Source organism: Heterodontus francisci, chromosome 4 (genome assembly GCF_036365525.1).
Source record: "Heterodontus francisci isolate sHetFra1 chromosome 4, sHetFra1.hap1, whole genome shotgun sequence".
In the NCBI taxonomy this organism is placed as follows: Eukaryota; Metazoa; Chordata; class Chondrichthyes; order Heterodontiformes; family Heterodontidae; genus Heterodontus; species Heterodontus francisci.
Genome location: NC_090374.1, coordinates 70087743 through 70231921, shown reverse-complemented (window position 1 = coordinate 70231921; position 144179 = coordinate 70087743). Strand labels below are relative to the sequence as shown.

Here is a 144179-nt window from a genome sequence, read left to right as displayed (position 1 = left end):
GAGTAGCTAAAGTGAGCGTGGGACCCTTGGAGGATGCGACTGGAGAATTGATAACAGGGAACAGGGAAATGGCAGATAATTTAAACCAATATTTTGCATCAGTCTTCATGGTGGACGACACTATAAACATCCCACAGACATCAGATAAGCAAGGAGCTAATGGGAGAAAAGATCTTGTAACAGTCTCTATCATGAGGGGCAAAGTATTTGACAAACGAATGGGACTAAAGGCAGACAAGTTGCCAGGACCTGATGGCCTGCATCCAAGGGTTTTAAAGGAAGTAGTTGCAGAGAGAGTGGAGGCATTGGTTGAAATATTCCAGAACTCACTAGATTCCGGGAAGATCCCAGCGGATTGGAAAACCATTAATGTGACACCCCTGTTCAAGAAGGGAGGGAGACAAAAAGCAGGAAACTATAGGCCAGTCAGCCTAACATTGGTCATTGGGAAAATGCTGGAGTCCATTATTAAGGAAGAAATAGCAGGACATTTAGAAAAGCTTAGCACAACCAAACAGAGTCAACATGGTTTTGTGAAAGGATAATCATGTTTGAGAAATTTGCTACAGTTCTTTGAGGATATAACAAGCAGTGTTGATAAAGGGGAACTGATAGATGTAGTGTATTTGGATTTCCAGAAGGCATTTGATAAGGTGCCACATAAAAGATTATTGCACAAGGTAGGAGCTCACGGTATTAGGGGTAATGTATTTGCATGGATTGAGGATTGTCTAACTCACAGAAGACAGAGAGTCAGGATAAATAGGTCTTTTTCAGGTTGGAAAGACGTAACTAGTGGAGTACCACAAGGATCAGTCCTAGGGCCTGGATTATTTACTATCTATATTAATGAGTTGGAGGAGGGGGCAGAGTGTAATATATCCAAATCTGCTGACGATACAAAAATAGGTGGGAGGGCATGTTGTGATGAGGACATAAGGAATCTGAAAGGGGATATAGATAGGTTAAGTGAGTGGGCAAAAACTTGGCAGAAGGAGTTTAATGTAGGAAAGTGTGAGGTCATTGGTAGGAAGAATCAAAAGGCAGACTATTATTTAAATGGAGAGAAACTCCAAAAAAGTGCAGCACAGAGGGATCTGGGTGTTCTTGTGCATGAAACATAAAAAGTTAGCATGCAGGTGCAGCAAGTAATTAAGAAGGCAAGTGGAATTTTGGCCTTTATTGCTAGAGGGTTGGAGTTTAAAAATCGGGAAGTCTTGTACAGGATGTTGGTGAGGCCGCACCTGGAGTACTATGTACAGTTTTGGTCCCCATATTTAAGAAAAGACATATTGACATTGGAGGGAGTTCAAGAGATTCGCTAGGCTGATCTGAAGAAGGGTCACTGACTCGAAACGTTACTTCTGCTTCTCTTTCCACAGATGCTGCCAGACCTTGCTGAGTGGTTCCAGCATTTCTTGTTTTTATTTCAGATTTCCAGCATCCGCAGTATTTTACTTTTATATTCGCTCGGCTGAATCTTGGGATGAAGGGGTTGACTTATTAAGAACGGTTGAACAGGTTAAGCCTTTATTCATTAGAATTTAGAAGAATGAGGGGTGATCTAAACATACAAGATTCTGAGGGGGCTTGACAGGGTAGATGTTGAGAAGATGTTTCCACTCTTGGGGCAATCTCGAACTAGGGGACATAGTTTCAGAATAAGGGGACACACATTTAAAACTGAGATACAAAGGAATTTCTTCTCTCAGAGGGTAGTGGATGTCTGGAATTCTCTACCCCAGATCACTGAAAGTAAAGAGGAGGTAGACAGACTTTTGAAATATAGGGGAGTTGAGGGCCATGAGGAGCTGACACGAAAGAGGAGTTGAGGTCTGAGGCAGATCAACCATGATCTTATTGAATGGTGGGGCAGGCTTGAGGGGCTGAATAGCCTACTCCTGCTCCTATTTCTTATGTTCATATATTCTTATGTTAATGCATTTCAGGGAAAGTTACATAAGTACATGAGCGAGAAAGAAATAGAAGTTTGTGCAGATATGGTCAGATGAAGTAGAGTGGAATGAGGCTTAATTGGAGCATAAACCAGTTGAGTCAATTGGCCTGTTTCTGTGCTGTAAATTCTTTGCAATTCTATGTTACATCATCAATCTCCTCCCTTTCCTCAGGTAATGGTCTTCCTCCACTTATACAGCAAGGATTTTTTTTTATTCTTTCATGGGATGTGAGCATTGTTGGCAAGGCCAGGATTTGTTGCCCATCCCTAATTGCCCTTGAGAGAGTTGCAATGAGCTGCAGATTCTGCAGAGAGATCATTTTTTGAGAAAAATTCCAAACATAATGATGATAATATAATGACAATTCATAGCTTTAGGATAATTCATTTCCACACAAACCAATTGTCAAGCTTTATTACACAGCCATAATGGCTCAGATTTTGTCGTCAGTGGCAAAGTGACAGTGTTTGCCACTGGCCTTGAAGAAATCTGCCTATAAAGATGTAGTCACCTCTATGTTGTGGATTTCATCTTTCTAGACATTAATTTCATTCTGGCACCAGAAACAGGGGAACTCTGGTGTGCAGTAACTGTCATGTTATCAATCAGGATAAGCAGCCAATCCCATTGAAGAATTCTCACAGACAGCAAACCAAGAAATGACAAACATAGCCCTTTAAACTTTTTGCTATAATTTTACAGAAATTGATTGGGACATAAACATGGGATTAATGTAGAAGTTGAAATATCATAAACAAACTTTAAAAATATAATTTAAATCATTTTAAATATATATGTAATTTTTTCATGGAATGGAAAAATTTGACATTCCAAGACTATAAAATTAGTTTTTTTGGGCCAGAGAGGTTCTTCAGCAGTAATTATGACTTAGGCTGCTTTTAAAAACCCAGCTCATTTAACAAAGCTTAATGTGTTTTTACAGTGAGAATAGAATGTAAAAAGTGGAAATTCATGTCAGTTCCATGATTTCCATGTGCATGTACTTCAACAGTACACTCTGTGGAGGAGCAGGGAGTCACTGACAGCAAATTTTGGATTTTCATATTTAACCACTCATGTGCGGACGCCAGAAGTTACTGTCAGTTTTACAGGGGAAAGGTCCCACACAAGAGGTTAGTAAACAAAATGAGAGCACATGGAATTGGGGGGAATATACTGGCATGGATTGAGAACTGATTAATGGACAGAAAACAGAGAGTAGGAATAAATGGGTCATTTTTGAATTGGCAGGCTATGACTAGTGGGGTACCAAAAGGATCAATGCTTGGGCCCCGGCTATTCATAATCTATATCAATGATTTGGATGTGGGGATCAAATGTAATATTTCCAAGTTTGCAGATGACAAAAAACTAGGTGGAGGTGTGAGTTGTGAGGAGGATGCAAAGAAACTTCAAGTGGATTTGGAGAGGCTAATTCAGTGACCAAAAGTTTGGCAGATGGAATCCAATGTGGAGAAATGTGAGATTATCCATCTTGGTGGGAAAAATAGAAATACAGAAATTTACGAAACCCCAATGAGTGGGCTGGTGGCGGGGGTGGGGGGGGGGGTTGGGGTTGTGGTGCCTTCCTGACCCCACTGCAATTTTACGCAGGACTGTAGCAGCAAGAAACAGTCCACCCACCCCAGACCAATCAAGGCCCTTATGTTGATCAACTATTTGCCACTTAAGGGCTTCCTTCCACCGCCGCAGATATTTTACCCACGGCGGCCGGGCGGCAAAGGCCCCAAGAACATTCCTAGGTTAGCACCGCAGCCTCACAGCTCCAGCGACCCTGGTTCAGTTCTGGGTATTGCCTCTGCGGAGTTTGCTAGTTCTCCCTGTGACCGCGTGGGTTTCCGTCGGGTGTTCTGGTTTCCTCCCACAGCCAAAGACTTGCAGGTTGTTAGGTAAATTGGCTATTGTAAATTGCCCCTAGTGTAGGTCGGTGGTAGGAGAATGGTAGGATGTGGTAGGGAATATGGGATTAATGTAGGATTAGTATAAGTGGGTGGTTGTTGGTTGGCACAGACTCAGTGGGGCCAAGGGCCTGTTTCAGTGCTGTATCCCTCTCTATGACTCTATAAAACCTAGTGGCCTTTTTGCAGGCTGGTGGGGGGAGCGCTCATGATCGGGCACCCTGTGTCCCACAGAGGGCCCGCCCCTCAGTCCTACCGCCCCCACTGGACAACACTCCCCCCACCCCCAAGCGACACCCCTTTGCCTCACCAGGGCCCAGCCAATTGTCTCTGCGTGGACCCAAAAACTTACTTTAGTTCTGGGGCCATCCTTCCTCTTGCTTCCAATGGCTGGGTGTACCCTGAGAACTGGCCACCTCTCCCGATGGTGCTGCTGGGAGTAAGAGCGGCCAGCCCACTGATTGGTCAGCAGCTCCATTAGGTGGGACTTCCTGCCTCAAGGAGGCTTGTAAATATTTTCTGCACTTTCTCCAGTACTTTAATATTCTTTTGCTGTTTGGAGACCAGAACTGCACTTAATACTCCAAGTGTGGTAAAGCAAGGTTATATGTTAATTAAATGTTAACTGCCTGTGTTTGTATTCTGTTCCTGGAGAACACCAAAACTTCATTTGCACACTTTATGGCCTTCTGAATTTGTTAATGCTCCTGATTTATATACCTGTATTCCCAAGTCCATTTGCTTCTCTACCCCATTTAGTTTCTTACCTATCAAGGAAAAAGTGTCCTCCTTATTTCTCCCACAAATTGAACCACCTCACAGTTCACTACATTGAATTTCAATTGCCATTTATCTGCCCAATCTAAAAGCCTGTTTACATCTTCTTGTATTTTGGTGCAGTTCTCCACAGCAGTAGCTATACCCCCAGCTACAAATTTCAACACCATACCTCCAATTTCTGAGTCCAAAGCATTTATGTATATGGTAATCAATAGTGGTTTCAGCAGACATACCTGCAGGACTCCAATTCCCATGTTATGCCAGCCCAAGAAACTTCCATGAACTTGTACCTTATTTTCTGTTTTGTAGTCATCTTTCAATTCATTCTCTTCTTTGGCCTCCTTATCTCGAGAGACAATGGGTAAGCGCCTGGAGGTGGTCAGTGGTGTGTGGAGCAGCACCTCGAGTGGCTATAAAGGCCAATTCTAGAGTGACAGGCTCTTCTACAGTTGCTGCAGAAAAATTTGTTTGTCGGGGCTGTTACACAGTTGGCTCTCCCCTTGCGCTTTTGTCTTTTTTCCTGCCAACTGCTAAGTCTCTTCGACTCGCCACACTTTAGCCCCGCCTTTATGGCTGCCCACCAGCTCTGGCGAACGCTGGCAACTGACTCCCACGACTTGTGATCAATGTCACAGGACCTCATGTCGCGTTTGCAGACATCTTTAAAGCGGAGACATGGTCGGCCGGTGGGTCTGATACCAGTGGCGAGCTCACTGTACAATGTGTCTTTGGGGATCCTGCCATCTTCCATGCGGCTCACATGGCCAAGCCATCTCAAGCGCCGCTGACTCAGTAGTGTGTATAAGCTGGGGGTGTTGGCCGCCTCGAGGACTTCTGTGTTGGAGATACGGTCCTGCCACCTGATGCCAAGTATTCTCCGGAGGCAGCGAAGATGGAATGAATTGAGACGTCGCTTTTGGCTGACATATGTTGTCCAGGCCTCACTGCCATAGAGCAAGGTACTGAGGACACAGGCTTGATACGCTCGGACTTTTGTGTTCCGTGTCAGTGTGCCATTTTCCCACACTCTCTTGGCCAGTCTGGACATAGCAGTGGAAGCCTTTCCCATGCGCTTGTTGATTTCTGCATCTAGAGACAGGTTACTGGTGATAGTTGAGCCGAGGTAGGTGAACTCTTGAAACACTTCCAGAGCGTGGTCGCCAATATTGATGGATGGAACATTTCTGACGTCCTGTCCCATGATGTTCGTTTTCTTGAGTCTGATGGTTAGGCCAAATTCGTTGCAGGCAGCCGCAAACCTGTCGATGAGACTCTGCAGACACTCTTCAGTGTGATTCATTCTCGGAACATAGGAAGATAGGAACAGGAGTAGGCCATTCAGCCCGTTGAGCCTGTCCTGCCATTCAATGAGATCATGGCTGATCCGCGGCCTAACTCCTTATACCTGCCTTTGGCCCATATCCCTTAATATCTTTGCTTAACAAAAATCTATCTCAGATTTAAAATTAACAACTGTTCTATCTTCAACTGCTGTTTGTGGGAGAGAGTTCCAAACCTCTACCACCCTTTGCATGAAGAAGTGCTTCCTAACATCTCTCCTGAATGGTCTGGTCCTAATTTTTAGACTATGCACCCTAGTTTTAGAATCTCCAACCAGTGAAAATAGTTTATCTTTATCTAGCCTGTCTTTTCCTGTTAATATCTTGAAGACTTCAATCAGATCACCCCTTAACCTTCTAAATTCTAGCGGAAACAGGCCTAATTTGTGTAATCTCTCCTCGTAACTTAACCCCTGTAGTCCAGGTATCATTCTTGTAAACCTATGTTGCACTCCCTCCAAGACCAATATATCCTTCCTAAGATGTGATGCCCAGAACCGCTCACTATACTCCAAGTGGGATCTAACCAGGGTTTTGTACAGCTGCAGCATAACCTCTGTGTCTTTATACTCCAATCCTCTAGATATAAAGGCTGGCATTCCATTAGCCTTCTTGATTATTTTCTGCACGTGCTCGGGGCATTTTAAAGATCTTTGCACCTGAACCCCCAAGTCTCTTTGGACATCCACTGTACTTAACCTCTTCCCATTTAGAATGTACCCTGCTCTATCCTTTTTTGGTCCAAAATGGATAACCTCACACTTGCCCGCATTGAAATCCATCTGCCACAGTTTTGCCCACTCACCTAGTCTGTCAATATCTCTTTGCAATTTTATGCTATCATCTGGACTGTCTACAATGCCGCCTAACTTTGTATCATCAGCAAATTTGGATATATGACTTACTATGCCATCATCCAAGTCATTAATGAATAATGTGAATAATTGAGGCCCCAATGCAGATCCCTGTGGGACACCACTAGTTACATCCTGCCAATCGGAGTACTTACCCATTAGCGCCACTCCCTGTCGCCTACCACTCAACCAACTTTCTAACCATGTCAATAATTTGCCCTCAACTCCATGGGCTTCTACCTTAGTTAACAGTCTCTTATGTGGGACTTTATCAAATGCCTTCTGGAAGTCCATATAAATAACATCCATAGACACTCCTCTGTCCACTACCTTAGCCACCTCTTCAAAAAATTCAATGCGATTTGTCAGGCATGACCTTCCCATCATGAATCCATGCTGGCTGTCCCTGATTAACTGAAATTTTTCTAGGTGTTCAGTCACCCTATCCTTGATTATAGACTCCAGCAACTTGCCCACCACAGATGTCAGGCTAACTGGTCTGTAATTTCCTTGGTTCCCCCTTTCGCCCTTCTTAAAAAGTGGAGTGACATGTGCAACTTTCCAATCCAGAGGGACCACTCCTGAATCTAGAGAACTCTGAAAGACTATAGTTAGGGCATCTACAATGTGCTCCCCTATTTCCTTTAATACCCTCGGATGGAAACCGTCAGGTCCTGGGGATTTCTCACTCTTTAGTTCCATTAATTTCCTTGTTACTGATGATTTACTTATGTTAATTGTATTAAGTCCCTGTCCCCTATTGGCTATTAATTTTTTCGGGACTTCCGGCAAGTTATCGTCCTTTTCAACTGTAAATACTGAGGCAAAGTAATTGTTCAACATGTCTGCCATTTCCCCATTATCAATGACAATATCTCCAGTTTCAGCTTTTAGTGGGCCTACATTGCTCTTGACCACCCGTTTTCCCTTTATGTAACTATAACATTTCTTATTGATTTTGATGTCCCTTGCAAGTTTCCTTTCATAATCTCTTTTAGTAGCTCATACAAGCTGCTTTGTGACCCTTTGCTGGTCTTTGTATCGATCCCATTCGGCCGGATCTGTGCTGCGTTTTGCATTTTTGAAAGCCATTTCTTTTTGTTTTATGCTATCCCTAATCTCTTTTGTTGTCCATGGCTGTTTTTTCTGTAAAGCGGAGCTTTTTCCTCTCAGGGGTATATACTCGCTCTGTATTTTGTTAAATGTTTCTTTAAATATTCTCCACTGTTCTTCAGTCGTTTGACCCATTAACAGATCTACCCAGTTTACTGTGGACAGTCTCTGTCTCATCCCATTAAAGTCAGCCTTACCTAAGTCTAAAATTCTAGTAGCTGATTCGTGATTTTAACTTTCAAACGCTACCTTCAATTCAATCATGTTGTGATCACTATTTGATAAATGTTCATGCATAGTTAGGCTACTAATTAAATTTGGCTCATTACTCATAACTAAATCTAATATTGCCTGTCCCCTTGTTACATGTAGGACATATTGCTGTAGGAAACTATCCCGGACACATTCCAGAAATTCACTACCTTTCTGACAGGTGCTAGTCTGCCTCTCCCAATCTATGTGTAATTTAAAATCCCCCATTAATACTACTCTGCCTTTGTTACACACTTGCCTAATTTGTGCATTTATACAATCCAACACCTCAGAACTGTTACCAGGGAGTCTATACACAACACCTATTACAGTTTTAGATCCTTTTCTGTTCCTCAATTCCACCCATAAGGTGGAATGCTTTCCCCTCATTATATCCTCCCTCACCAATGAGGTGATATTATTTCTAATCAGTAAGGCTACTCCACCCCCTCTGCCATTTTCCCTGTCCCTCCTGTAAACTTTATAACCAGGTATATTTAGTTCCCAGTCCCGACCATCCTGTAGCCACGTCTCCGCAATGGCCACCACATCATAATCTTCCATTTGAATTTGCACCTGCAGTTCATCTAGTTTATTTCTTACACTCCGTGCATTTGTATATAGAACTCTTATTTGGGCTATACCCCCTAACCTGTCCCTCATCACTGATGCTTTATTCGTCTGTTTATTATTTCTCTCTTCTGGTTTAACCAGTCTACTTCTTGCAGTTTGGTAACAATCAGCCTCACCACTAACCTGCACTCCTACCTTCTCCTTTAACTTCCTGTTTTTCGATGCAACTGAACCCTCCCCCCCACTATTTAGTTTAAAGCCCTATCTACAGCCCTAGTTATACGATTTGCCAGGACTCTGGTCCCAGCATGATTCAGGTGGAGCCCACCCCATCGGAACGGCTCCCTTCTTCCCCAGTACTGGTGCCAATGTCCCACGAATTCGAACCCATTTCTCCCACATCAATCTTTGAGCCACGCATTTACCTCTTTAATCTTATTGACCCTTTGCCAATTTGCTCGTGGCTCAGGTAGTAATCCGGAGATTATTACCTTTTTGGTTCTGCTTTTTAATTTAGCCCCGAGCTGCTCATATTCCCTCAGCAGAACCTCTATCCTCGTTCTACCTATATCGTTGGTACCTACGTGGATCACGACAACTGGATCTTTCCCCTCCCACTCCAAGTTCCTCTGCAGCCCAGATGAGATATCCCGAACCCTGGCACCAGGTAGGCAACAGAGCCTTAGGGACTCTCGATCCTGGCCACAGAGAACAGTGTCTATGCCCCTAACTATACTATCCCCGATTATGACTGCATTTCTCTTTCCTCCCCCCACTTGAATGGCTTCCTGTACCACGGTGCTGTGGTCAATTTGCTCATCCTCCCTACAGTCTCTGCTCTCGTCCACACAGGGAGAAAAAATCGCGAACGTGTTGGACAAGGACAATGGCTGAGGCTCCTGCAGCACTACCTCCTGGATCCCTCTACTTGCCTCATTCATAGTCACACCGTCCTGTCCCTGACCACTGGCTGAATTCACAGTAGTTAATCTAAGGGGTGTGACTGCCTCCTGAAACACAGCGTCCAGGTAACTCTCCCCTTCCCTGATGTATCGCAGTGTCCGAAGCTCAGACTCCAGCTCATCAACTCTGAGCCAGAGTTCCTCAAGCAGCCAACACTTGCTACAGGATGTGGTCACTAGGAACCACAATGGGGTTCATCAGTTCCCACATCATGCAGGTACAACACATCACCTGGCCCTGCATCTCTATTTTATTTAATTAGATTTTAATTTGTTTTTTAAATTTCCGACTGGTCTTTAGTTTTTAATCTGTAAAATATTTCTCCTATTCACCTTTAATCTGAAATCAACTTAGAATAGGTAATTCAAATTTGCAGTTATTTACCAACCAATGAACTTTACGGTTTTCCTGTGATGTTACTCTTTGTTTTTTTTCACTCTGTTTTTACTCCCTTAAATTACCCAAAAATTAGATTTACACTAGGTACCTTGATACTCGCCCCCCAAAAAACACTACCTCCTATATTAAAAAGAACTGTAGACCTTTCTCTTTACTTTAGTTACGAACCCAGCTATTTAGTTATTCCCTAACAGCAGTTATTCACCAACCAATCACTTTGCAGCTTTCCTGTGATGTCACTGTTGACTATTTTTCAAACCTCTGGCGCTGTCTGAGTGAACTTCTCTCGCTCTCTCCCAGTCTGTCCGTGCTCGGCTCCGCTCTCGCTGTGTCCCGCTGTCTCAGTGAACTCTCACTCTTTCTCTCTCCCGGTCTCTTTATGCTCCGGCTCTGCTCTACTACCTGGTTCCTATTCCATGTGTCATGAATCTATTATACGACACTTTATCAAGGGCCTTCTGCAAGTGCATGTATACCACGCTTGAGAAGGTGTTTGTTGGCTGCCTTCTTGCACTACAGTCTGTGTGAAGGTGCTCCCACCATGCTGTTAGGAATTCCTTGTTGCAGTTTCATAGCACTAAGTATCTTGCTGGGCTACTACACTTATCTGGATGGGTGCAGCTCCAACAACACTCAAGAAGCTTGACACCATCCAGGACAAAGCAGCCCGCTTGATCGGAATCCCGTCCACCACCTTCAACATTCACTCCCTTCACCACCGGAGCACAGTAGCAGCAGTGTGTACCTTAATCAAGATGCGCTGCAGCAACTTGCCAAGCCTCCTTCGGCAGCATCTTCCAAGCCCTCGACCTCTACCACCTAGAAGGACAAAGGCAGCAAATGCATGGCAGCACCACTATCTGCAAGTTGCCCTCCATAGTTCCCTATATTGCTATTCGTTCACAGTCACTGAGTCAAAATCTTAGAACTACCTTCCCAATGGCACTGTGGGTGTACCTACATCAGCGGACTGCAGTGGTTCAAGAGGTGACTCACCACCACCTTCTCAAGGGCAATTAGGGGTGGGCGAAAAATGCTAGCCTTGCCAATTTTACTCACATCCAATGAAATAATTAAAAAAGAAAGTATTTAATCAACAACAAAAGCAAAGATTCTAGTAGTTTCTTTCTTACTACTGACATTAAGCTAAGTAGACGAGAACCACATTTCTGTGGTTCTGGAGTCACATGTATGCCTGACCGGGTAAGGACGGTAGATTTCCTTCGCTAAAGGGCATTAGTGAACCAGATCAGTTTTTACAACAGTCCTGTAGCTTCATAACCATTATTAGTGAGACTAGCTTTTTTTCCCAGATCCATTTAATTAAATGAATTTAAATTCCCCCAGCTGCCGTGGAGGGATTTGAACTTATGTCATTAGCCAAGGCCTCTGGATTAATTCTATCCTGCTTTTTGATGACATAAATTACATTTGCTGTTTGCTAGTTCTCTGGCAGTATTTCTTTTGCTATTTGATTTTTATATATTGATACTAGTGCCTCTGCCATGTCCTCCTTAGTTGCTTTGAATATAGATGGTTCTTGTTCTGAACTGAATGGCTGAGGTCAATTTGCATTCCACATCATGTGAACACAGAACACAGCAATAACCAGTTCATCAGGTTTCACAATATCGATTGCCAACAATAATCTTTGTAGGACAGCAAACAGTATGCCCTGCTTTTAACATTTGCTTGAAAGAACACTATGAATATACACGCATATGAAAAGATCCCTATTAAAGAATTATGGCCCGTAATATTTCCTCACACCACCTCATGGGATCGACAAAAAAATTAAACAAACCCTAGGCCAATTTACAGGAAGAAAATCTGGGAAAAGAAGTTCAGGAAATCACAAGACCATGAAGGACCGTGCATCAAGGAGCTCTAGCAAAACTGGAGTCAATGGGAATCAGGGAGAAAACTCTCCACTGGTTGAAGTCATACCTAGCACAAAGGAAGGTGTTTGTGGTTGTTGGAGGTCAATCATCTCAGTCCCAGGACATTACTGCAGGAGTGCATAATTGGTAGTGTCCTAGGTCCAACATCTTCAGCTGCTTCACCATTGACTTTCCCTCCATCATAAGGTCAGAAGTGGGGATGTTCACTGATGATTACACAATGTAATTTGCGACTCCTCAGATACTGAGGCAGCCCGTGTCTAGATGCAGCAAGACCTGGATAACATCCAGGCTTGAGTTGATAAGTGGCAAGTAACACTCGTGCCACACGTGCCAGGCAATGACCATCTCAACAGGAGAGAATCTAACTATCTCCCCTTCATGTTCAATGGCATTACTATCACTGAATCCCCCACTATCAACATCCTGGGGGTTACCATTGACCAGAAACTGAACTACACCAGCCACATAAATGCTGTGGCTACAAGAGCAGGTCAGAGGCTGGGAATTCTGTGGCAAGTAACTTAACCTCCTGACTCCCCAGTGCTTGTCCATTATCTGCAAGGTACAAGTCAGGAGTATGATGGAATTCTCTACACTTACCTGGATGGGTGCAGCTCCATCAACACTCAAGAAGCTCGACACCATCCAGGACAAAGCAGCGCGCTTGATTGGCACCCCCATCCACCACCTTCAACATTCAGTCCCTGCACCACCAACGCACAGTGTGTACCATCTACAGGATGTACTGCAATAACTCACCAAGGCTAATTCGATAGCATCTTCCAAACCCACGAGCTCTACCATCTAGAAGGACAAGGGTAGCAGATGCATCGGAACACCATCACCTGCAAGTTCCCCTCCAAGCCACACATCATCCTGACTTTGAACTGTATCTCCTTTCCTTCACTGTCACTAGGTCAAGATCCTGGAACTCCCTTCCTAACAGTACTGTGGGTGCACCAACATCCCAAGGACAGCTGTGGTTCAAGAAGGCAGCTCACCTCCACCTCTTCAAGGGCAATTAGAGATTGGCAATAAATTTTTTTAAAACATTTTTAAAAATTACAAATTTTTTTTAAATTCCTCTCTGTCCACGGGGGAGGTGCCAGAGGACTGGAGAACAGCTAATGTGGTCCCATTATTTAAGAAGGGTTGTAGAGATAAGCCAGGGAACTACAGACCAGTGAGTCTCACGTCAGTGGTAGGGAAACTATTGGAGAAAATTCTGAAGGAGAGAATCTATCTCCACTTGGAGAGGCAAAATTTGATTAGGAATAGTCAGCATGGCTTTGTCAGAGGGAAAGGCATGCCTAACAAATTTGATTGAAATTTTTGAGCATGTGACCAGATGTGTAGATGAGGGTAGTGCAGTTGATGTAGTTTACATGGATTTCAGCAAAGCGTTTGACAAGGTCCCACATGGGAGACTTATCAAGAAAGCAAATGCACATGGGATACAGGGTAACTTGATAAGGTGGATTCAAAATTGGCTTAGCTGTAGGAGACAGAGAGTGATGACAGATGGCTGTTTTAGTGACTGGAAGCCAGTGTCCAGTGGCATACCACAGGGATCTGTGCTGGGTCCCCTATTGTTTGTCATTTATATAAATGACATCGATGACTATGTGGGGCGGTAGGATCAGTAAGTTCGCAGATGACACAAAGATTGGCCGAGTGGTTAACAGTGAGGTGGAGTGTCTTAGGTTACAGGAAGATATAGATGGGATGGTCAAATTGGCAGGAAAGTGGCAGATGGAATTTAACGCTGAAAAGTGTAAGATGATACACTTTGGAAGGAGTAAATGTGACATGGAAGTATTCAATGAATGGCCTGACACTGGGAAGTTCCGAGGAACAAAGGGACCTTGGCGTGTTTGTCCATAGATCTCTGAAGGCAGAAGGGCAGGTTAATAGGGTGGTGAAAAAGGCATATGGGACACTTGCCTTTATCAATCGAGGCATAGATTACAAAAGCAGGGAGGTCATGTTGGAGTTGTATCGAACTTTGGTAAGGCCACAGCTGGAGTACTGTGTGCAATTCTGGTCGCCACATTATAGGAAGGATGTGATTGCACTGGAGGGGGTGCAGAGGCGATTCACCAGGATGTTGCCTGGGCTGGAACATTTAAGCTATGAAGAGAGGTTGGATAGGCTTGGGTTGTTTTCGCTGGAGCAGAGAAGACTGAGGGGTGACCTGGTCGAGGTGTACAAGATTATGAGGGACATGGACAGGGTGGATAGGGAGCAGCTGTTCCCCTTAGTTGAAGGGTCAGTTACGAGGGGTCACAATTTTAAGGTGAGAGGTGGGAGGTTTAAGGGGGATTTGAGGAAGAACCTTTTTACCCAGAGGATGGTGACGGTCTGGAATGCCCTGCCTGGGAGGGTGGTAGAGGCAGGTTGCCTCACATCTTTTAAAAAGTACCTGGATGAGCACTTGGCATGCCATAACATTCAAGGCTATGGGCCAAGTGCTGGCAAATGGGATTAGGTAGACAGGTCAGGTGTTTTTAATGCATCGGTGCAGACTCGATGGGCTGAAGGGCCTCTTCTGCACTGTATTATTCTGTGATTCTGTGAATAAATGCTGGCATAGCCAGCGACACCCACATCCCCCGTGCGAATAAAAAGATTCAGAACAGATTGACCTGCTCAAAACTGGGCATCGATGAGGCGCTGTGGGCCATCAGCAGCAGCAGAATTGTACTCAACCACAATCTGTAACCTCATGGTCTGGCATATCCTCCAGTCTACTATTACCATCAGGCCAGTGGACCAACATTGTTTCAATGAGGAGTGTCGGACAGCATACCAGGAGCAGCACCAGGCATTTCTAAAAATGAAGTGCCAACCTGGTAAAGCTACAACATAGGACTACATGCATGCTAAACAGTGAAAGCAGCATGCTATAGACTGAGTTAAGTGATCCCACAACCAATGTACCAGATCAAAACTCTGCAGTCCCGTCACATCGAGTCGTGAATGGTGGTGGACAATTAAACAACTGATAAGAGGAGGAGACGCCACAAATATCCCATTCTTAATGATGGTGGAGCCAGCATATCAGTTCAAAGACAAGGTTGAAGAATTTCAACCATCTGCAGTCAGAAGTTCCAAGAAAATGATCCATCTTGGCCTCGTCCTGAGGTCCCCATCATCACAAATGGCAGTCTTCAGCCAACTCGATTCACTCCACGTGATATCAAGAAATGGCTGAGCATACTGGATACAGCAAAGCCTATGGGCCCAGAACAACATCCCAACTGTAGTGCTGAAGACCTGTGCTCCAGATCTACCCACACCCCCAGCCGAGTTGTTCCAGTACAGCTACAATACTGGCACCTAACCGACAATGTGGAAAATTGCCCAGTTATGTCCTTTCCACAAAAAGCGGGCAACATTCAGGCTTGGGCTTTTTTATTCATTCATGGGGTGTGGGCGTCACTGGCCAGGCCAGCATTTAGTGACGATCCCTAATTGCCCTTGAGAAGGTGGTGGTGAGCTGCCTTCTTGAACCGCTGCAGTCCATTTGGGGTAGGTATACCCACAGTGCTGTTAGGAAGGGAGATCCAGGATTTTGATGCAGCGACAGTGAAGGAACGGCGATATAGTTCCAAGTCAGGATGGTGTGTGACTTGGAGGGGAACTTGCAGGTGGTGGTGTTCCCATATATTTGCTGCCCTTGTCCTTCTAGTTGGTAGAGGTCGCGGGTTTGGAAGGTGCTGTCTAAGGAGCCTTGGTGTGTTGCTGCAGTGTATCTTGAAGATGGTACACACTGCTGCTACTGTGCGTCGGTGGTGGAGAGAGTGAATGTTTGTTGATGGGGTGCCAATCAAGCGGGCTGCTTTGTTCTGGATGGTGTCGAGCTTCTTGAGTGTTGTTGGAGCTGCACCCATCCAGGCAAGTGGAGAGTATTAGAATTAGAACATTACAGCGCAGTACAGGCCCTTCGGCCCTCGATGTTGCGCCGACCTGTGAAACCATCTGACCTACACTATTCCATTTTCATCCATATGTCTATCCAATGACCACTTAAATGCCCTTAAAGTTGGCGAGTCTACTACTGTTGCAGGCAGGGCGTTCCACGCCCCTACTACTCTCTGAGTAAAGAAACTACCTCTGACATCTGTCCTATATCTATCACCCCTCAACTTAAAGCTATGTCCCCTCGTGTTTGCCATCACCATCCGAGGAAAAAGACTCTCACTATCCACCCTATCTAACCCTCTGATTATCTTATATGTCTCTATTAAGTCACCTCTCCTCCTCCTTTTCTCTAACGAAAACAACCTCAAGTCCCTCAGCCTTTCCTCGTAAGACCTTCCCTCCATACCAGACAACATCCTAGTAAATCTCCTCTGCACCCTTTCCAAAACTTCCACATCCTTCCTATAATGCGGTGACCAGAACTGCACGCAATACTCCAGGTGCGGCCTCACCAGAGTTTTGTACAGCTGCAACATGACCTCGTGGCTCCGAAACTCGATCCCCCTACTAATAAAAGCTAACACACCATATGCCTTCTTAACAGCCCTATTACCTTCAACCCCATACTTCCGTATTTTCTGCAATAGCCTACCGTGGGGAACCTTATCAAACGCCTTACTGAAATCCATAGACACCACATCCACTGCTTTACCCTCATCCACCTGTTTGGTCACCTTCTCGAAAAACTCAATAAGGTTTGTGAGGCATGACCTACCTTTCACAAAACCGTGCTGACTATCGCTAATAAACTTATTCTTTTCAAGATGATTATAAATCCTATCTCTTATAACCTTTTCCAACATTTTACCCACAACCGAAGTAAGGCTCACAGGTCTATAATTACCAGGGCTGTCTCTACTCCCTTTCTTGAACAAGGGGACAACATTTGCTATCCTCCAGTCTTCCGGCACTATTCCTGTCGACAATGACGACATCAAGATCAAGGACAAAGGCTCTGCAATCTCCTCCCTGGCTTCCCAGAGAATCCTAGGATAAATATCTGGCCCAGGGGACTTATCTATTTTCACACTTTCCAAAATTGCTAACACCTCCTCCTTGTGAACCTCAATCCCATCTAGCCGAGTAGTCTGAATCTCAGTATTTTCCTCAACAACATTTTCTTTCTCTACTGTAAATACTGACGAAAAATATTCATTTAACGCTTCCCCTATCTCCTCTGATTCCACACACAACTTCCCACTACTATCCTTGATTGGCCCTAATCTAACTCTAGTCATTCTTTTATTCCTGATATACCTATAGAAAGCCTTAGGGTTTTCCTTGATCCTATCCGCCAATGACTTCTCGTGTCCTCTCCTCGCTCTTCTTAGCTCTCCCTTTAGATCCTTCCTGGCTAGCTTGTAACTCTCAAGCGCCCTAACTGAGCCTTCACATCTCATCCGAACATAAGCCTTCTTCTTCCTCTTGACAAGCGCTTCAACTTCTTTAGTAAACCACGGCTCCCTCGCTCAACAACTTCCTCCCTGCCTGACAGGTACATACTTATCAAGGACACGCAGTAGCTGCTCCTTGAATAAGCTCCACATTTCGATTGTGCCCATCCCCTGTAGTTTCCTTCCCCATCCTACGCATCCTAAATCTTGCCTAATTGCATCATAATTTCCTTTCCCCCAGCTATAATTCTTGCCCTGCGGTATATACCTGTCCCTGCCCATCGCTAAGGTAAACCAACCACCCATTTATACTAACCCTATACTAATTCCATATACCACATTCCCACCTGTCCCTTTATTTCCCTACCACCTACCTATTCCATCACACTCCTGATTTGTGCCTTGTAGATGGTGGACAGGCTTTGGGGAGTCAGGAGGTGAGTTACTCACCTCAGGATTCCTAGCCTCTGACCTGCTCTTGTAGCCACGGTATTTATATGACTACTCCAGTTCAGTTTCTGGCCCAAGCACTGATCATTGCGGTACCCCAACTAGTTACAGCCTGCCAAAGGAAAATGTCTTGTTTATCCCTACTCCTTGTTTTCTGTTTATTAACCAATCCTCAATCCATGCTAATATATTACTCCGATCCCACGAGCCCTAATTTGGTGTAATAATCTCCTGTGTGAAACATAGAAAATAGGAGCGGGAGTGGGCCATTCGGCCCTTCGAGCCTGCACTGTCATTCAATACGATCATGGCTGATCGTCCAATCTCTGTACCCTGTTCCCACTTTCTCCCCATATCCCTTGATTCCTTTAGGCCTAAGAACTATATCTAACTTTTTCTTGAATATATTTCATGATTTGGCCTCAACTGCTTTCTGTGGTAGAGAATTCCACAGGTTCATTGCTCTCTGGGTGAAGAAATCCCTTCTCATCTCAGTCCTAAATGGCTTACCCCTTATCCTTAGATTTTGACCCCTCGTCCTGGACTCCCCCACCCCACCCCACCCCCATTGGGAATATCCTTCCTGCATCTATTCTGTCCAGTCCTGTTAGAATTTTGTAGGTTTCTATGAAATCCCCTCTCATTCTTCTAACCCCTCGTGAATACAAGCCTAATCGACCCAATCTCTCTTCATATGTCAGTCCTGCCATCCCAGGAATCAGTGTGGTGCTTTATCAAATGCTCTCTAAAAATCTATGATAGCCACTGGTTTCCCTTATCTACTCTGCTAGTTACAACCTCAGACTCTTAACAGATTTGTCAAATATAATTTCCCTTTCATAAATCCATGTTGGATCTGCCCAATCATCTGATGATTTTCTAAGTGCCCTGTTACCACATCCCTAATAACAGATTCTAGCATTTTTCCTACTACTGACTTCAGGCTAGCTGGTTCCCAGTTTACTCTCTTCCCCCTTTTTTGAATAGCAGGGTTGCATTTGCTACCTTCCAAGTCACTGGAACTTATTCTAGAATCTAGGAAATTCTGGAAGATCAAAAGCCGTGCAACCACTATCCCTGTTGCTACCATTTTTAAACCCCAGGATCCAGGCTATCAAATCTAGGGGATTTGTCGACTTTAAGCCCCATTAATTTCTTCAGTATTATTTCTTTACTGATACTAATTTCTTTAAGTTTCTTATTCTCGCCGGACCCTTGGTTCCCCACTATGACGGGATTTTTTTTTTGTGTCGTCTATTGTGGAGACAGACATAAAGTATTCATTTAATGTCTCTGCCATTTCCTTATTCTGCAATATAATTTCTCCCACTAACCTCTAACGGATCTACATTTACTGCCAGAATGATCAGCTTATATGTTTTTGGTAATTTTGGTCGAGGAGGAATATTGGTCAGGACATCAGAAGAACGACCTGTTCTCAGAAACATAGAAACACAGAAGGAGGCCATCTGGCCCATCTTGTCCATGCCAGATTTGAGTAGTGTTATGGGATTCATAGAACAGAAGGACAGAAGCTCATTTTAACATTTCACTCAAAGAATGGCAAAAATGTCATAGTTTACCTGCATTCAAAATAATATTGCTTGATGCTAGCACTGCTTTAAGGCTGCAGTTATACCACATTATGGTATGAAACAGTCGCATAGTCATCAGGATAGCGATTATTCTATGGACTGGTGCACTTTACAACAGGGCAGATCTCTTGGGTGAGCATAGTATCGGGTGCAAGGGTCAAGTGGGCTATATCACAGGTACAAGGGTAAACTGGGTTATATCTCGGGTGCAAGTGTCAGGTGGACATAGTATCAGGTGCAAAGGTTGGGTGGGTTACATCTTGGGTGCAATGATCCTGTGGCCTATATATCGGGTGCTGGGCTCTCTGCAAGGTTAGGCACTGAGGGGCATTAGCGCATATTCCAAGGGTATTAGCAAAGGGAAAGGTGCCAAGGCATGTTCGTCTCTGCAAGGAGAGTGCAATGGAGGCTACTGATCAGCTGGCATGGGTCTCATAAACCCCGTCTTTGTTGACCCCCGCATCATGCAGGAGCAGCTCAACGGGAAGGAGAGCCAGGATGTAGCTGTGCCCACCCGTGAAGATCCAATAGGGAAGCGGCAGCAGCCACCCTCGCCAAGAAGGGCCTACCCACGCCAGAGAGTATACCGGGCTTGACTCAGTTACCTCCAAATGCCTGAGCAGCAGTGTCAGTGAAGTCTGCGGCTTTCCAGGGATGCCGTCACCAATTTATGCGCCATGATGTAGTCCGAGCTGAGATCCATGGGCTTCAGTAGACACCCAATGCCCTTGGTCCTGAAGAACAATGTGGCACACAATTTGTACATCTCTGGTTCTTTCCAGGAATCTACCAGGGACATGTGTGGGGGTCTCCCATGCAGCAGCCCACTTCTGCGTCAAGGAAGTGACCATTTCCCTGTTCAAGAGGACCGGTGACTATGTTGAAACTCTATATACTAAATGGGAAATATTAATTTCATCAGTTGGGAACCTGTCTTAGACTCTTACTGGAAATTCTTACAAATAACCTTTTATAAAACGTAAACTGACAGCCTAAATGGCCATTGTAATTTACATCTGAAACACCAAAAGACCAGACCGGAGACAACCTGTCTGACGCAACCTAGCCAGGTCAATGGGATGCTCTTGGTGATTAAATTAGCTGAAATGGCCTTATCAGCACAGTCGTCAGGGGCTATATACACCCATTGACTTCAAAAGAGCCAACCCCTTCCAAGTGTGACTGGACAGCTTGAGATGCAGCACCTTGAATCTCAGCGAAGATTCCAGAAAAACCTCATTACACAACAAAGGGGCTTGATGGTGTCATGTGACTGCCTGCACAGTTCTGGAGAGACTGTAAGCTTTGTCACAGAAAAAGCAGATAGGAGTAACTGAAAAGCCATCAACAAAGCAGGTCTCTCTCTCTCTCTCTCTCTCTCCCAGTAAAGATCAAGAGAGGACCCAGCTGCAACTGGTCGGTAAAGTCCCTCAAGCCTGCAAACTGCCACAGCCAGCAACTAGGGGACAACAATTGAACCCCTCTTCTGCCTTCAGGAGACCTCAGAAAAGCAAGCCCACCACTGTGCACGTGGTCCAGTGGGGATTTCAGGAATACAATTTCAACTGAGGACTTGAGATTTAAAACTGTATTCAATTCCATTTATTCTGGACTCTATTCCAACCACCAAAGCTGTTTTCCCTCTGTAATCTATTTCTGTGTGTGTGACTCTCGTGTGATTGTGTGCGTGAATGCATGCGTGAATGCATAGCGTATTTTTAGTAATTTTAACCAGTTTAGAATGTCAGAGTAATAAACTTACATCTTTCCTGTTTAAACTCAAGAAAACCTGTCTGATTGTTTCTTTTGCAATTACATTAGAGGAACAGGAGCAAGCGCTCAATGAGATGGTAAGTTCAATCACTGTGTTAAAACAAGGATAAACCCTGTTGCGGTCAATGAGGGAGTATGAGATTTTGCATGAATTGCGGGCTTCCCCATGGTGCAAGGTGCCATTGACTGCACACACATTACCTTGCACATGCTTCGTGTGAACTTCATCATTTATATGAACCCAAAAGGATTCCACTCACTCAATGTGCAGCTGGTGTGGGCTCACAGAAAGCTTCAATGTTAAGTTCATAAAGTTCCCAGAACTCCAGAGCACTTCTTAACCTGGTTTCATGAGCATGGCTGCCCTCTTAGGCAAGGAATTACTGCACTTACACTCAGGATTCATGATTGAAAATGTAACTCCCTCTAACTGCTATCAAACAAAAGAAATTTGAATGAAATGGTCCTGCGGAGGGCCCCATGAATACAATGTGTTGCTTTTCAGCAGAGGTAGCAATAGACAGCAACATGAAAAAGACATTCACAGACACTCACATTGAATAAGCTGATGAGGGTTACTCGTATTGCAGCTAACTGTGGATAAGTATTCAACTTACTAACTTTGGCAAAGAGCAGAAGATGTTCACACAGACACCTCAGAGGCACAACTGACTGGTACCATTTTAAGTTCCAATTCGCGCTTTGAAAAATCAAGACTGAAAATATCAGTTTTGATTACAATACCTCTTGGAAATTGTCCTTTTATTTTGGTACACTTGGGAGTCAGACCACAACCTGATCAAACTATGTTGTACTGTCATTTTTATTACTTGAAATGCTTAGCTTAAATGCAGAAATGGCAATGTGACAGCATTCCAGTAGTTCACAGAGTAGTGTAAATACAGTACTGGGAATATAAAAAACTTCTGTTATGCAAAGAATTAAAAAAAAATACATGCTAATAAGAACAATGCAAAATCTTGGGGCCAAAATGGGCTGTGTAGTGCCCATTTTTTAGGTGTTAAGTGGCGACATAAGGATCAAAAATGAAGTCTGAGATGCATGTGCACACTTTCAATGAGAAGTGCGTAAGACACCATCTCGCTAAAGGGGTTTTGCATGCACACAATGACAGTCAGCATATGTAGAGCAGTGAGGTGATGATTCAAAATAGTTTGTAATGTTGATTTGGCAGCAGCAATGCCATTTTCTAACTCCATGCTCCAGCCTATGCCCTATATTAACTTCACACAGTTGAACACAACAGTGCTATTTAAAGGGATCATGAGCTACTTACAGGTTAGTTGCTGGATAATTTCTTCTTCGTTTTGGACCTTTCCTACTCTAGTTTCCGAATGATCACTGACGGAATCTGGATTTCCAATCTGGGGAGACCTAGACATCCATTTCTGTTGCTGGCGTATATTAACCCATCAGTAGTATAAATAGAAACGTGCAAAATCTCTTTTGCGAGTTTTCAGGATCTTGATTCTCTGTGATGGTCTTGAGTTCCTCCGTTCTCAGACTCAGACTTGGTTAAAGTTTGAATACTCTACAGGAAGTGGTCTGACTAATGTTGAAGTACTTTTTTGTTCATTTAAAAGCTTGTGCTGAAACAAAATGCTTCCAGACTCAGGGAGACACGTAGACCTTTTTCGGGGAGAATGAAGAAAGCCACATAGAAGAGGGAGGAGCAGGGGGAGAAGGGTACTCAGCAGGAGGCAATATCCTCCCAAGGTTTTCAGGGAGCTGTTCTCTTACATGAACTTCAGTGAGGACCAATGCATGTGATGCCTTCACTTCACAAAAGAGATTGTGACTAAAATCTGTCAACTACTCCAGCCTCAAAGCAGGGCAAGAACTGCATTGCCTGTGGCAGTCAAGGTAACCATGGTTCTTATCTTTTATGCGTCTGGCTCCTTCCAGACTGCTGGTGGAGATAGAAGTAACATATCACAGTTCACAGTGCACTGCTGCATAAAAAAGGTCACTGAAGTTCTATACAGAGAAACGCTCTCATCTCATTTCTTTTTGCCAGAGGCAAGAAGGTGAAGGGAGCATGAGGTTTTGCATGAATTGCAGGTGTCCCCATGGTGCAAGGTGCCATTGACTGCACACACATTGCCTTGCACATGCTTCACGTGAACTTGGTCATTTACATGCAGCTAAAAGGATTCCATTCCTTCAATGTCATAGAGTCATAGAGTAATACAGCAGAGAAACAGGCCCTTCGGCCCATTGTGTCTGTATCGGCCATCAAGCGCCGATCTAATCTAATCCCATTTTCCAGCACTTGGCCCGTAGCCTTGTATGCTAAGGCATTTCAAGTGCTCATTTAAATACTTCTTAAATGATGTGACAGTTCCTGCTTCCACCACCTCTTCAGGCAATGTGTTCCAGATTCCAACCACCCTCTGAGTGAAAACATTTTTCCTCAAATCCCCTCTAAACCTCCTGCCCCTTACCTTATATCTATGCCTCCCTGTCTACTGACACCTCCGCTAAGGGAAAAAGTTTCTTTCTATCTACCCTACCTATGCCCTTCATAATTTTGTGTACCTCAATCAGGTCCCCCTTCAGTCTTCTCTGCTCTAAGGAAAACAACCCTAGCCTATCCAGTCTCTCTTCATAGCTGAAATGCTCCAGCCCAGGCCACATCCTGGTGAATCCCCTCTGCACCCTCTTCAGTGCAATCACATCCTTCCTATAGCGTGGTGACCAGAACTGTACACAATACTCCAGCTGTGGCCTAACTAGCATTTTATACAGCTCCATCATAACCTCCCTGCTCTTATATTCTATGCCTCGGCTAATAAAGGCAAGTATCCCATATGCCTTCCTAACCACCTTATCTACCTGTGCTGCTGCCTTCAGTGATCTATGGACAAGTACACCAAGGTCCCTCTGATCCTCTGTATATCCTATCATCTATTGTATATTCCCTTGTCTTGTTAGTCCTCCCAAAATGCATCACCTCATACTTCTCAGGATTAAATTCCATTTGCCACTGCTCCTCCCATCCTACCAGCCGAATCTATATCATCCTGTCATCTAACGCTTTCCTCCTCGCTATTTACAACACCACCAATTTTCGTGTCATCTGCAAACTTACTCATCATACCTCCTATATTCATGACTAAATCATTAATGTACACTACAAAGAGCAAGGGTCCCAGCCAATCCCTGTGGTACACCACTGGTCACAGGCCTCCAATTGCAAAAACAACCCTCGACCATCACCCTCTGCCTGCTGCCACTAAGCCAGTTTTGGATCCAATTTGCCAAATTTCCCTGGATCCCATGGGCTCTTACCTTCTTGACTGATCTCCCATGTGGGACCTTATCAAAAGCCTTACTGAAGTCCATGTAGACTACATCAACTGCTTTACCCTCATCTATACATCTAGTCACCTCCTCGAAAAATTCAATCACATATGTTAGACATGATCTCCCCCCTGACAAAGTCATGCTGACTATCCTTGATTAATCCCTGCCTCTCCAAGTGGAGATTTATCTTGTCCCTCAGAATTTTTTCCAATAGCTTCCCTACCTTTTCATTGCTGCAGCTTATTCGGGAGCAGAGAGTGCGAGCGAGTGATCAGCTGGGAAGGTCAGTTTCAAAGTAAACTTAATTTCCTTTTGTTTTCAGTGGAGACCAGGGGGCTGCTGGGTAAGTAAAACCCTATATATTTGGGCCGTTTCTGAACCCGAGACACTACACGGGTAGTGTCTCCCACCCGCCCTCCTCCTCTAACCAAAAAAAAAGGACTCGGTGGTGTGTAGATAAGGTAAGGCTTTTTCTATTTCTCTTTTTTTTTATCGTGTGATTGGTAAAAACTGATCTCAGATCCGTGTCATGCTCCTCTTGCTCAATGTGGGAGCTCAGGGACATGGCTGATGTCCCTGACTCCTTCACGTGCAGGAAGTGTGTCCAGCTGCAGCTCTTGTTAGACCGCATGACGGCTCTGGAGCTGCGGATGGACTCACTTTGGAGCATGCGCGATGCTGAGGAGGTCGTGGATAGCACGTTTAGCGAATTGGTCACACCGCAGATTAGGATTGCTGAGGGAGAAAGGGAATGGGTGACCAAAAGGCAGAGAAAGAGCAGGAAGGCAGCGCAGGAGACCCCTGAGGTCATCCCCCTCCAAAACAAGTATACCATTTTGGATACTGTTGAGGGAGATGGCTCACCAGGAGAAGGCAGTAGTAGCCAGGTTCATGGCACCGTGGCTGGCTCTACTGTTCGGAAGGGCGGGAAAAAGAGTGGAAGGGCTATAGTCATCGGGGATTCAATTGTAAGGGGAGTAGATAGGCGGTTCTGTGGTCGAAAACGAGACTCCCGAATGGTATGTTGCCTCCCAGGTGCACGGGTCAGGGATGTCTCAGATCGGCTGCAGAACATTCTGAAGGGGGAGGGTGAAAAGCCAGTTGTCATTGTGCACATAGGCACCAATGGTATAGGTAAAAAACGGGATGAGGTCCTACAAGCAGAATTTAGGGAGTTAGGAGCCAAGTTAAAAAGTAGGACCTCAGAGGTAGTAATCTCAGGATTGCTACCAGTGCCACGTGATAGTCAGAGTAGAAATGAAAGAATAGTCAGGATGAATGCGTGGCTTGAGAGATTGTGCAGGAAGGAGGGGTTCAGATTTTTGGGACATTGGAACCGGTTCTGGGGGAGGTGGGACTATTACAAATTGGACGGTCTACACCTGGGCCGGACTGGAACCAATGTCCTTGGGAGTGCTTTTGCTAACGCTGTTGGGGAGGGTTTAAACTAATGTGGCAGGGGGATGGGAACCAAATGAGGAGGTCAGTGGACAGTAAGGAGATAGTAACGAAAGCCTGTAAGGAACTAGATAATGAAGTCAACGTGACGAAGGGGAATAGTAGGCAGGGAGCATATGATGAACGCAAAGGGAGTGGTGGTCTGAGGTGCATTTGTTTTAATGCAAGAAGTGTAGTAGGTAAGGCAGATGAACTTAGGACTTGGATTAGTACCTGGGAGGATGATGTTATTGCTATTACTGAGACTTGGTTGAGGGAAGGGCATGATTGGCAACTAAATATCCCAGGATATCGATGCTTCAGGCGGGATAGAGAGGGAGGTAAAAGGGGTGGAGGAGTTGCATTACTGGTCAAAGAGGATATCACAGCTGTGCTGAAGGAGGGCACTATGGAGGACTCGAGCAGTGAGGCAATATGGGCAGAACTCAGAAATAGGAAGGGTGCGGTAACAATGTTGGGGCTGTACTACAGGCCTCCCAACAGCAAGCGTGAGGTAGAGGTACAAATATGTAAACAGATTATGGAAAGATGTAGGAGCAACAGGGTGGTGGTGATAGGAGATTTTAATTTTCCCAACATTGCCTGGGATTCACTTAGTGTTAGAGGTCTAGATGGAGCAGAATTTGTCAGGAGCATCCAGGAAGGTTTTCTAGAGCAGTATGTAAATAGTCCAACTCGGGAAGGGGCCATACTGGACCTGGTGTTGGGGAATGAGCCCGGCCAGGTGGTTGAAGTTTCAGTAGGGGACTACTTTGGGAATAGTGATCACAATTCCGTAAGCTTTAAAATACTCATGGACAAAGACGAGAGTGGTCCTAAAGGAAGAGTGCTAAATTGGGGGAAGGCCAACTATACCAAAATTCGGCAGGAGCTGGGGAATGTAGATTGGGAGCAGCTGTTTGAAGGTAAATCCACATGTGATATGTGGGAGGCTTTTAAAGAGAGGTTGATTAGCGTGTAGGAGAGGCATGTTCCTGTGAAAATGAGGGATAGAAATGGCAAGATTAGGGAACCATGGATGACAGGTGAAATTGTGAGACTAGCTAAGAGGAAAAAGGAAGCACACATAAGGTCTAGGAGGCTGAAGAAAGACGAAGCTTTGAAAGAATATCGGGAATGTAGGACCAATCTGAAACGAGGAATTAAGAGGGCTAAAAGGGGTCATGAAATATCTTTAGCAAACAGGGTTAAGGAAAATCCCAAAGCCTTTTATTCATATATAAGGAGCAAGAGGGTAACTAGAGAAAGGATTGGCCCACTCAAGGACAAAGGAGGAAAGTTATGTGTGGAGTCAGAGAAAATGGGTGAGATTCTAAACGAGTACTTTGCATCGGTATTCACCGAGGAGAGGGACATGAAGGATGTTGAGGTTAGGAACAGATGTTTGATTACTCTAGGTCAAGTTGGCATAAAGAGGGAGGAAGTGTTGGGTATTCTAAAAGGCATTAAGGTGGACAAGTCCCCAGGTCCGGATGGGATCTATCCCAGGTTACTGTGGGAAGCGAGAGAGGAAATAGCTGGGGCCTTAACAGATATCTTTGCAGCATCCTTAAACACGGGTGAGGTCCCGGAGGACTGGAGAATTGCTAATGTTGTCCCCTTGTTTAAGAAGGGTAGCAGGGATAATCCAGGTAATTATAGACCGGTGAGCCTGACGTCAGTGGTAGGGAAGCTGCTGGAGAAGTTACTGAGGGATAGGATCTATTCCCATTTGGAAGAAAATGGGCTTATCAGTGATAGGCAACATGGTTTTGTGCAGGGAAGGTCATGTCTTACCAACTTAATAGAATTCTTTGAGGAAGTGACAAAGTTGATTGATGAGGGAAGGGCTGTAGATGTCGTATACATGGACTTCAGTAAGGCGTTTGATAAGGTTCCCCATGGTAGGCTGATGGAGAAAGTGAAGGCGCATGGGGTCCAAGGTGTACTAGCTAGATGGATAAAGAACTGGCTGGGCAACAGGAGACAGAGAGTAGCAGTGGAAGGGAGTTTCTCAAAATGGAAACGTGTGACCAGTGGTGTTCCACAGGGATCCGTGCTGGGACCACTGTTGTTTGTGATATACATAAATGATTTGGAGGAAAGTATAGGTGGTCTGATTAGCAAGTTTGCAGACGACACTAAGATTGGTGGAGTAGCAGATAGTGAAGGGGACTGTCAGAGAATACAGCAGAATATAGATAGACTGGAGAGTTGGGCAGAGAAATGGCAGATGGAGTTCAATCAGGGCAAATGCGAGGTGATGCATTTTGGAAGATCCAATTCAAGAGTGAACTATACAGTAAATGGAAAAGTCCTGGGGAAAATTGATGTACAGAGAGATTTGGGTGTTCAGGTCCATTGTTCCCTGAAGGTGGCAACGCAGGTCAATAGAGTGGTCAAGAAGGCATACGGCATGCTTTCCTTCATCGGACGGGGTATTGAGTACAAGAGTTGGCAGGTCATGTTACAGTTGTATAGGACTTTGGTTCGGCCACATTTGGAATACTGCGTGCAGTTCTGGTCGCCACATTACCAAAAGGATGTGGATGCTTTGGAGAAGGTGCAGAGGAGGTTCACCAGGATGTTGCCTGGTATGGAGGGCACTAGGTATGAAGAGAGGTTGAGTAGATTAGGATTATTTTCATTAGAAAGACGGAGGTTGAGGGGGGACCTGATTGAGGTGTACAAAATCATGAGAGGTATAGACAGGTTGGATAGCAAGAAGCTTTTTCCCAGAGTGGGGGATTCAATTACTAGGGATCACGAGTTCAAAGTGAAAGGGGAAAAGTTTAGGGGGGATATGCGTGGAAAGTTCTTTACGCAGAGGGTGGTGGGTGCCTGGAATGGGCAGGAAGTAAAGAGATACAGACCCTTAGAAAATGGGCGTCATGTTTAGATAAAGGATCTGGATCGGCGCAGGCTTGGAGGGCCGAAGGGCCTGTTCCTGTGCTGTAATTTTCTTTGTTCTTTGTTCTTTACCTCTGATGTTAGACTCACTGGCCTGTAATTACCTGGTTTATTCCTTCTACCCTTCTTGAATAATGGTATCACATTCGCTGTCCTCCAGTCCTCTGGCACCTCTCCTGTGGCCAGAAAGGATTTGAAAATTTGTGTCAGAGCCCCTGCTATCTCCTCCCTTGCCTCATATAACAGCCTGGGATACATCTCATCTGGGCCTGGGGATTTATCCACTTTTAAGGTCGCTAAAACTGCTAGTACCTCCTCCCTTTCAATGCAAATTTGTTCAAGTATATCACATTCCCCCTCCCTGATCTGTACACCTACATTGTCCTTCTCCATAGTGAACACAGATGAAAAGTAATCATTTTCAACCTCATCGACGTCCTCCGACTCCGCACACAGATTGCCACTTTGTTCCCTACTGGGTCCTACTCTTTCCCTGGTTATCCTTTTGCCCTTAATATACTTATAAAACGCCTTGGGATTTTCCTTTATCTTGCCCGCTAGTGTTTTTCATGCCCCCTCTTTGCTCTCCTAATTACTTTTTTAAGTACCCCCCCCTACACTTCTATACTCCTCTAGGGTCTCCATCATTTTCAGCACTCTGTATCTGCCATAAGCCTCCTTTTGTTTCCTAATCCAATCCTCTATATCCCTTGACATCCAGGGTTCCCTGGACTTGTTGGTCCTACCCTTCACCTTTACGTGAACATGTTGGCTCTGAACTCTCACTATTTCCTTTTTGAATGACTCCCACTGGTCTGATGTAGATTTTCCTACCAGTAGCTGCTCCCAGTCCACTTTGGCCAGATCCTGTTTTATCATATTGAAATCGGCCTTCCCCCAATTCAGTACTTTTTTTTTCCAGACCATCTTTGTCCTTTTCCATAACTACCTTAAATATTACAGAGTTATGGTCACTATCCCCACTGACACCTCTACCACTTGTCCGGCTTCATTACTTAGGATTAGGTCCAATACCCCCCCTTCTCTTGCAGGACTTTCTATGTGTTGGCTCAAAAAGCTCTCCTGGATGCACTTTAAGAATTCTGCCCCCTTTAAGCCTTTTGCACTAAGACTATCCCAGTTAATATTGGGGAAGTCAAAATCCCTTACTATTATTACCCTATTATTTTTACACCTCTCTGAGATTTGCCTACATATCTGCTCCATTATTTCTCCCTGACTGTTTGGAGGACTGTAGTACACTCCCAGAAAAGTGATTGCCTCCTTTTTGTTTTTAAGTTCTACCCAAATGGCCTCATTTGAGGAACCTTCTCAGTTATCATCCCTCCTTACTGCAGTAATTGACTCCTTGATCAATAGTGCAATGCCACCTCCTCTTTTACACCTCCGCCCCCCCCCCCCCCCCACCCCGCACCCCCACCCCCCAGTCATGCCTGAAGATTCTATACCCTGGAATATTGAGCTGCCAGTCCTGCCCTTCCCTCAACCATGTCTCTGTGATAGCAATAATATCATATTCCTATGTGTTAATCAACACCCTCAATTTATCTGTTTTACTTGTAAGACTCCTTGCGTTAAAATAGATGCAATCCAGCCTTGCATTATTCGCTTGTGCCTTAACAGGTCTATAGTTGCTCTGCCTTCCATACTGACTCTGTTTCTCTTCTATATTTGGCTGTGCATCACCCCCTACTGTAATTCCACTCTGTATCCCACCCCCCTGCTAAATTCGTTCAAACACTCCCCAAAAGCACTAGCAAACCTCTCAGCATGGATGTTGGTCCTGAGCAAGGATGAGTAATGTGCATCTGGTGTGTGCCCACAGAAAGCTCATCAAACAGGTGAATGCTTGTTATCTTGGCAGCAGTCACAATGCTTTCATTCTGTGGCAGTCCACTGTTCCACCTGTATTTGACCTAGCATGGCAAGTCAAAGAATGGCTACTGGGTGATGAGGGTTATCCATTAATAACATGGCTCATGACACCAATTAGGAATCCAGGGACAGGTGCACTGCAGGCCTAAAATGAGACCCATGCTGCCACAAGGGACAGTATAGAACACACCATTGGCCTCTTCAAGCAATGTTTCTGTTGCCTAACCTGCTGTGGAGTCCTGCAGTACTAAAATGAGACAGTATCAAGATTTCTGGTAGTATGTTGCATTCAGCACAACCAGGGCCATGAGGCAACAACCCTTGCCAATACCTATCAGCAGAAAGACGAGAAGCAGGAGAATGAAGAAGAGGAGGAGGAAGAAGTGCAACTTGTAAGGTAGTGCAGTGGTGACTTCACCTTTAAGAAACCGTACCTTTAAAGAGATCAGGCCCCTGATGCAACTGATGACATCATCAGGCATATATAAGGAGACACCATTTTGAGAATCACTCAGCACATGGCTTTACAGAGGCAGACACACACCAGCAAGGAAAAGAGCTGTACCTGAAATCATGTAGTGTAAATAAGTAAGACAATAAATAATGTTTGTGTTGAATTCAAATGTAAGACTGCAATTATCATTTAAAATCTTAAGAACAGAGCGCAACACTACAATTTCTGGCGACGAGGAGGAAAAAAAGGAAAGAAAGCTCAGAAAGTTCCAAGGTTAAGGAACACAAGGACAAAAAAAAATCGAGGGAAAATCAGGACTGGATCAGAGAAAACATGGACTGGAACAAAGAAACAAATTTAGCAGGTTCAGAACTAAGGAAACTAAATGTGATGCAGCCATAAATTATTAAAAGGGATGCAAAGCTGAACGTACTAGCCATTTATTAAAAATGCATTTATGAGAAGAGAAACCACATAGACAACCCAGGGATGTACAGAAGACTTGCATTGACGATTCTAGATTTAAGCAAAACAAAAAGTAGTAATCACGACGTGTGTGCAGGAACTGCCATTCTTTCCAACTTTTATAGAGACAGACAGGAAGCCAGGGTCACAGTGGAGCAAATGACGAGCAAGATTTGAATGCCTAATGGTGGCACTCGATATGAATACACCCTGAAGAAAGGAAGCATTACTCCTACACTATACTCAACCAAAAGTTGACGATATCTCCAATGCACTCAAACACCAGAACAGATGATGATTATGATGCAGCGAAGAATGCTTTAACAAGATATTTACAATAGAGAGCAAATCTTCACTGCAAAATTTCTATCTTCAGGCAAGCAAAACAAGTGTGAGATCCTTGACCACTATGTGATGAGACTTAGAAGTCTGAGCCAGAATTGCAACTTCACAGACATGGACAAAGAAATCATCTCCCAAATCATTATGACATACCTATCACCAAGACTAAGAAGGCAAGCTCTTCAAGAGTTCAAATTGTTAAACTTGCAAAGGCTACGTGATTTTGGCAAAATGCTAGAAGCCAGTGAAAGACAAGCTGAAGTCCTCGAAGGAATAGAGGCAAATAACATAAGACAAAAAAAAAAGCTGAGGGAAAATCAGGACTAGATCAAAGAGAAAACAAATTTTGCAGGTTCAGAACTAAGGAAAATAAATGTGATGCAGCCATAAATTATTAAAAGGGATGCAAAGCTGAACACACTAGCCATTTATTAAAAATGTGTTTATGAGAAGGGAAACCACATAGACAACCCAGGGGCATACAGAAGACTTGCATTGTGAGGCCAGGTCAGGATCATCGACAGAATCTGTAAACGCCACAAGAGGAAGGTTTCACCAGAGAAACAGACCAAACACAAGGGCACAGAGGAAACCCAGAGAAAGGTCCGAGGCACATCAAGGAAGACCAAGACAGAGATTAAAATCATCTCATGGTTAAACATACACTCATGGTGGTGGTGCATATCCTCACTACAAAACTTGTCCTATGAAAGAAAAGAATTGTAAAGCCTGCAGAAAAATTGGACATTTCGCAACAGTATGCTGATCAAAGCTTGCAAAAGGCATTAATAGAGTTGAATGCCAGAGGAAGGTTACATATTCACAGCACTAGAGAAGATTTTTGTTGCTCACATCACAAGTACTGATGCCTGCCCATGTGTGATGTGCTCAATCTTCTCCTACTGATCAGATAGCCCTCTACCAGTCCTCGGGAATGATCCAAGTTACTCTCAAATCCTCCCATGGTCCATGTTGTCAACTCAAGCAAGGGAAATCTGCTAAGTTTTGAAAGTGCCAGTACATTGAAGCTGATCACGATCAACAACGTCAGAGGAAAGAACTCCCTGATGAAAGAAAACATGCTGAAGAAATATCCACAATTATTCAAAGGCATCGGCAAAGTGAAAAACAAGAAAATAAAGTTCCATGTAGATCAGTCAGTGCAACCCAAACATCAGAAACAAATGGATTCCATTCCATACCAGAAAAGGCAGAAAGAAAGAATTGGACAGACTGGAGAAGTTGACATCATTGAAAAGACAGAAGAGCCAACACCATGGATCAGCCCAGCTGTTGTAGCCCACAAACCCACAGGACAAGCACAAATTTGCGTGGACATGAGAAAGGCCAACAAAGCAATAAAAACGATAAAGGTACCCAATGCCAATGCTAGATGAGATAATTGAAGACATGAATGAGTCAACAATCTTCAGTACCCTAGACTTGACCGCTGGATATCACCAATTTGACTTAAATGAATCCAGTCGATACATAACTACCTTCAGTACCCACATTAGATTAAGAAGGTACAAGTATTTAATGTTCGGGGTAAATGCAGCCTCCAAATTTTTCAATCCACAGTAGCAGAACTATTTACAGGCATGAATGGAGTCAAGAATGTCTCAGACAACATTATTGTATATGGAAGAACACAAGCAGAACATGACAAGCTCTTACAAGCAGACTTGGATTGACTCCAAGTGCATAGCTTGCGATTCAATAAAGATAAGTGCATTTTTTTCAGCTACAGAAGTGAAGTTCTATGGGCACATATTTAACAAAAAAGGTCTATCTCCAGATTTCAAGAAGGTGAAGGCAATCTTGAACGCAGTTCTTCCCACAAATCAAGTCTAATCTCTCCTCGGATTAGGATTGTGCATCTCGAGATTATTCCAGAGTATGTCTCCATCACAGTCCCACTTCGAAAACTCACTCGACAAGTTGTCAATTAGAAATGGGATGAGGCAGGAGCCCAGGCATTTCATAACTTACAGAAAGCTCTGACAAACACATAAACAATGCCTTATTTCTATCCTAGAAGACACACTGGGCTGAAATTTATACTCCAGCCGCCGAAATCGGCAGTGGGCAAAAACAATGGCGGCATGCCTGCGCTGGCCGCCTCGGAGCTGCTGCAATATTAAGCGCAGCGGCTCATTTAAATAGCCCCCACCCCCTCCCCGCCGATGACGTGAAGGGGGCGGGCTGTCTATCCCCAGCAAGGGCATTGAGTCCTGCCATTCAATTTAAATATTTAAAGAAAGACTGAATAAAAAAAATTAAATACATTTATTTTCCCCCTCTCCCAAACCCCAATAACAATTAAGTAATTACTTGCTCTCTCCTCCCAAAACACTTACCTTGTCCACCTGACCTTCCCCCCCCCTCCCCAAAGAACTAAAACTTTACATTATAACCCTTCCCACCATCCCATACACCGATGATATTACTTTGACCCTGCTCCACCCCCTCCCGCACTGAGAAACTTACCTCATCCCCACTCCCCACCAGTGTTGCACCTCGGTTCCCTGGAGGGGGATCCGAAGGCACGGGAGTGCTGGCCACCAGCAATTGGATCGCACCAGGGCAGACGTTGGGAGTGTAAAAGTATTTAATTCATGGTTTTAAATTTATTTAAACATTTAAATGGGGCTCCCGTTGTCGAGCGGCATGAGGCCTCACCGATGCCCGCAAATATTGGGTCGAGCCTTCCCAGCATCGAGGCCTGTGGCGGGCCACATCCGGAGAAATCTTCATGCCCCCCCCACCCGACCATGGATCCCGACGTCAAGGGCTCTAAAAAATTCAGCCCACTGAGTTGATAGTTGATGCGAGTCCAGTTAGTCTTGGAGCCAAGCTCTGCCAAGACAACAAACCAATATTGTTTGCAAAGCATATCACTGACGGACACAGAAACTTTACATTTAAAAGAATGGGGTAATGTAATGTAGTGCAGTGGTGACTTCACCTTTAGGTGATCAGCCACTGATGCAACAGTTGACATCACCATACATATATAAGGAGACACCATTTTGAGACACGCTTAGCACATGGCTTTACCGGGGGCAGACACAAACCAGCAAGGAAAAGGCCTGTACCTGAAATCATGCAGCATAAATAAGTAAGACAATAAATAGTGTTAGTGTAGAATCTGAATATAAAGCCTGTACTTATCATTTGAAGAATTAAGAACACAGCACAACACTATACAACAGTAAGTGCAGGCTCTACATGATCAGATTATCCATTAGCGAGATTAGGAGCTTCAACCACACCTCCCTTTCAACAACAGTCCCGGAGGTGTCCTGGTGGAGGTGACCACCCATTCAATGTTGGAAAGGATGGGCTCCAAGCACTAAATAAAGTTGGTGATGGACTCCTCCATGCTTCTTGACATTGTGTGCAGGCTTTCTGGCAGGTATCCAGTGCATCAAGCATTTGGTTGTGTACTTCAATCAGCATTCTTCTATACGAGAAGAAAATACTGCAAATGCTGGAAACCTGAAATAAAAACAGAAAATGCTGGAAATACTCAGCAGGTCTAGCAGCATCTGTGGAGAGAGAGAAACAGAGTTAATGGGCAGAATTTAACACCCCCTCCCCCACCCCCCAGGATTGGCTAGGAGGTGGGGGGGACATATTTTCATGTGGAATGTGGGGGGGGGGGCGGTGTCATGGAGGGAAGTTGCCATGCCCATTGCTTACCCATCCCTGCTGCTATTTTACCAGCGGCAGGGGAGGTGGCAAACACCCACCCATCCCAGGCCAATTGAGGCCTTTAAGTGACCAATTAGGGTATTTGACTAGCAGCAGACGGGCACTTCAGCACCTGAGGCCACCCAGTAATACCTAGCAGCCTCCTTCCGGGCTGCCGGGAGGTGTGTCCTGATCAGACACACACTGCCTCAAGGAGGGCCCCCCCCAGCAGCACAGGCCACCTCTGCTAAAACTACCCCACTGCCCTGCTCTCCGACCCACCTCCCCCTCATTAGGGCCCAGCCAATTGTCCCTGGCAGAGGCCCAACCCCCACTTACTTCTTTGAAGGGCAACATCCAACATTTCTCTTCTTGCTGGGTGCAGTCGCAGCAGCGGCTACCACTCCCGGTGACACTGCTGGGACTGAAGAGCTGCTGGCTCTCTGATTGGCTGGCAGCTCTTGGAGGTGGGACTTCCAGCCTCAGAGGAAAGGATGTCCCGACCTAGGCCAATTAAGGGCCTGGGCTACGCAAAATAGCAGCATGGCTTCCAAGCCCAGCAAAGGCGGGCTTGCCCCAGACTTTTCAACCAGTGGGTGGGGCCACTGCCTCAATGTTAAATTTCGGCCAACATTTCAGGCCAATGATCTTTCTTCTACAACCTGACCCAATGAAGTCATCATCTGACTCTGCAGCAGAATTAGTGTACAATCTCGCCCTCCACTGAGCTGGTACATACATTATCCTTGCCACCACCACCCCCGCCCCCGCCCCCACCTTCTCCTGCAAGAGAGAGGGCAAGTGCCAGTGAATGTCCTGCAATTTGTTTGGGTGATGTGACTTTCATAGGTGAATAGTACGTTCAGCTATTCCTCAAAGTATCACAGTACAGATTCACTTTACAAAGGACTCCCACCACTTCCTGTAGACACAGTGCACCTCCCGTTAAGAGGCGCAGACTCCCTTTAAGTAGCACCAGCCACTCACAATATTGGACCCTGCTGATGAGCACAGCCAATGAATAGCGTTGGCAGCTGCATTGACTGCACACAGCAATTATTTAAAACAGCAGCCGGTACCAATTTAACTTGCTGATTGCAACGCAGTCAATGGGTGCAGGTTAATCATGTTTAGGGCCTCCTTCTTGAATGCGCCTTTGCAAAGCTGTTATGGAAAGAGACGTGGTGGTTTTTGTTGAGATTCAGCCTGACCAGCTTAGTAACTCTGTGCTGTGCGGGCTGTTCCCAGGGACGCACACTGAGATAAACATCAACTGCTGCTGGAGGACCAACAACTCGGTGAAAGACGCTGTTTGGTCTGCCAGAAATTTGCTGGTGCAAAGAGTTGTCCATGACCGGGTGTTGCAGACTGGCGCATTCCCAGGTCCAGGACCACGTGCTGAGGGATGCACGGAAGCTTGGGGCAGCTGCTGCAAAGGCTCAATGGGAAAGGCTACTGTGTAAGGCCCTCCTGCCATAGTATACCGAGTGGCTGGAACCCCTGTAAAACCCAATGGGCTGTATGCAGCAAAAGAAATTCTGCTATATAATGCAAATGTACATTGCATATAAAATGGAATGGGAAGAGTTGTGGGGCATCTCATGTTCTGTATCGAAGGAATCTGATCTCTTTTGCACTTTCCGAAAGGTCAAATTTGAACTGTTTTGTAATTTTTTTTTGCAAATTTTTATGAATTAGGTATATTTTTGGGGGGGAAAATCTGTTATCAGTTAAAATGGAAGACAAGAGTTGTGAGGCGCCTCATGTTTCTGTACCGACGGAATCTGATCTCTTTTGCACTTTCCAAAATGTCAAATTTGAACTGTTTTGTAATGTATATTTTTGAAAAAAAGATGTTTAGGGAAGGTGCTGTACAATTTAACGCCTTCCCTGTGAAAAAGGAGAAAGGGCTGTCATAACATGAAAGAACATGAAAATAGAGCTGTTTTTCTTCTCTCATTGAGTGTGAACTGCTATGACTCAAATTGCGTGCGTTTTGCGAAATTACACAATAGTTCTGTAATGCAAATTTTTCAGAACAGAAGCCATCACGTCACAGCCAGACACAGCTTGTCCTTGGAAACCCCAAACAGGCTGTTGAGTGTTTCCTTCGCTCGGTCCAGGAAATGGTTCTCTGGTCATCTCAAACCGTTTTCCACTGGTCGGTAGGGGAAATGGTCCCACTTTTACCCTAATCTTGCATTATAATCTGTACGTTGGCCACAGTGATGGGGAAAGTGAAGAGTTTTACCATACTTTACGACCGCGCTGTTGATAACAATGTCCCGATGTACACCAGCGGGGAATGTCTCTCTGGTCGGATCGTTCTGGAGGTTGAGGCTCAGATCGAGGTGAAAGCTCTTAAAATCCACGCCAAAGGACAGGCGTACGTCCACTGGACCGAGAGACACTCCTCTGGTTCCAACTCTACCACTCGACACTACACTCAACAGATCAGATACTTCAAGCACAAGGACCTGCTCATTGGAATAGGTAAGTGTATGATTTTAAACATTAGAGATCGAAAGTGTCTCCTTTCCAAATCCAAATATTTAGGCGGTTCCATGTAGTCCCGCCTGCCAGATGCTACAGTGGTAAACCTGGGGAACAGAAACACAGGAAGTTTTCGCCAACACTGCATTTTTACTATTTTGCAAATGTGAAACAGACTTAATTGATGCTGTTGGAAAAATTCACCCAGTTCTAACTTTACACAAGTAAATGTTCAGGAGCACTTTATTTTTCCAGTACCAACTAAGGTTGCTGGTTCTTGGAAGAATTCCATGAGGTTTGATCATGTGACACTTGCCCCACTGTTTGCAAATGTTAATTGTATTTACATCGATGGCCCAGATTTTGCGGTTGTAAAGATGGTAAAATTGTTTGAAACGGACAGCTACTATTATCATCCACGCCTCTGCAGTTAAACACGGAAATTCAGTGATTCTCTGCTTCTCCCAGATAGAACTTGATGTGAACTTCCAATTTTATACTCTAATCTCATTGTTAAAATCCTTGAAAAAGCTGTGCCTTGTAGAAAGAGGTGTAATTGGGTTTTGAACAGCACATTAAATCATAATTAGCTTTAAGTAACCTCTCTGGCCATGAACAACTAATTTTATATTTGTGGAATATCGAAATTTTCCATTGATAACTTCCACTGTTTTTTTAAAATAAATGTTTGTTTATGATGAGTCATAAGTATGTCATGAGTATGTCCCAACCTTGATTTCACTTTTTGTAAGAGTATAAAAAATGAATGATAATCAGTGCCGTGTCCGACTTGGTTTGCTGTCATGTGAAAATTCTTCAATGTGATCAGCTGCTGAGTCTGTTTGCTGACATCACTATTTCTGGATGCTGGAGATCCTCTATAGCTGGCAACAGAATGAAATTAAGGTTGGGAAATGTGAAATCCACACTGTTGACATCACTAGATCTTAGTGGCACAGTGGTTAGCACCGCAGCCTCGCAGCTCCAGCGACCCGGGTTCGATTCTGGGTACTGTCTGTGCGGAGTTTGCAAGTTCTCCTTGTAACCGCGTGGGTTTTCGCCGGGTGCTCCGGTTTCCTCCCACAGCCAAAGACTTGCAGGTTGATAGGTAAATTGGCCATTATAAATTACAAATAAATATACTAGGGGGAAGTTGGGGATGTGAGAGGGTAATGGGATTAATGTAGGATTAGTATAAATGGGTGGTTGATGGTCGGGACAGACTCAGTGGGCTGAAGGGCCTGTTTCAGTGCTGTATCAATAAATAAATTGGTGTGTAATTTTCTTCGAGGACAGCGCTGAGTGCCATTACCTTGCCACCGACTGCAAACTCCAGGCCAACACACTTGCGTATAAAGTTTATGGAGTTGAGTATTTTTGCTTGTGGTTTTCTGGCAGCAGCTGGTGTGTTTACGACTGCAAACTCATTTGCCTATTAGTAGAAACAATCTTTCACTGTTTACCCAGAGTAAAGCCCCCAGGTTTCACTTGCTCTTTTACTGGCTGCTCCTCTCGACACTGCTTCCACTCACCCGGTTACAGCTCCTCCCAGCTTTGCTGGAAGTGTTCAGCTGCAGGAGTGCCCAAATCCCCAGTCTCATTCTGCCTCTGCCTTAGCCCCAATGCCCCAACCCCTAGTTTCCCCCCTCCCACTTACTTGAGCTCTCATCACCCCCTCCCAAATTCCAGTCCAAAGTGTTGTACTTTCCTCTCTGCCACAGTCTCAATTCCCGATGTCATTTTCAGTGCAAGACACTGTAACTGGAAATGTGTTGTACTGTTGTCCTTGCTGTTCCAATCCCCTGTCTCCCTTTCTCCATGTCCAAATCCCAGTCTGACTCTCTTCCCCGGAACCCCAATCCCCGAATCCTCAGTTGCATTCACTTCGCTCCATGAGCCCAATTCCCTCCCCTGTTCATTTTTAACCCTCTTACAGCTCCACCCCTCTGCCCAGTCTGTCTCTCTTCTCCCCCGCACCACCCCCACAAACACCTGCTCTGATTTTCCACCAACTGGTCTCATTTTAGGAGGTCTCACCCAACCTGCCAGAAATGACCTAATTAACCTCCCCCCACCCCCCCACACCGACCTCCAATATTGTTCAAACTTATATGATGTAGGCCCACGTGGGGGTGAGGGATTTAGGGTGGGGTGAGGTTGGTGATGTTACAAAGTGGGAGGTGGTTTCTCTGTATGGCAATGTTACAAAGCAGGTTACTGTTGAGATACCAATTATGTTGGGTCCCAATGCTATACCCGGGAGTTGCCTATTCCATTCAGTGAGACTCCCAGGCAGTCAGGAGGGTTGGCAATCCTAATATCAACCCACATGAGTGCACCCTTGCATTTGTGTCACTTGGCTGCTTGGCAGTTGTCCTGAGGTTCATGAGCTTGGAGAGGGCAGAAATTGGGATTTCTATTTTGGTTGGAGGCAGGAACTTTGGGCGAGCCCTGGATCTGCTGGTTTGGATGCATCAGCACCCCATCATAAGGTATGTTAATGAGGCCGGCCCAGTAAAATCAGCTGATGCACGCACTGCTATTCCCAGATGGGCTAGTCGCTTGCTAAATGCTTTCACGGCCGGGGGTTAAAATTCCCAGCATGGAGTTACAACAGGATGACATCAGTTGTCTTCTCCTTGTGCCTTCCTGCAGTTATATCGGAGGCAAGTTACAAACACAAAAGAGGAAGTGGTTGTTTAAAAGGGAGCTTCTGAAACTGAGATTGCTTTTGGTGATTTTGTGGTGATTTCCTAGGATTGACTGCAGGTATCTGCAAAATTCTTGTACTATTTTAGTCAGATGTGTTCACCTACATTATCTGTGACCTGTGGAGAGGCATAGGCTGGAGTGGGGTTAGGAAAGCAATTATCTGAAGGCTGCAAAACTGGCTTTCCAATTGGAATTCCATCTAAGATGATACACACATTGGAGGAAGGCGAACAGAAAGAGAATGGAAGGGAAGCAAGGTTAAGTGGGAAATACCAGAAGAGAGTCAGCCCATCCTGGCAATACACCTGTGGCAAGATGCATTAACCCAGATTCCAAGATCTTTCCAATGGCACTTTAGTTTCTGAGTAAAAGAATTCCCAGAGATAGAAAGCTTTATAAATTGTACCCATATGACCCTACATGGCTGTCTTGTTCAATGCCACTACATGTATTAACAGAATTCCTCCCTCTCTGTGCAGCTCATTTGTAACCAGAAGTTCCCATTGTCACAGAAGTGAATCCTCACTTCCCTGTGAGTCTCTACGATGCCTTAATTTTATGACATCCACCGTGCCAGGAAACCTGTTCTGAAATAAAATTTAAGCGAAAGTGATTGTAAGGATATGAGGGACTGCATGAGAAAATACTAATGTCAAGTAATTACATGAAAGGATGTGAAGGAAAAAGTAGAAAGCTTCAAAGGGATACTTTTGAAATGTAAAATCAATTCATTCATGGAATAAAATGTGTGTGGATACTGAGAGAGTTATGGAAGGCACCAGGAAGGAAGGGAAAGTGAGCATCATTTTCAAATATTCAGGAACAGAACAAGATAGGATTGTTTATAAAGGAATAAGAGATACGAGGAAAGCAATGAAAATAAAGCTGTAAACTTTCAGGATATGGCAAAACTTTCTTCAGATATGTCAGAAGCATGTAAATAGCAGAGAGACAAGAGGCAATAAAAATAACAATAGGGAGGTGGTGAGCAAGGACAGGAGTTTCTGAAATAAAAAAAACACCAGTTTTCATCAGACTCACAAATGAAGTAGGTTAACTGCCAGAATTGAGGAAATAGTTTAAGGAATGATTCTAAGGAAAATTTGGAATGGGTCAGCTAAATGAATCAACGGTTCACTCCTGCCAAAAAATGATGCTGTTACTTTCTGTTGCACATTGAAAGAATACTAGCCCTTTCTGTTTAGGCACACCAAAGTGTATTGGAGATAGCTGCATGAATGCCTTTGTGTACAATCAATTGTATGGTGTACCCTGTGCAACTCATTATTCAGGCATATATATACCTGTCTCTGCTGCGGCTAATGGAGGCCTCATGAATTAGGTTGGTTGTGTGGTGACATAAGCTTCAGCTCCCTCCTTATTGGACCAGTACATGGAAAACAAGCTAACTCTTGAGATCGCTGCTGTGAATATATGGAAGGAGCTTGCAGCAAGTAATACAAAAACATTTAAAATCACAAGGTAGGATTTATTTGAGAATTTTCAGAAGTTGAATGACCCAGGATGTGGTGGGTTCTATACCTGTGTTTTGAAAGGAGTTGACTCAAAAGATTGTGAATCCCCTTCATTGGATTTGGGCCATATCCTAGAGGGTTATAAAGTAACAAACATGGATGTATCCATCTGAAGGCCTTATCTCAATTCTGTGATGATTTTTTAATGTTATAATGAATGATATGGTAAGGAATCATCTTGAAATATAGGGTTATAGGCAGCATGATTTTAAGAGCATGCATAACCAATTTATTAGATTCATTGAGGAGGTTATTGATCTAGTGGTAAGGGATAAGAGAATGTTGTATACCTAGATTTCAAGAGAGTATTTGGCACATGCCATATAATACACTACTGACTAGATTAGTTTATTCACAGCAACAAGTTGTGGTTTATGGGTAAGTGGTTTACGAGTGGCCATTTTACTGCTTTGCTACAGGTTCTGTTGGGACTGCTATTGGCTCATAATCTCTATAAATGATTTGGAGTGTGTTATGCCCAAAGTGTCTAAATTTGCAGATGACACTCAACTGGGAACAGTAACAAATTCAAAAGGATCCCAAGAGGCTAAATCTGTTGCATGCAAGCAAGTTAAAAAAAGAAGTGTAAAGTTACAAGAAAACGATAGTGAGGATTATGGTGCCATTCCTCAACCTATAAAGCAATCTGAGATGTCTCTTTGTATGTATAGAAATGCAAGACACTGTAACTGGAAATGTGTTGTACTGTTGCATCAAGAAAAAGATCTTGGAGCTTTTTTGGACAACTCACTCAAACATTTAGTGCAGTGTTCACAGACAGTTGAGAAACATGAATAAAATGTTAGGAAATATAGTCATGAGTGTAAATGATATTGATAAAGATACTACTAAAATTATACCTCATTTGTAGCACTGCGTGCTGGTTTACTAGATTTGTTCCAGCAGTAGGGAGTCAGAGCTCTGAGGATAAGTCGGCTACTCTGGGACTTTTATTTCCTGAAAGAAGACTGTATGGTCTTGATGAAAGTCTTCAAAATAGTGGAGTTTTTGGAGAATTTGGATGCAAATAAGGTTTACATTCCACACACCTACCTTGCTCAGTGGGAGACTGACTGGATCTGATCACCACCCATTTTAAACCCGGCCTGATTTTGCTTTCCATAATGGGAACAGACCCAATCCCATCTGTTTCCCGCCAGGTTGAAATTACCCCCCAAATTCAAGAACAAGGATCACGTTTTTCCAGTTAAGAATAAGAAAGAAAAATGGGAAATTCAGACATTCTGTTCCATGAAAGATGATAACATTTGGAAGAGACAACCTGGAAAACTGTTTGAACAAAAAACTATTAGCGGATTCAAAAAGGCACAAGGCAAGTTCCTGTCATAAAATAGGTTTCAGGGTTATTCGACTAGAAATGCATTTGGATGATTCTTAGGAAAATTTGGAATGGGTCAGTTAAATGAATCAACGGTTCACTCCTGCCAGAAAATGATGCTCTTACTTTCTATTGCACATTAAAAGAATACTAGCCCTTTCTGTTTAGGCACACCAAAGTGTATTGGAGATAGCTACATGAATGCCTTTGTGTACAATCAATTGTATGGTGTACCCTGTGCAACTCATCATTCAGGCATATATATACCTGTCTCTGCTGCGGCTAATGGAGGTCTCATGAATTACATATAGTTGGTTGTGTGGTGACATAAGCTTCAGCTCCCTCTTTATTGGACCAGTACATGGAAAGCAAGCTAACTCTTGAGATCGCTGCTGTGAATATATGGAAGGAGGTTGCAGCAAACATGTTGAGACAATGGTGACCTTATCTGTCCTTCAATACCATTGGAGATTGTTAGACTGCCTGTCTGCATACAGTGATGAGGAAGACAATCCCCCACAAACTTTAATGGTGTGGATTCTACTGCTATATCCCAAAATAGCACCTGATGGCCATCCTAACTCTTTATATGCATTTGTACTTTTACCTAGCGATGTTGTTGGGCCAGATGACACAGGTTAGTGATGTCTCACTATGATACCTGCGATTCCTCGGATACAGCTCCTCTGTCATCCCCACGTAGCTGATTCAGTTGTGATTGACCTGCTGCTTTGTGTGAGTTATGTCCATGGTATATGTTCTCTGCTTCAGGTTTTCCATTTTCCTCCATAATGACAAAACTGGGAATGACTGCTGCAGCCATATTGTGATGTAAAGCTGTGCAATAGCTGTGTTAAGGCTGGAAAATCTCCAGTTCCTTTGCTGGTCTAACACCAGTTCTTAATTGTCATTACAGAAGTAATTTTATGAGTTTAGAAATGGACAAAAAATCAGAGGCAGCATATGCATGAACCTTTGATACACCATGCTAGCAGGGCACCCTCTCAATGGTAGCATGGGCTCTTGAGATTATCCCTTAAATACAATTTACACTTGGAGTCTTTAGGTGCTCAGTTTTGCAGGTGATCCCCTTAATTGTCCTTTTAGAAGGTAATAATGACAAGCATTGGCATTTGATAATATATATTTGTCAGCATTTTAAAAAATTTGAGATCCAGGAATTGTTCAGCTGTTCCTGTAGACTCCCGTTGTAACGCTGGGCAAGGAGTGGGTGCAGAATCAAGTGCAAAGGCCACAAACTCTGCCTAGAGCTGAATATGACAGATCTCAGACATATGCTTGAGATTCCTCCTCCCCAAAGTCATTGATGGGGAGGGTGTGAGCTGAGGGTGGGGTTCCCAGTACTGTATTCCCAGGCTCTTGGGGGTTTACCACATTGACCAGAACGGTAGGAAAGAAAAGGTATTCCAGCCTTGGGATTGCCACCTTGAGGGTAGCAGCTTGGACCTCTGAAGAAAGACGAATAAAAAAAAATGATATTGCTAATTTATTCTTGCTGGCCACACGTATTTATATATTCTTCCATTTCTTCTTTTTGGAAGGGGTTGTGAAGGGGCTGTATCCTCTCCACTCCCACTCCCCAGACAGCAGCCGGCTGTATGAGGTTATGGGCATCCAAGGTACATCCCTTGTGTTGCTGTTGCCTGCCGTGGTTATTGAAATTGTGGGAAGGGGTTGGCGCAGGAGGTCCCTGGCAGGTGTGGTGCCAGCCTAAGCTTATTATCTTTTTGTTTCCCATTACACCAACCTTCAATGGAAACAGTGGCCTCGAGGTCTCGGCGCAAACCTTCGCTCCTTAATCTTGTCCTTGACCCTAGCAGCATGTTTGTTTCTTTTCTCAACCTGACTGTTAAATTCTGCTGAGATGCTTTTCTAAAACTCAACTTGTTTACACATAACCCCGATAGGTTCAAAACTTAAAATATACATTGTATAACAGATTCTTTGTTATTTGCTTGTAATTATGATATGACAGTCCATATTTATATGCCCCACCTCACTAATGGAAGTGGTCAGGGAAGCAGTTCACTTTACACCACATTGAGCTATCATGGGGATCTGATGTAATTTGAGTAGAAACTCCTGGTCTAGTTTTTAAAACTGCAAACTCCTCCAGTAACCTACAGATTAAATGCAAAATACTGCGGATGCTGGAAATCTGAAATAAAAACATGAAATGCTGGAAATACTCAGCAGGTCTGGCAGCATCTGTGGAAAGAGAAGCAGAGTTAACGTTTCGGGTCAGTGGCCCTTCTTCGGAACTTACAGATTATATCATTTTATTTGATTACTGCAGCCTAACCATATTGTTTCAGCACCTCTGTGATTAAAATAAGGGAAAATTACTTATGACGTGTCATTAGCTCTGCTGCATTTGAATAGTGCCGGCAGAATACCACTGTTTATGTGGAGTAAAGCTCCCGTGTCCGATACATCATATATTTTCACTTCCTGCTCTATACTGCCTCATTCCCTGAATTATTAAAGTGAATTGTCTAGAACTTCATTTTTTGCAAAATATTTTTGTTGTGTATAACATATTAATGTTGCCATGCCCAGTAAAGACATATCATATTTATCATTTAAGATACAAATTTTATTCAAGGTGGAATCTTTGAAATTGACTTTACCTTTTTGGAAAATAAAGGTGGACTATACTGCAAAAGATGGCTGCTGAAACTCAGAGAACCTGGTCTATGTATATGAACATTGCCTCACTATTTGTGAAGGACAAAAGAACATATTCCAGGCTGAGAGATGTCAATTACACCCATCCTGAAACCGTCAAGAGGCATTCCTGAATTGAATGGGTTCTTCTGAAACAAAGAAGGTGTGAAGTAGCCACATGATAACTGCATTATACTCATCCAGACATTATTAGATGGCCATGGATTCCACATCTTGGTCCATTATGTGGCTACAATAGGGCAAAGATCCATGCGTCTCCCAGACGAAGTTAATGTGGGATATTTTTACCTTAAAAGGCAGCTCTCTGGAGAGAGAGAGAGACCACAGCAATATCACAGAAAAGCAGTGCAGCAAAGGGCTGTGGAAAGACCCAGCCAAAACAAAACAGGAGCCCTGCTGCTAATTCTACACTTCAACTTGGTGCAGCAGAGAACTGAAAGTGACCACAACCAGAAATCTACAATACCTCTAAGTCAAGACTACAAACAACCCAGTTTTTTAAAAAGACTGTTTTTCTTAGAAGATTCAACAGGTTTATCATAAGTCATGAACACCTACCACACTGTGAACACTTACCCTTTGCCTTCTATCTATCTTCTCTTGAGAGTACATGTGAGAGTGAATGCATGCATGAGTGGTATTGCTAACATTTCGGGGAATTAATATTGTTCAATAAATAGTTAATCTTCTGTTTTAAACCTACAGGGGTGCGAGGTTATCGGGGGTATGTGGAAATGTGGAGTAACCAGTTCAGCCATGAACTTATTGAATGGTAGAGTAGGCTCAAAGGGCCGAGTGGCCTACTCCTGCTCCTAATTCGTATGTTTGTAAGAAAACCTGTCACTGCCTGTTTATTTGGCAAATCAAACACTCGGGCTAAGCAAAGCATGATTGCTTTGGGAGGTGAACAGTGGGAACCACCCACACCCCTTACCATCTGCCCGTAACAATGTGATTGAGAAAATAAACTGTGGTATATCTATGTCCTGTTACAAGGTAATCATTTTAATTTAAATTTATGACTCATTAGGAGCAATTTTCAACAGGCAGCTGAATCTATGAATTTTAGGACGCTGAAACGCGGGTCGCGGTCTCACCCACCTGTTCCTGCCCAGAGTGTGCCTGTTACTGTTTAGATTCTGGTTAATTGTTCGACGTTCAGCATTCCTGCCTATTTAATATATGTAAATGAAGCCCTTGTGCCTGTTGCAGGACCCAAATGCTGTTTTCACCAGCATGGATTTTTCTGTCAAATTACATTGCCTGATTAATAAGTAATCAACAAACAAACTCAGCATGACAAGAAGTCAAATTTTTTTTTTTAAAGTGTTATTCTGCCGAATCCAGAGAGTAAGGATCACCCTGGTACAAGCTACTAATGCTCTTTTACCTATTCTGGTGCTTCTACACAGTGATACTACATTGTCTTCAACATAGGAGGTGAAAGGATGCTGCAGATCCATTGAGGGCATTTAAGATGACCTTGGTTGTTTAACTTAAGAAGCTCGGGCCTGAGAGGGCCTGGCAGCAGACTGCAGGATATTAGCTCCTGTTGCAGTATTTTGGCCCAGCTGGTTTCCTGGCACCAGAATGGACCTTGGTTAAGGAGTTGGCATGGTGAGAAAACATGCAGTCCTCCAGAGAAAGGACAGCATGTACCTCTCTCATGGCGTCACTGCAGCTCACAAAAGCCTCAGCTGATGCGCTAGGCTGCAGGAGAGTAGACTGTCGGAGGGCCATGATACTACTAAAGCCCCTATCCATACTTTCACATAAACTCTGGAACCTTGTGGAAATGGTGGACCCCAGAGTCTGAATGACAACTGTTGGAGCTTTTCCATCAGAGCTGTCAGTGCTGGTTTCATTACTGAGAGTCCCACTGCAGCTTTCATGACACGGATCGTGGCTTTCTGCATTGCTTCGATATCATGTGCTATGACCCTACAAAGGTTGTTTCTGGACTACTCCACAAAGTCTGACATGGTGTGGAAATCTCCTGACTGGCCATCCATTGCACTGACCAGTTGCTGGTGTGCACCATCAATCTTCGAATGCTAGAGGCCTGGAAGTTCTCACCTGTGCACTCTATTAGCAAAGCTAGACCACTCCAGCAGCAGACATATATCATGAACAACAGCTTACAATCACCAAAAACACCTCCTGTTCAAGAGGTGCAGGAATCCCTTTCAATGTTGAGAGACAATGTTGGGTTTCTCACAACTTTCTCTCCCTGCCCTCCTGGTCAAGCTGCCAATTACAAGTGTGTGTAGTGCTTACAGCCCATCCTTACTAAGAACAACAATTTATGTACCTCAAAATGGTGCCTGCCTCTCAATACTGAGATTGAGTGGGCATAGTGGACACATCAGCTACTTTATGGCCGCTTTGTGTGCATAACTTGCCTCATTAAAATCACCAGCATTTAGTCAAATGACTACAAAGCCTAATAATGCTGCAAATGTATTTGAGAAGCACTCTTTAGTCACGTTGTGGCCATTTGCAATCTGTTTTTAGTGAGACCTGCAATAAATATTTTCCCCTTTTCCTCTTGGGTAGTCCACTCCTTCAAGTAAGGTTTCTGGACTACTCCACAAAGTCTGATATGGTGTGGTTCACTGATGCAAGTCCTTTTGCTTGTCCTCCCAAGGGCTGATAATCCTTGGACAAAGGTTGTGCTTCAGCTATTTTTCTCCACATGAAGACACAGTTTTAAGGTCAGCAGTAGTTCATTAATATCTACTTACACTTGATAACATGGCCTCCCACCTCTGGGAGCAGCACAATATCTTTAAATGTGCTGACCTTGCATTACCGGCATGGTCACTTAATGTTTTAAACAGGACCACTTAATGCCTGAGGGGCAGAGGTTCCAGCAGCTCTGCACCAGAATCATGCTATTGGTCCCTGCGCAGCCCATAATATGACTTTTTGATATTTCCAAGTAACTAACTTATTGATATTTTATTTTTTTCAGATGGTTCTGAACAAATTACCATTATACCCCCAGGCAGACATGAGTATCCATTCAGCCTTGTGCTTCCACAGACGTGAGTTAGTAACAGAGCAATGTAACTATAATAATGCATTTTTGATTGATCCATCTGGCCTGTCTATCCAATAAGAATTATGGAATGGTTACAGAACAGAAGTAGGTTATTTGGCCTGTTGCGTCCATACCGGCACCAGCAACTCGGCAAGTTCCCGCCACCACCTCCCCAACCCCCTTTCACTGTAGACTTGCAAATTTTTTCTCTTCAGGTGCTATCTAAATCCCTTTTGAAAGCCTGAATTGAATCTGCCTCAACCATACTTTCAGGCAGTGCATTCCACATCCTAACCACTCAATGATTTAATAGTTTTTCCTCATGTCACTGTTGGTTCTTTTACCGTTCACCTTGATGTCTGTCGCTGGTTCTCAACATTCTGACAATGGGAAAAGTTTTTCTCTATCTACTCTGCCCAGACCTTTCATGATTTTGAATGCTTCTATCAAGTAGCCTCTCAACCTTCTGTTCTTTAGGGAAAAGAACCCCAGCTTCTCCAATCTATTCACGTAACTCAAGTCCCTCATCCCTAGAACCATTCTCGTAAATCTTTTTTGCACCCTCTCTAAAGCCTTCACTTCCTTCTTAGAGTGGGCTGCCCAGAATTGGATACCATATTCAAGTTGAAGCCGAACAAGTGCTTTTATAAAGATTTGTCAAAACCTCCTTGCTTTTGTATTCTATACAAAGCCCAGAATCCCAGATCCCTTTATAATCACTCTCTCAACCTGCACCCCTAATTATCTACATTTTTGGAAGACATAATGGGTCTCTAGCACCTTTCATTGCATCTTGAAAATATGTGTTCCTTGGGTGCCACAAAGTGATTTGTGAGAACCTGCTGACCACATTGCTCAATCACTGGGTGATAATTGGGTTTTGAACCTACATCCATCTGACTCAGAGGTGAGTATGCTGCATTTGAACAGGAGTTATAGGTCTAACTTTGTCTTGATTTTGATAAACACCTGTATTGCCCAGTGATATCCCGAAGAAGAAGTCACTGACCCGAAATGTTAACTCTGCTTCTCTTTCCACAGATGCTGCCAGACCTGCTGAGTAGTTCCAGCATTTCTTGTTTTTATTTCAGATTTCCAGCATCCGCAGTATTTTGCTTTTATACACTGATAAAACTCCCTGCTCAAACTCCCTGCTCTTCTTTGGATAGTGCCATGGAACCTTTAAAACCCACCTGACAAGTCGATGGGGCTCAGTTATAATATCTCATTTGAAGCAGTCCACTGGACTGTCAGTCTAGATTCTGGGCTGACTACCTGCAATGGGAATTGAACCCGCAAACATCTGACTCAGGAAAGTTGGCCCAACCAATAGATTACTCAACAGATAGTAAAGCAAGCTCGAAAATACTATAATGATCCAACTTTCTTCCTGCCGAATTTCAACTGAACAACTTATTCTAGGAGGTAGTCTTAGAATGTTGCTGCTCTTGTTCTTTTGACGGCAGTGGTCGCAAGGGAGTGAGGTGCTTTTAAAGTAACCTTGGAATGTTGCTGCATTGCATCCTGTAGACAGTACATCCTGCAACCACAGAGCAGCAGTGGTGGATATTGTAGAGGTAAGATGACTTCTTGGAGTTGGCAATGAAGTAGCAGTGGTTATGTTTCTGGAGGTGTTTGGGTAGTCATCAGAGTAGCGAGCCTCCTTCCTCCAAGGCACCCTGTATGATGTGAATCACAGCAGACTGTTTAGCTCTGCGCAAAATGGGGGTTATATTTATTATCACCTGTTGAAAAAAGGGTGATTTTTTTTCTGTTCGTTTTTGGGATGTGGGCATTGCTGGCTAGGCCTGCATTTATTACCCATGGAAAGATGCCCGTGGTGAGCTGCCTTTTTTAACCGCTGCAATCCTTGGGGTGTAGGTACACCAACAGTGCTGTTTGGAAGGGAGTTCCAGGTTTTTGAACCAACGACAGTCAAGGAACAGCAATATAGTTCCAAGTCAGGATGGTGTGTGGCTTGGAGGGGAACTTGCAGGTGATGGTGTTACCATGCATCTGCTGCCCTTGTCCTTCTAGGTGCTACAGGTCTTGGAAGATGCTGTCTAAGGAACCTTGGTGAGTGCATCTTGTATACGGTACGCACTGCTGCCACTCTGCGTCGGTGGTGGAGGGAGTGAATGTTGAAGGTGGTGGATGGGGTGCCAGTCAAGCAGGCTGCTTTGTTCTGGATGGTATCGAGCTTCTTGAGTGTCGTTGGAGCTGCACCCATCCAGGCAAGTGGAGTGTATTCCATCACACTCCTGACTTGTGCCTTATCGATGGTGGACAGGCATTGGGGAGACAGGAGGAATGTACGGAGTTATGCAGAAGGTTAAAAAGCAGGACCTCCAGGTATGTAATCTGAGGATTACTCCCTGTGCCACATGCTAGTGAGGGTAGGAATAGGAGGATTAAGCAAATGAATGCGTGGCTGAAGAGCTGGTGTAGGCGGGAGGGCTTCAGCTACTCTCTTCTGGTGCAGAGGTGACCTGCACAAGAAGTACGGGTTGCATCTAAACTGGAGGGGGACCAATATCCTTGCGGGGAGATTTGCTGGTACTACTCGGGAGGGTTTAAAATAGTCTTGCAGTGGGGTGGGACCCAAAGTAGTCGTCTCTCAGATGAGATAGTTGAGGCAAATATAGAGGTTCAAGCAAGCAAGTCCAGTAGGCAGGCCGGGCAGTGGCAGGACAGGGAGCGTGGAAGGTCTGGTAGGCTAAACTGCATTTATTTTAATGCAAGAAGCCTTACAGGTAAGGCAGATGAACTCAGAGCATGGATCAGTACATGGGATTGTGATATTACAGCTATTACGGAAACGTGGTTGAGGGATGGGCAGGACTGGCAGCTCAATGTTCCGGGGTACCGATCTTTCCGGCGTGACAGAGGTGGAGGGAAGAGAGGAGGGGGAGTTGCATGATTGATTAGGGAGGACATCACGGCAGTACTTAGCGAGAATATCCCGGGGGGAATGTCCGGCGAGGCCATATGGGTAGAACTTAGAAATAAGAAAGTGGTGATCACTTTGATGGGATTATACTATAGGCCCCCCAATAGTCAGAGGGAATTGGAGGAACATATTTGTAGGGAAATCACAGATAGGTGTATGAATTATAGGGTTCTAATAGTAGGTGATTTTAACTTCCCTAATATTGACTGGGACTGCCTTAGTGCTAAGGGATCAGATGGGGAAGAATTTGTTAAGTGTGTCCAGGATAGTTTGCTGCAGCAGTATGTGGATAGCCCTACTAGAGAAGGGGCTACACTTGACCTTCTCTTAGGAATTGAGGATGGGCAGGTGGTTGATGTGTCCGTGGGGGAGCACTTTGGGACCAGTGACCATAACTCTATTAGCTTCAAGATAGTTATGGAAAAGGATAGGACTGGTCCTCAGGTTGAAGTCCAAATTGGGAGAACGCTAATCTCGATGGCATCAGACAGGAACTCTGAAAAGTTGAAAGGGAGAGGCTGTTTACAGGTAAAGGGACGTCTGGCAATTGGGAGGCTTTTAAAAGTGAGATAGGAAGAGTTCAGGGCCGGCATGTTCCTGTTAGATGGAAGGGCAAGGCTGGCAAGTTTAGGGAACCTTGGTTGACGAGGGATATTGAGGGTCTGGTCAGGACAAAGAAGGAGGCATATGTCAGGTATAGGCAGCTGGGATCGAGCGAGTCCCTCGAGGAGTATATGGGATGTAGGGCTACACTTAAGAAGGAAATTCGGAGGACAAAAAGGGGCCATGAGATTTCCCTGGCAGATAAGATAAAGGAGAATCCTAAAAGATTCTCTAAGTAAATTGAGGGTAAAAGAGTAGCTAGGGAGAGAGTAGGTCCCCTTAAGGATCAGTGTGGCAATCTGTGGAGCCACAGGAAATGGGCGAGGTCTTAAATGAATATTTCTCGTCCGTATTTATCGTGCAGAAGGACATGGAAGTTAGTGAATTCAAGGGAGGGAACAGCGTTATCCTGGAGCATATCAACATTACAAAGGAGGAGGTGTTGGAGGTTTAGAAGCGCATTAAGGTGGATAAATCCACAGGGCCTGATCAGGTGTATCCTAGGATGCTATGGGAAGCAAGGGAGGAGACTGCTGGGGCCCTGGCAGAGATTTTTGTATCATTGTTAGCCACGGGTGAGGTATCGGAAGACTGGAGGATAGGTAATGTTGTGCCTTTATTTAAGAAGTGCAGCAGGGATAAGCCAGGGAACTACAGGCCGGTGAGCCTTACATCAGTGGTGGGAACGTTATTGGAAGGGATTCTGAGAGACAGGATTTATATGCATCTGGAAAGGCATGGTCTGATTAGGGATAGTCAGCATGGCTTTGTGCATGGGAAATCATGTCTCACGAATTTTGATTAAATTTTTCGAGGAGGTGACCAAGAGGATTGACGAGGGCAGGGCGATGGATGTTATCTACATGGACTTTAGCAAGGCCTTTGACAAGGTCCCGCATGGTTTTTTTTTAGAACATTAGAACATTACAGCGCAGTACAGGCCCTTCGGCCCTCGATGTTGCGCCGACCATCTGACCTACACTATTCCATTTTCATCCATATGTCTATCCAATGACCACTTAAATGCCCTTAAAGTTGGCGAGTCTACTACTGTTGCAGGCAGGGCGTTCCACGCCCCTACTACTCTCTGCGTAAAGAAACTACCTCTGACATCTGTCCTATATCTTTCACCCCTCAACTTAAAGCTATGTCCCCTCGTGTTTGCCATCATCATCCGAGGAAAAAGACTCTCACTATCCACCCTATCTAACCCTCTGATTATCTTGTATGTCTCTATTAAGTCACCTCTCCTCCTCCTTCTCTCTAACGAAAACAACCCCAAGTCCCTCAGCCTTTCCTCGTAAGACCTTCCTTCCATACCAGGCAACATCCTAGTAAATCTCCTCTGCACCCTTTCCAAAGCTTCCACATCCTTCCTATAATGCGGTGACCAGAACTGCACGCAATACTCCAGGTGCGGCCTCACCAGAGTTTTGTACAGCTGCATCATGACCTCGTGGCTCCGAAACTCGATCCCCCTACTAATAAAAGCTAACACACCATATGCCTTCTTAACAGCCCTATTAACCTGGGTAGCAACTTTCAGGGATTTATGTACCTGGACACCAAGATCTCTCTGCTCATCTACACTACCAAGAATCTTCCCATTAGCCCAGTACTCTGCATTGCTGTTACTCCTTCCAAAGTGAATCACCTCACACTTCTCCGCATTAAACTCCATTTGCCATCTCACAGCCCAGCTCTGCAGCCTATCTATGTCCCTCTGTACCCTACAACACCCTTCGACACTATCCACAACTCCACCGACCTTCGTGTCATCCGCAAATTTACTAACCCACCCTTCTACACCCTCATCCAGGTCATTTATAAAAATGACAAACAGCAGTGGCCCCAAAACAGAACCTTGCGGTACACCACTAGTAACTAAACTCCAGGATGAACATTTGCCATCAACCACCACCCTCTGTCTTCTTTCAGCTAGCCAATTTCTGATCCAAAGCTCTAAATCACCTTCAACCCCATACTTCCGTATTTTCTGCAATAGCCTACCATGGGGAACCTTATCAAACGCCTTACTGAAATCCATATACACCACATCCACGGCTTTACCCTCATCCACCTGTTTGGTCACCTTCTCGAAAAACTCAATAAGGTTTGTGAGGCACGACCTACCTTTCACAAAACCGTGCTGACTATCGCAAATGAACTTATTCTTTTCAAGATGATTATAAATCCTATCTCTTATAACCCTTTCCAACATTTTACCCACAACCGAAGTAAGGCTCACAGGTCTATAATTACCAGGGCTGTCTCTACTCCCCTTCTTGAACAAGGGGACAACATTTGCTATCCTCCAGTCCTCCGGCACTACTCCTGTCGACAATGACGACATAAAGATCAACAACAACGGCTCTGCAATCTCCTCCCTGGCTTCCCAGAGAATCCTAGGATAAATCCCATCTGGCCCAGGGGACTTATCTATTTTCACTCTTTCCAAAATTGATAACACCTCCTCCTTGTGAATCTCAATCCCACCTAGCCTAGTAGGCTGTATCTCAGTAATCTCCTCGGCAACATTTTCTTTCTCTACTGTAAATACTGACGAAAAATATTCATTTAACGCTTCCCCTATCTCCTCTGATTCCGCACACAACTTCCCACTACTATCCTTGATTGGCCCTGTTCTAACTCTTATCATTCTTTTATTCCTGATATACCTATAGAAAGCCTTAGGGTTTTCTTTGATCCGATCCGCCAATGACTTCTCGTGTCCTCTCCTTGCTCTTCTTAGCCCTCCCTTTAGATCCTTCCTGGCTAGCTTGTAACTCTCAAGCGCCCTAACTGAGCCTTCACGTCTCATCCTAACATAAGCCGCCCTCTTCCTCTTGACAAGCGCTTCAACTTCTTGAGTAAACCACGGCTCCCTCGCTCGACAACTTCCTCCCTGCCTGACAGGTACATACTTATCAAGGACTCGCATTAGCTGCTCCTTGAATAAGCTCCACATTTCGTTTGTGCCCATCCCCTGCAGTTTCCTTCCCCATCCTACACATCCTAAATCTTGCCTAATCACGTCATAATTTCCTTTCCCCCAGCTATAATTCTTGCCCTGCGGTATATACCTGTCCCTGCCCATCGCTAAGGTAAACCTAACCAAATTGTGATCACTATCGCCAAAGTGCTCACCTACATCTAAATCGAACACCTGGCCGGGTTCATTACCCAGTACCAAATCCAATGTGGCATCGCCCCTGGTTGGCCTGTCCGCATACTGTGTCAGAAAACCCTCCTGCACACACTGGACAAAAACAGACCCATCTAAAGTACTCGAACTATAGTATTTCCAGTCAATATTTGGAAAGTTAAAGTCCCCCATAACCACTACCCTGTTACTCTCGCTCCTGTCGAGAATCATCTTTGCTATCCTTTCCTCTACATCTCTGGAACTATTCGGAGGTCCATAGAAAACTCCCAACAGGGTGACCTCTCCTCTCCTGTTTCTAACCTCGGCCCATACTACCTCAGTAGACGAGTCCTCAAACGTCCTTTCTGCCGCTGTAATACTTTCCTTGATTAACAATGCCACACCCCCTCCTCTTTTACCCTCTTCTCTGTTCTTACTGAAACATCTAAATCCCGGAACCTGCAACATCCATTCCTGCCCCTGCTCTACCCATGTCTCTGAAATGGCCACAACATCAGGATCCCAGGTACCAACCCATGCTGCAAGCTCACCCACCTTATTCCGGATGCTCCTGGCGTTGAAATAGACACACTTTAAACCAAGTTCTTGCTTGCCAGTGCCCTCTTGCGTCCCTGTAACCTTATCCCCTACCTCACTACTCTCAACAGCCTGTACACTGGAACTATAATTTAGGTTCCCATTCCCCTGCTGATTTAGTTTAAACCCCCCCGAAGAGCACTAACAAATCTCCCCCCCAGGATATTGGTACCCCTCTGGTTCAGGTGAAGACCATCCTGTTTGTAGAGGTCCCACCTACCCCAGAAAGAGCCCCAATTATCCAGGAAACCAAAACCCTCCCTCCTACACCATCCCTGCAGCCACGTGTTCAACTCCTCTCTCTCCCTGTTCCTCTCTTCGCTAGCACGTGGCACGGGCAACAACCCAGAGATAACAACTCTGGTTGTTCTCGCTCTAAGCTTCCACCCTAGCTCCCTGAATTTCTGCCTTAAATCCCCATCTCTCTTCCTACCTATGTCGTTGGTGCCTATGTGGACCACGACTTGGGGGTGCTCCCCCTCCCCCTTAAGGATCCCAAAAACACGATCAGAGACATCACGTACCCTGGCACCTGGGAGGCAACACACCAACCGTGAGTCTCTCTCGTTCCCACAGAACCTCCTATCTGTTCCCCTAACTATGGAGTCCCCAATGACTAATGCTCTGCTCCTCTTCCCCTTTCCCTTCTGAGCAACAGGGACAGACTCTGTGCCAGAGACCTGCACCCCATTGCTTACCCCTGGTAAGTCGTCCCCCCCAACAGTATCCAAAACGGTATACCTGTTGTTGAGGGAAACGGCCACAGGGGATCCCTGCACTACCTGCTGGTTCCCTTTCCTTCCCCTGACGGTAACCCATCTACCTACTTCTTTTACCTGAGGTGTGACTGCCTCCCTATAACTCCTGTCAATAATCCCCTCCGCCTCCCGAATGATCCGAAGTTCATCCAGCTCCAGCTCCAGTTCCCTAACGCGGTCTGCGAGGAGCTGGAGTTGGGTGCACTTCCCGCAGATGCAGTCAGCAGGGACACTCTTGGCGACCCCTACCTCCCACATTCTGCAGGAGGAACATACAACTGCCTTTACCTCCATTCCCACTATTCTAGATTCCCAACAAATCTACTGGAAAACCAAACGAAAAAAAAAAGTCAAAACTTGTTCGCTTAGCAATCCGACGGACTGAACTTTTTAAATAAAAAGCTTACCTTATCAACACACCAGAGTCCTTTTTTTTTTGGTTAGAGGAGGAGGGTGGGTGGGAGACACTACGCGTGTAGTGTCTCGGATACTGCCACTGCCCAAATAAATAGTTTTCCCTTACCCAGCAGTCCCCTGGTCCTCCGAAACAAAAGGGGATTAACTTGTAACTTACTGAAATTGACCGCTCAGCTGTAAGTCCGCTCCGCACCTCGTTCTGTCAAAGCTGCTCCTCGCAAAAAGATAAAGATTTTAAAACTGCCCAAATAAATAGTTTTCCCTTACCCAGCAGTCCCCTGGTCCTCCGAAACAAAAGGGGATTAACTTGTAACTTACTGAAATTGACCGCTCAGCTGTAAGTCCGCTCCGCACCTCGTTCTGTCAAAGCTGCTCCTCGCAAAAAGATAAAGATTTTAAAACTGCCCAAATAAATAGTTTTCCCTCACCCAGCAGTCCCCTGGTCCTCCGAAACAAAAGGGGATTAACTTGTAACTTGGTAGGCTGGTCCAGAAAGTTCGAACACATGGGATCCAGGGTGAGCTAGCAAATTGGATACAAAATTGGCTTGGTGATGGGAGGCAGAGGGTGGTAGTGAAGGGTTGTTTTTCAGATTGGAGGCAGCTGACCAGTGGTGTGCCGCAGGGATCAATGCTGGGCCTTCTTTTGCTTGTCATATATATTAATGACTTGGATGTGAATGTAAGGGGCATGATTAGTACGTTTGTAGGTGACACCAAAATTGGTGGTATAGTGGACAGTGAAGAAGGTTGTCTAAGGTTACAACAGGATATAGATCAACTGGGAAAGTGGGCAAGGGATTGACAAATGGAATTTAACACAGACAAGTGTGAAGTGATGCATTTTGGGAAGTTAAACCAGGGCAGGACATATACAGTGAATGGCAGGGTCCTGGGGAGTGTTGTTGAGCAGAGAGACCTTGGGGTGCAAGTACATAGTTCCCTGAAAGTGGCAACACAGGTAGATGGGGTGGTGAAGAAGGCGTATGGCATGCTTGCCTTCATCGGCCGAGGCATTGAGTACAAGAGTTGGGATGTCATGTTACAGTGGTACATAATGTTGGTTAGGCCGCATTTGGAGTACTGTATGCAGTTCTGGTCGCCGCACTACAGGAAAGATATGATTAAGCTAGAGAGGGTGCAGAAAAGATTCACAAGGATGTTGCCTGGTTTGGAGGGCTTGAGTTATAAAGAGAGATTGGATAGGCTAGGTCTGTTCTCCCTGGAGGCTGAGAGGGGACATGATAGAGGTATATAAAATTATGAGAGGCATAGATCGGGTTGATAGCCAGAGTCTGTTTCCCATGGTAGGGGTGACGAAAACTAGAGGGCATAAATTTAAGGTGAGAGGGAGGAGGTTTGAGGGGGATCAAAGGGGTAAATTTTTCACACAAAGAATAGCGTGTATCTGGAATGATCTGCCTGAGGAGGTGATGGAGGCAGGAACAGTAGCAACATTTAAGAGGCATCTGAATGAGCAAGGCATAGAGGGATATGGAATTAATGCAGGCAGATGGGATTAGTATCGATAGGCATTATGGTCGGCAGGGACGCGGTGGGCCGAAGGGCCTGTTTCTATGCTGTACGACTCTATGACTCTATGAGGTGAGATGCACTCTGCAGAATTCCTAGCCTCTGACCTGCTCTTGTAGCCACAAAATTAATGTGGATGATCCAGTTCAGTTTCTAGTCAATGGTGACCTCCAGGATGTTGATTGTGGGGGATTCAGCCATGGTAATGCCATTAAACATTAAGGGGAGATAGTTAAATTCTCTCTTGTTTGAGATGATCATTGCCTGGCACTTGTGTGGCACGAATGTTACTTGTCACTTATCAGCACAAGCCTGGATATTGTCCAGCTCTTGCTGCATATGGACGTGGGCTGCTTCAGTATCTGAGGAGTCGCGAATGGTGCTGAACATTGTGCAATCATCAGCAAACATCCCCACTTCTGACCTTATGATGGAGGGAAGGTTATTAATGAAGCAGCTGAAGATGGTGGGGCCTAGGACACTACCTTGAGGAACTCCTGCAGTGATGTCCTGGGACTGAGACCTCTAACAACCACAACTATCTTCCTTTATGTTAGGTATAACTCCCCCGATTCCCATTGACTCCAGTTTTGCTGGGGCTCCTTGATGCCATACTCAGTTAAATGCTGCCTTGATGTCAAGGGCAGATACTCTCACCTCACCTCTGGAGTTCAACTCTTTTGTCCATGTTTGGACCAAGGTTGTAATGAGGTCAGGAGCTGAGAGGCTCTGGCAGAACCCAACCTGAGCAGGTTATTGCTGCGCAAGTGCCGCTTAATAGCACTGCCGACAACCCCTTCCATCACTTTGCTGATGACCGAAAGTAGAATGATAGGTCGGTAATTGGCTGGGTTGGATTTGTCCAACTTTTTATACACAGGACATACCTGAGCACATTTCCACATTGCCGGGTAGATGCCTGTGTTGTAGATGTACTGGAATAACTTGGCTAGGGGCGCAGCAAGCTCTGGAGCACAGGTCTTCAGTACAATTGCTGGAATGTTGTCAGGTCCCATAGCCTTTGCAGTATCCAGTGCCTTCAGCAATTTCTTGATATTACATGGAGTGAAACACATTGGCTGAATACTGGCATCTGTGATGCTGGGGACTTCAGGAGGAGGCTGAGATGGATCATCCACTCGGCACTTCTGGCTGAAATACTGCAATAGCTTCAGCCTTGTCTTTTGCACTGATGTACTGGGCTCCCCCATCATTGTGAATGGGGATGTTTGTGGAGCCTCCTCCTCCTTTCACCATTCACGACTGGATGTGACAGGACTGCAGAGCTTAGATCTGATCCGTTGGTTGTGGGATCGCTTAGTCCTGTCTATTGCATGCATAGAGAGTGGGATATTTCGGGCCATGAGGTTACAGATTGCAGTTGAATACAATTCTTGCTGCTGCTGATGGCCCACAGCGCCTCATGGATGCCCAGTTTTGACTGCAGATCTGTTTGAAATCTATACCATTTTGCACAATGGTAGTGCCACACAACACGATGGTGCATACCCACAATGTGAAGACGGGACTTTGTCTCCACAAGGACTGTGCGGTGGTCACTCCTACCAATACTGTCTTGGACAGATGCATCTGTGACAGGTAGATTGGTGAGGACGAGGTCAAGTAGGTTTTTCCCTCTCGTTGCACCTGCTGCAGACCGAGTCTGACAACTCTATCCTTTCGGACTTCAGTAAGGCTTTTGATAAGGTCCCGCATGGGAGATTGGTCAAGACAGTAAGAGCCAATGGGATCCAGGGCAATTTGGCAAATTGGATCTAAAATTGGCTTAGTGGCAGCAGGCAGAGGGTGATGGTCGAGGTTTGTTTTTGCAATTGGAAGCCTGTGAGCAGTGGTGTACCGCAGGGATCGGTGCTGGGATCCTTGCTGTTTCTAGTGTTCATTAATGATTTAGACATGAATATAGGAGGTATGATCAGTAAGTTCGCAGATGACATGAAAATTGGTGGTGTCGTAAATAGTGAGGAGGAAAGCCTTGGATTACAGGACGATATAGATGTGCTGGTAAGATTGGCAGAGCAGTGGCAGATGGAATTTAATCCTGAGAAGTGTGAGGTGATGCCTTTTTGAGAGGACTAACAAGACAAGGGAATATACAATGGAGGTAGGACCCTAGGAAGTACAGAGGGTCAGAGGGACCTTGATGTACTTGTCCATAGATCACCGAAGGCAGCAGCACAGGTAGATAAGGTGGTTAGGAAGGCATATGGGATACTTGCCTTTACAAAGTGATTCCTGACAACACACCGGCTCGCTGACGTCATCAGAGTGCGCCAAGCTGCGCACATGCGCAGCTACATTTTGCCAGGACTTACTGGCCCATGCACAGGATGACATCATCAAACAGCTGCAACTTCATCGCTTATCCGCGCCAGGTCGATCTTCGCACAAGCGCAATAAAGCATCATTGGGAATCCAACTGCTCACTCGGCTGGAGGAAGCGGCTGAATGGGAGAATTTGAGGCTGGAGCTCTCCCCCCACTCTTACGTCACCCCATTACCCCTTGCTTCTTTGGGCGGCGCGTGGGAGTGAGTGGCTGAGAGGAGGGAAGCAGCGCAGCCGAGAGCTAGTGGCTGGTGGGGGGTGGCGGGGAGCGAGCCACATGAGAGTGGAGTGGTGCGAGCGGGGAACAATCAGCCAGGGGAGTGGGGGGGGTGGGTGGTGCAGCAAGGTCTGGAGCGAGTGGCTGAGGGGAGGAAGCGTCGAGGCCTGGAGTGAGTTGCCGAGGGGGGAGAGCAGCCAGTACAGAGGAGAGGGAGAAAGCGAGTTGCTGATGGGGGAGAGCAACCAGTGGGGAGGAGAGGGAGAAAGCGAGTTGCCGAGAGGGGAGAACAGCCAGTGGGGAGGAGAGGGAGAAAGTGAGTTGCCGAGGGGGGAGAGCAGCCGGTGGGGAGGAGAGGGAGAAAGTGAGTTGCCGAGGGGGGAGAGCAGCCAGTGGGGAGGAGAGGGAGAAACTGAGTTGCCGTGTGGGGAGAACAGCCAGTGAGGAGGAGAGGGAGAAAGCGAGTTGCCAAGGTAGGAGATCGCCCAGTGGGGCTAATAGCTGCGTTCGGGTGAAATCAGTCCTGGTCAGTCATATAAACGAATCACAATAACGAATTGGCAGCACATTTTATACTCTCCCGGATTTTCTTTCCATCTGTCGGGGTGCCAATTGACTATCTTCCAATGGAAATTCAATCATAAAATTCCTTTTGTATTTAAGAGGATTACTGGAATATTAAATGGATCTGAGGTTTGCAGTTAGTATCCCATAACTGCATAGTAGCATATTACTGGGCTTCCATCCAACTTAATGTAAGGCTAGTTTGCTAGAACGATCTAAGCATGAGCATTTCCTGTGATAAATTGAGCAGTGCCATCTTTAATCCTGGTAGCTGCCTGAACGTCGCAGACATTGACGTACCAGTTGAAGAGCCTGTATTTGCACATGGGCAAGCACTGCGCCACCTAGTGGTTGCATTGTCAGCAAACGTAGCCTTGCCTTTATTAGCCGAGGCATAGAATATAAGAATAGGAAGGTTATGATGGAACTTTTTAAAACGCTAGTTAGGCCACAGCTGGAGTACTGTGTACAGTTCTGGTTGCCACACTGTAGGAAGGATGTGATTGCACTGGAAAGGGTGCAGAGGAAATTCACCAGGATGTTGCCTGGGCTGGAGCATTTCAGCTATGATGAGAGATAGATAGTCGAGGTTGTTTTCCTTAGAGCAGAGAAGACTGAGGGGGAACCTGATTGAGGTATACAAAATTATGAGGGGCATAGATAGGGTAGATAGGAATAAACTTTTTCCCTTAGCAGAGGTGTCAATAACCAGACAGCATAGATTTAAAGTAAGGAGCAGGAGGTTTAGAGGGGATTTGAGGAAAAATGTTTTCATCCAGAGGGTGGTTGGAATCTGAAACACACTGTCTGAAGGCAGAAACCCTCACAACAGTTAATAAGTATTTAGATGAGCACTTGAAATGTCATAGCATACAAATCTACAGGTCAAGTGCTAAATATGGGATTAGAATAGATAAGTGCTTGATGGCCGGCACGGACACAATGGGCCGAAGGGCCTGTTTCTGTGCTGTATAACTCTATGACTCTAGGACACAGCTAGTAGTGGTGTTACCGAGCCACTCTTGGTGATGGATATTGAGGTCTCCCAACCAGAGTACATTTTGTGCCCTTGCTACCATCAGTGTTTCGTCCAAGTGGTGTTCAACATGGGGAAGCACTGACTCATCAGCTGATGGGGGGAGGGGGCTGCGGAGTGGAGAGGTGGGTGGTAATCAGTGGAAAGTTTCCTTGCCCATGTTTGACCTGATGCCATGAGACTTCATGGGGTCTGGAGTTAATGTTGAGGACTCCCAGGGCAAATCTGTCCCAACTGTATACCACTGCCACCACCTCTGGTGAGTCTGTCCTGCCCATGGGATAGCACATACCCAGGGATGGTGATGGTGGTGTCTGGGACATTGCAAGTGAGTATGACTATGTTAGGCTGTTGCTTGGCTAGTCTGTGGGACAGCTGTCCCAATTTTGGCACAAGCCCCCAGATGTTAATAAGGAGGACTTTGCAAGGTTGACAGGGCTGGGCTTGCCCTTTTCATTTCCGGTACCTAGGTCGGTACCGGGTGTCCATCCGGTTTCATTCTTTTTCTGAGGCTTTGTAGTGGTTTGATCCAACTGAGTGGCTTGCTAGGCCATTTCAGAGGGCATTTATGAGTCACCTACATTGCTGTGGGTCTGGAGTCACATGGAGGCCAGACCAGGTGAGGATGGCAGATTTCCTTCCCTAAAGGACATTAGTGAACCAGAAGGGGTTTTACAACAATTGACAAAGCTACCACGGTCACTTCTAAACGAGCTTTTAATTCCAGTTTTATTAATAGGATTCAAATTCCATCATCTGCCTTCGTGGGATTCGAATCCACGTCCCCAATGATAAATAAAAACAAGAAATGCTGGAAATACTCAGCAGGTCAGGTAGCATCTGTGGAGAAAGAAGCAGAGTTAACGTTTCAGGTCCGTGACCCTTCATCAGAACTGGCAGAGGCTAGAAATGTAATAGGTTTTAAGCAAGTTAAGCAGGGGTGGGGCAAGAGATAACAAAAGAGAAGGTGTTGCTGGGACAAGGTCACAAAGAATAACTGACCAAAAGGTCATGGAGCAAAGGCTATGTTAATGGTGTGGTGAAAGACAAAGCATTAGTACAGAGAGGGTGTTAATTGACAGAAAACTGGACAGCCTGGCCCCAAGCACAAACATGTAAAAAAACAGTTGGTAGGCACAGTAAAAACAAACTAAACAAACTAAAATAAAATAAACACCTAAAAAAGAAAAAAATAACTAAAAATAAAAATAAAAAGGGGGGCCCGTCATGCTCAGTCCAGCAGGCTGTAGCGTGCCTAATCGGTAAATGAGATGCTGTTCCTCGAGCTTGCGTTGATGTTCACTGGAACACTGCAGCACTCTTAGGACAGAGATCTGGGCATGAGAGCAGGGGGGAGTGTTGAAATGGCAAGCAACCGGAAGCTCGGGGTCATGCTTTCGGACTGAGCGGAGGTGTTCCGCAAAGTGGTCACCCAATCTGCGTTTGGTCTCCCCAATGTAGAGGAGACCACATTGTGAGCGGCGTATACAGTATACTAAATTGAAAGAAGTACAAGTAAATCGCTGCTTACTCGCTCCTCAAAGCATAAGCATGAGTTACCAGTTTAGTGACCACTACACCACCGCCTCCCCTATAGATGGCAAATCTATTTAATAGAAAGGAAAAATCAGGTGACGTGTAATCTGGGCTGCTGATTCACCATCATCCATTTTCATGTGTTGCTATAAGTTGAATTACCTCCTGTGACTTTTGATCTTGAAGAAATAGTGGTTCAGGGTAGATAATCGTTGCAATATTTGGAGAAGGTACAGAATACTGAAACTACTCATGATGAGCCTTGCTGTGTCTTTATCAGTCTTTCACTGCCACATTGCCTCCAATGTCATCCTGCTCCTCAGGATTTTCATCTTGCTGTTCTCCCTCAGTTGCCCTTGCCCTTTTTGTTGGTGATTGTGTGCCACGTTTTCCTTTGCAGGAAGTGAACACAAGGTTAAAGGAATGAAAGTGCCATGGATACTTCTTTTTTCCATAGGAGTGCTTGCATCTCATGATGTTGAGTCTCAGGGTCATTGTCTGTTTAAATCAGCTGTCCTTAAAGACTGGCAGAAGCCTTGTGGCATAATATGTGAGTTGATAGATTGGTGTGTATTCAAACGGTGCTTGAGTGTTTGCAGAGGAGAATCTTTGCACAAGTAAATTTCCCTGAGGCCCAAGTGATGACCCAGAGCATGACATGCAAGATGAGACAAACCTCTGTTGGCATCCAAGATGTAGATTGGCAACAGTACTTTAACTTAAATTGGCCACTTGTGTGAGGTCATTCAGCTTTGTCTTGCACTGTATGGCTGTTCTTGAAGTGGTAGAGGTTGCACTGGCTGTGTTTTAGCAAACTCTCTCCTTATGACCTCAATGACCCACTTATGGTGCTTCTGGCTGCCAATACTTAGCAGTCAATTCCTTCTTGCTCTGACTAGCTAGCAACAACTCCATGAACACCCTGCCCCTCCCCTCACAGCTTACAGACACCAGAAATCCACAGTAAGCCAAACTCTCATTCAAACTTTAGTTGAATCAATCCTTAGATACACCTACAGTTCTGCCAAACCATTGGTTCCTCTCCTCATTTCACTATTCTGAAACTCCAGATCCCCCACTCCTGTTCTGTCAAACCTCAGAGCTCTTCCCCAGTGCTAGCAAAGCACAGCCTTACCCACAAGAAAAGCTAGACCACATTCCCTTCCCACAGTATGGCTGGACTTTCCACAGGGTTTCTCCCAATCATCTGATGTGAAACCTTTATGATTGGTCTAGGGGGTGGTGGGAAGGGTTAAAGGTCATAGTTTATAAACTTTGGAAGGGGAAGGTAGGGATTGTAAGGTCAGTTATTTTGGGGGAGGAGAGGGAATGTAATAAATTGTTTAGTCATTGGGGGGTTGAGAGAAGGGCTTGAAAGTTTTATTCAGTTTTTTTTAAATTAATCATGTATATAACTTTAAAATTCACATGCAATGGAAGGGCTTGAAACCCTTTAAAAATGGCACTGGCACCTGCGCAGTGGCGCCGGCTGCCGTTACCGGGGACGGAGCACCCGCCCACTCCATGTCATCATGGGTGGAGAGGTGGTCCGCCCCGGACATGTAAATGAGCCACCGCTTATAATATCGCAGTTGCTCCATGGTGTAAAGCCATGTGTGCGGGCCGCCATCTTAGAAGCTCGAAATCAGCCCCTTATTTTCACCCGCAATGTGGATCATTTTTAAGTGATAAGGTTGTAGCAGTGAACTCCATCGGACCTACGACGTCTACCTCCTAGAAGGCAAGGATAGCAGATGCATGGGAACACCATCACCTGCAAGTTCCCTTCCAATTCACACAGCAGCCTGACTTGGAACGATATCACTGTTCCTTCACTGTCACTGGGACAAAATTCTGGAACTCCCTTCCTAACAGCACTGTTGGTGTACCAAAGACACCAAGGACTGCAGCAGTTCAAGAAAGGAACAAGTAGCATGGTTTTATGAAAGGTAGATCCTGTTTGACAAATTTATTCAAGTTTTTTAAGGATGTAACTAGTAGGGGAGATAAAGGGGAACCAGTAGATGTAGTATACCTGGATTTTCAAAAGGTATTTAACGAGGTGCCACATAAAAGATTAATAGGCAAGATAAGGGCTCATGGTGTTGGAGGTAATAAATTAGCATGGATAGAGGATTGGTTTTACGACCAGTTGAGAAAGGTATCGAGGGGTCACTCTCAGCCTTCACCTGGTCTTACCATAACAGGGTTTAACTTTAAACATACCGTGTTTTTAGCTCCCCCTTGGTAATACCTTGTTTACCGTTTTCCAGTTATAAGGCAAAGAAACCAGCACAATCAGGCTTTCGTAGGTTTAAAGAAGAAAAGTTGAAATTTATTGAACTTAAACTTAAACTCTAATTTGGTTGATGCCTACGGATACATGGTGTGCCCACACTAGCATGCATATGCGATACACACATGCAAATAGAGGCAGAAAACAGCAAAAGAAAAATAAAGTGGAAACATTTGAGGCAATATCTGAAGAGGTTTTGTTACGGTTCTTCGAGCTCACTGTAGAGTCCTTGATTGTAGGTAGATCTTGCTTTTCGTTGGGGCCCAGAATTCTTCTTAAACCTTGTTCGCTGTAGGAGACTTTTATCTCTTGGGGTTCATGTGTCTTCAGTGGATTCAGAAGCTTGTGAGAAAGAGATGGGAGCAGACAGGAGAGATCTCAGTCCAGGAGCAAACAGACCTTCTGCCCAAACTGTTTGTACAAATTCAAAAAACTCAGGTTGCCCAGCAGATTAGTCATGTGACTCGCTGGTTTGACCATGTCCATTTGTGTTTTCGGCCATCTTAGCAGTCAACCTGGAATATGAGCTCCCCTACCTTCAATATCTGGTGATCAAAAGTCCATTGTGGGTTGAATGTGTCAGGGAATAGAAATATAGAAAATAGGAGCAGGAGTAGGCCATTCGGCCCTTCGAGCTTGCTCCACCATTCATTATGATCATGGCTGATCATCCAACTCAGTAACCTGTTCCCGTTTTCGCACCATATCCTTTGATCCCTTTAAACCCAAGAGCTATATCTAACTCCTTCTTGAAAACATACAATGTTTTAGACTCAACTGCTTTCTGTGGTAGCGAATTCCACAGGTTCACCACTCTCTGGGTGAAGAAATTTCTCCTCAGTCCTGAATGGTTTACCCCGTATCCTTAGACTATGACCCCTGGTTCTGGACTCCATCACCATCGGGAACGTCCTTCCTGCGTCAAACCTGTCAAGTCCTGTTATAATTTTATAGGTTTCTATGAGATCCCCCCTCACTCTTCTGAACTCCAGCGAATATAATCCCAGCCGACTCAATCTCTCCTCATACGTCAGTCCCGCCATCCCAGGAATCAGTCTGGTAAACCTTCGCTGCATTCCCTCTACAGCAAGAACATCCTTCCTCAGATAAGGAGACCAAAACTGCACACAATATTCCAGGTGTGGCCTCATCAAGGCCCTGTATAATTGCAGCAAGACATCCCTGCTCCTGTACTCAAATCCTCCCGCTCTGAAGGCCAACATACCATTTGCCTTTATTACCGCCTGTTGCACCTGCATGCTTACCTTCAGCGACTGCTGTATGAGAACACCCAGGTCTCGCTGCATATTCCCCTTTCTCAGTTTATAGCCTTCCTGCTACAAAAGTAGATAACCTTACATTTATCCACATTATATTGCATCTGCCATGCATTAGCCCACTCACTCAACTTGTCCAAATCACCCTGAAGCCTCTCTGCATCCTCCTCACAATTTACCCTCCCACCCAGTTTTGTGTCATCTGAAAATTTGGAGATATTACATTTAGTTCCCTCATCTAAATTATTAATATATATTGTGAATAGCTGAGGTCCTCGCACCAATCACTGCAGTACCCCACTAGTCACTGCCTGCCATTCGGAAAAAGACTCATTTATCCCGACTCTTTGTTTCCTGTCTGCCAACCAATTTTCTATCCATCGCAATACACTACCCCCAATCCCATGCGCTTTAATTTTACATAATTTTATGTGGGACTTTGTCAAAAGCCTTCTGAAAGTCCAAATAAACCACATCCATTGGTACCCCCTCATCAACTCTACTAGTTACATCCTCGAAGAATTCTTGTAGATTTGTCAAGCATGATTTCCCTTTCGTAAATCCATGCTGACTCTGCCTGATTCTACCACTGTTCTGCAAGTGCTCTGCTATAAAATCTTTGATAATGGACTCTAGAATTTTCACCACTACCGATGTCAGGCTGACTGGTCTATGATTCCCTGCTTTCTCTTTCCCTCCCTTTTTAAATAAAATTCAAATGGCTGCTTTCTCCTTCCAAACACTGTCTGTTAATATGCAAGTGTATTTCCAGCCAAGATCTGGCAATTTTTTTTAAAGCAGGTCCTTTCCTCACTTCCAACAACAGTATGAAATATAATGTTCATGTGGCGAAATTAATATGCCTCATGCTTGGCAGGTGGGGGTCTGCATGACAATTGGTTAACCGACAGGTAGCAGAGAGCAGGCATAAACGGGGCATTTTCAAGTTGGCAGGCAGTGAATAGTGGAGTCCCGAAGGATCAGTGCCGGGGCCTCAGCTATTTACACTCTATATTAAAGACTTGAATGAAGAGACAGAGAGTAATGTATCTAAGTTCATTGATGATACAAAGCTCGGTGGAAAGGTAAGTTGCAGGGAGGAGGTAGAGAGGCAGCAAAGAGATATAGACAGGTTAAGTGAGTGGGCAACAAGATGGCAAATGGAGTATAATGCAGAGGAAGTGTGAAGTTGTTCACTTTGCCATAAAAATAGAAAAGCAGAATTTTTTTTTAAATGGTAAGAAACTGGTAAGTGTTGATGTTCAGAGAGACTATGGTGTACTCGTATAGGGAACGCACAAAGTTAACATGCAGGTGCAGCAGGCTATTAGGAAGGCAAATGGTATGTTGACCTTTATTGCAAGGGGATTGGAGTACAGGAATTAAGAAGTCTTACTAAAATTGTACAGGGCTTTGGTGAGACTGCACCTGGAATAATGTGTGCAGTTTTGGTGTCCACATTTAAGAAAGGATATACTTGCACTGGAGGCGGTGCAGCGAAGATTTACTAAATTGGTCCCTGGGATGAGGGGTTTGTCCTATGATGAGAGGCTGAGTTAATTGGACCTATATTCTCTGGAGCTTAGAAGAATGAGAGACAATCTAATTGAGACATATAAGATTCTGAAAGGGCTTGATAGAGTTGAAGCTGAGAGATTGTTCCACTGGTTGGGGAATCTGGAACACGGAGACACAGTCTCGGGATAAGGGGTCAATCATTCAGGACTGAGATGAAGAGAAATTACTACACTCAAAGGGTCGTGAATCTTTGGAATTCTCTACCCCATAGGGTTGTGGATGCTTTATCATTGAATACATTTAAGGCTGAGATAGATAGATTTTTGGTCTTGCAGGGAATCAAGGGATATGGGGAGCAGGCAAGAAAGTGGAATTGAAGCCCAAGATCAGCCATGATCAGATTGAATGGCAGAGCAGGCTCAATGGGCCATATGGTTTACTTCTGCTCCTATTTCTTGTGTTCTTAAGGGCAATTAGGGATGGGCAATAAATGCTGGCATAGCCAGTGAGGCCCACATCCCCCGAACAAATAAAAAAATATTGTTTGGCATTCTGATTTTTAAATTTTTCAACGAAGGTTAAGGGTTTATGATCAGTATATATCAGTGTCTCTTTGTCGTCCTGGCGGACATAAACTTCACAATGTTTAAGAGCCAATAATAGACCTAAGGTTTCTTTTTCCACTGTGGAATATCTTTTTTGATGTAGATTTAGCTTTTTGGAACAGTATCACGCTGGCCTTTCAATGCCCGTTTCATCGCCGTGAAACAGCCAGGTCACTTGCATCAATTGCTACCTTGAAGGGCTTAGTGAAATTTGGAGCAGCCAACACTGGTTCATTAATCAAAATGGCTTTCTGTCTTTCAAAGGATGCTTGGCACCCCCCTGATCACACTACCTTGGTTTTCATTTTCTGTAGTAAATCTGTCAATGGAGCAGCTATAGTACTAAAATTTGGTATAATCTTCCAGTAGAAACCACACATCCCCAAAAACCTCATGATTTCTCATTTAATCTTAGGGGTAGGGAACTCCGCCAATGCTTGCACTTTCACTGTTATTGGTAACACTTGTCCTTGCCCTACCACTTGCCCGGGGTAGGTCACTCTCGATTTTGCGAATTCAGTTTTGGCAAGGTTTAATAAATTAGCCAATTGTAAATTTTTGAAGAGAGTTTCTAGTTGTTCCAAGTTGTCCTTCCAAATGTCACTATAGACCAGCACATTATCAAGGTAAAGTGCACAGTTAGGAACGCTGGCTTCCATTCAGTTCATTAGTCTCTGAAAAGTTGCTGGAGCATTTTTTAGCCCGAATGACATCACTTGGCATTGGAAAAGACCGTCCGGTGTGACAAAGGCCGATATTTCTTTAGCTCTGCCCATCAACCTGCTTTGCATAAGCAGTGTTCAGCTTCTCTTTGGCTATTTCATTTTTTTGGCTATCTTTTCAAAAGAAATGTAAAATGCCCCTACATCCCTTTCCTCAAACTTAGGGAAAGCTTGTACAAATGTATAAGCTTTTCGCTGGGTCCTGGGCCAGACTCAGATTCTTCCTCACTAGAATCTCCACTGGTGTCGAGACTACTCTTGTGACTTAGTTTCAGCTTTCTAATCTCACCTTCCCTTTCTTCTCTGTCAATTTTTCCTCAAGCTCACGTTTTCTTATTTCTATTTCTTTTTCCTGTTGAAGCTGAAGTTTTTCCAAGTCTATCTCATTTTTTTTTTCCTTGTCATGTACAAGCTGCCTCATCTGTAACTGAATTTTAGCTAATTCAACTGCACATCTTCTGATTTGCCTTCTTCCAATTCCAAATGTTGTGCTATTACTTCAATCATGTCTGCTTTCTTTGCCCCTGATTGTAACTCTAATGCTAACAGGTCTGCCAAATCCTTTAGTTTAACCTTGATAAAATATCTCAAATCACTGAGGGATACAGCCTCCTTCCCCAGAAAAGTTACAGCAACCGTTAAAGACATTCCAGTGGTGTGTAACAGAGTAAAGTTTACAAGAAACCTGTTTTTTCTCCCCTTTTCCAATTATTATTACCCCACTTACAATTGTACATCATCAGCGTTGGATTATCCTGGCAAAAGTAAGCTCCCAATTAAATATGTTACGACCGAGGCGGGAGGAATGCACTGTTAATACAGTCCCACTTCTCCACAGGTCACAACATATTTTTAAAAAATCTTACACATACTGAAACAGTCAATCAGATATACTATTTTCTCTAGAACAGAACACAAAATTAACAGTTTATTATAGAGCAAGTCTTAACTAGTAATAAGGTGAAACGTAAACACGCAGATCAAAATTTTCAAGTTCCAACATTACATTTTTAAAAGTCCCCTTTCTACCTTAACCAAATTTTAATGTCTTTTTTTTTACCTTAGTCCCTTCACACTCACAGAAACATACACCGGTTAACCAAAACATTTTTTTTTTAAACAGGAGTTTTAGATCAGAGCTCATAAAAGCACACCCAGAAAGATCACTTGCCCACCCCTGAAAAAAAATTGCAGATGAGACACGCTGCACCGAACTGTCACACAGTCCAACTTCCAAGTACACGCAGACAGGTCACTAGAATCTTCCAGAATAGTTCTCTTCAGGCAGCGTTGTAAAGTAATTTAGCAGGCCTTTCTCAAATATAGGAAACAAGATGAATCGACACAGTAGACTTCACAGAATCTTTGATGGAGTTTCTGGGAAGCGAGCTGAGTTGTGGTCTTCTGTCCTTTTTTTGACACTTCAGCAGTACTTGACTTTATCTCCTTCCAGAAGGTGAAACCACTCAAACATTGACTCGCAACCAGGAAGCTTGAGAGCTTTTTTTCTGCCCATCTAGGTGCTCTCTGTTACTACTGGGCTTGTCCAATCAATGGGTCGCTTGTCACTTTTCGGTCCCTGTTACCAGAGTTTCAGTTCAAAGCCTAACCCGAGCCATGTGACAACCAGCAACACTTGCCAATCCAGCTCCCTCAGTCCTCTTGATGGCCTCCTTTCTTTAAAAAAAACCTGGTCCAACATTTATTCAGCTTAACCATAAATTCCTTGCAAGACAGAAAGAACATGTACAAATATTGTGCCTCTTTCAGCTAAAAAAAATTGACAGCCATTCGCAGGTTCATTCCACAGAGCAATTGTTTGACCAGTCAGAGTCAAGCTGCCTGGTTTAAATTTCAAATAAAGCTTGACAGTTAACTGTCAGTCAGCATAAACTGGTGCATTCTCCATGGCAACGTCTCTACCAATCAGAGTACACTTGTCAACCAATCACCACTTGCTTCTCATACAGCATAAGGTTGTTGCTTCTAATTACATTGGTATTCTTGCGGATTGTCCTGATGAGTGCAAGACGAAAAGCCTTGACCATATGTCTCTATTTTCATCCATACTCAAAGCTTTAGTATTGCCCACCATTCTTTGAGGCACTTTTGGAGTTGAACAATTTAAACTCGTATGCTGTTATGTCACTGATGCCTCATGTTGCCTTTTTCCCCTGACAGACCACTTCCTGCCTCCTTCAAAGGTGCTCATGGCAATGTGAGCTATTGGATGACAGCCAAACTGCACAGGCCATGGAAACTGAGAAGTAAAGTGAAAGAAATGTTCACGGTATATGAACAGATTGACGTTAACACTCCGTTGCTATTGGTAAGTTCTGTGGAATTATGGTGGTACACCTGATAAACTAGGGAGTCGATTTTCCAACAGTTTGCACAGTGCTCCGGACCTCCACTCACAAAACACTGCCTGACAACCTCTGGTCAGGCAGAGAATCAGGGAGAAAGTTTTGGCCAAAGGAATCATTTAAGAATTAGAGTTGTATTTAAAAATATGAACAAACTCACAACTTCAAGGCAATTCATATTGCTAATGCTCTTTTTGAATAATCATTTAATACGGTAAGTACCGTATTGATGGAAGTTAGCATTCAGAAGGAGGCCTAGATATTTTTCACTGTGAAAATTCAGCCTGTCATTGAAGACTATGGAGGGGGTGAATTTCCACAGGAGTTCACCTGTTCATCTGCTGTTACTTTGACAGAAGAGTTGCAAAAACCCATTCGAACAGCTTAAATGCCAATTACACCGTGTTTTTATGCATTTCCATGGCTTCTCCAGTGAATTTATGGCAGATAAGGGGGAACACCCCAGCAAAAATTCACTAGTGTGGCAGAGATGTGGGCTTGGATGTTAAGTAACCACCTGGGTGGAGTGTAGAGAGGAAAATTGAGGGAATGATAAATCTATGCTGTTGTTTGGTTTATCAGGCAAGTTGAAATATTTATTTCAAATTATTTTGGTTTTTACATTTTATATTTCTAGTGTTTCTCCCATCATGTTGCTAAACGGAAGTCAAAGGAACTGAGCAATGCCTTGAATATATACAAAATAAAAACAATGATTGTTTAATTATAATGCATTTGAGCTGTTAATCCAGCACACATGTAAATTTAGCAATTAAATAAAAGGAATGGAGGTTTAATTCAAAAGGATAGTGTTAACATTAATGAAATGAAAGGAACAAATTCAACATAGTCCCACTGAAATATATTAATGAGGTAGAAGCAGTGAGAATTATGAAATTAATTATGCAGCAGGTGGGAGTGGACCAGGAATATTAAAATCTATATTCTCCATCAGGTGCAACTGACACTAGGCGTTATTTTAAAAATCGGTTTATATTGTTGTCAGGAGTGTGATCTGAGGAGTGAAGCTGAGCCAAGCAACAGGGCCGGTCAGGCAGTTTCAAAGACAGATAACAAAGACCTTTCCAACACAACAGCCTTGAGATGTTTTTGATTACCTGGACAAGCAAACTAATTTGCTTAGCCCACCAAGCCAGACTTCCTCTATGGTTCCCCTCTGCCCTCGCCTTGAACCTGCATCCTCTGCTAGTCTCCTAGCTCCTCTTGTGTCCTCTCTGACCTCACCTCCTGCTTCCTCGATCCTATTCCCACTAAACTGCTGATCAACCAACTTCCCTTCCTGTCCCCAGGTGAGCTGATGTTGTTAATGGTTCTCTTCAGGCAATGTCCTCCTCTTTCAAATCTGTCATCATCAACCCTCTCCTTGCTAATTACCACCCCATTTCCAACCTCCCTTTCCTCTCCAAAGTCTTTGAATGTGCTGCCACCTCCCAAATCTGTACCCAGAACTCCATGTTTGAATCCCTCCAATCAGGTTTCCACTCCTCCCACAGTATTGAAACAGCTCTTAACAAAGTCGCAAATGACATCCTATGTGACTGTGACAAATTTACTATCCCTCCTTGTTCTTCTTGATGTGTCTGCAGCCTTTGTCATGCTTGACCACACCATCTTCCTCCAACGCCTCTCCTGATTTAAATCTTGACTTTTGTCTCCCTGATGAATATGTTTCTGTGATTCCATCATTCCATTGTAGCTTCCTAATATCCATTTACATAGAACATTTAACCTCTTGCTGATAACATTTGCTTTTCCCTCACTCCCTTCAGTACCTATCATGCCTTCCCTCTTCCCCCCTCCTTTATATTCCTGATCTGTAATCCCAAAGCAGTGCAAGACAATTTTTTGGAATGGATTAATGCTGAACACCACGCCTGCAAGCTCAGTAAACCATGTGGAGCAGCTGAGAACTGCCTGAGGAGCCACTGGACAATGTTGTGAAGGATGTGGACTAGGTGCCAGGGGCAAGACACCCATCGCGCACACTCCTGGCACTGAGGTAGCTTCAAGCCACACAAACCTATTTTGAGGCCAGCGATAGGTTCTCTTCTGCAGGTTTTTCAGGCGGTTTTTGTTCCTACTGCTGTTTCTCTTGTTGTACCCAGGGACCTACCTGCTCCAAGGCCACCATGATGATGCCTCTTTGTAAGACAACGATGCACAGCAAGCAGCAACATGCCCCTTCCGCTCTTTGCAATGGGCAAGATACAGACCGTACCCAATCAGCCCGGCCTTGCAAAACTCAAAACACAGTGGCCAACATTAGATGTGATTCCGCAATTGGACAACATTTGCTAAATAATCCGCAGTGTGCTAAGAGTTTTGCTGACAACCAATTTAAGATTGTCAGTAGGGCTCGCAGTGTGGTGCATTTGTGCATACTGGAAGCTACATATATTAAAACACAGGGCCCTGTTCTTTGCAGACAGAAAGAACATTTATGTACATTGCGCCTGTTTCAGCTGAACAAGATAAGTGACAGCCATTCGCTGGTTCATTCCTCAGGGCAATGCCTTGACCAATCAAAGTCAAGCTGCCTGGTTTAAATTTCAAACAAAGCTTGGCAGTTCACTGTCAGTCACCGTAAACTGGTGCATTCTCCATGGCAACGCCTCAACCAATCAGAGTTCACTTGCCAACCAATCAGTACCCTCTTCTCATGCAGTATAAGTTGTTGTTTTCCCTTACATTGGTTATTCTTGCCATTTGTCCCGATGAGTGCAAGACGAAAAGCGTCGACGACGTGTTTCTACTTTCAGCAATTCTCAAAACAATGATAATGAGGTCCCGCTGTTAAGTTTGTCAGTGCCTCTTGCCAGCTTCGCTGGATTTTCAGCTACTTTCAGTCACCCCCCTCCACCCTCCTGCCTCTCCATAAATATATTTTGCTATTAATGGGGGGACGATTTCCTTGGTGCGCTATTTGTTAACAAAATCTTTAACCTATTAATAAGAAACAGGTCAATGATTCTGCTTCACCTTGCACACACAGGAAATCTTTGGCCATTGTGTCATATTGAGCTTGATAGGAGCAGTATTAATTACCCTGCTTTCTGTTGATTTTACAGTCACCACAGATAACTACAAAAGAGAAAACTCTTTGTTGCTGCTGCTGTGCCTCAGGCCCAATATCCCTGAATGCCAAAATTGAACGGAAGGGTTATGTATCAGGTAATAATCTGGAGTGCTGAAAACTATGATCTTGTCGTACTGCGAATATCTATAGTAGCATAATATTGAAAGTATTACATGTACACACACTGCCTGTTCAATCACATGCTCACTGCTTTCTGCAATCCACATTATTTCTGTTATGCTTACCATATACTTACCCCCTATTCCTGCCTGTTCCATGAGGGGTCCTGATGAGCCCTTGTCACAGGAACCTTTGGAGCAGGCTTTCAGCTCTCCCTTCAAGAACACCCTGATGCAGATCCACATGGCCTGCATCTGGGCTCGCCAGTTGGACATGCTGGCCAAGTGTGTGTATTCGTCCCCATCCGTGTAGCGGAGCCTGGTCTCCAGTCGTCTCGGTCATCCCTGCCATTGGCTTGGACCGTGTGGTAGAGGTCAGCTACCCGACCCAGACCCGATGACATGTGTCTGGTTCGGGTCGGGTCGGGCCCATCTTCCAGGGCCAGCTTTCGGGCTCAGGTCGGGTGGGACCAAGTCCAGGTCGAGTCGGGTTGGGTCAGGCCGGATACACACGGTAAATGCTCTGCCAGTAAGTATTGGAATTAAAAATACGTACCTGAGCTGGGAGTCCGGGATGAAACTGAGTCTGCGTAGTGCGCGATGACGTCACTATGACATCATCGCGCATGCGCAGTAGCTCAGTGGAGCTTCCCAGTGCGAAGGTAAGTAAAATGATGGTCGGGTCGGGTCGAGTAGCGGCGGGTTTGGGAAGGTCAGGCTTGGGACACAATCGGAGGGACTCAGGCCGGGTTGGGCTCGAGTCCGCTGTGGTCCGGTCGGGTTTAGGTTGGGTTCTTTTTCCCGACCTAAAGCAGGCTTCTACTGTGTGGCAGTCGGTGTGCAATGGCCATCCCATGTTAAAAGAACCCATGCACAGGCATCTTCCACCTCCTCAAAATAAACTTCAGGACCTGGAACATCAGGACTTTTGTGGACAACGCCAGCAGCGACAGACCTGATGTCGCACCGCTGTCATAGCCCGAGAACTCCGCCGCTACAACATAGATATTGCTGCCCTGAGTGAGACACAGCGGGCAGGAGAAGGCCAGATCAAGGAACAAGGTGGTGGATACACCTAAACCAGAAGAAGAGCACTGACTCCACAGGGTTGGCTTCGCCATAAAAAAATGAACTAGCCAACTGCCTCAGCGAGCCCCCTTGTGGATTATACAATCGTCTCATGACCCTCCAGCTCACCCTAGCCAAGAAAAAGCACGCCACAGTCATCAGCGCATATGCCCCAACCCGAGAAGCAACAAATGAGGCTAAAGAGGAATTCTGCTCCAGCCTTGATCACTTGCTGTCCCATGTTCCCAAGGAAGACAAGCTGATCCTCCTCGGAGACTTCAATGCCAGAGTTGGGAGGGACACAAACCTTTGGTAAGGTGTGGTTGGCAAGGAAGGTGTTGGAAGGGCTCACATCAACGGAGCCCTTCTTCTGACAAAATGCCTTGAACATGGCCTGATCATAACAAACACCGTATTTCGTCAGAGAGACAAATACAAGACCGCATGGCAGCACTCTCGCTCCAGGCATTGGCATTTGCTTGACTATATCATTGTCCAAGTGAAGGACTGCAAGGATGTTCGCATCACCCATGCTATGATAGGAACTGATGACTGCTGGACTTACCATCGCCTAATTCGAGCTACTATCTCGATAAACCGAGTCCAGAAATGGCAGTGGCAGCAGAAGCACTGCTGCAGGAAAATCAATGTCGATGGTATCAAGGACTCTGCGAAGAAAGACCAACTCAGGCAGCGTCTTGCAAGCAACTTGGCATTGCTCAACAAGCAGGAACCACAGAATGTCGACAATGCCTGGTCTGCCCTCAAAGCTACCATAATCAGCAGTTGTGAAGATACTCTTAGTTTCTCGACCAGGAAACATCAAGACTGGTTCCAGGAGATCCAGAAGCTGCTAAACTGCAAGCGCAAGGCGTTCCTGAACTGGAAGTATCACCAAAATTTGAGGGGGAAAAAGCAGGTATACAGACAATTGAAGGCCAGGGGTCAACAAAAAACCCATGACCTAAAGAACAGCTGGTGGGCTGGAAGAGCGCAGTAAGTACAGCAACTCGTTGACAGCCACGACATGCGTGAATTCTTCAGCACAGTCAAGATCATTTACGGTCCAAGTATCCAAGGACCTACCCCATTGAGAGCAAAGATTGGAGTGGCGCTGATCAAGGACAGAGAGGCATTCAGCGATGATCGGAAAGAGCACTTCAAAGATCTCCTCAATCGCGACTCACTCTTTGATGCGAGTGCCCTCGACCACATTTCACATCATGCTACCCGCCATGATCTCAGCACAACCCCAGCCCGCAATAAGATCAAAAAGGCCATCCGACAGCTAAAAAACAATAAGGCTGCCGGCGTAGACGGAATTTCCGCTGAAATTGTAAAATACGGTGGAGAGGCACTCGACACAAATGCATGGTTTCATCACCCTCATCTGGAAGGAGGAGAGCGAGCCAGGGGATCTCTAAGATGCTGTAATTGTGACCATCTTCAAAAAAGGTGACAAGACCAACTGTGGTAACTACAGAGCGGTATCCCTGCTGTCCGCCACAGGGAAAGTCATCGCCAGAGCCCTTCTCAACTGCCTCCTCCCCGTAGCTGAAGAGCTCCTACCGGAATCACAATGTGGCTTCCGTTCATCAAGAGGCACAGTGGACATGATCTTCACAGCAAGACAACTCCAAGAAAAATGTAGGGAGCAGCAATAACCTTTATATATGGCCTTCTTTGACCTCACAAAGGCCTTCGACTCTATCAATTTGGAGGGAATATAGAACATCCTCCTCAAATTTGGCTGCCTGGAGAAATTCATCACCAACCTCCGTCTGCTGCATGACGACATGCAAGCTGTAATCCTTGCCAACGGATCTGCCACTTACCTAATCTGAGTGCAAACTGGGGTCAAGCAAGGCTGTGTCATCGCACCAACGTTCTTTTCCATCTTCCTCACCTCATCTCCTTGAAGCTTCCTGCGGGAGTAGATCTACTCTACAGGATGAATGGGAAACTATTTAACCTACGTCGCCTCCAGTCCAGAACCAAGGGCACTCCAACCTCTGTCATTGAGCTGCAGTATGCTGACGATGCTTAAGTAGGCAAACGCTCAGAGGCTGAGCTTCAGACCTTCATCGATGCATCCATGGAGGCGAATGAAAGAATGGGCCTTAAGCTAAACATCCAGAACACAAAGGTCCTCTACAAGCCTGCTCCTGCAGCGCAACACTGCCCCCCGTCTATCAAGATCCATGGCAAACCACTGGACAATGTGGATCACTTCTCATACCTTGGGAGTCTCTTCTCAACAAGGGCAGACATCGACGATGAAACTCAGCATTGCCTCCAGTGTGTCAGCGCAGCCTTCAGTCATCTGAGGGAAAGAGTGTTTGATGATAAAGACCTCAAACTTGGCACCAAGCTCATGATCTACAGGGTTGCAGTGTTACCTGCCCTCCTATGTGTCAGAACCATGGACACTGTACAGCAGACATCTCAAAGCCCTGGAGAGATATCACCAGCAGTGCCTCTGCAAGATCCTGCAAATTCAGTGGCAGGTCAGGCACTCCAATATCAGTGTCCTCTCTCAGGCCAACATCCCCAGTATTGAGACGCTGGTCATGGCTAGTCAGTTACATTGGGCGGGCCACATCGTCTGCATGCCTGACACAAGACTCGCAAAATAAGCTTTCTACTCTGAGCTCTGTCACAGCAAGAGGCCACCAGGAGGGCAGAGGAAACGCTACAAGGATGTCCTTAAAGCCTCCCTGAAAATATGTGACATCTCCACTGATTGGTGGGAATTTCTTGCTTGAGACTGCCCAAAATGGAGAAGAAGCATCCGTAACGGTGCCAGCCAGTTTGAACAACGTCGACATGCCCAGGCAGCGACCAAGCGCAAACAGTGGAAGGAGCGTTGTAAATTTGAGCATCCCATCCAAACACCACCTGCCCCACCTGTGGCAGAGTGTGCGGATCCAGAATTGGACTATTGAGTCACCTAAGGACCGACAACCCTGGAGTGGAAGAAAGTCATCCTCGTTCCCCAGGGACTGCCTAAGAAGAAGACCTATGATTGAGTTTCCTCATTTCTAATTTGCATCTTTAAGCTAATTGAAACTTGGCACCTACCTGAGGCTTGTTGTGGTATTGCTTTATGAACATACGAATTAGGAGAAGGGGTAGGCCACTCAGTCCCTCGAGCCTGCTCCGCCATTCAATAAGTTCATGGCTGAACTGATTACTCCACATTCCCGCCTACCCCGATAACCTTTCACCCCCTTGCTTATCAAGAACCTATCTACCTCTGTCTTAACAATATTCAAGGACTCTGCTTCCACCACCTTTTGAGGAAGAGAGTTCCAAAAGCCTCACAACCCTCTGTGAGTAACAATTTCTCCTCATCTCTGTCTTAAATGGGCAACCCCTTATTTTTAAACAGTGACCCCCTAGTTCTAGATTCTCCCACAAGAGGAATCATCCTTTCCATATCCACCCTGTCAAGATCCCTCAGGATCTTATATGTTTTAAACAAGTCGCCTCTTACTCTTCTAAACTCCAGCAGATACAAATATAGCCTGTCCAACCTTTCCTCATAAGACAACCCGCCTAATCCAGGTAGTAGTCTGGTGAACCTTCTCTGAACTGCTTCCAACGCATTTACATCCTTCCTTAAATAAGGAGACCAATAATATACACAGTACTCCAGAGGTCTCACCAATGCCCTGTATAACTGAAGCATAACCTCCCTACTTTTGTATTCAGTTTCCCTTGCAATAAACAATAACATTCTATTAGCTTTCCTAATTACTTGATGTTCCTGCATACTAACCTTATGCGATTCATGCACTAGGACACCCAATTACCTCTGCATTTCAGAGCTCTGCAATCTCTTACCATTGAGATAATATGCTGCCTTTTTATTCTTCCTGCCAAAATGGACAATTTCACATTTTCCCAATTTATACTCCATTTGCCAGATCTTTGTCCACTCACCTCATGTATCTATATCCCTTTGCAGACGCCTTATATCCTCTTCACATCTGACTTTCCTACCTATCTTTGTGTCATCAGCAAATTTAGCAATCATACCTTCGGTCCCTTCATCCAAGTCATTTATATAAATTGTAAAAAGTTGAGGCCCCTGCACTGATCCCTGCAGCACACCACTCGTTACATCTTGCCAACCAGAAAATGACCCATTTATGCCTAGTCTCTGTTTCCTATTAGCTGGTTAATCTTCTATCTATGCTAATATGTTACCTCCTATATCATGAGCTTTTATTTTTCGCAATAACCTTTGAAGTGGCACCTTATCATATGCCTTCGGGAAATCTAAGTACAGTACATCCACTGGTTCCCCTTCATCCACATGTTACTTCCTGTCTCTGTGCTGGGGCACAATTTATATCAATGACTTAGATGAGGAGAGCAATGGCATGGTAGCTAAATTTGCAGATGACACAAAGGATAGGTAGGAAAGTATGTTGTGAAGAGGACATAAGGAGGTTGCAGATCGATATAGATAGGTTGAATGAGTAGGCAAAGATCTGGCAGATGGCGTATAATGTGGGAAATTGTGAAGTTGTTCACTTTGGCTGGATGAATAAAAAAGTAGAGTATTACTTAAACGGAGAACGACTGCAGAATTCTGAGGTGCAGAGGGATTTAGGTGTTCTAGTGCATGAGTCACAAAAGGTTCGTATGCATGTACAGCAAGTAATAAATAAGGCTAATGGAATGCTATCCTTTATTACGAGAGGAATTGAAAATAAAAGTCAGGATGTGATGCTTCAGTTATACAGGGCATTGGTGAGACCACATCTCAAATACTGAGTGCAGTTTTGGTTTCATTTAAGGAAGGATGTAAAAGCGTTGGAGGCAGTTCAGAGGAGGTTTACGAAACTGATACCTGGAATGAGCGGGTTGTCTTATGAGGAAAGGTTGGACAGACTGGGCTTATTTTCATTGGAGTTTAGAAGAGTGAGGGGAGACTTGATTGAAGTATATAAGATCCTGAATGGTCTTGACAAGGTGGATGTGGAAAGGATGTTTCCTCTTGTGGGTGAGTGCAGAACTAGGGGGCACTGTTTTAAAATTAGGGGTCACAATTTTAGGACAGAGATGAGGAGAAATTTTTTCTCTGAGGATTGTGTGACTTCTCTGCCTCAGAAGGTGGTGGAGGCGGAGGTCATTGAATATTTTTAAGGTGGAGATAGATAGAATCTTGTTAGGAAAGGGAATCATAGATTATCAGGGGTAGATGGGAGTGTGGAATTCGAGACACAAACAGATCAGCCATGATCTTATTGAATGGCAGAATAGCTTACGTCTGCTTCAAGTTTGTATAGATTATAGAGAGATACAGCACTGAAACAGGCCTTTCGGCCCACCGAGTCTGTGCCAACCATCAACCACAGATTTATAATAATCATACATTAATCCCACATTCCCTACCACATCCCCTCCTACATTAAGGGCAATTTACAATGGCCAATTTACCTATCAACCTGCAAGTCTTTGACGGTGGGAGGAAACTGGAGCACCCGGTGGAAACCCACACGGTCATAGGGAGAACTTGCAAACTCCACACAGGCAGTACCCAGAACTGAACCCGGGTCGCTGGAGCTGTGAGGTTGCAGTGCTAACCACTGCGCCACTGTGCTGCTCTGTGTTTGTATGTTCCTCAAAGAACTCCAATAAATTGGTTAATCATGATTTCCCTTTCACAAAACCATGTTGACTCTGCCTGTTCCCTTGAATTTTTCTAAGTGTCCTGCTGTAATGTCTTTAATAATAGCTTCTAACATTTTCCCTATAACAGATGTTAAGCTAACTGGCCTGCAGTTTCCTGCTTTCTGTCTCCCTCCCTTTTTGAATAAAGGAGTTACATTGGCTATTTTCCAATCTAATGGAACTGTCCCCGAATCAAGGGAATTTTGGAAAATTAAAACTAACACATCAACTATCTCTCCAGTCACTTCTTTTAACACCCTAGGATGAAGTCCATAAGGATCCAGGGACTTGTCAGCCCACAACTCCAACAATTTGCTCAGTACCACTTCCCTGGTGATTGTAATTTTCTTGAGTTCCTCCATTTCCTGACTTACAGCTAATTCCGGGATGTTACTTGTATCCTCTACAGTGAAGATGGTTGCAAAATACCTGTTCAATTCAACTGCCATCTCCTTCTCTGTTATTAATTCCCCAGACTCACTTTTTACAGGACTAACGCTCATTTTATTAATTCTTCTTTTTTAAATATCTACAGAAACTCTTACTATCTGCCTTTATATTTCTAATTAGCTTTCTCTCATACTCTAATTTTTCCCTCCTTATCAATCTTTTAGTCGTTCTTTGCTGTTTTTTATATTTTGTCCAATCTTCTGACCTGCTGCCCATCTTTGCGCAATTATATGCTTTTTCTTTAAGTTTGATGCTATCTTTAACTTTTTTTTAGTTAGCTACGGATGGTGGATCTTCCCCTTGGAATTTTTCTTTCTCATTGGAATGTATCTATTCTGTGCATTTTGAAACATCCCCTTAAATGCCTGCCACTGCATCTCTATTGACCTATCCCTTAAGCTAATTTGCCAGTTCACTTTCACTAGCTCAGCTTTCATGCCCTCATAATTGCCCTTTGCTAGTGTTGCTTTAAGGGGCGTACCTTCAACAGCTGTCCATCACCCAGACAGGAAATGATACACCGACCCGTGTGTCCTCTGAGCATTCTTTTGCAAGCAGCCAAAGCATTAACAACCAAGTACAGGACATTCCCGGTATTGCTGTGGATGTTTGTATCTTCAATAAAAGTAACTTGTGGATCCACTGCTTGTGTAACATGGTGGCAGCAGTGAGATATTGAAAATACTTCCAAGTTTCTACGAAGCCTGAAAAGCTGAGCCCATCCACCTGCTACAGAAGCTCCGGAGTGAAGGTTTACAAGCTCACCAGGTTCGTCTGTGATCCTTGCAGCAGCATGGAAGCCTGAGTAAGTGACTCTGCGACATTGCTGGTGTCCAACACAGGGCAGATCCGTATCATCGGGATTGAGATCTACAGCTTTGCTGTAAGGGAACATGAGTCTGAATTAAGCTGTGATCACAATTTGCACCAGAAGCAATCTGGTAAAAGTCAACTCCGAGAGTGTGCCAGGCGGGAGAACCATTTCCACAGACGGGCCAACGGATCATGAGTTCAAGGGGGCTAGTGATCTGTTGCGACATGGCCAGGCAGAATCATCGGTGCAGATAAACTCCCAGGCATTTGAGAAGACCAGGAGACCTTCACAGCCATTTTGAGGTCCCAAGCAAGCCACAAAGGAAAAAGGACGAGTAATTTTTACAGCTCTATCCTGACCTGGTCGCGCAGGAGAGCCATTAAAAAAAATCCAGCTCCATTACCAACATACAAATCGATTAGGACAGCTTAAAAGAAGAAAAAAAAAATCACGAACCTTGTCTTCCCATCGCCGTTACAGGGCTGTCTTTGCCTTTTTTGCACCCAAACCCCTCTTCGTGGCGGGGCTTAAGTGTAGTGTGCAGTCCAGGAGGCAGTAGAGCTTTCCTTTTTTGTGCCGAAACCCATCGTGGGTGGGGCCTAATCTGGCATGCGGCCTGGGAGAGAGCTCAGCTATTATTTTCCAATTCGGATATCGCCCATCGTAGGCGGGGCTTCAGACATCACATCTCACCCTATGTGGATGGGGTCTAGCAAGAGCATGCAAAGCCAAGGCCAGCGCCACACTCACCCTGCTTGCTCTCTACTGCTCCACACTCACCCTGCTTGCTCTCTACTGCTCCACTAGATTGTGGCAACTAGTGGTATTGCAAACAGCGACACCTTTTTTAAAAACACCCTGCAGTTTTTTTTCCTGTGTATTTGCACAGCTGCTGGAAAGCCTGCAATTTTGAAAAAAGGCAAGCAGCGCACAGCCCTAGTGCAATAGTAAGGAAATTGTTTTTTACAACTGCAAAGAAAACCTGTACTACAAGTCAAAGGGCTAGACAGTCACCACAGAACTTAATCCCTTGAAGACTGTCCAAATTTAAATTTTTATTCCTACCACTGATCATGCTCAACACACAATGGCAACTACATTTCCATCCCTGGACTGGAAGGCAGCGGACCTTCTAACTGAACTTAAACTGTTCAAACAGCGAAAGGATCTGTGTTTTCTTGACTTGGCCATTTCTGAACCAGAGAGGCAAGCAGTCAAAGTCAAAGTTGCCACTGGAAATGAAGGCTTGCACACGTTAAATACATCAGGTCTCACTGAGAATGACTTAAAGGACCTGGGAAAAATATGGTCTGCATTGGAAGACCAGCTGAGAGTCAATATCAGTTTCAGGATCAGATCAGATCAGTTTTCAGGTTTGAGTTTGTCATTCTGGCAGCAGTCACGGGAGACGATAGACCAATTTATGAGCCGAAGTAGAGACAAGGGATATGACTGTGATTTTTCTGAGGCTGGTCTAACTGACAGGATCAAGGAGCTTCTGATAGCTTCCACCCCCGTTGAAGGTTTCCAAAGAGACCTCCTAGATAAAGACAAAGGCTACAATTTAGATGCCTTGCTGAAAAGCGGTCGTCAATTCTAAGATATCCGATTGGGCAGGCAGAGCCTACAAGCCCTGTGCAGTTCATCTACGATTGGCACAGTTGCCAGAACAACCAGACATGTCGAGCCATGTACACGATATACATTCGCCAAGAAATTGTCCAGCATTCAACGATATCTGTAAAGTATGTTTCTTTTTATTTTCTCATGGGATGTGGGCGTCACTGGCTAGGACAGTATCGCCTGTCCCTAATTGCCCTTGAGAAGGTGGTGGTGAGCTGCCACCTTGAATCGCTGCAGTTCATGTGGTGTAGAGACACCCACAGTGCTGTTAGGAAGGGAGTTCCAGGATTTTGACCCAGCAATAGCAAAGGAATGGCGATATAGTTCCAAATCAGGATGGTGTGTGGAGGGGAACTTGCAGGTGGTCGTGTTCCCATGCATCTGCTGCCCTTGTCCTTCTAGGTAGTAGAGGTCGCAGCTTTAGAAGGTGCTGTCTAAGGAGCCTTGGTGCATTGCTGCAGTGCATCTTGCAGATGATGCACACTGCTGCCACTGTGCGTCAGTGGTGGAGAGAGTGAATGTTTGTGGATGGTGTGCCAACCAAGGATGCTGCTTTGTCCTGGATGGTGTCGAGCTTCTTGAGTGTTGTTGGAGCTGCACCCATCCAGGCAAGTGGAGAGTATTCCATCACATTCCTGACTTGTGCCTAGTAGATGGCGGACAGGCATTGGGGAGTCAGGAGGTGAATTACTTGTCACAGGATTCCCAGCCTCTGACCTACTCTTGTAGCCATGGATCTCTAGCTCACAGAAGGATTACTGACCTGAAACGTTAACTTTGCTTCTCTCTGCACAAGTGCTGCCAGACCTGCTGAGTATTTCCAGCATTTCTTGTTTTTACTCTAGTTCACTTGCTGTTCAATGGTAACCCCCAGGATGTTGATAACGGGGGATTCAGTGCTTGTAATGCCATGAATGTCAAGGGGAGATGGCTAGATTTTCTCTTGTTTGAGATGGCCATTGCCTGGAACTTGTGTGGCGTCAATGTTACTTTCCATTTATCAGCCCAAGCCTGGATGTTGTCCAGGTCTTGCTGCATTTCTACACGGACTGTTTCAGTATCTGAGGAGACACGAATGGTGCTGAACTTCGTACAATCATCAACAAACATCCCCACTTCTGACCTTATGATTGAAGGAAGGTCATTGATAAAGCAGCTGAAGATGGTTGGGCCGAGAACACTACCCTGAGGAACATCTGCAGTGATGTCCTGGGTCTGAGATGATTGACCTCCAACAACCACAACCATCTTCCTTTGCGCTAGGTATGACTCCAACCATTGGAGTCCCATTGACCTCAGTTTTGCTAGGGCTCCTTGATGCCATACTCAGTCAGTTGCTGCCTTGATGTCAAGGGCAGTCACTCTCACCTCACCTCTTGAGTTCAGCACTTTTGTCCATGTTTGAACCAAAGCTGTAATGAGGTCAGGAGCTGAGGGGCACGGGTGTAACCCGAACTGAGCGTCACTGAGCAGGTTATTGCTGAGCAAGTGCCACTTGATAGCACTGTCGACAACACCTTCCATCACTTTACTGATGATCGAGAGTAGACTGTTGGGGCAGTAATTGGCCAGGTTAGACTTGTCCTGCTTTTTGTGTACAGGACATAGCTGAACAATTTTCCACATTGCCGGGTAGATGTCAATATTGTAGCTGTACTGGAGCAGCTTGACTAGGGGCGCGGCAAGTTCTGGAGCACAGGTCTTCAGTACTATTGCTGGAACATTGTCAGGGCTGATAGCCTTTGCAGTATCCAGTGCTTTCAGTCGTTTCTTGATATCACGTGGAGTGAATCAAATTGGATGAAGACTGATATCTGTGATGCTGGGGACCTTAGGAGGAGGCTGAGTTGGATCATCCACTCAGCACTTCTGGCTGAAGATTGTTCGAAATGCTTATCTTTTGCACTGATGTGCTGGGCTCCCCCATCATTGAGGATGGGGATGTTTTTGGAGTCACCTCCGCCAGTTAGTTGTTTAATTGTCCACCACCATTCACAGCCGTACGTGGCAGGACTGCAGAGCTTAGATTTACAGTGGCGCAGTGGTTAGCACTGCAGCCTCACAGCTCCAGGGACCCGGGTTCGATTCTGGGTACTGCCTGTGTGGAGTTTGCAAGTTCCCCCTGTGTCTGCGTGGGTTTTCTCCGGGTGCTCCGGTTTCCTCCCACAAGCCAAAAGACTTGCAGGTTGGTAGGTAAATTGGCCATTATAAATTGTCACTAGTACAGGTAGGCGGTAGGGAAATATAGGGACAGGTGGGGATGTTTGGTAGGAATATGGGATTAGTGTAGGATTAGTATAAAAATGGGTGGTTGATGGTCGGCACAGACTCGGTTGGCCGAAGGGCCTGTTTCAGTGCTGTATCTCTAATCTAATCTAATCTAATTTGATCCGTTGGTTGTGGGATCACTTAGCTCTGTCTATTGCATGCTGCTTACGCTGTTTAGCACACACGTAGTCCTGAGTTGTAGTTTCACCAGGTTGACACCTCATTTTCAGGTATGCCTGGTGCTGCTCCTGGCATGCCCTCCTGCACTCTTCATTGAACCAGGGTTGATCCCTGGATTGATGGCAGTGGTAGAGTGGGGAATCTGCCAGGCCATGAGGTTACAGATTGTGGTTGAATACAATTCTGCTGCTGCTGATGGCCCACAGCACATCATGGATGCCCAGTTGTGCGTTGCTAGATCTGTTTGAAATTTATCCCATTTAGCACGGTGGTAGTGCTACACAACACGATGGAGAGTATCCTCAATGTGAAGATGAGAGTTCGTTTCCACAAGGATTGTGCAGTGGTCATTCCTACCAATACTGTCATGGACAGATGCAGCTGCAACAGGCAGATTGGTGAGGATGAGATCAAGTATGTTTTTCACTCTTGTTGGTTCCCTCACCTTGATGTTGACCCGGTCAAGCAGCTATGTCCTTTAGGACTCGGCCAGCTCCGTTAGTAATGGTGCTGCCGAGCCACTCTTGGTGATGGACATTGAAGTTCACCACCCAGAGTACATTCTGTGCCCTTGCCACCCTCAGTGCTTCTTCCAAGTGGTGTTCAACATGGAGGAGTAGATTAGATTAGAGATACAGCACTGAAACAGGCCCTTCGGCCCACCGAGTCTGTGCCGAACATCAACCACCCATTTATACTAATCCTACATTCCTACCAAACATCCCCACCTGTCCCTATATTTTCCCTACCACCTACCTGCACTAGTGACAATTTATAATGGCCAATTTACCTATCAACCTGCAAGTCTTTTGGCTTGTGGGAGGAAACCGGAGCACCCGGAGAAAACCCACGCAGACACAGGGAGAACTTGCAAACTCCACACAGGCAGTACCTGGAATCGAACCCGGGTCCCTGGAGCTGTGAGGCTGCGGTGCTAACCACTGCGCCACTGTGCCTCCCTCATCAGCTGTGGGAGAGCGATAGGTGGTAATCAGCAGGAGGTTTCCTTGCCCATGTTTAACCTGGTGCCATGAGACATCATGGGGTCCGCAGTCAAAGTTGAGGAATCCCAGGGCAACTCCCTCCCAACTATATACCACTGTGCTGCCACCTCTGCTGGGTCTGTCCTGCCAGTGGGATAGGACATACCCGGGATGGTGATGGCAATGTTTGCGATATTGTCTGCAAGGTATGATTCCGTGAGAATGACTATGTCAGGCTGCTGCTTGACTAGTCTATGGGACAGCTCTCCCAACTTTGGCACAAGCCCCCAGATGTTGGTAAGGAGGACTTTGCAGGGTCAACAGGGCTGGGTTTGTCGTCGTTGTTTCTGGTGCCTAGGTCAATGCCGGAAGGTCCGTCCGATTTCATTCCTTATCAACTTTGTAGTGATTTGATAAACTGAGTGGCTTGCTAGGCCATTTCAGAGGGCATTTAAGAGTCAACCACCTTGCAACTGGAAGCACCAGTGCAAAAACCTCAAAGGCAAAGCAAGCCCAGGCACACTCTGATTCGTGACAAGAACAACATCCCAATAGAAGGAAAGAACAGTCCAAATACCAAAAGCGGAAAGAACACGAGATGACCAGCCAGACCGAAAGGTTGGAAAGTGAGTATAACTGAGACACTGACACACAAGGTGAGCAGGCATTCCATACGATTAACCTCACAGACACAGGCATCGACATGGTTGGATCCTCCAAAGTCTTTGTCTCCGTCCAGATAATTTGCCTGCAAAAGCCAGGTGAACACACACTCTAGACCAAAATTGGCACAGGTGTGAGTGCCAACATTCTACTGCGCGGCATCCTGAAGAACATGTATCCCTGGCAATGGCAAACCATGGCTTGACTAACCACTGCCAAACTCACGATGTACAAGGGCACAGCGATTCCGTCCTTGGGATCCATGATGCTTAAGTGCAGAAAGTGTAACTCACCATGGTTGCCCCAAATTTTTTATGTCGTAGACATGACAGGTCCATCAATTACAGGCCTGCATGTAGAGACCTGACTTTGGCAACAATCCGTGTCATCAACACGATAGTGGCACAAAAAGCAGACCCCAAATTGCAGACAGTCTGTGATAAGCAAGAGCAGGCAGTGCAGGAGCTGGGTTGCACGCTGAAAATTCAGACAATCCAAGCAGCCAACAAGGCAGTGCAGGGTCGAGCTGGATCTAACGATCAAGAAGGAGTGCAATGGCCTACATGAGAAGGTACAATATCTCATAGCCTAGAACAAGGGACTACTGGCTCAGTTAACTGAAACTAATTGAAAAGTAGCAGAGAGACACTGCAAGTACAAAGATGTGATAATACTGAGACTCCAAGAGGCAGGTAGCAAAGCAGCTGGGCTTGAGCTACAACAGAAAATTGCAACCCTGGAGATGCAGCTCAAAGGTTACCCACACTACGGTGACAATTCTATTGTGCGACTGGACAAGAAGCTCGTGCAGACAAGGTCAAGAGAAGCAGAAGCACCAGTGGGTCTGAAATAATTTCGGCAGCAAGTCAAAGACTTAGAAGATCATTGGCACCGTCATCCACCCAGACCAACTGGTAGATGGGAAGACCCATCATGAAAGAATGCTGTAAGCGAGCTACAGGACAAACTGACGGCAGTGCGCCTTAGAGGAACTGACATGCAGAATAAACTGAAAGTTAACCAATGGCTGTTGGAACTTGAAACACTGAACCAAATCAGCAGTTACCCGCCATGTTGAGCAGAGAAGAATTGTCTGACAGGCAAGGAGAAATGAAAGACACCACCCAAACCCAACATCCCCACTGACAGTAAAGGCTACAAACCAAACCTAGAGTGACCAGGTCGGGGCATATCATCAGCCCCCCCAACATGCTACAGAGATTCATAACTTTATTATATATATATAAAGGCAAAATACTGCAGATGCTGGAAATCTGAAATAAAAACAAAAGATGCTGGAAATGCTCAGCAAGTTTGGCAGCATCTGTGGAGAGAGAAGCAGAGTTAACGTTTCAGGTCAATGATAGGTCAAGTTGTAACTTTATTACTATTTATTTTTAACATTTAATGCCTTTCTCAGCGCTGTAGTGTAAATTACTCTGATTATTTCATGACATTTTTAATTGGATAAAAGGGGCATGTTGTGGTATTGCTTGAAATGCTAGTGTTGCTTTAAGGGGCGTACCTTAAATGGCTGACCATCACCCAGACAGAATGATGCACAGAGCCATGTGACCTTTGAACATTCATTGCAAGCAGCTGAAGCAGTAACAACCAAGTACAGGACCTTCCCAGTACAACTATGGATGTTTGTATTTTAAATAAAAGCACCTACCTTATAGATTCACTGATTATGTCCATGTGAATCGCATAACAAGGCTGACTGAGATGGGGCCTCTTGCCTCTCACTCCAGAATCTTCTCCATCTGATATAAAAATGTATAAACATTTTAAAAAGTATAATATTTTCAGCCTTTGTTTTACATCTCTATTCCGACCAGGTGAGAAAGAGGTCTAAGGTTCCCTTTCAGCCTTCACCTGGTCTTACTGTACAGTGTTTAATTTTAAACACACCATGTTTTTAGCTCCCCCTTGGTGAATCCTTGTTCACCGTTTTCCAATTATAAAGCACAGAAACCAACACAAACAGGCTTCCTTAGATTTAAAGAAGAAAAGTTGAAATTTATTAAACTTGAACTTAAACTCTAATTCGGTTGACGCCTACGGATACACGACGCGCCCACGCTAGCATGCATATGCGATACACACATGCAAATAGAGACAGAAAAGAGCAGAAGAAAAATAAAGTGGAAAAGTTTGAGGCAATCTCTGAAGAGTTTTTGTTATGGTTCTTTGAGCTCACTGTAGAGTCCATGATTGTAGATAGATTTTGCTTTTCGTTGGGGCCCAGTATTCTTCTTAAATCTTGTTCGCTGGAGGAGACTTTTCTCTCTTGAGGTTCATGTGTCTTCAGTGGATTCAGAGTCTTGTGAGAAAGAGAAATGGGAGCAGACAGGAGAGAGATCTCAGTCCAGGAGCAAACAGACTTTTTTCCCAAACTGTTTGTACAAATTCAGAAAACTCAAGTTGCCCTGCAGGTTAGTCATGTGACTAGCTGGTTTGACCATTTCTGTATTTGGCCATCTTAGTAGTCAACCTGGAATGCGAGCTCCCCCACCTTCAATGTCTGGTGATCAAACGTCCATTGCGGGTCCAGTGTCAGGGAATGGCTGCTTTGTCCTTCCAAACACTGTCTGTTAATATGCAAATACATTTTCCAGCCACGGCTGATCTGTTCAACAAGTCTTCTTCTTCACTCCAGTATCAATTTAAAATCAATGTTCATGACAAAATTAAAGTGCTTCATTCTTGGCGGGTCCCAGCATGACAATCTCATTGTAGCATTTAGAGGATCAACAATTCGGTGTTGTAGCTCTGTCTGTGTTGAGAGCCAAAGATTAGCTCTCCAGGTACAAAGCTCAAGAAAAAAGAGTGGAGACCCAGTTTGTCTCCTTAGCATTAGCCCATGATTTCTGAAGTCATTCTGGATTTGCAGTTGGGGTGGAGGGTTGTGGGGTGGTGAAGCTTGACCTGTATCACCAGAAAGCCAATTAAGAGTTGGGGAGGGTGTTCCTGGCCCACTGCCTCATTGCCCAAATTGAAGTGCTTAGACATTTCAACACAGGGGTGGTCAGAAAAGATGGCACTGTGGCCTGAGTACATAATCTCACTGACTGGTGGTGATGGTCCACAGGGAGTTGGGGACAATCTGAAGATTTAAAAGTAGGCCTCTTCAAATGTTGTGATGATTGGGATCTTCTGGCTGCTGATGCAGATGAGGCAGCGAGAATACAATGTCCAAGACCCAACGTGTCGCTGTAAACCTAAGAGGTCTGCAGCTAAGCCTTGCTTCCGTGCCCTGGCATTTGATTCCGCCATCTGTTTTTGTCCCATTTACATTCATCATATCTAAACTCCAAGCACAAGGCACACAATGCAATCTTTGCTCATTTGAGCAATTTTGGGTCATTTCTGTTAAGCTGTTATTATGTGAAATTGAGCTCAAAAATGAGTAAATCCATAGAACATGGATTCTGGTTTCCTGCAAAACACATCCGAGAGACAATGGGGTTTGTAACATATACCACAGAGGAAATTTGGTATAATGTTAGAATGGTTTTAATTAATATCAGCACAACAGTGTCCGTGTCAGCCTCCAGAGAATTCCACACCTATGGGGGTAATAGTCAGTTTAATTGCCAATTTCTCAGATATGGGGAACCAGAGAGGAGCAGGGCTAAAAGATATAGCAAATTTTACATCAGTCCAACTTAACTTCAATCTCTCCTTGTAAATAAAGAAAATAATAAAAATTATGTCATGCCGACCCATCTAGAACAACTATTCATTTTTCTTCAACTATGTTTTTTCTTCCTTGAAACCTGTCTGGCTGCCTAATCCTTGGCCAATTTTCTTCATAAATTTTACTTAAAAACGTTATTTTTTTTTCAATTAGACTGCTGCAAAGTCCAGATGGAATATACAAAATAACATACATTGTGGGTTTAATTCTTCTACAGGTGAATCCATTCAAATATTTGCTGAAATTGAGAATCATTCTTCCCGAACAGTGGTGCCAAAGGCAGCCATTTATAAAACACAGACTTTCCACGCCGGAGGGAAAAGAAAAGTGACTGGGGAGCTTATAACCAAATTGCAGGGAGAGCCAGTGTTAGCTGGCAAAACAGAAACTTGGAGTGGAATGCAACTGAAAATTCCACAAGTGTCTCCCACGCTGATGAACTGCACTATTATCCAGGTGGAATACTCACTGAGGGTAGGTGGCTTTTTGAATTACAGTTTGGAGCGCTAATAATGGAAATTAAGTACAATGTCACAAAGCACGTGGTAATGCCAAGCCTTTAAATGTAAGCTTTACCCTATTGTTTGTCTTGCCTTAGTTTTTCTCACCTTGTAGTTTCTTTGCTTTCACCTTCCATTTCCACCATCCCCCACCCTCGGTTGTTACCTAGCTCAATACTTTGGTTTACTTCCCAAAGGGAGCTGGAACATCAGACCCAGTGGGCAGAAATTAATGAACTCATCGCGGGTCCTGGTGGTGAACCCGGAAGTGGATGCCCGACACCGTTCATCACGTATGCAGCCAACCAACACAATAATAATGGAGGTGTGGGGCCTGGCCACTCACGTGATGGTGGCAGGATCCGAGGCACCAAATACAGCATCAGATGACTCTGGAGCAAGTGTTGGTGCCATAGTTAAAGCTCTGCCAGTCTTGCATGCATTGCTGTCTTTGAGTCATTTGCTGTTCCATGGTCTCTGCTGAAACGGGTGTTGGAGTAACTCCTGGAGCCCCCCACCACCCCAGTGAAGGCCGCCGCAGGATGGCAGAGGCAAGACACAGGGTGGCCCCATGGTTTAGCGATGCCTTCCTGGAGATTCTCCTCCAGGCTACAAGGGAAATGCAGGAGGTCCTCCTCCACACCGATAGTAAGAAGAGGTCCTCCCGCCTGACCAAGCTGTCCTGGATGGAGATCGCTGAGGAGGTCAACAGCTTCGATCACCCCCCGGACATGGGTACAATGCCACAAGAGGGTCACTGGCCTCCTTCGCTCTGCCAAAGTGAGTGCTTCATACCTCTTTTCTACGGTTTGCATGTGGCTACGAAGGAGAAAGTTGGGCATGGGAGCGAGGCACCACAAAAGCACTGGAAGAGGGGCTTAAGCATTACCTCATCCTGACAGATGCATGCCTGTATCACAGTCACAAGCCACTTTCTTTCACAATTCACCCCCATTTACTCCCCTGAGAGCTGACATGAGGATGAGCTATATAGGAAACCCCCAGCAGGGGACGAGGTGCTTCCACTAGCAGAACCGACCTGTGGATCTCGCAGCGAAGTATTACTATCTCCCTATTTCCATTTGCACTACAAGAGGGCCCATAACAACAGGGATACTTCGTGGACTACCGGAGAATTCCAGACATACAGTCTCTCTTGACAGCTGAGGAGGAGGCGCTGGAGTTAGTGGGTACACAGGGTGGCCACTCACTAGTGGGTGGTGAGATTGGAGTCTCCACGCAAAAGAATGGGGATTGTCTTCAAACGACATACAGCACACTTCTGGAGATCCACATCATGCATGGATATCATGATGCGATCTGCACAGCCTAACCCACACGTCTGTGTTCTCTCATGCAGGTTGGCGGCCAAAGCAGTCTCCATCAGAAGGGGGATGGCCGTCAACCTCTGAGGAGGAGCAGTCAGAGGATGCACTGTCACGTGACTCACCTGTACCACCAGCGCAGATGTTTTCACCTCGGTGGGTTTACACTCAGTTTTAGAATCAGGGTCACAAGCTGGTGAGAGCACCACACACATGCCCGAGTAGCTGGCAAAGGCCTCTGGACAGTTGAAGGACTGTGGGTGGCTGGGCCAATGCTGAGTCCTAGGCTGATGATTAGCCTCCTGTGTCAACAGCACGGTACATGCTGGAGTTGCAGAGAGGTAAGGCAAAACCTGGCAGAGATGCCAGAGGCCATGCGCAGCCATGAACAGATGATGGAGGAGTCCATCCATGCCATGATTGCTGCCATGTCTCAGGCATGTGAGCACATGACTTCCTCCATCGAGTGGTTGGCGACCCTCTTGGGGAGTCAGATTCCACAGATGCACACAGACCTGCAGACCATTACCTTGGCCATGAGCTCAATGCAACAGTGGCAAGGCAAGAGAAGGACGAGGCTCCTGGAGTCTTCTGCAGTTCATCATCGTTCTCTGGTCAGCAGGGAGGTTCAAGTGAGCCTTGAAAGGGAGGAGGAGAGGCTGACCTCCACAGCTGGGGGCTCCCCTCTGCATGTGGACAGCATCTCCTCAGCCCCTCTGCCAGTGAGTCCAGCTCCAGCAACCGCAATGCCTGAGCAGAGTCCTGCATCTGTGCAGGAAACAGTCAGGCAGCCACGGCCTTCCAGGCCTCGGGCAGCCAGAGAACGAAAGTTGAAGTCATCCCAGACGAAGGGGTAGCCTGTTCAGCAGCCTGCCTCCAGCCCAGCTGCTAGCACAGGTGTTAGCACCTGTAAATGTATAAAGAAAACCACCAAGACACACTTGGGGTTTCACGGGTGTTTGACATTTGCCATTTCTTTTGTCTTACAAAGTATTTTGTACATTGAAGTTTAACATTCATTGTGGAAAACGCTTATTTTTTCATGCCTTAATTGTGAGAGGCTGCCTTCACCCTTCCTCATTGGGCTGCCAATGTAGGCATACCGCTCCTTTGGTTATCATCTCACATTGGCCACAGCGCGATGTTAAGCTGGACGTTAGCACAGAACCCAAATAGAAAGGAGTGGGCAGACTGAATGCACTGAAGTGAGTCTTTATTGATGTCACTCTGACAGACCAGCATGGTGGCTGGAAGCAAGTAAGTATGAGACTGTCTTTTGGCTCGTTGCTCAATGTGACTGGCCTCCAGTGCAAGGGGTTCAAGATCCAGTGCTGCCTGCTCATTAGCATGCTCCATGTTGAGGAGTGGTAATCCATCATGTCGTCGTCATGCAAGGCCTCCCCCCATGCCAATTCATGTTGTGCAGAACCAGTCATAGATAAGATAGGGCTTAAAGGGGCATCACTTCTGTGTGGTAGCTCATTGCTCTTACACAAGTCCAGCAAGCGTTTTTGGACGGGTCCAAATTCTTATCCATTGAACCTGCCGCTCAACATGACTGGACAGCCTTGCTCGAAAGTAAGCTAAAGAAATGCTCACTGGACTTGTGTAAGAGCAGTGAGCTGCTGGGTGATATTTATGACAGGATGCGTCCTCACGGCTCGCTGCGTCCACGTGTGTATGGGCTGCCCAAGACACACAAAAGTGATGTCCCTCCTCACCCTATTTTATCTATGACCAGTTCTGCACAGCAATAAGTGGGCAAATTGTTACAACCAGTTTTGTGCAAGTTTCACTGCCAGTGTGATGCTGGATATATAGGCCATATGTCCCAAAGACTGGAGGATCGTATCAAACAACATGTCAATTCCGCTGTCCGTAACGGGCAAGGTACAGATTGTACCCTACCAGCCCATGCTTGCAAAACTTAAAACACGGTGTCCAACATTAGATGTGATTCCGCGATTGGACAACATTTGCTAAATAATCCTCAGTGTGCTAAGAATTATGCTGACAACTAATTTAAGATTGTCAGTCAGGCTCGCAGTCTTCTAAATTCCAGCGGATAGAAGCCTAGCCTGTCCAATCTTTCTTCGTAAGACAGCCTGCCCATTCCAGTTATTAGTCCGGTAAACCTTCTCTGTACTGCTTCCAACGCATTTACATCCATCCTTAAATAAGGAGAACAGTACTGTACACAGTACTCCAGATGTGGTCTCACCAATGTGCTGTGTAGCTGAAGCATAACCTCCCTACTTTTGTATTCAATTCCCCTCGCGATAAATGAGAACATTCTATTAGCTTTCCTAATTACCTGCAGACAAACCTTTTTGAAATTCATGCACGAGGACAACCAGATCCGTCTGCATCTCAGAGCTCTGCAATCTCTCACCATTTAGATAATATGCTTCTTCTTTATTCTTCCTGCCAAAGTGAACAAATTTCACACTTTCCCACATTATACTCCATTTGCCAGGTCTTTGCCCACTCACTTAACCTATCTGTATCCTTTTGTAACCCCCTTATGTCCTCTTCACAAGTCACTTTCCTACCTATCTTTGTGTCATCAGCACATTTAGCAACCATAACTTTGGTCCCTTCACCTAAGTCATATAAAAAGTTGAGGCCCCAGCACAGATCCCTGTAGTACACCACTCGTTACATCTTGCCAACCAGAAAATGACACATTTCTGCTTACTCCCTGTTTCCTATTAACTAGCCAATTTTCTATCCATGCCAATGTTACCCCCTACACCATGAGCTTTTATTTTCTGCAATAATCTTTGATGTGGCACCTTATCAAATGCCTTCTGGAAATCTAAGTACAATATATCCACTGGTTCCCCTTTATCCACAGCATATGTAACTGCCTTAAAGAAATCCAATAAATTGTGTTATGATCCCGTCATTTTTTTTCCGGGAAGAATGCGGTGTGCCTTTGAGGCTGGAAAAAGGGCCGTACTGCTTTAAGGCAGCAAACTCGAAAGACTGAGTCAAAGAATGCATTTTCATTGCCTTGGATACAGCCATTCGGAGATTGAGATTCAAAGGGTGCATTCTCGTTGCCATGGATACAGCTGCTGAGACTGAGCATCGAGAGATACATTTGTTACAATTTTAATTTTGAACTGGCTTATAGTGCAAACAGCCTGTTCTAACAGAGGACAGAGACAGACAGCTGTGTGTTAGCATCTGAAAGAAGAGGTCTCAACCCATTTAAACTGAAGGAAGAGAATTTAGTCTGTTTATTTATTATTATCTATCAAAATTCTAAAAAAAGTCAAGCCAAAACAGAGATCTCTGATAATTTAAACTGAAGGAAGGGAAATTAGACTGTGACAATCTTTTATCCCTCAAAATTCTAAAGCCAAATTCATTCAATTCAAAAGTGTTTGCAAGTCGTTAATTGTTGAAATTCACCACTAGAGAAGGAAAACATCACCAACTGCTGGAAATAGACTACGGACTGTTCTACTGTTGAAGAAGCATTTTTCCCCATCAGACGGCTGTGAGGACTTCAAGCAACATTGGACTGTAAATTTTCAAGGAGTCTAATTTTTTTCTATTTTAAATGTTGTTTATGTCTTAGTGGTGTTTAAGAATTTAGTTTTTCTAATTAAACAGTTAATTTGTTGATTTAAGGCTGCTTTTGTTGACCATGCAACCACTAGGTGGTGTAGTACTTGCACATGCACAAATGTCGGCTGTTCAATTGGAACGTCAGTGTCTGCGACTTTCAGACAGCTGCCAGGATTAGAGATGCCGCTGCACAAATTATCACAGGAAATGCTTATATGGTTAGATAATTCTAGCAAACTAATCTTGCGTTTAGTTGGATGGGAGCCCAGTAATATGGTACTGGGTTGTTATAGAATACTAACTGTAATCCTCAGATCCAATTAATATTCCAGTAATCCTATTAAATACAAAAGAAATTTTATGATTGCAGTTCCATTAGAAATTGGAGAGGATATAAATGTGCTGCCAATTCTCTATTGTGGTTTGATTATATGACTGACCAGAACTGACTTCACCTGAACGCAGCCTCTCGCTCCCACCCCAATGCCTGCTTTCCCCCCCACCCCCCGACCTCAGCAACTCGCTTTCTCCCTCTCCCGCCCTCAGCCACTCGCTCCAGACCTCGCTGCACCCCTTGACTCCCCTGACCAAATGTTCCCATCTCCTTGTCACCCACTGTCCGGTCGCTCACTCTCCGCTTCCCCCTTCCCCCCCCCCCCCCCCCACCTCCAGTCGCTAGCTCGGCTGTTTGCTCCCACGTTTGATCGGTCTCAACGTGCCGCCCGAAAAAGCAAGGGGTGCCGGGGTGACGTAGGAGTGAGTGGCCGAGAGGAGGGAAGCGGCGCGGCATGGAGCTTGCGGCTGGAGCGGTCGGGGGTGAAGGGTACCTGGGAGTGAGCGACCGGAGAGCAGGGAACAATGGACCAGGGGAGTGGAGTGGAGGGGAGCAGTGAGGTCCGGAGGTGAGAGGCTGACGGTGGGGGTAGGGGGGGGGGGGGGGGGGTGGAAAAGAGCTCCAGCCTCAAAGTCTCCCATTCAGCTGCTTCCTGCAGCCGAATGGGGGGCTGGATGCCCGATGACACTGTATTGCGCATGCACGATGATGGACCAGGCGCGGATACGAGACGAGGTTGGCACTGCGTGTTGACGTCATCCCGCGCATGCGTCACTTAGCCCTGGCAAGGTGTAGCTGTGCATGTGCGCAGCTTGGCACACTCTGATGACATCAGCGGGCTGCTGCGTTGTCAGAAATCACTTTGTTGATTTAAAGACACCTAGTTTGGTTAGCCTCATTCAGGAGTTAATATATGGTACAATTTAGCTGGGTCTTTCTTTAATTTGGAAAGTTTAAAATGATATGTTAGGTGATCTGTGGAGGGACAGGATTGAAGTAACAGTGCATTTCTCCCACCACAATCAGAATCATATATTTTGCTTGGGGGCTTTGACTGGAGCAGTCGGTCATAACAATTGGTTAAGCATGATTTCCCTTTCACAAATCCATGTTGACTCTGCCTGATTACCTTCAATTTTTCTAATTTCCCTGCTATAACGTCTTTAATAATCGCTTCTAACATTTTCCCTAAGACAGTTATTAAGCTAACTGGCCTATAGTTTCCTGCTTTCTGCGTCCCTCCCTTTTTGAATAAAGGAGTTACATTCGCTATTTTCCAATCTCACAGAACTTTCCCTGAATCTAGGGAATTTTGGAAAATTAAAACTAGCACATCAAGTATCTCACTGGCCACTTCCTTTAACACCCTAGGATGAAGTCCATGAGGACCCGGGGACTTTTCAGCCCGCAGCTCCAACAATTTGTTCAATATCACTTCCCTAGTGATTGTAATTTTCTTGAGTTCCTCGTTCCCTTCCATTGCCTGACTTACAGCTAATACTGGGATGTTACATGTATCCTCAATAGTGAAGACCGATGCAAAATATCTGTTCAATTCATCTGCCATCTCCTTATACATTTTTAATTCCCCAGACTCGCTTTCTATAGGACCAATGCTCACTTTGTTAACTCTTTTCCTTTTCAAATATCTATAGAAACTCTTACTATCGGTCTTTATATTTCTAGCTAGCTTTCTCGCATACTCTAATTTTACCTTCCTTATCAATCTTTTAGTCATTCTTTGCTGTTTTTTATATTCTGTCCAATCTTCTGATCTGCCTCCCACCTTTGTGCAAATAGAGGCTTTTTCTTTAAGTTTGATACTATCTTTAACTATTTTAGTTAACCACGGATGGCGGGTCCCACCCTTGGAATTTATCTTTCTCGTTGAAATATATCTATTCTGTGTATTCTGAAATATCCCCTTGAATGTCTACCACTGCATCTCTATTGACCTATCCCTTAACCTAATTTGCCAGTTCACTTTAGCAAGCTCTGCTTTCATGTCCTCATGATTGCCCTTATTTAAGTTTAAAATATTAGTCTTGGAGCCCACTCCTATCTCCCTCAAACTGAATGTAAAATTCAATCATATTATGATTGCTTCTACCTAGGGGCACCTTAACTATGAGGTCATTCATTAATCCTATCTCATTGTATAACCTGCTCTCTGGTTGGCTCCAGAACGTAGTGTTCCAAGAAATTATCCGGAAAACGTTCTATGTACTCCTCATCTAGGTTACCTCTGCCCATCTGATTTTTCCCGTCTATATGTAGGTTAAAATCTCCCATAATTATCGCTGTACGTTTCTGACAAGCTGCCATTATTATTTCCTTTACGCCCCATCCTACAGTGTGGTTAATGTTAGGTGGCTTGTACACCACTTCCACAAGTGACTTCTTGCCTTTATGACTTCTCATCTCTACCTAAATTTCTTCTAATCCTGGTCTCCTGAACTTAAGTCATCCCTCTCTATTACGCTAATACCATCATTAATTAACAGAGCTACCCTCCACCTTTTACTAGCTTCCTGTCCTTCCTAAAGGCCATGTACCCTTCAATATTCAGGTCTCAATCTATGTCATCCTGCAGCCATGTCTCTGTAATGGCTATCAGATCGTACTTATTTATTTATATTTGCGCTCTCAGTTCATCTGTTTTGTTTCAAATGCTACATGCATTCAAATACAGAACCTTTAGTTTTGTCCCTTTATTATTTTTGTAACCTCTAGCCTTATCTGTTGATTTACTCTTAGATCTGTACACTCTGTTCCTTCCTGTCACAGTCTGTTTATCATTTCCCATATTAATACCTTTCTTGCCTTGTCTCTACTCCTTGATTTACCATATCTTCCCAAATTTGATCCATTTCCCCCACTATTCGGTTTAAAACCCTCTCTACCTCCCTAGTTATGCGGCTCGCTAGAACACCAGCCCCAGCACAGTTCAGCTGTAGACCATCCCAATGGTCCAGCCACCACTTTCCCCAGTACTGGTGCCAGTGCCCCACGAACCGGAACCCACTTCTACCACATCAGTCTTTGAGCCGTGCATTAATTTCTCTAATCTTATTTGCCCTATGCCAATTTGCACGTGGCTCAGGTAATAATCCAGAGATTATTACCTTTTGAGGTTCTGCTTAATTTGTTGCCTAGTTCCTCATACTGACTATGCCGAACCTCTTTCCTTGTCCTGCCTATGTCGTTGGTACCTATATGGACCATGACAACTGGATCCTCCCCCTCCCACTGTAAGTTCCTCTCCAGCCCTGAGCATATGTTCCGAACCCTGGCACTGAGCAGACAACACACTGTCTAGACTCTCACTCTTTGCTGCAGAGATCACTGTCAATCCCCTAACTATATTGTCCCCTACTGCCACTACATTCCTTTTTTCTCCCTCCACTTGAATGGCTTATGGCTTCCTGTACCATAGTGCCATGGTCAGGTTTCTCATCCATCCTGCAGCCGCTGCTCTCATCCAAACAAGCTGAAAGAACCTCAGACCTGTTAGACAATCGCAAAGGCTGAGACTCCTGCACTCCTGTCCTCTGGGTCCCCTTACCTGCCTCAGCTGCAGCCACACTCTCCTGTCCCTGTCCCTGACCACTGACCAAATCAGAAGACCCTATCCTAAGGGTTGTGAGTGCCTCCTGGTACAAAGTGTCCAGGTGACTTTCCCCCTCCCTGATGTGTCGCAGTGTCTGCAGCTCGGACTCCAGTTCAATGACTCTGAGCCAAAGCTCTTCGAGCTGCAAACACTTACTGCAGACGTATTTGCCCTGGATCACACTGGCATCCAGGAGCTCCCACATGCTGCAGCCATGACATATCACCTGTCCTGCCATCCTTAATGTGTTTTAATTAACTACTTAATTATTTTATTCAATTATTTATTTTATTTTCCTTTTTTATATATTTTATTAAGCTTACCACTAGTTCCTTTACTATTTTAAATGTTAGGATTAGAATGGACCTTAACCACTTACCAGATACTCACCAAACGGGTCGCTTCTTCCCAAACCAATCACTTCCCAAACCACCTGCTTGCCTGTGATGTCACAGCTTACCAGATACTCACCAAACAGCTCCTTCCACTGCACCGAAGCAAGAACCAAATACTGGAGGATTAAAAGAGTACAAAAGAAAAGGAGAAATGGAAACATGGAGCACCTCTGCCCCTTCACCGAACTTGCCGCTCACGAAACTCGAATCTCCACACTTAGCTATTAATCTGCACTCTGTTAGTCTAATAGTCATTACCAATGATAATAAAGATTTGCCAATACTAATAAACCTGACTACTATCAGTAAACCTTATAAATACTGATAAACCTTAATAATACAGTTAATACTAGTATAAAGTTGTCCTAATTTGAACTAATACATACTACTGGTCTCTCTCTCACTATAAACTATAACATTCCATTAGTTTTTAGTTTATATACTAATAAATCAATCAATTGTTATGCTATGTTTGATTTAATTTAATTTAAAAGCTTACCTATATACTCACCCCAGCAGCTCTCTCTTTCCCTGCTCTCACTGTCGATTGTGATGTCACTTTTCAATTTTTCCCTGCTCCTCTCTCGCTCTGTCTGTCTCCGGTCTCTGACTCTGGGCTTTTGGCGTGCTTTTTAAACCTCCACGCCTGCCGTGCTCCTCTCTCTCACTCGGTCTCCGGTCTCAGAAGCTTCCTATATTAATACACAGGGCCCTGTTCTTTGCAGACAGAAAGAACACGTACACACAATACGCCTGTTTCAGCACCACAAAATAAGTGACAGCCATTCACTGGTTCATTCCTCAGGCCAATACCTTGACCAATCAGAGTCAAGCTGCCTGGTTTAAATTTCAAACAAAGCTTGGCAGTTAACTGTCAGTTACCATAAACTGGTGCATTCTCCATGGCAATGCCTCTACCAATCAAAGTCCACCTGCCGACCAATCAGTACTGTCTTCTCATACAGTATAAATATGTTGCTTTCCCTTACATTGGTATTCTTGTGATTCGTCCTAATGAGTGCAAGACGAAAAGCTTTGACAAAATGTCTCTGTTTTCAGCAGTACTCAAGTTTTCTACCTATCCTTGTGCATCAGCAAATTTAGCAACCATACATCCGGTTTCTTCATCCAAGTCATTTATATGAATTGTAAATTGTTGATGCCCCAGCACTGATCCCTGTAACATTCCAGTAGTTGCAGCTTGCCAACCTGAAAAAGACCCATTTATCCCTACTCTCTGTTTCCTGTCAGCTAACCAATCCACTATCCATGTTAATATGTCACCACCTACACCATGAGCTCTTATTTTGCTTAGTAAACCTTGATGTGGCACCTTGTCAAATGCCTTCTGGAAATCTAAGTATAACACATCCACAAGTTTCCCTTTATCCTTGTTGTTTGTTAATTCCTCAAAGAACTCCAATAAATTAGTGAAACATGATTTCCCTTTCATAAAACCATGTTGACTCTGCCTGAATACATTGAGATTTTCTAAGTGTTCTGCTATAACCTCCTTCATAATAGATTCCAGCATTTTCCCTATGACAGATGTTAAGCTAACTGACCTGTAGTTTCCTGCTTTCTGACTCCCCCTTTCTTGAATAGGGGAGTCACATTTGCTATTTTCCAATCTGATGGAACCTTTCCAGAATCTACGGAATTTTGGAAAATTAAAACCAATGCATCCACTATCTCAGCAGCCACTTTATTTAAGACCCTAGGATGAAGTCCATCAGGACCTGGGGACTTGTCATCTTTTAGTTCAAATAATTTTTTCAGTACCCTTTCTCTGATGATTATAATTGTTTTAAGTTCCTCCCTCCCTTTCACCACCTGATTCACAATTATTTCTGGGATGTTATTTGTATCCTCTACAGTGAAGGCAGATGCAAAATATCTGTTCAATTTATCTGCTGTCTCCTTATTTTCCATTAATAATTCCCCAGACTCATTCTTTAGAGGAGCAACACACACTTTACTTACTCTTTTCCTATTTAAATACCTGTAGAAACTCTTAGTATCTGTTTTTATATTTCTAGCTAGCTTTCTCTCGTACTCTAATTTCTCACTCCTTATTAACCTTTTAGTGAGTCTTTAATGTTCCTTATATTCTGCCCAATCTTCTGACCTGCCACTCTCATCTTTGCAGAATTATATGCTTTTTGTTTTAATTTGATACTATTTTTAACTTCCTTATTTAGCCATGGATGGAGCACCCTTTCTTTAGAGTCTTTCTTTCTCACTGGAATGTGTCTTTTCTGAGCATTCTGAAATATCTCCTTAAATGTCTGCCACTGCATCTCTACTGACATATCCCTTAACCTAATTTTGCCAGTTTACTTGAGCCAGTTCTGCCTTCATGCCCTCATTATTGCCCTGATTTAAGTTTAAAACAAGTCTGAGATTCACCCTTCTCTCCCTCAAACTTCATGTGAAATTTGTCTTATTATGATCACTACTACCTAGAGATGCCTTCACTGTGAGGTTATTAATCCTGTCTCATTGCATTGTACCAGATCTAGTATAGCCTGCTCTCTGGTTGGCTGTAGAATGTGCTGCTCCAAGAAACTGTCCTGAAAACACTCTATGAACTCATCATCCAGGCTACCTTTGCCAATCTAATTCATCCAATCTATATATAGAATAAAATCACACATAATTATCATTGTACCTTTCTCACAGCCCCCATTATTTCATCCTCTCTACCCCGTCCTGCATGGTTACTGTTAGGGGGCTTATAAAACACACCCATAAGTGACTTCTTACCTTTACTATTTCTCATCTGTACCCAAATTGATTCTACATCTTGATCTCCAGAACTAAGATCATCTCTCTCTATTGAACCAATACTATCCTTAATTAACAGATCTACCACTCCACCTTTTCATAGCTTCCTGTCCTTCCTAAATGTCCCTTGAATATTCAGGTCCCAGTCTTTGTCATCTTGCAGTCATGTCTCTGTAATGGCTACCAGATCATACGTATGTATTACTATTTTCCCTGTCAATTCATCTGATTTGTTATGAATGCTATGTGCATTCAGATACAGAGCCTCTCGTTCTATCTTTTTACTATTTTTGTAACCTCTCGTCTTATCTCCTGGTGCACTCTTAGGTTTGTATACTCTCTCCCTGCAACACTCAGATCATCATTTCCCTTATTGCTATTTTGCTCTCTTGCCTTGTCTTCTCTACTTAATTTATCACATCTTCTCAATCCTGATCCCTCGCCCCCACTATTTAGTTTACAACCCTGTTTACTGCCCTAGTTATACGACCCACCAGAACACTGGTCCCAGCTTCAGGCGAACACCGTCCCAATGGTACAGCTCCCACTTACCCCAGTACTGGTGCCAGTGCCCCATGAATGAAACCCAGTTCTTCCACACCAATCTTTGAGCCATGCATTTAACTCTCTAATCTTATTTATCCTATGCCAATTTGCCTGTGGCTCAGGTAATAATCCAGAGATTACCACCTTTGAGGTTCTGCTTTTTATTTTAGACCCTAGCTGCTCATACTCTTTCAGCAGAACCTCTTTCCTCGTTCCATCTATGTTGTTGCTATCTACGTGGACCACGACCACTGGATCCTCCCCCTCCCACTGCAAGTTCCTCTCTAGCCCAGAGCAGATGCCCCAAACCTTGGCATCGGGCAGGCAGCACAGCCATCTGGACTCTTGCTCTCAGCTGCAGAGAGCTGTGTCTGTCCCCCTGAAATATACTGTCCCCTACTACCAATACATTCCTATTAACTCTCCCTGCTTGTATGGCTTCCTGTACCATGGTGCCCCCATGGTCAGTTTGCTCATCCACCTTGCAGCCCCCGCTTTCTTCCATACAGTTTGCAAGAACATCAAACCTGGGTTTGGAAGATGCTATCAAAGCAGCTTTGGTGCATTGCTGCAGTGCATCTTTTTGATGGTACGCACAGATGCCATTGTGCACTGGTGGTGGAAGGAGTGAATGTTTAAGGAGATGAATGGGGTGACAATCAAATGGCTGCTTTGTCCTGGATGGTGTTGAGGGTCTTAAGTGTTGTTGGAGCTACACTCATCCAGTCAAGTAGAGAGTATTCCATCGCACGTCTGACTTGTGCCTTGTAGATGGGGAAAGGCTTTGGGGAGTCAGGAAGTGAGTCACTTCCTGCAGATTTCCCAGCCACTGACCTGCATGAATGCACTCTAATATATGATGAGCATTCATTTGAGAAGTGGGAGAATGAAATAGTTGGCAAGAAATGTACTCTAGTTCCTTGTCAAGCTGTGGACTTTAGCAGCAGTGGTTTATTTGGCCATAATATGGAGCACATGTACAAATGACTATTATACATCAAATGTTTCAGATAAATAACTGAACGTGTCATCTATTTGAAGCTATCTTACTAAGTGACCAGTTGGTAGCGCAAATAAATCTTCTTGCTCTAAGTTTGGATAATCTTCTGCGACTGATTGCTGTTGCATGTCTTCTCAACCAAGGTAGCCATTAATTTGACAGCCAGCGACAACTGGTTTCTAGGATTTTTTTATTCTTTCATGGGATGTGCGCACTGGCTAGACCAGCATTTATTGCCCATCTCTAATTGCCCTTGAGAAGGTGGGCTGCCTTTTTGACCAGCTGCAGTCTATCTGGTGTGGGTACACCCATGGTGCTGTTATGGAGGGGGTTGCAGGATTTTGATGCAGTGACAGTGAAGGAATGATGATATGTTTCCAAGTCAGGATGGTGTGTGACTTGGAGGGGAACTTGCAAGTGGTTGTGTTCCCAGGTGTCCGCTGTTCTTCTAGGTGGAAGAGGTCACAGGATTGGAAGCTGCTGTCGAAGGAGGCATGGTGGAGCATTGCTAAGTTCTATAATCACTGAATTATAGAATTGTCACAGCGCAGAAGGAGGCCATTCAGCCCATCATGTCTGCACCGGCTCTCCAAATGAGCAGTTCACCTAGTGCCATTCTCCTGCCTTCTCCCCTTAACCCTGCACATTCTTCCTTTTCAGATAACAGTTTAATTCCCTTTTGAATGCCTTGATTGAACCTGACTCCATCACACTCTCAGGCAGTGCATCCCAGATCCTAATCACTCACTGCATGAAGAAAGTTTGCCTCGTGTTCCTTTTGCTTCTTTTGCCAATCACTTTAAATCTGTATCCTCTCGTTCTCGATCCTTTCACGAGTGGGAACAGTTTTTCCTTATCCACTCTGTCCAGACCCCTCATGATTTTGAATACCTCTATCAAATCTCCTCTTAGCCTTCTTTTCTCTGAGAAAAAGAGTCCCAACTTGTCCAATCTATCTTCATAACTGAGGTTCCTCATCCCTGGAACCATTCTTGTGAATCTTTTCTCTACTCTTTCCAATGCCCTCACATCTTTCCTAAAGTGCGGCACCCAGAACTGGACACAGTACTCCAGCTGAGGCTGAACTAGTGTCTTATACAAGTTTAATTTAACCTCCTTGTTCTTGTACTCTATGCCCCTTGTTATGACTGAGGTGAGAGGAGTGCAGTGTCTTCTATTTCCACTTCTCCACAGGTCACAACATATATTTCAATGTTTACCCAGTTAACGATGTGGTCAATTATATACTCTTATCCTTGAATAAAATACACCAAAAAGGTTTCTTTAATAAACAACAAAATTATCAGTTTATTATAAAACAAGACTTAACCAGTAATGAAGCAAAGCATTAGCACACAGATTAAAATATGAAAGTTCCCCTTTTTACCTTAGCCCGTCACACACACACACATACACACCAGTTAACCGAAAAATAAAGAGATTTTCTCTTTAGAGCTCTGTTACAAAAAAAGACAAAAAAGGAAACCTTTTCAGTTTTAAAACACAAGTCCTCAAAATTTAACAAAAAATGGAAGTACTTTTGTAATATCCTATGAATAAAGCCCAGGATACTGTATGCTTTATTAACCACTCTCTCAATCTGTCCTGCCACCTTCAATGACTTTTGCACATATACCCCCAGGTCCATATACCATCATGGTCTCCTTGGAGAATTGTTTCATGAAGGTTTTCTTGACCGTAACCTGATGTAATTGCTTTGGTCTGTACGCATGGGTGACTGCATAAGGACGGGCCCAACTTATTGTCTGTGGTGCAAATACATCTTGTTTCATTTGTTGTCATGATGTAGGTGATGCTGTCAAGGGTGCATATATTGCCCTTCCTTAGTTGGGAACAAGGAACAGAAGAAACAGGAGCAGGAGTAGGCCATTCGGCCTGTCGAGACTGCTCTGCCATCCAAACAAATCATGGCTGATCATCTACTTCCATGCCATTTTTCCCCACTGTCCTCATATCCCTTGATGTTATTAGTATCCAGAAATCTATCAATTTCTGTCTTGAACATGCTCAATGATTGAGCTTCCACAGCCCTCGAAGGTAGAGAATGTGTATAGAATCCAAAGATTCACCACCCTCATCTATGTCCTCTGGTTCTAGACTGACCAGCCAGAGGAAACATCCTGTCCACATCTACCCTGTCAAGCCCTATAAGAATTTTGTAAGTTTCAATGAGATCACCTCTCGTTTTTCCAAACTCTAGAGAGTACAGGCCCAGTTTCTGCAATTTCTCCTCATAAGACAATCCCACCATCCAAGGATTAGTCTGGTGAACCTCCGTTGCACTCCCTCTCTGACAAGTAGATCCTTTCTTCAATAAGGAGACCAAAACTGGACACAGTACTCCAGATACTCATTTAACCTGTCCAAATCCCCTTGAAGCCACCTTGCATCCTCGTCACAACTTACATTGCCACCTACTTTTGTGTCATCAGCAAATTTGGAAATATTACATTTAGGCTCCATATCCAAGTCATTTATATAGATTGTGAACAGCTGTGGCCCAAGCAATGAACCTTGTGGTACCCCACTAGTAACAGCCTGCCATCCTGAGAATGACCCATTTATTCCTACTCGCTGTTTTCTGTCTGTTAACCAATTCTCAATCCATATTGCAGTATATTTCCCCAATCCCATGTGCTGCAATTTTGTTTACTAACCACCTGTGTGGGACCTTATCAAAAGCCTTTTGAAAATCCAGATACACCACATCCACTGGTTCTCCTTTATCTATGCCACAAGTAACATCCTCAAAAGAAACACCAACAGGTTTGTCAAACATGATTTCCCATTTATAAAACCATGTTGACTCTGCCCAATCACATTATTTACCAAGTGGCCAGTTATCATATGCTTTTATAATAGATTCTATCATTTTCCATACTACTGACATCAAACTAACAGGTCTGTAGTTCTCCATTTTCTCTCTCGCTCCTTTCTTAAATAGTGGGGTTACATTTGCTACTTTCCAGTCTGTAAGAACTCTTCCAGAATCTATAGAATTTTGAAAGGTAACCACCAATGCATCCACTATCTCCATAATCACCATAATATTCTGGAATGTAGCTCATCTGGTCCAGGGGATTTATCAACTTTCAATCCAATCAATTTTTCGAGTACTATCTCTTTATTGATACCAATTTCTTTCAGTTCCTCATTTTTTACAAGTCCCTTTGTTCCCGAGTTTTTCTGGGAAATTTTCTGTATCTTCCACCATGAAGACAGACACTGAGTTGCCCTGAGAAAACCTGTCTTATATGCTCTCTCTGCTGTTTCTCCTCCTCCTCCTCTTCCACTTTCAAAAATCTACAAATAGAGTTGGATGCCCCAGAGAGCCATATATGGGTAATCACATGGAATGACAGGCAGCAATAACAGATGAAGTACAGCTTTAAGAAGATCTGCATCAGTTTACTTTTAATACTAGCAAAACAGCAAAGAACCCATGACAGGAACAGAACAGAGCAGCTCTTCATGCAAGTAAACAAAGGATAAGGCCACTTTCAGAGAAAGGACCCAACATGGCAACTGTGCTTCTGCAGCACCTATTTTATATGGGCACAAAAGGGCTTGTGCCTCATTTTAGTTTTCTTAGGGTGGGGGAGGGAGCCAATAACGAGAATGCAAGCTTGCAGTGTGTAACAACCTCAGAGATCATTAACATGAAAAATACAAGAGAGGAACTCCCAGACCAGTTTAGCAAATTACACGAATTGCAACAGTTCAAGAAGGCAAATCACCACCACCTACTCAATGGCAATTAGGGATGGGCAAGAAATGCTGGCCTAGCCAACAACACCCACATCCCATGAATGGATAAAAAAAACGACAAGATTTCGTGTTAACAGTCTTTTATTACAATTAAACTGAAAAAATCCCCAATTAATTCAAAAGTACTTTGTCAGGTGGCAGGACTATATCTCCAACACAGAAGTCCTTGAAGCGGCCAACATCCCCAGCTTATACACACTACTGAGTCAGCGGCGCTTGAGATGGCTTGGCCATGTGAGCCGCATGGAAGATGGCAGGATCCCCAAAGACACATTGTACAGCGAGCTCGCCACTGGTATCAGACCCACCGGCCGTCCATGTCTCCGTTATAAAGACGTCTGCAAACGCGACATGAAATCGTGTGACATTGATCACAAGTCGTGGGAGTCAGTTGCCAGCATTCGCCAGAGCTGGCGGGCAGCCATAAAGACAGGGCTAAATTGTGGCGAGTCGAAGAGACTTAGTAGTTGGCAGGAAAAAAGACAGAGGCGCAAGGGGAGAGCCAACTGTGCAACAGCCCCAACAAACAAATTTCTCTGCAGCACCTGTGGAAGAGCCTGTCACTCCAGAATTGGCCTTTATAGCCACTCCAGGCGCTGCTTCACAAACCACTGACCACCTCCAGGCGCGTATCCATTGTCTCTCGAGATAAGGAGGCCCAAAAGAAAAGAACTTTGTAAGTAGCTGATACCTCAAATAACAAACAAAGGTGTCTTCTTTCCTTATTCAACACTTGAAAACCTCGCACCACACTGATACATTACAGTCATTTTGGATACCAAAATCCTTTGCAGGTTAGCGTCCCAAACTCCTCCCAGTTGCAATGCGTTGGACCTCCCAGACTTTAAAAAAAAAAATCAGTATTTTCTTCGCTCCTTTCAATCTGAATGTCTGTGGATTGTGATTTCCAGCGATCCTGTGGGCCCTTTACTCTTCCAAAAGCTTCGCCTCTCAGCACAGATTCCAATCTCCACTGCCTTTCACAGTATATCTTCAGGGTGCCGGCGTTCACCCACCACCCCCCCACCACCCACTCCTTTCTCATCAGCTGGGTGTTTTCTCTTGCAGCTTGCCCTGAGGCTGCAACCTGATGGTTCCTGCCTTACAGTCTGCTTATTCCAGAAAGTCTGTAAAATTTATCTGGACTTAGAATTCAATAGTTTATTGTTTTGCTGCAAAGTGCAGAGACCAGGGCTGGGATTTTTTCTTGGCAACGGGGGTTTCAACCACTGGCGAAAGTGCCAGCAAGAGCCCCACGTCGCCTCCTCTGGGGAAGGCCCGCTGGATTACATGTCAATTAAGCACTTAAGTGGATAGCAGCGGGACTTCCCTGGGATTAAGGACCTTGCCGATGGACGTTCCCCCTGATGAGAGTTATTGGCCAATCTGAGGCTGGCAGTTCTTTCTCTGAGCAGTGCCACTGCACAGAGGGAGGCTGCTGCCCGCCCTGGACTCACCAGAGGCACTGGACCCAGGCCACAGGTGAGTCAGGGCGGGAGGGGTTCGCAGAGGAGGGAGGTGTAGGGGGTCCGGCAGCAAGGGGAGGGGCGGGCTCTCTAATTGCCCACTTAAGGACCTCGATTGACGGTGGGGTAGGAGGGCCATTCACAGGCCTTCCTGCCCTGGACTTAATTTGAGTGGAGGCAGCAAGGTGGTGAGGTCCACCCCTCCCAATTAAATGCTCTCCCTGCCTCCAAACCCGATGTGGGGGAAAGCATAAAATTCCCCCCAGTAGTCTGAGTTCCACGAAGCTACTCATTCTTTCCATGTCCATGCTGCTAACATCTGCCTGGTTCATTTGCATACTCTCAATGGCTGACTCATTGTTTTACAATCCAAATGTCTGGGAGGATGAAACCCATTGTTCTTCAGGTGTTAGTGCTGTAGTCTTCTTCAGAAAACAGTCTTTGATCTGTTCTCTCTGTTCTCTTGGTAACCTTTTGCAGAGTAGAGGTGAGGTCAGCTGACCTTCTGGACTCCATCTTGAACTTTTAAAAATCACAATCTTTAAGATATAATGTAACAAGGTTCAACGTTCTTAACAAGGTGTCTTCAGAACACAAAATTAAGCATGATACATAATGTGTGCTCAGCAGGCCTGTGTGCCTAATAATGTGGCACTTGAACATCAGATTACCCTTGATCAGGTAGAAATTCATATGCCGAATTTGGGGAAACCAATTTAGTGTTTCTGTAATGATGTAAGCAGTGATATAGCCCAATGCTTTGTTTATGCAGTTTTATGTGAAGATTTGTCTTTAGAATGGGTTGCCATGACACAACACAGGTTACTGCTGTCTGCAGAGCAGAAGCAAAGGAAGAAAGTGAATTTGAAAAATAGATAGTTGGTGATAACCTTTTTTAAAATTCTTCAAGGTTTGTTTCTTATTTCTTAGGTGTACACAGAGATCCCGGGAGCAACAAATTTAACTGTTGATTTTCCAATAGTTATTGGTACAATTCCCTTGCATCCCTTCAGCAGCCAGGCTACCAACTTTAACACCCAGTATGGCATGAACTACAGCAACTTAAACAACACACTCCCTGAAGGAATTGAAGGTAAGGACGAGATCTGACAAGAAGTATGAGGAGATGTGGAGTTGAGGTGGAAGATCAGCCATGATTGTGTCAAATGTAAGAGCAGACTCGAAGGGCTGAAAGGCCTACTCCTGGTCCCTTTTCTTATATTCTTAAGTGCATGACCAGCTAGGGTCAGAAAATCCTGGGAACAGAATCTTGAATCCTCACTGCAGCATGATTTTGTTGGGAGACAGGCTATTTTGGAAAAGCTGTAAGCAGCCACTGACGGTTCGGGGAGCATCATTAATAATTATTAATTAATCAAAAGCAATTGAAATTTAACTGGCCTACAACTTCCCAATATTTGCTTGAGGAATGTGCAGACTGCATTCTGGGCCTTTAAAAAATAATTGCAATGGAAAGCCCTTCCTGACTTTTGAATTTTTTTTCTAAAAGCTGTGATAGGCTCGCTCAAGATGGTTTCATTTTCATATTTAAGTTTCCTCTTTGGCATTTTCTTTGGTGCAATTGTTCATCTTTTTGATTTGTTCTTTTCTCATTTATGTTTACTTTTTTGGTTCGGTTTAATTATTTTCAAATCATTGCATTTCAAGGAACTCCCAAGTAATTTTACCAAGTTAAAATGGACATTCCGCATTGAATTACTACTATCCTGATTTGAGAAAGACTCACCTGTATTAAGGTGGTTTGCAGAAACCTCCTTTACTAAAGTATGTAGGTCTATAGGCTGACCCTATGATTACTTGGGCATGTCAGAGGAGATATATATGTATTGCCTATGCGACACCATGGAGACCTTTCTCCAGAATAGATTTTGTCCTCAATGTGCCATCTTATAAAAATGCAAAAGTAATCTTGAGATGTTCAAAGTTACGAGCACGATCGAATTAATAGGCATGCCCTGCCTTCAGGCCAACCTGGGTGCACCATGCAACCTGATAGTATTTCAGTGATTTTAGGTGCAGTACCCATGGAAGGCTTTCAGTTGTAGGTCGCAACTTGAATGCAGGGGCGATAAAATAATTGAACAGGATTTGCAATCCATTGATGTCTAGATGTCTCCACAGGTTGAATAACATGCCAATACTCACTGTCTAGACTTTCTAACAAAGAATATCCACTTGGCAAAAGGCATGAGCTACGGAATTCTAGCTCAGCCAAGAGTCACAAGTTGGAAAATAAAGAAAACAAAATGGTGAATCAGTGAATCGTATGATCTTGTCAACTTGAGAGCCCTTCACAAAATTTATCATTGAAAAGGATATTTAATTAGCTTTACAGGATATTCTTGGCTTCAGTTTCAGCTCAGAAAGGGTGGTGCTTGATTCATAATCTCAGGGATTTAAGGATATTATTCTCAACAAGACTTGACATCCCTTAAATTGATGCAGCTGGGCGGATCTCTGAGTGAACTGAGTCACAAACAGGCACCACCTGACTGGTCTCACATGAATGATGACCTTTACTTTTACATTACCTCACAATCAAAAGTACATTGTTATTTCAGTCTAGCTCAAATAAGAAAAATGCCTTTTGAATCTGGGCAGATCATTACACTGTAATTCTTTCTTTTTCAGGGTAATCTGACTTTTCTGTTCACCAACCAGAATCTGGGCTTCCAGACTTAGGGAATGAAAAGCCTTAAGAGGAACAATGGATTGAGGTTTACATTTGTTCTCCAGTTGGGGGTTTTGGTGTCTAGTTTGACTTGCTCTTGAGTCATCTGACATAATTCAACTCGACTCCAAAAATGAATATAAAGACACCAAGGATAGAACAGAACACAAAAGTTTGATAACCAGTAACCGTTGAATTACCGTCCGAAGAAGAAGTCACTGACCTGAAACGTTAACTCTGCTTCTTGTTTTTATTTCAGATTTCCAGCATCCGCGGTATTTTGCTTTTATATAACCGTTGAATTGTTACTTCTATGCACTCAGATATGATAACTGTTAATGTAATTGCTGTAAATAACCTGATACATATTTGCTTGAATACCAACTCAGCCGTTGCATAGAAACAATTTTGCCTTGTTTTGTAATGTGCTGGTTCCATTCTCTAGGGTGTATTTTCAGAGTCTTCTCCCTAGAAGTTCTCCTTTCATCAGTAGTTGAGGCCTCACATATATATATACATCTGTACTGTCAGAATATCATTGGTTGACACATTTACACATATGTACACATATACACCTGTCTGTAATGTCATTGTATACCTAAGGGTCACTAAGTTTGTGGAGATTTTTGTGAAACTAATTTTTACCAAAAGAGGTTGATTTCCTCCTAAATTTCTCTATTTTCTTCTTCCTGAGAAACAGCTGCAGTGAAGGTGCAAGCATTATGTTGATGATGCCAGCACATGGATTCTGTGCTGTATATGCTGTGCTGATGTCTCAAATATGAAGAACACACAACTCAGATTCTCAGCAGAAACAAGGCAGTGGATATAACTTTTTTTCAAGGGAACCTGGATTTAGGTTTCATGGAACAATGTGTGTTCTTTGCTTCTGTTAAATAATTGAATTTTTATAATCTTCACAAACCATGATTCATGTAGTCACAACTCCATGACACAGGCATATTCCTCAAAGTTATTTCCACTCTGCCTGCGCTATTTCACCAGAAGTGCAACACAAAACCCTGTTAAACCACAAAAGCGGGGTTTCTGTCATACATCTGGTGAAGTAAAGCTAATGGAGTGGGAGCAGTTCAGACAATTTCTCACCCCAGGTTTTTATTTATTTTATGGTCTGTGTTACTGCTCAGTATCGTAGTCACCTAATTCTATTTTCCAATGATATCTTCACATATTTCGCCCTGGCAACTGTCTGAAATTAAACCAGTCTGTTTGCAACCTTGGTGTCACATCTGACCCCGAGATGAGCTTCCAATTACATATTCACGCCATTACTAAGACTTCATATTTCTACCTCTGTAACATCACCTGATATCGTCCTGTCTCAGCTCATCTGCTGTTGTAGCCCTCATTCATGCCTTCGTTACCTCCATACTTGACTATTCCAATGCACGCCTGTCTGGTCTCCCACATTCCACCCTCAGTAAACTTGAGGTCATCCAAAACATTTTTGCCCATGTCTTAACTCATCCCATTCACCTAGAACTCCTGTACTCGCTGACCTACCTTGGCTCCTGGGCAAGCAATGTCTTTTAACTTTCAAATTCTCATCCTTGTTTTCAATTCCCTCCATGACCTTACCCCCTCTCTAACTCTATAACCTCCTCCCTCCCCACAACCCTCCAAGATATCAGCGTTCCAATTCTGACCTCTTTTAATCCCCTATTTTAATCGCTCCACCACTGGTGACTGCACCTTCAGTTGCCTACACCCTAAGTTCTAGAATTCCCTTCCTACATCTGTCTGTCTCACCACCTCGCTTTCCTCCTTTGAGACACTCCTTAAAACCTACCTCTTTGACCAAGCTTTTGGTCATCTGACCGAATATCTCGTTTTGGGTTTGTTTTATAATGCTCCTGTGAAGTGCCTTGGGATATTTTATTACATTCAAGGTGCTGTATAAATATAAGTTGTTGTTGTACTACACAACAGAATTTCTGTAGTTTCACATTTTTATTTAGTATGTAAGGTGCTGATATGAAAAATGTGGTATACTTAAGAATTCTAATTACTGTGTACTTTTGTGTTTGCCAGAAAGCACCTTGTATTTTATGAGATCATTGAGCAGCCTGATGAGAGGGTTTGTCATTTTTAGAAATCTTTGGATGTACTGAGGACAGCTGCTGTGCTTGTATTTTCTGACTAATTAGCTCAAAAATACCATGGCACACATTTGGCAGTAATCTAAATTAATACAAATGCTTGTGAAGAGATGTGTAAGACTGGGAACTATCCAAATCCTGGTGCAAGTATTCAGATATTTGCATTTGATTTGGGTTTTGGAAGTTCACAGAGATAAGTGGATACCACCATTTTTATGAACAGGATGTGTAGTCTTCAAGCCCATCAAGTCTGTCCCTTTTCCAAAGATTAACCTCACTCACTGGCCCAGATTTTCCTGTCAGCTGTGAAGCATCGGCATTCACCGCTGACTGCACAAAAAAACGTACTTATATTGTCTGTAGGCTGCAGTGTGGCTCCAGTGGGGAACTCATATCAGAGGCCGAGCAGTGAGGTGTATTCTTCGCGAAGCCACACCCCCATTCTCATCACTAAAAGAAGTCACGCCCCTTGAAGTCAAGCAGTCAGCCATTGTTCAGTTTGGTACTTTATAATGGTCCAGACCTTGTGGACCCAATGGCAGCAAATGCTGTGATGTTCGCTGCTACTGAGGGCCACAATGGCACTGCAACTTCTGGCGATCACACTTGCGGCAAAAAACGGAAGTTGCTGTGTGCCTCAATCGTCATCATTGTCATCAGTCCCTTGAAACGAAGATGACGTCTGCCAGGGTTCATGATTTGTGTGTCCTAAGTGACTCAGCAGGCCAATCCTGGAACCACAGCTCTTTGCACAGAGAGGACAAGGGAGTTCTTGAACCAGGGTCCTGCTCTCTCTCTTTCTGCTTTCAACACTTCTCTGCAGCAGAGTTGATGCGGTAAGTTTCTGACTGTTATGGCTTGTTGGATGAGGTGTTGCAATATCCAGACCAGCAGAGCTGATTTGGTATGATCATGGTTGCAATGTTGGAGGAGTTGGCTTCGGTGAGGATGCTGAGTTTGTTCGCCTGTCTATCTGCTATTCTATTTTTGATGGTGAACCCAACTCCATGGATGTGACGGTCTTCCTCTGATTTCCCCTTCCATCAGAAAGTGTATCCTCCTCTTTTCTCTCTAAGCTAGCCTTCCGCAGGGAGTCGGGTTTCACTGAGAGCTGTGTGGGAGAAGTTTGCTGAGCTTTTTCTTCTATAACTGTTATTTGAGTAAGTAGATTAATATAATCCTAGTGAATATATATATTCACTCTCATATATAAGTTGAAAGTATAGCTACATATTGGTACAAAATGGAGTATTTACCCGAGGCATTGTGGGACAGGTTAGTTAGCTCGCAGTTTGAGCCTGGTGCAGCATAGCACAGACACTGAGAGGGGCCCCTCTTATCAGTGTAACTGCAGACTGCACGGCACCCTCAGGAATGCAGGCCCAATTAAAAGTGACAGTTGGAATACTCAAGGATAATTGATGGGACCTGAGATCATCAATTGGTGATCATGTTGCTACATGATGCCTAATCAGTAATCTAATTGGTACTATGTGTAATGTATGTAATCAATAACCTTTCTGATTGGATTATGTCCAGCCGGGATGGGCTGAGTAACTGTATATCTGTTGTGGATTTCCTTTGTTCTGTGGAGTAGCACTGGACTGCTTTTAGGTAAGGTGTGCTTCCCATGATATCATGAAATAAAGTGTTTATTCTCATAGCCTGAGTCCGGAGAATTTGTTCAACAATTTGGCATAATCTGGATTTCTCCAACAAGCTGCAACATCAATGTTAAATCTCGCAAGTTCCCGAGAAACTATGGTGGTTCTCCTTTCAGGGCATTCGCTGTTTTGATTGTCCATTAAGGTGTGCACGTTCCAAGTACAGACATTCTTGCATTTTATCATTTGTGTGAGTTTTCATTCACAAGGATGGTGATCCCACCAGGTGCTGTGTCCTGGTCAGGACAGTTTGGGACAGCCTATGTTTGGGGCACCTTTTCCAGCCCCTTCCTCAAGTGAGGTGAGCATTTGGGATCCTAAAAAGGACTGCTCAGATGTGGGTGCTGCTGCTGGAGAGCTACTTCTGTCCAAATTCCAAGAGCTCAGTCACCATCAGGCATCCACCACCAGTGTGCAGATTTGTGACTAGAGATCTCCAGGTTCACAGCTCTGTCCCCAATGCCACTCATCCATCACCGTAGGGCTTTTCAATGCAGCCTTCATTCGCCTTCACAGCAACCTGTTCCACCGTTGAGGACTTGAAAAACATGTTTTTATTGAGCTTTGTCCCTCTGATACACCCATATCAGCGTAGCAGGCTCACCTCGTGCGGGTTTTGGCTGGGACAGTCTTGGTGGAAGGACAAGCTGTAAGCAAAGCCACAATCAGTCCGCCACCCTGGGATACGAGGATGAGTACAGTGGCAATATACTACTCGGAAGAGCCCTTTTTTTTAAATTTCCAAAATATACTTTATTCATAAAAATCTGCAAAAATTACATTGCCAAACAGTTTCAAACAGCACCAAAAAATACAAACATTGCAAGGGAGATCAGTTTCCTTCTATACTATCATGAGTTTCTTCACAACCCTTCCATTTCACTATTGTCATGCCAATTACAGTTTCACATTTACAGCAAATGAAAATATCAACGATACAGTTCAAGGGCTTTCCCATGGATCCAGCCCCTCAGTTCAGCTTGGTGGGGGTCCTTACACTGTGGACTTTCCCCATTGAGCCTTTGCTGCGGCTGCCCCAAGCTTTAGTACGTCCCTCAGCACGTAGTCCTGGACCTTGGAATGTGCCAGTCTGCAACATTCGGTGGTGGACAACTCTTTGCGCTGGAAGACCAGCAAGTTTCGGGCAAACCGAAGGGCGTCTTTCACCAAATTGATAGTCCTCCAGCAGCAGTTGATGTTTGTCTCGGTGTGCGTCCCTGGGAACAGCCCGTAGAGCACAGACTCCTGTGTTACAGAGCTGCTTGGGATGAACCTCGACAAAAACCACTGCATCTCTTTCCACACCTGCTTTGCAAAGACACATTCCAGGAGGAGGTGGGCGACTGTCTCTTCCCCACCACAGCCAACGCGGGGGCACTGTGCGGAGGGGGCGAGACTTCGGGTGTGCATGAAGGATCTGACGGGAAGGGCCCTTCTCACCACCAGCCAAGCTACGTCTTGGTGCTTGTTTGAAAGTTCTGGTGATGAGGCATTCCGCCAAATGACTTTGACGGTCTGCTCAGGGAACCATCCGACAGCATCCACTGTCTCCTTTTCCCGTAGGCCCTTGAGGACATTCCGCGCAGACCACTGCCTGATGGACCGGTGGTCAAAGGTGTTTTTCCCACAGAAACTGCTCCACAAAGGATAGGTGGTACGGCACGGCCCAACTGCATGGAGCGTTCCGCGGCAATGTGGCCAAGCCCATCCTTCGCAACACCGGGGACAGATAGAACCTCAGCACGGAGTGACACTTGGAGTTTGCGTACTGGAGATCCACACACAGCTTGATGCAGCCGCACACGAAGGTGGTCATCAGGATGAGGGCCACGTTGGGTACATTTTTCCCGCCCTTGTCCAGAGATTTGAACATCGTGTCCCTCCGGACCCGGACCATTTTAGATCCCCAGATGAAGCGGAAAATGGCTCGGGTGACTGCCACGACGCAGGAGTGGGGTATGGGCCAGACCTGCGCCACGTAGAGCAACAACATGAGCGCCTCGCACCTGATGACCAGGTTCTTACCCACAATGGAGAGAGATCGCTGCCCCCACATGCCCAACTTTTGTCGTACCTTTGCTACTCGCTCCTCCCAGGTTTTGGTGCATGCCCCAGCCCTTCCGAACCATATCCCCAGCACCTTCAGGTAATCTGACCTGACGGTGAAGGGGACAAAGGATCGGTCAGCCCAGTTCCCAAAGAACATGGCCTCGCTCTTGCCGTGGTTAACTTTGGCTCCCGAGGCCAGTTCGAACTGGTCACAGATGCTCATCAGTCTACTCGGAAGAGCCCTGTGCCTCAATGAGGCTCCAGCAGAACGCACGCTGATGGTTCCGCTGGACCAGTTTCTAAAGCAGCAGCTCAGGAACACATCCCTTTTTAACCCAAACCAGCAAGAGTCTTAAAACACTCTCCGCCGGCTCCCCGAGATCCTCTTGCAAGTTTCAGCTCCTCCACCCCTCACCCGGGCTCAAAAACATGAACTCCACCTTGTCCATGGTTAATTCCAACTGGGAGATATAGAGGTAAGCAACTTGAGGGTCAGGTTTGTGAACCAGTTGCTAAATAAAGTGTCTTATTAGGGGAGCGGTCATCTTTTAACTGTGTTTTGATTTGTTGCGATAGAAGTAGTGCTAAATATGATTATTAATGGATTGTTTAAAATATATTTTTTGAATGAAGATGTGCACATTAAAACTGGATTAGTAATCTAAAATTTTGAGACAATTCAAGGTTTGTGCACTTTAAGCGACACATTGTATGAGTGTACCCAACTACAACTCTGAAATGTTTGGACATATGGTATATAATTTAGTATAAATTGTTTTGCTGATACTTAATTGCAAAACCATTTCACGAGTGTAAAGGTCTGGTTGCAATTCAGGTTTATCTCTCCCGTGTTCACATTTGGCTACTACCACCCTGGCGTTTTAGGAATTCTGTGTCCATGCATTTATGATAAGAGAAATATTCAATGACTTTGCCTATTATATTCAGTGTCTTCCAGTTTATCGATGCAGGTTTATCCACTTGGGATTTTACAATATTGCACAGATGTCCTTTCAAAGACACACACTGCATTTTGTAACCATTGCTTTCAGTTTGTTCATATACATTGTATTCCTTCTCGGTAACTGATCAAAAATGAAACCAAAGCACTTCAGCAAATCTCCTTCTGATTCTTTGATTGTACCTCACTGGGTAATCGATTATGAAATGACCAGTTGAACTCTAGATGTTGAAAACACCCCATGCTATGTACTTTATGCATTTTCATTGATCACATTGAAGGTTACTTTACACAATTTTATACTGTTACAAACTTTAAAATACATTTAACACTTTTATAAAAGTTTTTAAAAATGTTCTAATTGTTTTAAAGTATTAAAACTCATTTTCAAAAAAACTTGCCTGTCATATGCCACAGCTTTGTTACTGATAGGAAGATCCAGGCCAATACTTTGTAATGATTTGAAGTAGTTTTGAACTTTTAAAAACTTTTAAATACTTGAACAAACTTTGAATTGGAAACTTCGCAAGTTTGCTATGAAAGCCAACCTACTGAGTGATAACCAAAGTTTAACCAAAGGTCAAGGAGATTAATATTGATCTATGGTGACCAATATGCAGTGCTGCCTTAGCTAATTTAATTGGTTTTTAAGAAGATGACTAGTTATACAAACCCTTGATTGAGCCTGAATATAGATTCGGACTCTTCCAAAAACTGGCACAGAGACAAATTCCAGATGTCCTGACAATTCAGTCAATTATCTGCATGGTCTATAAAAATGTTGATTGGTGGAAACGCTTCTCCGATCAACTTCTGCTGCAGGTCACCTTCAATGCATGCTTATCACATCACATGCTAGTTATAAGCAAAAGTGTGAGGAGAAATGCAGACTGGTTTCAACCTCATAATGAAGAGCTGGAACCTGTCATAGCCGTTAAGCGCATTGCACTGTTGAACTACAAGAAAGCCCCCAGCGAGATAACATCCATGGCACTTAAAGCAGCCAGAAGCACTGCACAAAGAACAGCCAGGCGCTGCGCAAATGACTACTGGCAACACCTATGCAGTCATATTCAGCTGACCTCAGACACCGGAAACATCAGAGGAATGTATGATGGCATTAAGAGAGCTTTTGGGCCGACCATCAAGAAGATCGCCCCCCTCAAATCTAAATCAGAGGACATAATCACTGACCAACGCAAACAAATGGACCGCTGGGTTGAGCACTACCTAGAACTGTACTCCAGGGAGAATGTTGTCACTGAGACTGCCCTCAATGCAGCCCAGCCTCTACCAGTCATGGATGAACCGGACGTACAGCCAACAAAATCGGAACTCAGTGATGCCATTGATTCTCTAGCCAGCGGAAAAGCCCCTGGGCAGGACAGCATTACCCCTGAAATAATCAAGAGTGCCAAGCCTGCTATACTCTCAGCACTACATGAACTGCTATGCCTGTGCTGGGACGAAGGAGCAGTACCTCAGGACATGTGCGATGCCAATATCATCACCCTCTATAAAAACAAAGGTGACCGCGGTGATTGCAACAACTACCGTGGAATCTCCCCTGCTCAGCATAGTGGGGAAAGTCTTTGCTGGAGTCGCTCTGAACAGGCTCCAGAAGCTGGCAGAGCGCGTCTACCCTGAGACACAGTGTGGCTTTCGTGCAGAGAGATCAACCGTTGACATGCTGTTCTCCCTTCGTCAGATACAGGAGAAATGCCGAGAACAACAGATGCCCCTCTACATTGCTTTAATTGACTTTGACCTCGTCAGCAGACGTGGTCTCTTCAGACTACTAGAAAAGATTGGATGTCCACCAAAGCTACTAAGTATCATCACCTCATTCCATGACAATATGAAAGGCACAATTCAACATGGTAGCTCCTCATCAGACCCCATTCCTATCCTGAGTGGCGTGAAACAGGGCTGTGTTCTTGCACCCACACTTTTTGGGATTTTCTTCTCCCTGCTGCTTTCACATGGGTTCAAGTCCTCGGAAGAAGGAATTTTCCTCCACACCAGATCAGGGGGCAGGTTGTTCAACCTTGCCCGTCTAAGAGCGAAGTCCAAAGTACGGAAAGTCCTCATCAGGGAACTCCTCTTTGCTGACAATGCTGCTTTAACATCTCACACGGAAGAGTGCCTGCAGAGTCTCATCGACAGGTTTGCGGCTGCCTGCAATGAATTTGGCCTAACCATCAGCCTCAAGAAAACGAACATCATGGGGCAGGACGTCAGAAATGCTCCATCCATCAATATTGGTGACCACGCTCTGGAAGTTGTTCAAGAGTTCACCTACCTAGGCTCAACTATCACCAGTATCCTGTCTCTAGATGCAGAAATCAACAAGCGCATGGGAAAGGCTTCCACTGCTATGTCCAGACTGGCCATGAGAGTGTGGGAAAATGGCGCACTGACACGGAACGCAAAAGTCCGAGTGTATCAAGCCTGTGTCCTCAGTACCAAAAGCGACGTCTCAATTCATTCCATCTTCGCTGCCTCTGGAGAATACTTGGCATCAGGTGGCAGGACCGTATCTCCAACACAGACGTCCTCGAGGCGGCCAACATCCCCAGCTTATACACACTACTGAGTCAGCAGCGCTTGAGATGGCTTGGCCATGTGAGCCGCATGGAAGATGGCAGGATCCCCAAAGACAGCGAGCTCGCCACTGGCATCAGACCCATCGGCCGTCCATGTCTCTGCTTTAAAGACATCTGCAAACGCGACATGAAATCCTGTGACATTGACCACAAGTCGTGGGAGTCAGTTGCCAGCGTTCACCAGAGCTGGCGGACAGCCATAAAGGCGGGGCTAAAGTGTGGCGAGTCGAAGAGACTTAGCAGTTGGCAGGAAAAAAGACAGAGGCGCAAGGGAAGAGCCAACTGTGTAACAGCCCCGACAATCAAATTTTTCTGCAGCACCTGTGGAACAGCCTGTCACTCTAGAATTGGCCTTTATTGCCACTCCTGGCGCTGCTCCACACACCACTGACCACCTCCAGGCACTTACCCATTGTCTCTCGAGATAAGGAGGCCAAAGAAGATAAATATATACATCAACACTACTGCAGTCAGCTCCATATCTGCACCCACCAAGTTTGTCCCGTTCTGCAATGTATTTTTTTAAATGTATTTTTAAAACAGGTTGGGAAAAAGTTACATTCTGCATAACTCCTTGCAAGAGACAGTGAGGCAAGATATTTGGCATAACAGAAGCTGAAAAATATCTCAAATTCGTGCTGCTGATGACTTTCTAATAGTGCACTCCTGGCTCTGCGACTGCTAGTATTAGCTCCAAAAACCTCTGTGGAAATTAGTGTAACTTCTGGGCAAAATTGCAGCATTACAGGTCACTGCTAGCTTGGCAGGACGAACAGTGGCGCTTCTCCAGAACACATTAGAGGTACACCACAACGTCCAGTTGTCACTGCCACCACCACTTGTAAAATTGCAGCGGCGGCAGGAAGGCAATGGGAACGGCGCCTCCCGCCTACCACTGAATATGACACCCATCCCCCCACCCCGCCCCCACAGCCTCCAACCTGCCAAGTTGTTGTTGATATGTTGGACAATCTTTGGTGCACATTACTCCAAACGCCAACTGGTCCAGAAATCATTTAATTAAAGCAACTTGTTCTAATTCCCTTCCCTCCCAGAACCGTGACAGGGTTCCCCTTGTCCTCACTTTCCACCCCATCAGCCTCCATATCCAAAGGATCATCCTCCGCCATTTCTGCCACCTCCAGCATGATGCCACTACCAAACGCATCTTCCCCTCCCTTCCCCTGTCAGCATTACGAAGGGATCGTTCCCTCCGCGACACCCTGATCCACTCCTCCATTACCCCCACCACCTCATCCCCGTTCCATGGCACCTTCCCCTGCAATCGCAGGAGGTGTAATACCTGCCCATTTACCTCCTCTCTCCTCACTATCCCAGGCCCCAAACACTCCTTTCAGATGAAGCAGCGATTTACTTGTACTTCTTTCAATGTAGTATACTGTATTCGCTGCTCACAATGTGGTCTCCTCTACATTGGGGAGACCAAGCGCAGACTGGGTGGCCGCTTTGCGGAATATCTCCGCTCAGTCCGCAAGCAGGACCCTGAGCTTCCGGTTGCTTGCCATTTCAACACCGCCCCCCCGGCTCTCATGCTCACATCTCTGTCCTGGGATTGCTGCAGTGTTCCAGTGAACATCAATGCAAGTTCGAGGAACAGCATCTCATCTACTGATTAGGCACACTACAGCCTGCCGGACTGAACATTGAGTTCAATAATTTCAGAACATGACAGCCCCCCATTTTACTTTCATTTTTAGTTATTTTTTCTTTTTTACATTTTTTACAATTTTTTTTTGGCATTTATTTCATTTCATCTTAGTTTGTTCAGTTTGCTTACCCACTGTTTTTTTTTTCAGGTTTGCACTTGCTGCTGTTCAATATTCAGTCCGTTAACACCTAATCTGTACTAATGCTTTGACTTTCAACACACCATTAACATATTGTTGCCTTTGCTCCATGACCTTTGGTCAGCTACGTGGCCTGGTCCAATCTACACCTTCTCCTTTGTTATCTCTTGCCCCACCCCCACCTCACTTGCTTATAACCTGTGACTTTTCTAATATTTGTCAGTTCCGAAAAAGGGTCACTGACCCAAAACGTTAACTCTGCTTCTCTTTTCACAGATGCTGCCAAACCTGCTGAGTGGTTCCAGCATTTCTTGTTTTTATTTCAGATTTCCAGCATCCGCAGTATTTTGCTTTTATTGTTCTAGTTCTTTGTTTTCATGTGTTCTAGTGATGTTCCAGACCAATAACAATTTTTACCAAATTTCTCCCAATGTAGCTGGGCATTTAGTGATCCACTTTCTTTTCCTCACTTCCTGCTGTTTTGACACCAGAAATAGAACTTGGGCAACCTAAAAAAAAAGCCTCTGATCATAAATAAAATTGTTGAATACACCTCCAACTTGTCACAACAATATTGCACCTCCTCAGAATCGAATTTTAAAAACAGTCTGACGACCTTTTCTTCCACTTTTTCGGATTTCTGAATTAAAATCAAAATTTAAAATTTGGACAAGAACCTTCTCTTTTTATTTAATCAAGATCAAAAGATTACTCATTAATTTTAACTCATACAGTGGCCTGGATTTTCAGGTAGAAATGACAGTGGGATTATCAACGCTTGCCTTAATTAAAGAGTAAATCAGACACAACTTCCGAGGTTGGCGTATGCGCAGTTAAACGTGGAAATCAGGCAGTTGTTGCTTGTGTTGCCATCCTCATCTGGAAGCTTCGCTCTAGCAACATCTCACCGAGAGACTTGGCATCCAAATAGCTGGGACAGCATGAAGTTGCTGTGCTTACACAAGCTTCAGTGCTCCATTGGTTCTTGGTACCACTGGCTGGGTCGCCGTGTGCACATGGTTGTACATTTCCTCTGCTGCAGTGAGGGAGCCGCAAATGGTGCCATCAGCCACAGCTTCATAGGATGGGCCTTGGTCCCAAGGATCATTCACTGGAATGTCATCTTTTTCCAGGATTTTCTGCATGTATTTCACCCTTTGTTGTACTTGTGCTCTGCGAGTGTTCAGTGCTGCCACTTGGTGATAAACAGCTTCCGCAGAGGCGGTTCGGTTGGCAGAACCTTCAAGGAGTCAAACTGAGCAAAGGAGACAGAATGGTCACAAAGTTTTCAGGAATGCAGTGTGTAATTGGTACCTTTTTTACTACATGAATTGAAAAAGTTTAATTTAGCCAGTTACATAGTTTTATCCGTCACTTTGCATTGAATGTTGCTGTTTTGTTACATTAAGTTCAAACCTGTAAACCTGTGATGTTAAAATGCTGAAAAAGAATTGTGCTTTGTGAAACTGAAACCAGCTAATGCTGTGCTTTATAATTTGGAACCCAATTTATTCTGTTAAGTTGAACAAAATCTTAAAACACAGACACCTTCGGGTGCATTTTTCAAATGCTGTTCCCAGCCAGAGTCTCGTTATCAACTGATCAGCTATTTGGATAGAGAAATCAGCAAAACATTTTTCCTTTCAGTTCTTTGCTTGTCTAAAAGGAGACACATTATATCGGAGCATCTCACCCTGAATCACACTGATCTAAATTGACTCATGGTCTGACCATACCTTGATTTTAAAATTCTCATCCTTGTTTCAAATCTCTCTGTAGTCACCTGCATTGCTACAAAAGTCTGAGATATCTATGCTCCTCCACTTCGCGCCTCTTCAGCATCCCTAATTTTAATTTCTCCTCCATTAGTGGCCATGCCTTCAGCTACTGAGGCCCTAAGCTTTGAAATTCCTTCCCTGTACCTCTCGTCCCTATACCTCACTTTCCTCCTTTAAGATGCTGCTTAAAACCTACCTCTAATCTTTTGGTCTTCTGCCTTAATGTCTCCTTCTGTAACTCAGTGACAAACTGTGTTTGATTATGCTCATGTCAAATGCCTTGGGATGTTTTGCGATGTTAAAGGCACAATATAATTGTAAGATGTTGTTATTTACAAATGTCTCCTAATTTAAACTGAACATTTTTTATATCTTGAATATCCAACCTTTGAGATTGAAAAAGGAACTTTCAAATCTAATCTAAACAACAACAATTGATATTTATATAGTGCCTTTAACAGAGTGAAACATCCCAAGGTACTTTACAGGAGCATTACAAAACAAAATATGACACCGAGCCACATAAGGAGATATTCGGTCAGATGATCAAAAACATGGTCAAAGAACAGGGTTTTAAGGAGCATCTTAAAAGAGGAAAGTGAGGTAGAGAGAGAATTAGGTGTAGAGAAGGAATTCCAAAGCTTCGGGCCTCGGCAGCTGAAGGCACGGACACCAATGGTGGAGTGATTGAAATTTGGAATGCTCAAAACGTCAGAATTAGATGAGTGCAGGTGTCTGAGAGTTGTGGGGCTGGAGCAGATTACAGAGATAGGGAGGGGTGAGGTCATGGAGGGATTTGGTTAAAAATCAAGAAGCTGCTTGTCCGAGGAGTCAGTGTAAGTCAGTGAGCATAGGGGTGATAGGTGAATGGGACTTGGTGCTAGTTAAGACACAGGCAGCAGGGTTTTTGATGATCTCAAGTTTATGAATGTTAGAATGTGGGAAACCAGCCTAGAGTTGGAATAATTAAGAGGTAACAAAGGGATGAATGGCTCTTTCAACAGCAGATCAGCTGAAAATAGGGCGAAGTTGGGCAATATTACAGAGGTGGAAATAGGGATCTTAGTGATGGCACAAATATGTGGTTGAAACTCATCTCCAGGTTAAATATGACACCAAGGTTGCAAACAGTTTGGTCTCATCTTAGACTGTTGCCAGGGAGAGGGAGTCAGTAACTAGGTAATGGATTTTGGAGAGTGGACCGAAAACAATGGCTTCAATTTTCCCAATATTTAATTGGTGAACAGTTCTGCTGATCCAGTACTGGATGTCAGATAAGCAGTCTGATTATTTAGCAACAGTGGGGGAGTCGAGATATGTGGTGTTGAGGTACATGTGAAAACTAATGCTGTGGTTTTGGGCGATGTCACTGAGGGGCAGCATGTAAATCAGAAAAAGGAGGGCCATTGGGGGACAGCAAAGGTAATGGTGCGGGAGCAGTAAGAGAAGCCGTTGAAAATGATTGTCTGGCTACTATTAGATAAGAGTGGAACCAGGTGAGAGCAGTCCAACCAAGCTGGACGACAGTGAGAAGGCATTGCAAGAGGATGGTGTGGTCAACCATGTCAGTGACTGCAGACTGGTCAAGAAGGACAAGGAGGGATAGTTTACCTTTGTCACAGTCACATAGGATATCATTTGTGACTTTGATCAGAACTGTTTCGGTGCTATGGCAGGAACGGAAACCTGATTGGAGGGATCAGCACGGAGTTCTGGGAAAGATGGGCATGGATTTGGGAGACGACAACACGTTCAAAGACTTTGCAGAAGAAAGGGATGTTGGAGACTGGACAGTAGTTTGCAAGGACAGTGATGTCAAGGATCTTTTTGAGGAGGGGGTGATGATGGCAGATTTAAAGGAGAGACAACACCTGGAGAGAGAACCATTAACAATGTCGGCTAACATGGGGACCAGAGGAAGTTGGGTTGACAGCAGTTTAGTGGGAATAGGATCGAGGGAGCAGGAAGTGTGACTGATGGACAAGATGAGCTTAGAGAGGCCATGAGGGGAGATAGGAGAGAAACTAGTGTTACAACCAGATGAGAAAGAGGTCTAGGATTCCCTTTCAGCTTCACCTGATCTTACTGTAACAGGGTTTTATTTGTAAACACACTTATTAGCTCCCCCTTGGTGAATCCTTGTTCACCGTTTTCCAATTATAAGGCAAAGAAACCAGCACCAACAGGCTTTCTTAGGTTTAAAGAAGAAAAGTTGAAATTGATTAAACTTAAACTCTAATTCGCTTAACGCCTACGGATACACGACGCGTCCACCATAGCATGCATACGCAATACACATGTGCAAATAGAGACAGAAAAGAGCAGATGAAAAATAAAATGGAAAAGTTTGAGGCAATATCAGAAAAGTTTTTGTTACGGTTCTTCAAGCTCACTTTCAAGTTCTTGATTGTAGGTAAATCTTGCTTTTCATTGGGGCCCAGTATTCTTCTTAAACCTTGTTCACTGTAGGTTTCTCTCCTGGGGTTCATGTGTCTTCAGTGAATTCAGAGTCTTGTGAAAAAGAGATGGGAGCAGACAGGAAAGATCTTCTCAGTCCAGGAGCAAACAGACACTCTCAGTTCAAACTGTTAGTACAATTCAGAAAAACTCAGGTTGCCAAGCATGTTAGTCATGTTACTAACTGGTCTGATGACGTCTTGGATTGTATCACCTTGGCAGTCTCTGGAATGCTCCTCTTACACACAATACCTGGTAATCAAGGTCCATTGTGGGTTGAATGTGTCAGGGAATGGTCCTTTGTCCTTCCAGTCACCGTCTGATAATATGCAAATGTCTTTTCCAGCCACGGTTGATCTGTTTAACAAGTCCTTTCTTCACTCCAGTAACAGTTTAAAATCAATGCTAATGACAAAAGTAATGTGCCTCATTCTTGGCAGGTGGGGGCCTAGCATGACACTAGTGAAAGATGCGAGTTCAGGGCTGGGGCAGGGAAGAGCTTTATTGGAAGTTTGGTGATGTGGGCCAGTGGAAGGGAGGGGCATGGAAGAAGCTGCTGATTGGATGGTCTCAATTTTGGTGACAAAGAAGTCCATGAGCTCCTCGCACTTATTGTTGATGAGAGTGAAAGGGACAGGGGAGAGGGGTTTCAGAGGACAGTTTGCTTTAAAGAAAAGAACCTGGGGGTTATCTTGCATTCCAGCATGATCCTGGAATAATAAGCAGTATTAGCAGATGAAAGCAGCACCCAATAGTGTTTTATGTGGTCCAGCATGAATAAGAAGTCATTCCACAGAACCATAGAAAAGATACGGAACTGAAGGAGGCCATTCAGCCCATCATGTCTACGCCAGCCAAGAAAACTAGCTGCCCAATCTAATCCCATTTTCCAGCACCTGGTCCGTAGCCTTGCAGAATACAGCACTTCAGGTGCATGTCCAGGTACCTTTTAAGTGAATTGAGGGTTTCTGCCTCCACCATCGATCTGGGCAGTGAATCCCAGACACCCATCACCCTCTGGGTGAAAAAGTTTTTCCTCATGTCCCCTCTAATCCTTCTACCAATCATCTTAAATCTGTGCCTCCTGGTAACTGACCTCTCCGCTAGGGGAAACAGGTCCTTCCTGTCTACTCTAGGCCCCTCATAATTTTGTACACCTCAACTAAGTTACCCCTCAGTCTCCTCTATTCTAAGGAAAACAACCCTAGCCGATCCAATCTTTCCTCATCGTTGCAACTTTCAAGCCCTGGCAACATTCTTGTAAATCTCCTCTGTACTCTCTCCAGAGCAATTATGTCCTTCCTGTAATGTGATCAGAACTGTACGCAATACTCCAGCTGTGGCCTAATCAGCGTTTTATATAGTTCCAGCATTACATCTCTGCTTTTTTATTCTATTACATTGGCCAGTGAAGTTCTGAGTACCGATGGGAGAGAGGGTTCTTCTGGAGAGTGCAGCGGGAGTCATGACCAGAGCACTGTGGGTGGCTCAGCTGTGCAGGGAGGGAGGAGAAAAGCCAGAAGAGCAATCGTGGTAGGGGATTCCATAGTTCGGGGAACAGATAGGCGTTTCTGTGGTCGCAGGTGTAATTCCAGGATGGTATGTTGCCACCCTGATGGTCATGGATATCACAGAGCGGCTACAGAGCATTCTGGAGGGCGAGGTTGCACAGCCAGAGGTCATGGTCCACATTGGTACCAATGATATAGGAAGAAAAAGGAATGAGGTCCTGCAAGCTGAGGATAGGGAGTTTGGAAAGAGATGAGCAAGCAGGACCTCAAAGGTAGCAATCTCCGGATTACTCCCAAGGTGAGTGAGTACAGAAATAGGAGAATACAACAGGGGCATCACAGTGGCGCAGTGGTTAGCACAGCAGCCTCACAGCTCCAGCGACCCGGGTTCGGTTCTGGGTACTGCCTGTGTGGAGTTTGCAAGTTCTCCCTGTGACCGCGTGGGTTTCTGCTGGGTGCTCTGGCTTCCTCCCACAGCCAAAGACTTGCAGCTGGATAGGTAAATTGGCCATTGTAAATTGCTCCTAGTGTAGGTAGGTGGTAAGAGAATTGTGGGGATGTGGTAGGAAAATGGGATTAATGTAGGATTAGTATAAATGGGTGGTTGATGGTTGGCACAGACTCAATGGGCCAAAGGGCCTGTTTCAGTGCTGTATCTCTCTATGACTGTGACCAGATGAATGCATGGCTGGAGAGAATGCTTTTCATTTCTGGTGCATTGGGACCAGTCCTGGGGAAGGTAAGAGCTGTACAAGTCGGACGGTCTACACCTGAACAGGACTCAAACAAATATCTTGCAGGAAGGTTTGCTAATGCTGTTGGGGATGATTTAAACTAGATTGGCAGGGGGATGGGAACCTGAGGGCAATTTCAGATAGGACAAATTCAGAGCAGGGAACGGGAAGCAGAAAATTAGTGAGTGACTCTGAAAGACAGAAGAAGCAAAAGTTGAAAAGCATTTGGCAGTGTTAAAAGATATTTATTTAAATGCAAGGAGTATAGGAAATAAAGTCGATGAGCTGAGGGCACAGATAGACACATGGCAGCATGATATCACTGCTATAATGGAAACTTGACGTAAAGAGGGGCAAAAATGGCAGCTCAACATCCCTGGATATAGAGTTTTCAGGCAGGCAGGATAGAGAGGATGCTAAAAAAGGAGGGGGTGTAGCATTATTGGTTAAAAAATCAATTACAGCTGTGAGGAGGGATGATATGCTAAATGAATCATCAAATGAGGCCATGTGGGTTGAGCCCAGAAATAAAAAAGGGGCAGCTGCACTACTAGGAGTGTACCATAGAGCCCCAAATAGTGAGAGGGAGATAGAAGAACAAATATGTAGGCAAATGTATGAGTGCAAAAGCAATAGAATCATAGAAAGTTTACAGCACAGAAAGAGGCCACTTGGCCCATCATGTCTGTGCCAGCCGAAGAATGATCCACCCATTCTAATCCCACCTTCCAGCATTCGGCACTTGAGGTGCATATCCAGACTCCTTTTGAATGGGTTGAGGGTTACTGCCTCAACTATCCTTCCAGGCAGTGAATTCCAGACCCCCACCACCGTTTGGGTGAAAACATTTTTCCTCATCTCCCCACTAATCTTTCAACCAATCACTTTAAATCTATACTCCCTCGTCACTGACCTCTCTGCTAAGGTAAATAGCCCCTTCACATCCATTCTATCCAAGCCCCTCACAATTTTATAAATTTCAATCAGATCTCCCCTCAGCCTTCTCTGTTCCAAGGAGAACAACTCCAGCCTATCCAATCTTTCTTCATAGCTGCATTTTTCCAAACCTGGCAACATCCTCATAAATCTCCTCTGTACCCTCTCTAGTGCAATTACATCCTTTCTGTTATGAGGTGACCAGAGCTGCACACAGCACTCAAGTTGTGGCCTAACCAATGAGTTATACATTTCCAGCATAATCTCCCTGCTCTTATATTCTGTACTTGGCTGTTAAGGAAAGGATTCCATATGCCTTCTTAACCACCTTATCGACCTGTCCTGCCACCTTCAGGGATATGTGGACATTCACTCTAAGGTCCCTCACTTCCTCTACACTTCAGTTTTTTTCCCAGTTAATCATGTATTCCTTTGCCTAATTTGACCTCCCCAAATGCATCACCTCACACTTCTCTGGGTTGAATTCCATTTGTCACTTTTCTGCCCATCTGACCAGACCATCAATATCTTCCTGCAGCCTACAGCTATCCTCCTCACTATCTACCACATGGTCAGTCTTTGTGTTTGCAAACTTTTTGATCATGCCCCCTACATTTACATCCAAATCGTTCATATATACCCAATACTGAGTCCTGCGGAACGCCACTGGAAACAGCCCTCCAGTTGCAATAACACCCATCAACAATTACCATTTGTTTGCTGCCACTGAGCCAATTTTGTATCCACTTTGCTACATTTCCCTGGACTCCATGGGAATTTTTTTAAAACTCAGTCTGCCATGTGGGACCTTGTCAAAAGCCTATCTAAAATCCATGTAGAGTACATCAACTGCACTACTCTCATAGGAGAACAACAGTTGGGGATTTCAATGACCCTAATATCAACTGGGATACAAACAATGTGAAGGGCACAGAGAGCACAAAATTCTTGAACTGCATTCAAGAAAACTTTTTTAGCCAGCATGTAACAAGTCTAATGAGGGGGGTGCAATTCGAGATTTAGTCTCAGGAAATGAAGCTGGGCAAGTGGATGAAGTAGCAGTGGGTGACCATTTTGGAGAGAGTGACCATAATATAGATTTAGCATTATTCTGGAGAAGAACAAGAAGAACAGGAGTAAAAGTTATAAATTGGGAGAAGGCAAATTTTGCAAAGCTGAGAGGTGATCTGGCAAAAGTGGACTGGATACAACGACTTGAAGGAAAATCAGTGGCAAACCAGTGGAAGGCATTCAAAAGCGAGATTCTACGGGCACAGTGTAGACATGTTCCGACAAAGAAAAAGGGTGATACTGCCAAATCTAGAGCCCACGGTTATCTAGAAGCATACAGGGTAAAATAAAGCAGAAAAAGAAAGCTTATGACAGTCACAAAAATCTTAATACTTTGGAAAGCCTGGAGGAGCGTACAAAGTGCAGGGGTGAAGTTAAAAAGGAAATTAGGAAAGCAAAGAGAGAACATGAAAAAATATTGGCAGGTAAAATCAATGAAAACCCAAAGAGGTTTTATCAGTAGGTTAAGAGCAAGAGGATAACTAAGGAAAGGATAGGGCCTATCAGAGATGTGCAAGGTAACTTATACATGGGTGCAGAAAATGTGAGCAGGGTTCTTTGTCTCTCTTCGCAAAGAGGAGGGATGATGCAGACATTGTACTTAAAGAGGAGGCATATGAAATATTAGATATGATAAGCATAATGAGAGAGGAAGCACTAGAGAGTCTGACATCCTTGAAAGTGGATAAATCACCAGGGCCAGATGGATTGTATCCCAGGCTGTTAAAGGAAGTCAGGGAGGAAATAACGGATGCTCTGAGGATCATTTTCAAATCCTCACTAGATACAGGTGAGGTACCAGAGGATTGGAGGTGTGCGAACGTTGTACTATTATTTAAAAAGGATGCGAGGGATGGCCAAATACAAGAAATAGGAGCAGAAATAGAACATATGTCACATCGAGCCTGGCCGCCATTCAACATGATCATAGCTGATCTTTGGCTTCAATTCCACTTTTCTGCCCACTCCCATAACCCTTGATTTCCTACGAGAACAAAAATCTATCTATCCCAGCCTTAAATGTATTCAATGATGGAGCATTCTCAACCCTCTGGGGTAGAGAATTCCAAAAATTCACAACCCTCTGAGTGAAGTAATTTCTCCTCATCTCAGTCCTGAATGATTGGCCCCTTATCCTGAGACTGTGTCCCCGTGTTCGAGATTCTCTGACCAGTGGGAACAATCTCTCAGCTTCTACCCTATCAAACCCTTTCAGAATCTTGTATGTCGTAATTAGATCACCTCTCATTCTTCTAAACTCCAGAAAATATAGGCCCAATTTACTCAGCCTCTCATCGTAGGACAACCCCCTCATCCCAGGGACCAATTTAATAAATCTTCGCTGCACTGCCTCCAGTGCAAGTATATCCATTCTTAAATATGGAGTCCAAAACTGCACACAGTATTCCAGGTGCGATCTCACCAAAGCCCTGTACAATTTTAGTAAGACTTCTATATTCCTGTACTCCAATCCCCTTGCAATAAAGGCCAACATGCCATTTGTCTTCCTAAAAGCCTGCTGCGCCTGCATGTTAAGTTTGTGCATTCCTTGTACGAGTACCCCCAAGTCTCTCTGAGCATCAACACTTACCAGTTTCACAGCTATGAAAAATATTCTGCTTTTCTATTTTTACAACCAACTTCACACTTCCCTACATTCTACTCCATTTGCCATCTTGTTGCCCACTCACTTAACCTGTCTATATCTCTCTTTGCAGCCTCTCTACTTCCGACAGCTTACCATTCCACCGAGCTTTGTATCATCAGCAAACGTAGATACATTACTATCTGTCTCTTCATCCAAGTCATTAATATAGAGTGTAAATAGCTGAGGCCCCAGCAATGATCCTTGCGGCACCCCACTATTCACTGCCTGCCAACTTGAAAATGCCCCATTTATGCTTACTCTCTGCTTCCTGTTTGTTAACCAATCCTCTATCCACATAATATATTACCCCCAACACTATGAGGCCTTATCTTGCCTATTAATCGTTAATCGTCCAAGCAATGGGTGCTTGGAGCTCAGGGTCATTGCCCGAAAGGTGGACTGCAACACCGCACCAAACAACATGAAAAAAGGAAAGAAGGTACCAGCCCTTCGCTTTGCAAGTTGGAACGTCAGAACTATGCGTCCTGGCCTGTCGGAAGACCTTACACAAATCAATGATTCTCAGAAGATCGCCATCATTAACAACGAGCTCAGTAGACTCAATGTAGACATTGCAGCACTTCAGGAGACACGCCTCCCCGCGAGTGGATCTCCAGCAGAGCAAGACTACACCTTCTTCTGTCAGGGCAGGGATCCTGAAGAACCAAGACAGCATAGAGTGGGCTTCGCCATCAGAAACTCCTTGCTCAGCATGATAGAGCCTCCCTCAAATGGCTCGGAACGCATACTGTCCATCCGACTGCTCACCACCTCTGGTCCAGTACACCTACTCAGCATCTATGCTCCAAAACTCTGCTCCCCACCTGAAGCTAAAGACCAGTTCTACGAGGAACTCCATAACATCATTAGCAGCATCCCCAACATCGAACACCTGTTCCTGCTGGGGGACTTTAATGCCAGGGTTGGGGCCGACCATGACTCATGGCCCTCCTGCCTTGGGCGCTATGGCGTTGAAAGGATGAATGAGAACGGACAGAGACTGCTTGAGTTGTGCACCTATCATAACCTCTGCATCACCAACTCGTTCTTTCACACTAAACCCTGTCACCAGGTTTCATGGAGGCACCCAAGATCGCGTCGATGACACCAGCTGGACCTCTAAGTCACAAGGCGAGCCTCCTTAAACAGTGTTCAAATCACACGCAGCTTCCACAGGGCGGACTGCGACACCGACCACTCCCTGGTGTGCAGCAAGGTTAGACTCAGACCAAAGAAGTTGCATCATTCCAAGCAGAAGGGCCACCCGCGCATCAACACGAGCAGAATTTCTCATCCACAGCTGTTACAAAAATTTCCAAATTCACTTGCAACAGCCCTTCAAAACACTCTCACAGGGGATGCTGAGACCAAGTGGGCCCACATCAGAGACGGCATCTATGAGTCAGCTTTGACCACCTATGGCAAACGTGCGAAGAGAAATGCAGACTGGTTTCAATCTCACTTTGAAGAGCTGGAACCTGTCATAGTCGCTAAATGCACTGCACTGCTGAACTACAAGAAAGCCCCCAGCGAGATAACATCCATGGCACTTAAAGCAGCCAGCAGCACTGCACAAAGAACAGCCAGGCGCTGCACAAATGACTACTGGCAACACCTATGTAGTCATATTCAGCTGGCCTCAGACACCGGAAACATCAGAGGAATGTATGATGGCATTAAGAGAGCTTTTGGGCCAACCATCAAGAAGATCGCCCCCCTCAAATCTAAATCAGAGGACATAATCACTGACCAACGCAAACAAATGGACCGCTGGGTTGAGCACTACCTAGAACTGTATTCCAGGGAGAATGTTGTCACTGAGACTGCCCTCAATGCAGCCCAGTCTCTACCAGTCATGGATGAGCTGGACATACAGCCAACAAAATCGGAACTCAGTGATGCCATTGATTCTCTAGCCAGCAGAAAAGCCCCTGGGCAGGACAGCATTACCCCTGAAATAATCAAGAGTGCCAAGCCTGCTATACTCTCAGCACTACATGAACTGCTATGCCTGTGCTGGGACGAGGGAGCAGTACCTCAGGACATGCACGATGCCAATATCATCACCCTCTATAAAAACAAAGGTGACCGCGGTGACTGCAACAACTACCATGGAATCTCCCCTGCTCAGCATAGTGGGGAAAGTCTTTGCTGGAGTCGCTCTGAACAGGCTCCAGAAGCTGGCCGAGCGCGTCTACCCTGAGACACAGTGTGGCTTTCGTGCAGAGAGATCGACCGTTGACATGCTGTTCTCCCTTCGTCAGATACAGGAGAAATGCCGAGAACAACAGATGCCCCTCTACATTGCTTTCAAAGATCTCACCAAAGCCTTTGACCTCGTCAGCAGACGTGGTCTCTTCAGACTACTAGAAAAGATTGGATGTCCACCAAAGCTACTAAGTATCATCACCTCATTCCATGATAATATGAAAGGCACAATTCAACATGGCGGCACCTCATCAGATCCCTTTCCTATCCTGAGTGGCGTGAAACAGGGCTGTGTTCTCGCACCCACACTCTTTGGGATTTTCTCCTCCCTGCTGCTTTCACATGCGTTCAAGTCTTCAGAAGAAGGAATTTTCCTCCACACAAGATCAGGGGGCAGGTTGTTCAACCTTACCCGTCTAAGAGCGAAGTCCAAAGTACGGAAAGTCCTCATCAGGGAACTCCTCTTTGCTGACGATGCTGCTTTAACATCTCACACTGAAGAGTGTCTGCAGAGTCTCATCGGCAGGTTTGCGACTGCCTGCAATGAATTTGGCCTAACCATCAACCTCAAGAAAACGAATATCATGGGGCAGGACGTCAGAAATGCTCCATCCATCAATATTGGCGACCACGCTCTGTAAGTGGTTCAAGAGTTCACCTACCTAGGCTCAACTATCACCAGTAACCTGTCTCTAGAAATCAACAAGCGCATGGGAAAGGCTTCCACTGCGATGTCTAGACTGGCCAAGAGAGTGTGGGAAAATGGCGCACTGACACGGAACACAAAAGTCCGAGTGTATCAAGCCTGTGTCCTCAGTACCTTGCTCTATGGCAGCAAGGCCTGGACAACGTATGTCAGCCAAGAGCGACGTCTCAATTCATTCCATCTTCGCTGTCTCCGGAGAATACTTGGCATCAGGTGGCAGGACCGTATCTCCAACACAGAAGTCCTCGAGGCGGCCAACATTCCCAGTTTATACACACTACTGAGTCAGCGGCGCTTGAGATGGCTTGGCCATGTGAGCCGCATGGAAGATGGCAGGATCCCCAAAGACACATTGTACAGCGAGCTCGCCACTGGTATCAGACCCACCGGCCGTCCATGTCTCCGCTTCAAAGACGTCTGCAAACGCGACATGAAATCCTGTGACATTGATCACAAGTCGTGGGAGTCAGTTGCCAGCGTTCGCCAGAGCTGGCGGGCAGTCATAAAGGCGGGGCTAAAGTATGGCGAGTCGAAGAGACTTAGCAGTTGGCAGGAAAAAAGACAGAAGCGCAAGGGGAGAGCCAACTGTGTAACAGCCCCGACAAACAAATTTTTCTGCAGCACCTGTGGAAGAGTCTGTCACTCTAGAATTGGCCTTGATAGCCACTCCAGACGCTGCTCCATACACCACTGACCACCTCCAGGCGCTTACCCATTGTCTCTCAAGATAAGGAGGCCAAAGAAAGAAGAATCGTTTATGAGGCAACTTATCAAATGCCTTTTGAAAATCCAGGTAGACTGCATCTACTGGTTCCCCTTTATCTACCCTACTAGTTACATCTTCAAAAAACGAATACATTTATCAAACAGTGTCTCCCTTTAGTAAAACTATGCTGACTTGTTCTAATCATACTACGCTTTTCCAAGTGCAATGTTAAGACTTCCTTAATAATAGTTTCCAGAATCGTCCCAATGACTGATGTTAGGCTAACTAGCCTGTAGTTCCCTGTTTTTTCGTCACCTCCTTTCTTGAAAAGCGGCATAACATTTGCCAACTTCCAATCTGATGGAACCATTCCTGAATCTAAGGAATTCTGGAAAATCATAACCAGCACATCCACTATCTCTGCAGCTTTCTCTTTTAGAACCCTAGGATGTAGGCCATCTGGTCCTGGGGACTTGTCAGATTTTAATTCCTCAAGTTTCTCTAATACTTTTTCTCGACTGATGTCAATATCCTTAATTTCCTCACATTTTAGCCCCTTGGTTATTTCTGGTACGGAACTTGTGTCTTCTACTGTGAAGGCAGACACAAAATATTTCTTCAATGCCCCTGCCATTTCTTCATTCCCCATGATGATTTCTCCTGTCTCTGCCTCTCAGGAATCAACGTCGACTTTAGCTACTCTCTTCCTTTTTGTGTACTTATAAAAGCTCTTACAATCTGTTTTTATATTGCTGGCTAGGTAACTGTCATTCTATTTTTTGCCTTTTTAATTATAATTATAGGCCAGTCAGTCTGACCTCGGTGGTGGGAAAATTATTAGAATCAATTCTGAGAGATAGGATAAACTGTCACTTAGAAAGGCATGGATTAATCAGGGATAGTCAGCATGGATTTGTTAAGGGATGGTTGTGTCTTACCAACTTAATTGAATTTTTTGAGGAAGTAACAAGAAGGATTGATAAGGAGAGTGCTGTGGATGTTGTCTACATGGATTTTAGTAAGGCATTTGACAAGGTTCCACATCGCAAACCGGTCTGAAAATGGAATACAGGGGAATGTGGCAAGTTGGATCCAAACTTGGCTCAGTGACAGGAAACAAAGGGTGATAGTCGATGGATTTTTTGTGAATGGAAAGCGGTGTCCAGTGGCGTTTCACACGGCTCGGTGTCGGGTCCCTTGCTGTTTGTGGTATATATTAATGATTTGGACTTTAATGTGGGAGGCATGATTTGGAAATTTGCAGATGACACAAAAATTGGCCATGCAGTTGATAATGAAGAGGATACCTGTAGACTCCAGAAGGATATCAATGGTTTGTTTGAGTGTGTGGAAAAGTGGCAAATGGAATTCAATCCGGAGATATGTGAGGTAATGCGTTTGGGGAGGACAAACAAAGCAAAGGAATACACAATAAACGGGAGGATATTGAGGGGTATAGAGGAAGTGAGAGACATTGGAGTATTGTCCACAGGTCCCTGAAGATGGCAGGACAGGTAGATAAAGTGGTGAAGAATTTAAGAAGGGAGAGAGAGAGAAAACAGGGAACTACAGACCTGTTAGCTTTACATCAGTAGTAGGGAAAATGCTAGAATCTATTCTGAAGGATTTGATAAATGGACACTTGGATAATAATGATCTGATTGGGCATAGTCAACATGGATTTATGAATGGGAAATAATGTTTGAGGAGAGGTTGGATAAACTCAGATTGTTTTCACTGGAACGACGGAAGTGGAGGGGCGACATGATAGAGGTTTACAAAGTTATAAGCGGCATGGACAGAGTGGATAGTCAGAGGCTTTTTCTCAGGGTGGAAGATGCAGTTACTAGGGGACATAGGTTTAAGGTGAGAGGGGCAAATTTTAGAGGGGGGTTGTGCAAGGCAAGTTCTTTACACAGAGGGTAGTGAGTGCCTGGAACTTGTTGCCGGGGGAGGTGGTGGAAGCAGGTACCATCGAGACGTTTAAGAGGCATCTTGACAAATACATGAATAGGATGGGAATAGAGGGATACGGACCCCGGAAGTGCAGAAGGTTTTAGTTTAGGCAGGCATCAAGATCGGCGCTGGCTTGGAGAGCCGAATGGCCTGTTCCTGTGCTGTACTGTTCTTTGTTCTTTGAACCTGTTGGAGTTTTTTGAGGATGTTACTAACAGAATTGATAAAGGGGAGTCGGTGAACGTAGTATGCTTGGATTTTCAGAAGGCTTTTGATAAAGTCACTGTTGCGACCAGGTGAGAAAGGAAGAGTCTGGGGTTCCCTCTCAGCCTTCACCTGGTCTTAACGTAACAGGGTTTAATTTTAAACACACTTTTTTTTTTAGCTCCCCCTTAGTGAATCCTTGTTCACTGCTTTCCAATTGTAAAGCAAAGAAACCAGCCAAACAGGTTTTCTTAGGTTTAAAGAAGAAAGGTTGAACTTTATTAAACT

The 144179-nt window shown here is 44.7% G+C and overlaps 1 protein-coding gene across 2 annotated transcripts; it reads left to right on the top strand.

The window, feature by feature from the left end:
• The first annotated feature begins 37834 nt into the window (after window positions 1-37834).
• On the top strand, window positions 37835-120524 carry LOC137369081 (arrestin domain-containing protein 3-like). 2 transcript variants are annotated; one of them, XM_068029676.1, is made up of 7 exons: window positions 37835-38271; window positions 49541-49613; window positions 73908-74055; window positions 77182-77284; window positions 94963-95219; window positions 115007-115169; window positions 116729-120524. In XM_068029676.1, exons 1-7 carry the CDS (start codon window positions 38007-38009, stop codon window positions 116731-116733), a joined length of 1014 nt encoding a protein of 337 aa, XP_067885777.1. In that variant the 5' UTR covers window positions 37835-38006; the 3' UTR covers window positions 116734-120524. The 2 variants fall into 2 exon arrangements, with proteins under 2 accessions (XP_067885777.1, XP_067885778.1); XM_068029677.1 differs by lacking the exons at window positions 115007-115169; window positions 116729-120524 and adding an exon at window positions 99997-100156.
• The last annotated feature ends 23655 nt before the right edge of the window (window positions 120525-144179 follow it).

Coding starts and splice junctions, on each gene's coding strand:
- LOC137369081 (XM_068029676.1), top strand. CDS start 38,007: ATGGGGAAAGTGAAGAGTTTTACCATACTTTACGACCGCGCTGTTGAT. Junction 77,285..94,962: donor ACGGAAGGGTTATGTATCAG/GTAATAATCTGG, acceptor ATTCTTCTACAG/GTGAATCCATTCAAATATTT. Junction 95,220..115,006: donor AGGTGGAATACTCACTGAGG/GTAGGTGGCTTT, acceptor CTTATTTCTTAG/GTGTACACAGAGATCCCGGG.